Genomic DNA, 141,697 nt, shown 5'->3' with positions numbered 1-141,697 from the left:
GCCCTGGGGATACATCAGGCCCTGTTCTCAATGGTGTACGTACATACATTAACTCCTATCATCTTCATGATAACAATGCTAATTAAAACTCATGTCATTAATGTCACCTCCCATTAATTAGCCCAGCTTACAGTCAGGCATCTGAATGTCAGAGAGGCCTGGTGCCCAAGGCTAGCACACAGCTTAGTAAGCGTCAGAACCAGGATTTGGACCTGCACAGTGTGGCCGCAGGGGCCAGGCTTTGTTGTCCCTTAATAGGCAGAGATGTGGGGCAGCCAGTAGCACATTAGCTAAACCACCAGGATTGAATCAAATACCTTTCTGTCCTAATTCCAGCCTTGAAAAGCTTCTGCTGGGAGGCATGGGCAAACGGGAACTGCTGAGCCTCAGATTTTTCTCCAATTAGAGTCAGAAGAGTCCATTTTACAGGACTAGGTAACCATGCACCGAAATGAAGGACTTAAAGCTCACCTGATGGTGCCAGCACCTAGGAAGTACCCCATAAATGTCAGTCTCCTGTCCCCTTTGCTGTTCTTTTGAGGGGGATGGTTTGCATTCTAATAACAGTGGGATGGAGGGCTTTCGGGCTCCATCACAGATTGAGCAGAAGGGTGGTTGTTGTGGATACGTTTGTGAAGTTCCCACACCGGCCACTGGCAGTCACCTGGGGTGGTCCTGGAGTCAGATCCTGACTAGGCCTTCTGCAGGTGACTTTTATATCGTCTGGTACTTCAGTATGTTCATCTCAGGTAGAGTTTGCTGTCTGGGGGATTTGGGGGATGATGATTTAAAATATAATATGAGGCAGCTGGTGCTGTCTGCTTCAGAGGTAGCACGTGAGCCACGTCCCATGAATCAGGCATCATGTAGCAAGATAGGGTTTTCCTTCGGCTCAGCATGGCCGGTTCCCTTGAGGGATTCCCCGACTGCACGCCTCAGGGCAAACGCTCTGCTAGAATGCCTCCGATTCCGCCATCTGGCCTGACTCACCCCAGCCCCCACATTGCTCAGTGCCGCTCAGACCTCCATCAAGATGCTGTGTGCAGAGTCAAATAAGACCCCGGTGGGCACTCCCCTCACCCACCACAAAGCTGGGTGGGAGGCTGAACGAACGGAACGTCCTCTTACTTCTGAGAATGATTGGGCCTTCCTTTCACTCTTCCTCTCATGCCTGGAACTTCAGAAGCGAGAGAAAGAAAGAAAGAAAAAAAAAGGCCTGAGAAAAAAGTAATTGTAATAATTATTAACGTTTTCTGGATCTCTGACACCATTTGATTAGTCATAGCCACAGTTTGGCTAGCTGTGATGGTAACACCTCGTTGGCCTCCTTAACAGCTGCTGCTGCTGAATGGCCGCATCCAATCACCAGGCCAGGAAGGAGTGTTCCTGCTGACAAGATGGAGAAGCTGAGCAGCAGAGAAGCTGAGCAGCAGGAAAAGGAGAGCGGGGACAGGGCTGACGCCAGGTGTGGGCAAACACCCGTGGGGTAAAGGCTAATTTTAGTGCACCTGAGTCATGAGGGTGAATCCCCAGGTCTGAGAGCATCACTCAGTTTCCCAAAAACACCTAAAGGGCTCCTGGGCCATCTCTCCTGTTGACCCCGTACGTGGTAGATGGACAGTGTTCTCCAGTGCTCTTATTGCATCATCATTACCATCATGGTACTCCTCATTTTGCCACTGCCAGAGACTTCTTCTCATTGGTCACCATGTCAAGTCTAAATTCATATAAACACGTCAGTTTCCCCATATGCAAAACGGAAATAAAGATATTACAGCTCTTGTGGGGAGGATAACAGGAAATAACAGATAGAAAGTGCCTGGCACAGCGAGTGGCACAAGGTAGGCACTCAACAAATGGTGGCTTGTTTCATTCCAGTTTCTATGGCATGTCCCATTTAATCATCCAATTTCTGTCCCCTGCTCTCTAGACCCCTTGCCCTGCCTTCCTGCCTGCTGCACATTCATGGATTGCCGGGCCATGGTGCTTTAGATCCCCTCCCCCATGAGCCTCCTCCCACTGCCCCAGCTCTCAGCCTGTTATATGTTCAGCCTGGCCCCTGGGGATTGTTTCCCTCCTTATGGCCTGAACATAGGCTCTGTCTTCCATGTAGACTGTAGTTTCCCAAGTTCAGGAACCAGGTTCATTGCTTATTTAGAGTCCCAGGCTCAACAGGCCACGAAGTGAGCAATAGGTTCTTTAGAAGAAAGCTGGGGGTTGGGGGTGGCTGTGTGGCAATGGAAAGTTACCCAAAGTGATGGGGAAACCAGCTGGGGCACTTCTGTTTGGGGATTTCCCTGGACCATGTTTCACGACCTGTACCAAGCCCCCTTGCTTTGTTCCAACCCATGGCAAAGGTGCGGTGGGATGGAAAATGCCAGGAATTGGCAACGGTGTGGTGGGATGGAAAATGCCAGGAATCTCAGGGCAAAGGCCAGTGAGTGCAAACTTTTGGACAGGATGAGGCATCTCCAAACCTGTGCTCTGCAGATCACACCTGGCCTCCCAAACCCCACCTGATTCCCCTGTTCCTGTTGAAGCAATCCTGGCTGTCCTTACCAGGCCTCTCTCTCTCAGGGGCTCTTTTTTCTCTCTGTGTGAACACCTAAGACACAGGGGCCAACCTACATCCAGAGACATGGGCCAATTGAATAGTGTGAACCTAGAGTAACACCTGGCAGCTAGGGCTTGCACTGTTCTGCTGGTAACAGTCTGTGGGCAGTGGTCTGTTGTTAGAGGTCTGTTTAAGATGAATGAGTCATCTTAAAACTGTAGTACCTTTCTAGACCCAGCTCCACCTCTTGACACACACTAGTTTCTCTATATCCAACTGAGTTGATTCTGTCATGTACACAGCTGCCTTTTGTTCTGGGGGTTGCTTTCCAGGGACCACCAGTCCTGGATGGTGCTTGGTCAGAGGTGGGCTTTGAGTTTGCTCAGCCCAAGCTGCTATACCTGAATTACTCTCAGATTAGATGCCTGAAAAGCCAGACCCATCCTCTTCTACTTACCACCTACTTTCTACTGTACCCAAGCCAACTCACCTTCACACTCTTCCCTATACATTAGGATTGTAACATGTAGAATGCTGGAGTTGGAAGGAGCTGGAGGAACTAGCTAGTTTACCTTCTTCTTCATTCTACGGATGGGAGACAGACCCAGGGTTTGGGAATAACTTGCTGTGAACTCTTATGACCTCTATTCATGGGTAGCTGTGGACTTGCCTATCCCAGGATTGGAGCTTGCCCTCAGGTTATTCCCACAACCAATTCTTGTTCTCTCAATTGTATCTTAATTAATGACTTCCTTCTCCTGATATTCCTTCTATTACCAGTCTTAAAACACACCTTATCCAAGATGCCTTCTCGGATTAATTCAGTTCATTCTCCATCCTTTATTGAGCTATCTTCTTCTTTTTTTTAAAAAAAATATATATATTTTATTGATTTTTTACAGAGAGGAAGAGGGATAGAGAGCCAGAAACATCAATGAGAATCATCGATCAGCTGCCTCTTGCACACCCCCTACTGGGGATGTGCCAGCAACCAAGGTACACGCCCTTGACCGGAATCAAACTGGGACCTATCAGTCAGCAGTCCAACGCTCTATCCACTGAGCAAAACCGGTTTTTGGCTATTGAGCTATCTTAATGTTCATTTAGTATTGCTTTTTTCTCCACGAGGTCCTGTAGGATTATTTCAGTGTGTTCTTATTATCCCCATTTGTCTTGATGGGCTTGATGATAGCCAAGTTTCTCATCTTAGCCTCTCATTTCAAAGGTAGAGTCCATATAACTTGCGTCCCCCATCATTCCAGGAGCCTATGAAAGCCATCATCTTCTTCCTTGAATCCTTACTCTTCATCCAGCTGAGGGCTTCAAACTGAGGGATGCTCACAGTCCAGGAAGTGGGTAGCATTGATGATCCAGGACACAAAGTCTCTTTGTGCTGAGGGTCAGGCTGGGGTAAGACTTTGAGGAAGAAGAACCTTCCCTGACTCCATTGCCAGAGGGTCAGCCTCTAAAGGTCAGGGATCAACTCCTGAATTGCAGAGGCCTTGCTGTTGAACAGGATGTGAACATCCTTGATCTTTGCATGGTCAAGTTAAGTAATTTGTCTGGGGTCACTCTGTGACACATTAATTGCCAAACCTATTCTTTTTGACAAGTCAGTCTTCCTTTGTACTTTGTTGCTCAACCCGTGAAGAATTCTAGAATTCTCAGGCAGAAAGAGAATCCATGGTGGGGGAAGGTGTGGTCAGGCTCATGTGATGTATCCTCCTAAGTAGAACACATGGAAGTCAGAGGCATCAAGGGGTTTTCACATTTACCTGTGGTTGTCCATTTCAGTATCCCACACCTCAGCAATTCCTGCAGATATCTAAATACCCCAAATTGTAACTTGATACTGAGTTACCTGACAGTATGGGAGTAGACAGGTGCCTATGCTATTTGCCTAATATATATAACTTGAAAAATTGCTCGCCAAATTGAAGCACCTCAGTTCCCTAATTTTTGTTTCTTGGTCATGACCCCACCAAGCTTCTGCTGCTGCCCCCATACCCACGCCTCTTACCCACAAACACTAGAGGTTCCATGGACAAAGGATGTCAGCAGGTGGTCATTCCAGGCCATGTCCCATCAGGGATGAGGACTCTCTGAGACATAAAGGGAATCCAAGAGGCTGTAGTGGTTTGGGGAGGTGTAACATTCTGGGATATTGGTTCTGGCCCTTTCCCCAGGAGACTTTGAGAAGAGAGGTTAAGATGAGAACCCTGGCTGTCAGCAAGCCAAATCTCTGATTGTAGAGACAAAAGAAACAGAATCTCAGAGCAAGCTAGTGACAGAGCAATTGATCAGGGCCACAGAACTCCTGATGGCTCAGGGAATCCAGAACCTTCTGTTTGGCTGTCTGAGTTGAAGTTGAAGGAGGAAGCAGAACGTAACTATGGTAGGTTGTGGGCACAGGTGACTTCCTCTGGAACATTTGCTGCCTTTTCCTCCTTCCCCACCGATCCCAGCAGATTAAAGCTTCTACAGGGATAGCCCTACTCTGCTCCCAGTTCAGCAGACGGTACTGTGAGGACATGGGGCTATGATTCCTCTTGTAGACATGTCTTTGCTTCTTCTGAAGCTTTGGTCCTGCCCTTCACAGCTCTGAGCCTCACCTTGGTCAGCTGTAAAATTGGGAGAATCATCCCAAGTTCATTATCTATAGTTTCAAATGCTTTGAGTTCCTCAGACAGAGAGATAGTGAAGAGACTTCAACAAGAGGAGAGCATGGTCCTCATGAAAACCAGAGCGTTAAATCCAACAGCAGCTGGCCCGCAGTGCTGGGAGTTATGATGCATGGGAGTCAACCTCACAGCATTGACTGAGTTACACATTTCCCTTGAATTATTTGCACAATAACTCCACGAAGGGGGGGTCAAATTTTATCTCAGTTTTGCAAAGAGGAAACAAAAAGTCACAGAGAAAGCTGAAATAACTTGCCTTAAGTCATTTCACTAAGAAGTGGCAAGAACTGGGCTGGTTCCAAGCTCACATTTTTAGTTATATTTGTACAGCCACCCTCCACACACACGCACACACACACACACACACACACACCCCACCCCACCAGCGACCACAGGGAATGATCAATGAGCAGTAGAAGTAAAGGCACACAAGATTAAAAAGTTTGGAAATTGACAAGTTAAAGGAGGGTCAGGAATGGGAGAAATACTGCTCATCTCTCTCCCTCTCAAGCTGCCTAGCTCATGCTCATCACCTGGCCAGGTGTTTCATCTGCTTGCCCCCTCTAGTTTGCAGGAGGCTTGTAGAAGCCCACACTGCATCGTCTTTAGGGTAAACATGGCATTTCTGTGGAGCCACACATCCTCTGGGGATTTCAACTGGTATGGAAATGATAAGGACAGAAGAAGGAAAGTGAAGTTTAAAGTTTAAGCTTCCATCCCCCAACACCCAAGTTGATTTCTTGCAAAGCTAATAACCCTAAAGCTTTAGGGTCTCTCACTTGCACCAGCCCTTTATCTGGTATTATGTTAGTATTATGTAATATATATATATATATATATATATATATATATATATATATATATGCATTTATTTATTAAAGAGAGCTCTCCATCCCATTGAATATGCCTCAGGGTCCATCAAACCTGGCTGTGCCCTTCCCCCACCCAATGAGCCAAATGTCAGAATCCCACAAACCCTTGAGAAACACTATTGAACCCTCTTTCTCAACTCTCCCACACAGTACTAGCCTTGATTGAAGGTGTGATTCCACTCAGCGTAGCTGGGTTAAATTTTTGTAAAGAGGTTTCTGTGTATGCACTTTTGCAGACCTCAAAGCCACCAGAAGGTGGGGGCTTAGTGATGATGACTTGCTTTGTAATGATGACTCTAGGATTTTCTGTATTGATAGATGCTTGCATGCACTTGCATAATTCCCAGAAGATATATAGAGCGGGTATTACATATGAGCTCATGTGTTCCTCACTGTCCACATGTGTGGATATATGTAAGCATGCATGTATGCAAATAGTCCTGACCTCTGTTCCATGGGGTGAATCATTTGGAATTACCGTAGAGTCATTCTCTGGGACAAGAGATGCCCACAAAACTGAGCTGCCAGACACCCACCAATCTCCAGGACTGTCTAGGTCTGAGCCATGAGGTCCCTTGCTGTTAGGCTGCTGGCTGGGTGTGAGCATATGGAGGCCCTATGGACTGGAGATGCTGAAGGGAAGGGAGGGAATGTGGAGAGGAAATGAAGACCATACACCCTCACATCCCTTCCCCATTTGTCCCCATCCTGGCCATGGCCCATTTCCTCACATCTGCAGAGCCTCCACCTCGATTTGCTGGCCACAATACTACAGTTCCTTTCTCTAAGACAAAAAGCGGGGATTCACTGTGGGAAACCTGGGAGTCTCAGGAGGTCCATGGTCAGAAGCTGCTGCTGCAGGTCGCTGAGGGCTGAAATGAGGAATGGAAGCCAATGGAAAGACTGGCTTCATCCTTCAGCTTGCTGAGTCCACATGGCTACTCCTTTTTGTTTTTTGTTGTTGTTGTTCCTCATGCACTCTGCTCTCTCTACAGACCAGCATTCTCTGCATCTCTGAAAAGTTTGTAAAAGACCACAACTAAAAAAAAAAAGACCACAACTACACAGCTTTGGAGGTCACTTATCTTTCATTCAAGGGGCCAGAAAAAAATGGGTTAGTCTCTCCCAGAAGGCCAAGGGTTTGATTCCAGATTAGAGCACATATCCTAGTTGTGGGCTCGATCCCCGGTTGGGGTGGGGGCAGGAAGCAACCGATTGATATCTCTCTCTCCCTCTCCTTTCTTCTCTCTCTAAAATCAATAAGAAAACCATATCCTTGGGTAAAGGTTAAAAATAAAATAAAATGATTAGTCTCTAATCCCAAATCCTGGGAGACAGAGACTAATGGCTCCACCCAGGTCAGGTACCCCCTCCAATCAGCTACACCCGGAGGATCAGGGTCATGTGCTGCCAGGGTGAGACTGGAAAATCATAGATGATGTGTCCTCCATGAAAATACCCAGCAACAAGAAGAAGTCCCTGTCTCCTGACTTTCCATAGCACTTTATCTGCCCCTTTTCCATGACTTATTGCTTCCTACCTTGTGTTGATATTGCTTTAAACATCTTATCTCACATTCCACATATCTAGAAGCTTCTTGCTTGTTTTCCTTTATAATATCTTAAGGCTTATGAAAAGAAAAAAAAAGATGCGTGTTCAATAAATATTTAAAGTCATGATAATCCCCAAATAAATCAATTTCCAGGAAACTCAAACAGCATGGCCAAGCCTTTCATTGCATCACACTGTCTTGAGTGGATTAAATTCAACAAATTCAATGAATTAATGATTTCAGCCAATTTTTATTGATGGCCTTTTACAAACCAAGTGCTGTCCTGGCTGTGCAGAGGCTATAATATGAAATAAGACAAAGAAAGTTCTTTCCCTATGGAGCTTCCAACTTAGACCATCCATAGTCAATAGGTTGGACTTTATGCTGGATGCTAGAGACATGTACATCTCCACCACTGCCCCAAAGGAGCCCCGTTTCCCTGGGAGTCACAGACAGACCATCTGATTGACATGTTTCCGCACCACAGGGCAGTGCTGTTAGAGGAGTGGGGAGAAGTACTGGTTACTTCAGAGGGCGTGATGGATCCCCTGGGGAGGAGGGGGTGGCGGAAGGAGGGTTCACTGAGAACGATGTACTGTGACATGTAGCTGAACTTGAAGGGAAAGTAGGAGTTACCAGGGAGAGTGTGAGTTGTGTATGTGAGTGAGTGTGTGTGTGTGTGTGTGTGTGTGTGTGTGTGTGTGTGTAGGTTTGGGGCAGGGGAAAGGAACTAGGAGTGACAGTGATCAGACCTTGCCAGACAGGCACACGCAAAGAAGACTTCAAGCTTTGTGAAAGGCTGCCGGGGGTGTGATGAGATATTCAGCATGCCTGGGGCACAAGGAACATGGCGGCAAAGAATGGTGAGGTTGGCTGGGGCTTTGCCTGGCCTTTTATACTTACCCTACCAGCTGCCATGGTATCTAGAGGGCAATGATGTTGGCTGCTTCAGGCATGGAGCCAGACAAAGCCCTGCTATGTGGTCAGAAACATTTGTGAAAAGACCCTAGGATGAGGCATTGTGCTGCACCAGCTCTGTGGTTGGCCTCTGCATTACAGAGGTGACTGGATGGTGGGGTAAAAATTTCACTCCCAAATTGCAACCTTCTTCAGAAAGTACTGATTTTCCAACTTTCACTCCCTCGTGAGTGGAGTGGGATTTTCTAAATTTTGCAATTGAATTTAAGAAATCAAAAGTTGCCTATTTTTAGTGAAAAAAGAAAAAAGTTCAGCAGAAGGGGCACTCCATACCCTCATGTCCTTCTGAGACAGGCTAGTAAGCCAAGACAAGTGGAATAGGGAAACTGAGACATAGTTAAATGGCCAAGCAGTTTACAGCCATCCAGTAAATCGAAAAATCTGATCTTCCCTAGCCAAGGACATTTAAAAGTAAACAAATGGTTTATACTTCTCCCCAACCAGAGGGTAAACAGCTTAAATTACCCTACTCATGGAGATAGATAACAAACAACCACGCCCAAGGACGGATGAAGTCAAGAGAATAAATCTCATTTTGGCAAAACTGCATAAGGCTGATGAATATTTTACTGAGATCCTCTCCTGAGACATCCCCTAAACACCCAGCCTATAAAACCCTCCAGGTGAAGGACCCAGCTCTCCTCTCAGAAGCATGCCCACGCCTTTCCCTCTCCCCTCTTCCTTCCCCCTTTGCCTTTCTCTCTCCTAAGCTCCAAGGGCCCTTGTTTAGCTGGTTTCCTAAGCCTACGCTGCCCACATGGCTCTTCTACTACCTCTGTAACTTTCTAAAGAAACTTTCTTTTATAATTTGAGTCCTTGTCTCTTAATTTTCTTTGCTGAACTCAAGAGCTGAGGTCCAATTTCACCACCAACACCACCAGTAACACTGTGAGTTACAATCCTATTGTACATTCCATGGCCCCTTAGCTAATGTTATCATGAGGGCTGGAAATAAGTGACTTCTAGAGACTCCCCCTGCCCTGGGATGATGTTCCTCCTGGGATTCTAGGTCTCCTCTCCTCTGTCCCAACACCATTCATACTCTGGTCCCGTCCTACCTTTCCAGCTCTGCCTCCATCCCCTCCCTACTTCAGATTAGTCTTCATCCATGCTGGTACTATTGTCTAGGTCAGATGTTTTGGGTCTGGGACAGTCTTAGACACCCTTTTCCTTTTCTTTGCCTATCAGTCATCACTCATCCTCCAGGTCAATCCAAAGGTACCTTGTCTCTGCAATGGCTTCCCCAACCCATTTGACCCAAGAGCTCCCTCTTCTGTACTCTCCCAGCACTTTAGGCTCTTGTTGCTACTCTCACCTCATTGTGTTAATAGTTATTTGTTTTTATGTTAAGTCAACTGAATTTGTTGAGCTCAGGGACGAGATCTCAATCATCTGCATTCCTAGGCACTAGCAACAGTGCTTGACATATACTAGACTCTCAGTAAACACTCTATTTGTTAATAAAGGATGGCTTATCTGGGCACTTGTCTGTTGGGGTTGGGTAGCAGGAAGACAGCTTTGGGAAGAATTCCAATTAGCATAGAGTGGGGAAAAGGCATTCCAGGTGGAAGAAGCAGTGTGAGCAAAGGCACCAAGGTAGGAAAGCATGGACAAATATGGAATCCTGGAGGGCAAGAGAGAAGGAAGGAAGGGTAGAAGATACTAAGGGCCATGTATGATGCAGGGCTTTGTTGGTGCATTGTTGCACTAGGTCTTTATAAAGGCTTGGTGAGGTGGCTCTTATTCCCAGAGAAGGCCAAGACCCAAAAAGGTCATACAGCTAGCTCATGAGTTGGTGATAGACAGAATTAAACCAAATTCTGCTAAAACCGAAAACACAAACAAACCCCAATTCCGCTAGATTCTAAAACCCATGTTTATCAGGGCCTTTGAGAAATTCAGGTTAGCTGGAACTTAGAGTAAGCGAAGAGGAGCAAGAGGAGGAAAGTGTGGAAAGATGTTCATTACAGAGTTGTAATACTAATAATACCCAGTGTTTTCCGACTGCCTATCATGTGCTAGGCAGCATACGTCACCTCACTGAAACTAACAGCAGCCCTGTTAGGTGATTACTCTGCATTATAGATAAAGGAACTAAACCTCAGAGAATTTCAATAATTCACCCAAGGTCCCATAGCCAATAAGTAATAGAGTCATGACTAATTCCAGATCGTTTTAATCCACAACACAGGCTCATTGGGAAAAAGAATTTAATGGTATCATCACTTAATAACTCATTTTAAAAAAATATATTTTATTGATTTTTTACAGAGAGGAAGGGAGAGGGATAGAGAGCTACAGGGGATGTGCCCAAAACCAATGTACATACCCTTGACCGGAATCGAACCTGGGACCTTTCAGTCCGCAGACCGACGCTCTACCACTGAGCCAAACTGGCTTCAGCTTAATAACTCATTCTGAATAACATACTAGGGATATGGATTTTATTTTTGACATAGTCAAATTCTATACCTGGGCTTCTCTTTCAACACTATCCTTTGCTCCCCGTGAATTTTGGCCACTTGTCCTGTCCCCTCTACCCAAGTAGAACTGAAGCCTCATAAAAATATACTACTAGCCTTAAAAAAAGACCAGTCTTCTGGCAGATAAGAACTCTTCTTGAGGAAGAGAATGGACAGAAAGGTGAGGGGGCTGTAAAAATATAAGACACCTGGCCAAGGTGTCAGGTAGAGAGGGAGCAATGGCCCTGGGAGGGTAGAGGGAAAGTTATCCCCCTTTCCATGTATTTTTCCTTATAGGGATTCAGGCCCAAGTGAGTGAAGTTCAAAACCAGCCTTGCTCAGAATTACTTGGGACTGCTCCTTCAAAAGGCCGATTTCCTGATCTCACCCCTGATATTCAGAAAGCTTTTGGGGGCCTGAGTCTGTCTTTTAAAACAAGCACCCCAGAGATTCTACAAATCGAGAACATGCCTTCTGCGGTGCAGTTACACCCATGGGTTTTAGCTGTTGGTGCCAAGAGAACTCGAAGTACCAGGAACTTGGGGCTGGATTCCATCTAGGTCCCTGGCCCAATCAGAGCCATTGACCTGGAGGCCATGTGTAGGAGTCCCCTTCTTTCGGAATTAGTGATGTGGTTAGAGTAGCAACGTGATTCTCTGTGGACGGAAGAAGGTAGGTCGGATGTGAGAGTCTCCCTTCGTGAACCTGTGTGCGTCATCTCAGTCAAAGCTTGTATCCTCACTCTAAAAAAACAAGTCATTTTTGCTCCCGTCAGCATCTTAGCGGGCCCGCAACACAGAAGGCAAGCTGAGATGGAGAGGGCCAGACTCCGGCCTCAGGTGATGCTTTAGGTTAGATCATGGCGTTGGTTGGGGAGACCAGAAAACATTCTGCTGTTCATAGTACAAAAATATTAGAGAAAACACTGCTGAAGAATGGAAGGGCTGCCTGCTTGCAGGAGTTTTAGGGACTCGAGCATTTTTGCTTTTGTTTCATATCACCAGGGATGGGGGTGATCTAGGCCAGCGCTCTTTAAGGAAGTGAATCTCAAGCTGGATGCACTTCAAAATAACCTGAAGCTTAAAAACAAACAAACATGCCTAGGCCCCAGGGCAAGATCTACAGAATTCGGACTTTCAGGAGTGGGTCGGGGGAGTCCACATAAAGCTCCCTGGGGTTGCTTAAGGGATTAGCATCTGAAAGTCATGGAGCCGTGTTGGGTGACATCTAAACAAGTCATGGCATAGGGAGTCCCTGCACTGGGAGAGTTGGGGGTTCAATGAACTCTGAATCCCTCCCAACATAGACATGTCTGGCCTCATTGTTAACCTTTTCAATTGTTCTTCTCTTGATTTTCATCTGTTTTCTACATCTCCTTAGATTTCCTACCTGGGGACTACCCCCAGGTTGGGTGCATTGAAATCATATGGGTAGTGAGAAGCTGAAAATGACTATAGATGGAAGAAATTAAAGTGTATGAAGTCCCCCACATGTGCATCACTTGAGTTATAGGCTGAATCTTTACTCCCAATAACAAGCTTTTATTTATGTCAGTGTCATTTTAGGCATAGTACAAGCCTAGCAAAGAGGAGATTTGGTGCTTAAATGTGTTCCTGACCAGTTCATAGTGACCAATAAATCAAACACAGACACCAGAGAGCCACCTTCCTTTGGGGGTGAGGAGGAGAAGATGGGTTGAGATTTTTCAATCTAAACCCCTCTATTTGTTTGGGCCCTGGAATTTTATTACATTATAGGAAAAGTAGCTGTGCCTTTAAGGGTGGAAGAGGTGTGTTGATTCCCAGGGATAGAATGATCTGAACCCCAGAAGAATGCTCTTTGGAAGGAAAATCCACCAGCTCCCTTCCTATCCCAAACATGCCCCTTCTTCAAAGTTCCACTTTGGTCCTGGGCTCCTGCACGGACACTGTTCTGATTGTTTAAGCACTAAGTATTGTCCCCTACCCATACCTGGTGCTGACTCTAGAGTACACTTGTATCTGTACAATTCATTCAGCTCTTCGTCATGAATGTATTTCGGAGAGTTTGCAATTGGCTGCCTTGGGTTGTTATTTCTCTTTTTGTGCTAGCTTTACCTTCTCAAGATACCTTGAGCAAATCAATACATTTAGAAAATCCATTTACATGTCTAAAAAATAGTTTTTGAATGTCACCTGGGCCAGGCATTACTATAGTCCTGGGAAATTATTTATCTATCATCTATCAATCATTCTCAGTGGCAGGTGCTCTAAAGACAAAGTAGGCTGAGGGGAATTCAGTAATATGGCAAGGAAAATTATGGATCAGGAAAATAAATAACAACTCTATTCTTTTTTTTTCTAAATTAGTCATAGAGTACTATATGCTAAAAGATTACATCAGAGTGGAAGAAAAATGTTATTAAGCTGGAAATCATTGCTACCGAATTATACTCTAAACTGGAAGCCACGACTTGCAAATGAAAAATACATAGGAACCAAATTAGTGCGTAAAAGATAAACTGAAAAGAAATTTCCTAGAACACAAAAGTAAGAGATAAAGAAATGAAAATGAAAGAATAGAGTAATTATGAAAGACAGATATCAAAGAGCCAACCTCCAAATAATACGAGTTTCAAAAATAATTAACAGAATCCTTTAAAGCAGAAGCCATAGGTGGAACGTTTATTGGTCTTAAGCAAAATCTTATTTTAAAAAATGGAACCCTAGGGTTGTGTCAGAGTCCCACATCACACTGGCTTAAAGAAAAAGGGGATTTTATTGGCTCACATAACAAAGTCAGCGGGCTCACCAGAAATCCTTTTCTTCAGCTCTGGCTTTTCTCTGGGTTGGCTTCATTCTTGGAGAAGTTGTTCCCATGAGGAGGTACCTAGTAGCTTCAGGCTTATATTCTTTCTGTTTTCCAAATCCAATAAGAAGAAAGTTTCTTTTCTAATCCCTGTGGCATTAACCGTGGGTTAATCCTGACTTTGATTGGTTTGGCTTGGCTTGGGCCACTCACCTTTGAATCACTCTTGCCCAGTGGTCGGCAAACTCATTAGTCAACAGAGACAAATATCAACAGTACAACGATTGAAATTTCTTTTGAGAGCCAAATTTTTTAAACTTAAACTTCTCTTAACGCCACTTCTTCAAAATAGACTTACCCAGGCCGTGGTCTTTTGTGAAAGAGCCACACTCAAGAGGCCAAAGGGCCACATGTGGCTCGCGAGACACAGTTTGCCAAATGTGACCCCAAAATTCTATACCTGAGTAAATTGCCACTCATAATAACTGTACTCAGAAAATATACTTCCAGAACTCTCCTTGAGCAAACTAGTGAAAAATGTGTTTCAGAACAATACAAATTAATTAAAAGTAGATACAAATAATCACCAGGCACTTCACTGAATTTAAAATAATATACAGCCTTGACCAGTTTGCCTCAGTGGATAGAGCATTGGCCTGTGGACTGAAAGGTCCCAGGTGTGATTTCAGTCAAGGGCATGTACCTGGGTTGTGGGCACATCCCCAGTAGGAGGTGTGCAGGAGGCAGCTGATCTATGATTCTCTCTCATCGATGTTTCTAACTCTATCCGTCCCCCTTTATTTTAAATTCAGTGAAGTGCGTAGTCACTAGAAGAAAAGCTCCATCCGGGAAGATTAAGCCTGTTTTGTCCACCTGTCTGTCCCTTGTGCCTACAATGCCTGGTGCTGAGAAGGTGCCCCAAAAGAACAGAGTGAATGAATGCCACAGAGACAGAAAGTCAGTTAGTTTGTGTCAGGAGGCTGGGGTGGGGGTGGGGGGTAGAGAAATGTGAGTGACTGCTAATAGGTACATGGTTTCTTCTGGGGACAATAAAAACGTACTGGAATTAGTGGTGATAGTTGTACAACTTTGTGAACATAAAAACCACAGAATTATTCACTAAAAAAGATTGATTTTATGGAACATTAACCACATCTCATTTGTTATTAAAAAATAAAAAATGAATAAATTATGTGTCTTGTGAAAAAAAATGAATAATCACCAGGTCCTAGGATTCTGCCTTTGAAACTAACTGGTCCTTTTTCTGCCATCATGTCTTTTACTGCCTTAGTTCAAGCCACCCTCATCTCTCATCTGAACCATTAGCACAGCCCAATATATATTGATTGATTGATTTCAGAGGGGAAGGGAGAGGGAGCAAGAGATAGAAATATCAATGATAAGAGAGAATCATTGACCAGCTGCTTCCTGCATGCCTCATACTAGGGATCGAGCCTGTAACCCGAGCACATGCCCTGCCGGGAATTGACCTTCAGGTTCATAGGTCAACATTCAACCATTGAGCCATGCTGGCCAGGCACCACAGCCTTTTAACTAACCTTTCTCTTCCACTCTTGACCCTTCACTCCACATATTACACAATGGTTTCCTAGTAAACCAAATAGTGCCACTCCCTTGATTAAAATAACTTCAGTCGTTGTATGGCATGTGGAGTAAGTTCAAGCTCTTTACCATGGCCATTGAGAACTTGCCTGATTCAGCCTCTGCACATGGTCTCCAACCACACTGTCCCCTGCTCACCTAACTGCAGTCACACAGTTACCTATTGGCTTTTTCTGTGAATGTGCCAAGCTCCTTCCTCTGTCAGGACCTTTGCGCATGCTGTTCCCTCTGCTGGGAATTCTTTTCTCTGAATTCTCTCTTTGGCTGGCTCGCTTTCTTTTATTACATCTCAGATTACTTGTACCGTTCCCTCAGGTGTTCTTTGTTCTCACAATCTAAAACGAGGCTACCTTCTCTTTTCGTCGTCGTCGTCGTCGTCGTCGTCGTCCTCCTCCTCCTCCTCCTCCTCCTCCTTCCCCTCTTTCTCCTTCTCCTCCTCCTCCTCCTTCTCCTTCCCCTCTTTCTCCTTCTCCTTCTCCTTCTCCTTCTCCTTCTCCTTCTCCCTCTCCTTCTCCTTCTTCTTCTCCTTCCCCCTCTTTCTCCTTCTCCTTCTCCTTCTCCTTCTCCTTCTCCTTCTCCTTCTCCTTCTCCTTCTCCTTCTCCTTCTCCTTCTCCTTCTCCTTCTCCTTCTCCTTCTTCTTCTCCTTCTTCTTCTCCTTCTTCTTCTTCTTCTTCTCCTTCTTCTTCTTCTTCTTCTTCTTCTTCTTCTTCTTCTTCTTCTTCTTCTTCTTCTTCTTCTTCTTCTTCTTCTTTTTCCTCTTCTTCTTCTTTTTCCCCTTCTCCTTCTTCTTCTTCTTCTTCTTCTTCTTCTTCTTCTTCTTCTTCTTCTTCTTCTTCTTCTTCTTCTTCTTCTTCTTCTTCTTTTTTGGTATTCATCTGAAACCACTAATCAGAATCTGTAAATATATATTTCTCGAGTTTACTTGTGTTATGTCCATCTTGCCCTAGAGTGTGAAGGCAGGGACCAAATCTATTTTGTTTACCACTGAATTCCTAGGACTTGGCACTATGGGGTAGGCAGTAATGGTGCATAGTATATATTTTTAAGAGAAAGGATAGAGCGTCAGCCTGTGGACTGAAAGGTCCCAGGTTTGATCCTGGTCTAGGGCATGTATCTTGGTTGTGGGCACATCCTCAGTAGGGGGTGTGCAGGAGGCAGCTGATCGATGTTTCTAACTCTCTGTTCCTCTCCCTTCCTCTTTGTAAAAATAAAATATATTGAGAAAGGAGAGACAAAACACAAAAATAAGGTAACCATATAGAGAAATAAATATTTATAGAAAGAAGTTGAAGTAATTAATTTAACTAATTTCTAAGGTGATGAAAACACGTTTACTTTTATGTGAAGGAGATGAGCTACAATGTTAAAAAGTGGAGTAGTGGGAAGGTTTGAAAGTTCTAGATTAAATGAACAAGCCCAGTTTTTAGTGCTCTCTGTTCCTGATTTAGTGCCATCAAAGGTGACATGGACGATGTGATACAGAAGCTCCGAGAATAGAATGAGCTGTGCCTGCAGTGATTGTGGCCTTGAAGACAGGGCAACATTCAGTGAATCAGGGGGAGGCAAGAAGGGTGTTTCTTGTGTGTGTTGTGTGTGTGTGGGTGTGATATATATGTATGTGGTGTGTGTATATATGGTGTGTGAGGTGTGTGCGTATGTGTGGGGTGTGTGTGTGTGTGTGTGGTATATATGTATGTGGTGTGTGTGTGTGGTGTGTGGTGTGTGTGTATGTGTGGTGTGTATGTGTGTGGTATATATGTATGTGGTGTGTGTGTATGGTGTGTGGTGTGTGTGTGTGTGTGTGGTGTGTGGTGTGTGTAGGTGTGGGGTGTGTGTAGGTGTGTGTATGTGTGTGGGGGGGTGTGTGGTGTGTGTATGTGTGGGGTGTGTGTATGTGTGGGGGTTGGGAGTGTGTGTGTGGTGTGTGTGTGGTATGTGGGGGCGTGTATGTGAGGGATGTGTGTGTACGTGTGGTGTGTGAGGGGTGGGGGTGTGGTGGTAAGGTAGGAAAAGACTAAGTAAGCACAGTTCTAGAATTGAGACTGAGTAAGAATGGTGAGGTGAAAGGTGAGGAGCCCAGCAAGATGTGCATGCACCAGAGGACTCACCGTAGGTTCAGATTCAGAGGAGATACAGAAAACACTGCCACCAGGACAAGGCTTTCTTCTGGAGGGGCCTGCTTGTGAGCCTGCTGCAGAAGGAGGTGATCTGGTCCCTGGGCAACAAGGACACCTTGTGGCACAATAAGGAAGAGGCAAGGAGAAGTAACAGGCCACGGGCACTAGAGGTGCTGTTTCAGAAAGGGCCTGTGCATCATAAGGAAAGGGGTGCCTGGTGATCGATCCTGGGGACAGAAAGGAAGGGCAGAAACTCTGGAAACGAACTTGCATGACTTCCCATGAATCCAGGAGCAAAGCTGCTGCCTATTCCTGAAGAACAATCTGGATGTTGATAATGATATACCTTGAGGTGGCTCCATGGGGGTGGCTGCCTTTAGGAACAAAGAGGAGAAACAGATGTAGATTCTTAGGAGATCTGGGCTGGCTTACCAGTCCCTGCCATTTTGTGTATCTGTAGCTTCAAGCTAGTGCAATAGCTGAGACTGCTCTCCTTGAAAAGAAGGGGTAATGACTACAGCGTTGTGTGTGACTGCCCATGTGTGCTAGGCTTTCATCTGTATGGTCAGCTGTACCTGGTCCTGAGCAGTGTGGGAGGTGGGGGCCGGGTGGGTGTAGAGTTCCTGGAAATGCTGCCTGTGGGTCTGACCTCTCCTGGCTTTTTCTGCCGGGCCCTCACTTTAGCTCAGGCTTCAAGACAGACTCTGTTGGCCAGCTGAACAGAACATTTCTCTGCCCAGTTTTCAGCTCTGGAAGGGACTTTAAAAATGATTTTATCTCTCACCCAGTCTCTGAAAAAGTCTGCAGCATGCTCACATCCACCTCTGGCCATCTGTTTATTTAGTTTTAGAATAATAATAATAATAATAATAATAATAATAATAAAAGTGCCCCTTTCCATTTGTTCAAAGTAGCACACGAGAAAATAAGGGTTGAAGAGCACTAGATGGCACCATCACAGGCTCCATTCATTGAATGAGAACTACTTCAGACAAGAAATATGGGAGCTGTGTAAGTGGGAGCAGGCTGGGGTTGGTGAGCAGGGTATGTTTCCATTAAATTACTTCAAAGATATGTTCCTTCATTTCTTTTTCTTTTTAAAAAAATATATTTTATTGATTTTTACAGAGAGGAAGGGAGAGAGATAGAGAGCTAGAAACGTTGATGAGAAAGAAACATTGGCCAGCCGCCTCCTGCACATCCCCCACCGGGGATGTGCCCGCAGCCAACCAACGTACATGCCCTTGACCGGAATCGAACCCGGGACCTTTCAGTCCACAGACCAACGCTCTACCACTGAGCCAAACCGGTTTTGGCTGTTCCTTCATTTCTAATGAGATTGGCAGAATTTCCTCAGGTTAATAAGATACACCCAATAAAGGGTTACCAACCAAAATTTTTAAAGAACTCATACAACTCAACAAAATGGACAGAGAACCTGAATAGATACTTCTCCAAAGAGGACATACACATGGGCAATAGGCATATGAAGAGATGTTCAGTGTCACTAATCATTAGAGAAATGCAAATTAAAACCACAATGGGACACCATCTAATACTTATCAAAAAGGCTGCCATCAATAAGTCACCAAACAATGAGTGTTTGCAAGGATGTAGAGAAGAGGGAACCCTTGAGCTCTGTGGATGGGAATATAGATGGGTGCAGCCTCTGTGGAAAGCAGTATGGAGTTACCTAAAAAGAAATTAAAAATGGAGCTGCTTATGACCAAGCAATTCCACTTCTGGAAATTTAACCAAAGAAACTGGAAACACTAATTTGAAAGAACATATGCACCACTATATTGCACCATTATTTAAAATAGCCAAGATTTGGAAGCAGCCCAAGTGTCCATTGAAGACTGGATAAAACAGCTGAGGCATATTTACACAATGGAAAGAAAATGTTACCCTTAGTGACAGCATGGAGGGACCTGGAGAACATTACACCAAGTGAAATAAGCCAGTCATAGAAGGACAAGTACCATATGATTTCACTCATATGTAGAATTTAATGAAAAACTGAACTAACATGCAAAATAGAGAAGACTCATAGACAGAGAGCATGCAGACATCTCTGGTGTGTGTGTGTGTGTGTGTGTGTGTGTGTGTGTGTGTGTGTGTGTGATTTGAGGCAGGTGGAGGGATTGAGCAAAAAAAAAAGAGAAAGAATTCATGGACATGGGCAAGAGTATGGTGATTTCAGGGTGCGGAAGGGGGTGGGTGGAGGTGCAAGAGGGAATAAGGGCATACATGGTGATGGAAAAAAATAAATTAAAATGGAAAAAGAATTCTAGTGGCCAAAAACCTGACTTAAAATTGGCCACTTATCTAATTTCCAGACCTAAGTGAATTCCAGACTCAGAGTCCCTTGATTGAAGGGAGACAAAATGACTCACCCTGTGGATTTGAGTCAGCTTCTCCTCCAGCTACTTCAGGCCTGGCTTCATGGGCCTGTGCATAAAGTGGCAGTCCTGACAGGAGTGAGGACAAAGTGTGGGTTCAACACTATGACTTGGCCCGAATCAAGGCTTTCCTATCAATGCTGTCGGACGCTTCACTTGACAACTAAACTGAGCCCGTGGCAAGACATCACTGCCTAAGGGGCAGCTCAGCTGGCTCCCAGGGGCAAGTTGATTACATGGAGCCCTTCCATCGTGGAGGGGAGCCGACATTTTCCTCACGAGGAAACATGGATTCTGAGTCGTACACAGTTGCGCTCCTGCCCAAGAATCTGCCAGCACCATCTGTGATTACCGAAGATGGCATACTATAAACAGCATTGCTTCTGATCAAGATAGGCATTTCAAAGGAAGTACAGCCATGGAATGTACTGGTTCAGGCACATACTCCACCACCCAGAAACAGCTGGCCCAATGGAAAGATTAGAAAAACTGGCTTACTCAAGGTACCAGTGAAGCAATTATACCCTGAAAGGAAAGAAGTTCTTGCTCAGAGGATGTAGATTATACCTTGACTCATAGACACATATATAGTTCTGTGTTTCCCATTGACGAGCTACGTGGGCCTGGGAATCAGAGGTGGGTGTGGCCTGGCCCCTCCCACACTTAAATCTCATAGCCTGCCTGTGGATTTTTCTTTTTTTTTCTTTTTTTGAGCCCTTACTGGTTTGGAGTCTTAATTAGCCAAACACAAATGCTTCTATCACGACGTATACCTACATTGCATTGATTTGGAAGATGAGGTTGTCACATGGCCATTTTGGGGTCCTCATGCTACTTACAAACAAGCAAAAAGAGTAGTTACTCTGCTGGCTGGGTGGGCAACATTGATTGGATTACTGCCACTCAGGGGAAAAGGAAAACTATATCTGGAACCCAGGGTATTCTGGGAAGTGGCTTTTAGTATTTCCAAGTACAATGGCAATAGTTAATAGAAAATGACACTTTTCCTACCCCCTTGCCAAAGGCATTACCCCCGATGATTCAGACCCTTCAGGCAAGATGATTACCACATCATATAAAAAAATACCCAACCATCTGAGGCACAGGACAAAGGCAAAGAAAATGTGAATGGTTAGTGAAAAAAGCAGGTTATAAATATCAGTTATGACTTAAGGACCAGTTACTTGCTTATTATGTGTATACATATATGTATGTGTATGTGTGACTCTGAAAACCACAATTATGCTTTCCCAGTGGCTCTGCCTATAGGGACACTAGGTGGAGACTGCAAGGCTGGAGGAGGAACACGGGGTTTTCTCTTTGCTGTATATTTCCTGACTCTGGTGGTTCCTTCTTCGTCCTCACATAAGCATTTTTTTTTTTCTCTTGGTATAGCAGCAGCTGAATTCAGTTTGCAGTTTTCCTAACACTTGCAGCATCAGCCTCGTGTCTCCATTGGGAACACCAGCAATAGCCGGCCAGTGCCCCTTCCTCAGAGAGCTGGACCCCAGTCTGCTGGGCCCCCTCTTTGGAACTCAGACAGCTAGTCCTGACTGGCTGAACAATGCCTCGTACTCCGAGGCCTGAGGTTCAGTTCCTCTGGGCCTCTCTACTAAGTTTTAATAATTTCTTCCTCTTCCCTTTCCTTCCTCAGATCTCAGCAGTTGCAGCTTCCATGATATCTTATAGTTCTCTCTCTCTCTCTCTCTCTCTCTCTCTCTCTCTCTCTCTCTCTCACACACACACACACACACACACACACACACACATTTATTTCAGGGAGGAAGGGAGAGGGATAGAGAGAATAAAAACATCAATGATGAGAAAGAATCATTGATTGGCTGCCTCCTGCATGCCTCACATTGGGGATCGAACCCACAATCTGGGCATGTGTCCTGACCGGGAATTGAACCGTGACCTCTGGGTTCACATGTCTAAGCTCAACCACTGAGTCATGCGGCCAAGTGACTTTTAATATTTTTAGTTACTGTGATGGCCAGTCTATATACTTAGTTTCTAAATGAAACAGTAATCCAATGTTTCTGTGACAATATGTTATAGCTATGTGATTTTAAGTAAAGAAGATTGCTCTCACTAATGAAAAATCTTACTCCCGAACACTGGGTTTCTGTGGAGGAGCAAGAAATTCTGCCTCAAGACTAAAGCATTAGCTCTTGCTTGAGAATTTCCAACCTGCTGACTTGCCCTACAGATTTCAGACTTGCTAGCCTCCAGAACTGTGTAAGTCAATTCTTTGAAATAGATCTATTTATCTATACTAATAAAAGCATAATATGCTAATTAGACCAGATGATCTTCTGGACGAAGCCAAGGTTGCTAGGAAAGCCCGGGTTTCAGGTGCCAGAGGGAAGCGGGTGCCGGCAGCCGGGGGAAGGAAGGTCTACTCTGGCATGAATTTTGTACATCAGGCCTCTAGTATATAATAAGAGGCTTTGGTTCTATTTCTCTGGAGTTCCTTGACCGGTACAGTTACCTATTTAAGATCTTTATATCTGTGAACATATATTAAACTCTCTCTATTCAAATAACTGGTGTGGTTTTGATCTCCTGACTGAGCTCAGATTCAGTGAGGCACAGGTGGTGGAAATTCTTAATAAACACGCCCATACTAAATGTGAGTTTTAACGGGTAATGCGAGCAGAGGACCTGGCTAGTAAACAGAACATTGATTGGACAGAAGAAACAGGTGCCAAAGGTTGGAAGACTAGCAGGAAAGAATGGTTAACACAGAGAGCAGGTAAGCAGCGTTCTGTAGAATATGATGGAGAGAATTAGTCTCAGAACACTTGGAATGTGTGCAGATTTGAAGAACCAGTGCTTTCTACAAACAACCAAGTCCGCTATAAGGACAAGATTATCTCAGTGCCGAAGGGACGGGGAGGGGGAGAAGGGGAAACCAGAACACCTTGGGTCATAGAACAGACTGGAAGTTGAAAGAGAAGAAACCACAATGAGTCTGAGCCAAGTCTACTTGTCTTGAGATCTTGCTTTAGAAACCAATGTTTTAGGGAGGATGTTTTGTTCATCTATTTCTATGTAACAAATCATCTAAAAAACAAAAACAAAAACAAAAACAAAAAACAAACCCAAAAGCCAACAACAACCATCCATTTTGCTCTCCAATCTGTAGTTTGGGCAGGGCTCCCTGCAGACAGATCACTTCTGTTCCGCACGATGTCAGCTGGGACAGCTAGACTGGGGCTGCCAGGTCCGCTTTCAAGATGTGTCACTCATGTGGTTGGGCTGGCTCTCTGGGAGCTCAGCCAAGGTAGTGGAATGGAGCCTCCTCTCGGTGTGGGCCTGTAGCCAGGCAGCTTGGGATCAGTGATGGCGTAAGAGCTGGGATCAAAGAACAAGAATCCCAAGAGAGAACGGAGGAATGACAGTGTCTTAAAACTGGGCCCAGAAACTGTTATAGTGTTGTTTCTGCTGCATGCCATTCTGCTGCATGCCAAACTGTCATAGTGTTGTTTCTGCTGCATGCCATTCGTCACAGAACCCAGATTCAAGGGCAGAAGACGTAGATCTCACTTCTCAGTGGGTAGAATGGCAAAGAATTTGAGGCCATGTTTTAAAACTGCTGCAGAGAAAATATTTAGAAGTGCAATCAAAATGTTACTTTTGATGGTGTGGCTCCGTGGTCGAGTGCCAACCTGTGAACCAGGAGGTCATGGTTTGATTCTCCGTCAGGGCACATGCCCGATCCCCAGGAGGAGACTCTCTCTCTGTTATCATTGATGTTTCTATCTCTCTCTTCCTCTCTCTGAACTCAATTAAAAAACAACCCCAAAAACATTTTAAAAAGCTTAAAAATGTTTACTCTTGAGAATACCTACTTGAAAAAGATAATTGATAAAATGGATGGAAGTCATTTTCCACTGGGTGGGTTCAGTCACACAAGTCCTTTTGAAACCCTGAGCTAAGGCACAGGTTTCCCCAGGCTCTTTGAGAGGAAAGAGTTCCTATGAAACCTTTGGTGAGCCAAAATAGCGTAAAGTGAATTGTATCCCCTGCTCTCTGAAAGTTCGTTCACCTTCCTACACTTTGCTTAGGAAAGACCTACACCAATATGGTAACGGTCTTTTTGTAAAAGTGAAAATTCTCCGTGGATTGCTTTCAGTTAGCAAAAGCATTACTGATGTAGGTTTGGAAAGTGGAGGATACCGGCACTCTTTTTATTATTGTTACATATGTGGCTTTCTTGTTTCAGTCCATCTACCTGATTATCAACAGGGATTAAAATCAGCTAAATGGGAGCAGCATAATCCTATGTAAAACACAGTCTTAGCCAGAAAACACCACCAGTTTTAAGGAAATGCAGATCAAAACTACATGAGATGACACCTCACACCTGTTAGAATGGCTATTATCAATAAGACAAATCATAACAAGTGTTGGGGAGGTTGTGAAGAAAAAGGAACCTTCATTCACTGCTGGTGGGAATGTAGATTGGTACAGCCGCTATGGAAAACAGAATGGCAGTTCCTAAAAATATTAAGAATAGAGTTACCATATGACCCAGCAATTCCTCTTCTGGTTATCTACCCAAGAAATTTGAAAACATTTATTCCCAAAGATATATGCATCACTATGTTCATTGCAGGGTTATCCACAGTAGCGAAAACAAAGTGTCCTTTGATAGAGGACTGGATAAAGAAGATGTAGTACACAGTGCAATACTACTCAGTCATAAGAAAGGACAAAATACTGCCATTTATGGAAGCATGGATGGATCTTGAAAATATTATGCTAAGCGAAATAAGTCAGTTAGAACAGTGGTCAGCAAACTCGCGAGCCGCGGTTTGCCACTCTGTTGACTAATGAGTTTGCTGACCACTGAGTTAGAAAAAGCTAAGAAACATACGATTTCACTCATATGTGGGGTATAAAACTGAAACTCACAAAGACAGACAATAGCATGGTGGTTACCAGAGGGAAGAGGGTGGGAGGGAATAAAAGCATAAAGAGGGACAAATATATGGTGACAGAAGATGATTTGACCTAGGGTAGTGGGCATACAATACAATATACAGATCATGTATCATGGAAGTGTACACCTGAAACCTATATGACCCTATGAAGTAATGCCATGCCAATCAATTCAAAAAGGAACCTTGAGAATGAAAAAAAAAAGTGGGGGGATGGGGAGGGGGGAAGAGGAACATCTGTAATACTCTCAACAATAAAGATTTTTTAAAGAAAGAAAAAAGGCTATATATATATATATACATATATATGTATAGGATATACACATACATATGTGATATATATATATATATATATATATATATATTTAGTAAAAGCTTTTATAGGTCAATGGGATTGCAGCTAACCTCAAAGAAACTAGTCACAGATGTGGTCACCTGGAATTTGAAATAATCTTATTCCTCTAGACTCATAGCAACCACAGGGAAGTTTCTGATTGACATTTAAAGCAGAGAATCATAAAACAAGGTTAGCCTAATGGTTGAGCATCGATCTGTGAACCAGGAAGTCAATAAAAAATACATTAAAAATAAAAAGATAGTTCCTAACCTTATTTTAAAAAAATATTTTTATTGATTTTAGAGAGGAAGGTAGGAGAGAGAGAGACACACACACATAAGTAATGAGAATCACTGACTGATTGCCTCTGTATGTCCCCTACTGAGGATCGATCCCACAACCCTAGCATGTGCCCTGACTGGTAATCAAACCGTGATCCCCTAATTCATAGGTTGATGCTCTACCACCGAGTCACACCAGCTGGGCAAGGTTAGGAACCATCTTAATGATAAAAATAAAGCAATTGAAAATGCAGTAAATTTCTCTCTTGTAGGTGAAGTAATAATATTAAAAATAAATAATAATAAAGAGCTCATGTCATTTGATATCATGCTTGGAAAAGCATGAAGATAAAATGTACCCCATGGGAAATAGGTCAATTCTGAGAAAAACAAAGACATATGGGAATTAAAAGTTGTTTCTTTAAAAAGTCAGAATGGCATATCATAACCCCTGAGATAGTTGGTTGCATTGAGACATCTAAGAAACGGTTCTGTTCTTCTGAATTCGGTGTACTCTTTAGAATATTTTTAGAATTAGCAATGTTTTGAGTTATTTGAAACAATGCATGTCTAATCATAGTTGTTTGCTTTAAAAAAAAAGGAGATCAATAGGAGAAAATATTTGGAGAATCGCCAAACATTTGGAAATGAAATATACTTCTAAATAACTCTTGGATTGAAGAAGAAATCAAAAGAGAAATGAGGAAGTATTGTACACTGAATCGATACCACACGTCAGTATTTGTGGAATGCTACTAAAGTAATACTTAGAGGGAGGTTTATAGCACATAATACCTATAATAGAAAAAAAATTCCTCCATCTGCCAAAGGGCATCTATGGAAAACCTATAGCTAATATCATACTTAATGAAGAAAGACTAAACACTTCCTCCCTAATATCAGAAATAATACAAGATTATTTATTTTCACCACTTGTATTTAATGTTGTATTTGAGATTTTAGCCACTTCAATAAGGCAAAAATAAATATATAAATAAATAAATAAATAAATAAATAAATAAATAAATGTAATAAAATAAAATAAAAGGCATCCAGATTGGAAAGCAAGAAGTAAAATTGCCTTTATTCATAGTCTACATAAGACATTTTATAGGATCTACAGAAAGGTTGTTATACTTTGTTCTCCTTTCTCAAGATTGCTATGGCTTATTTGGGATCTTTTGTGGTTCAAGTATGTAAAACATTTTAGACAGTGCCTCACACACAGTTAGCAAAATATAATGTTTGCTGGTGTGATTACACTACAACAATGATAACTTCTGCAGTTTTCAGAAGTAGAGCTGTCCTGTCAAAAATTATGTCTACTCTTCCATTAGGCTTTTCCCTTGAATGGGACCTTGCAGGATTTTGGCACCCTCTCAGATCCTCCTCCTTCTCCTCTTCCCACTCCCTCCTCCTCTCCCTCCTCCTCCACTTCCCCCTCTTCCTCTACATCTTCCTCCTCCTCTATTCTGGGAGTTCCCTGAGGTTAGAATTCCCTAAAGCGGCATCCTCTGGAAGAGGAAGTGTGCTCAGGGTTAATGGAGCCTGGGTGTGTCTTTCTCTTGGCCAAAGCCTAGTCCTTGCTCCAACACCATCAGCCACTCTCCCATTGGCTGCCACCTTGGCAGGTAGATGGAGGGATAGTCACCTGCCAGGTGTTTCTGAGTTTCCCCAGGCCTGGCAGAGCGGGGAGAAGGCAGCAGTGAGTCAGCGACAGGCTTCTCTGGTATCGGCCACCCCTTTGCCCTTTGAACCGGGGTGGTTTGGGGAAAAGCTGAGGGAACGCTCACCCATTGGCGTGAAGGCTAATATCACTTGGGGAGAGGCTTGGTCTGCACCCTAATTTGGAGGAGGTGCCCGGGTTTTCAGGCTCCCTCAAGCCTTGCTCTTGCCCAGCCTTTCTGGGATGGCCTAGGGCTGAAAAGTCCCAGTGTTCTCCTTGGCACGTCCTGGCTCCACCCTGCCTGGAATTTGGGGGAACTTGAGCATTTTTAGCCTGAACTGTGATTAATATTTGGTGCTGGGAAAACCAGGGTTCTTGGGTAAGCTTGAAAAATTTGGGAGTGACAGGAATTTCCAGGATACCCCTAAGACACTGAGAAGGTAAGAGGCTTAAGAGCAGTGGGGACTGCCCGGCTGGTGTGGTTCAGTGGTTGAGTGTCAACCTGTGAACCAGGAGGTCACTGTTTGATTCCCGTTCATGGCACATGCTTGGATTGCAGGCTCAAGCCCAGTGTGGGGTGTGTAACTCCTCTCACGCTTCCTGTTAAACCTCACTTCCTTTGGGAGGTCTTATGTGACCTGTGGACCTGGCCAGCTCCTACTCAGGCTCCCCCAGGCCAGCACTGTCATAACCCTCACCCCACTTCAGAGATGGACGCTGGGGGCTCCAGACCCCAGTTCCTCCCTTATCACCTTATCAGATCTAGACAATTAAGCTCCTTTTACCTAAATTCCTTTAATGGAAAGGAATGTGATGCCAATGACTGCTTACTGGCACCACCCTTGCTACTGTGAGGTCAGGGGTGAGGGGGTTGGGGTGGGGGGCAGGACTGTTTGCTTTGTCCAGCACGGCACTCCCAGAGCCTAGCACAGGGAATGAATGTATAAGTGGCTAAAGCGAGCTCGGGTTAGGGCTCTCATGGGGGTTAAGGCCCAGGGTTATAAGTCACCATGTGTGCCCTCTAAATGTTTTTCTCTCGATGATCCTGAATTAAAAAAAGGCACCAAGGCTACTCCTGGATGGATGACTATAAGTGACCATTTTTTCCCTTCTATTTTTCTGTAGTCTCCACAATTTTTCTATACCAAACAAGGATGACTTTTCTAATGCGTAAAAAAAAGAGAAAATATTATTAAACAAACAACACTATGCTTTGTCTGAAAGGGAAAAAGTGGCCTCAGCTCTAAAACTTGTGGTGCCAAGAAACAATCATGATGAGGTGTGGTGAGGGTGGGACGTCTTTTCCCGATGCTCACCCTGCCACTGCCACCCAGCGTCCCTGGACCTCAGGGGCCTGAAGCCCCCTGGATGGGCGGAGCTCTAGCAGCTGCCCCGGGGGGGAGGGGAGGACAGTGGGCTTGACAGAGGCCTGGATTAAAGGCCCAGGTGCTTAGGTTGCAGTTCTAGCTCTGCCTGGCCGCATGGTCCTCCAGTCACCAAGCCTCAGTTTCCCCATTTGGGAAAAGGAGGGAAGAACATCTTTTCTACTCAGTATCATTTGGGGTTTTTAAGTATAAAGCGACAGCGTGTGTGAAAGTGCCTTCGAACAGGAAGTGATGGGCAGATGCTCTTGGCGAATGGGAGGAGGGCTGGAGAAGAGGAAAGCAAGTCTCGCCTCAGTGAGCCGTGTTCCTGTTGCTTGCATTTTCAGAGTAAAAACATTTGCTGAGCCCCTCCTTCCCCCTTCTGCGGAGGTGTTCTGTGGATCATGCTGTCTCCTCCTCCCTTGTCCATGTCAGAGATGAGAAAACCGAGGCTAATAGAGGACAGCTTATGGGGCCTGCCCAAGGGGCAGAGCCAGAACTCAAACCCAGTTCTTCCTTTTCGGTCCGACTCCCGGTGGCCAACTTGTCTCAGATTGCCCAGGGCATTGCCATCTTTGGGACTGGAAGCCCTGTGTCCCAGGAAACCTCTCAGGCCTGGGCATCTCGGGACGGATGGTCACCCTAGGCCCAGTGCTCATTTCCTAACTCAGTGCCATTGGGCTTTGCCAATCACAGTGGAGGGGCAGACGTATGGGAGCCAGAAAGCAGTCACCCCTGCTTTAACCTCAGGGAGAAATGATTTGAGCTCCAGCCCTGGGAAGACCCTTCCACAGGCAGGACTCGCCTGGACCAACCCCGCCGAAAGCCCAAGTGGGCAGCGCCCTTCTGGCGTCAGATCCGTTTCCCTGTTTCTGTGACTTTCATCACTGAGCATGCCGAAACCTGCTCTTAGGTAAACAAGCAGAGAGAAAAGGCAACTCTTCCTTTCTATGTGAGCGCCCCTCCCTCTGTGCTAATTATTCCTCTCCCAGGTAGACAGCGTGTGCTTTGGCATGTCGGAGGGCAGGAATCGCCAACCCCGTTTCCCAGAGGAGGAAGTTGAGGCACAGAGAGGTTGGCCTGTCCAAAGTCATACAGCCAGCCAGTGCCCACACTGGATGCAAATCGAAGTCTTTTAAGGTTTTAAATTTGGACCTCATGGACTCCTGAGGGTCTGCAGATGAACATGGCAGGGAAAGTGTGTGTGTGTGTGTGTGTGTATGTGTGTGTGTACTTTTTGGGTGAGGGTCATGCCATATATTTCATCAGTTCTTCAAAATTAATCAGACTTCTTAGATCTGTAGTCTGTGTATGGTTGACCTTTTCTGTGATTAAACATTAACCGTGTTCTAAGAAAAGCGTCAGGGTTAGCAAGTTACTCAGACACTTAAACTATGCCTATTTCTCTACTTAAGGGCAGTAGGCAAAATGAGTGACTCAACTTTGATACAACGGGCCACATTGAATTTTTTCTCTCTTCCTGCGTGGTATTTCTTCAGTATCTATGACATGTCATGTTCAGAATTTTTTCTTCTGGTTCCGTGTTTTGTAAAATCCTCAACATAGGTGCACCCACAGACATTCAACTCGTCAACACCCAGGGTTTCCTGCCCGCAGTGCTTCCTGGGAGCTGATGGTTGAGAACCCTGGGAGAGAAGCAAGCAAACCTTTTGGGCCTGAAGTCTGATTTTTCTACGGAAGGGCTTTGCCTGGGGGCAATAAAGAGTAGTGTTTCCATGGCACACATACAGGGCCCCTCCCACCAGGCACCCAGCTTAGAAGGCAAGCTGTTCATGTCGAACTCACCGAAACCTTAACAGGAGGGTGTGGGGAACACCAAAGAACCATTGCCTGTGGCTTTGGGAGGTCCCATTTCCTGTCGCTCTTTCATTCATCCTTTCATTCACTCAATAAACTTTTATGGCGTGACTACTATGTACTATATTTTGGATGTTATGAACATGCCATGCAAGATCCCTGCTGTCATGGAGTTACATCCAAGCAAGAACTTGGGCTTTGGCTCTCAGCCTAAAAGATTGATTTAATACATCCTAGAGATGAAAATCAAAACGACAATGTGGTGCCATCTCACACCTGCCAGAGTGGCTACCATCAACAAATCAACAAACACGAGGACGACAAGGAGTGCTGGTGAGGCTGCGGAGAAAAGGGACCCCTCGTGCACTGCTGGTGGGAATGCAGACTGGTGCAGCCACTGTGGAGAATAATATGGAGTTTCCTCAAAAACTAAAAATGGAACTTCCTTTTGACCCAGTGATCCCACTTCTAGGAATATATCCACAGAAACCAGAAACACTAATCAGAAAGGACATAATGCACCCCTATGTTCACAGCTGCACAATTTACCATGGCTAAGATTTGGAAATAGCCTAAGTGCCCATCAGCAGATGAGTGGATTAAAAAACGGTGGTACATCTACACAATGGAATACTACCCTGCAGTAAAAATGAAGGAATTTTTACTATTTGCAACAGCTGGAGAGAATTATGCTAAGCAATATAAGCCAGTCGGAGAAAGATAAATATCACATGATCTCACTCATTTGTGGAATATAATGAACAACATAAACTAGTGAACAAAAACAGATCCAGAGACAGAGAAGCATCGATCAAATAGTCAAACCTCAGAAGGAAGGTAGGGGAATGTGGGGTAAGGGAGAGAGATCAACCAAAGGACTGGTATGCATTCACATAAGCCTAACCCATGGACACAGACACCAGAGGGGGTGAGGGCAAGAGTGAGAGTGAGGGGTGGGGTGGAGGCCAATGGGGAGATAAGATTACACATATGTAATACCTTAATCAATAAAGAAAAAACCATTAAAAAAAGATTGGTTTAACAAAGGAGCCATCTGGTCGTCAGCTGGAATTGGGGAGACCGGCTTAGTCCTCCTCAAGCTTCAGGTCTGAGGGGGGCGAGATTTCAGGACCGCGCTAGCCCCCTGAAGCGAAAGTAAACAGCACAAGCAAGCTCACAAGTGCTGCGGGTTAAGTTGGAGCCCTCAGCTGGAAGTTCTAGCTCGCTGCTAAGAGATGACAACGGCTCCTTCTCAGCATGCCAGAAGGAGCGAACTTGCACCTTGAGTAGAATGGAGGGTTAGCCCACCCAAGGGAGAAAGTCCTCTGGGAAAGGAAGTCCAAGTGAGCGGACGGGACCCTAACAGCTGGGCTGGCACCACTGAGGAGGGCTGTTGGTGAGGGTTTCCTCTGGGAACCAGTGGGCACAGATGCAGTCCTTCAGCCTGGCCTGAGCTCACACCTCCCGTGTGTTGATCTGTCAGCTGCTGCCCTCTTACTGCGACTACACAGTAAGCCTCCAGCCTCCAGCCTACACCCTCCCCCTCCGCCCCGCCCAAGTGTCCTGAGGTGCAGGTCTCCCCAGGAACTCCCTGGCTCTCAGTGCCCGAGGGAGCAGTGCTTTTCAAGTGACACGGTTCATTTTAACAATAAGGGAAAAACCACATCCGATTTCCTCAGAATCACAGTTTCTGCTGACATGCCCTGATTTGTTGGGTGAAAAGGTGCTCTGCTCCGCATCGCTTGCTGCTCTGCTTTTCCTTTGCTTGATGGGGAGAGATGCTTTTATTTCTGTAGGAAGAAGGCTCGAAGTCAGAAGAGGTGACAAAGGGCACTGAATTAAAAGGAGCACTGGATTGAGAGTCCAGGGTTATGGGCTCTGGTCCCTGACCCACCACTCTGCAGCCATGTGGCTGTGGACAAGGTGCTTCTCTCTGGGCCCCTGTGAGAGTCTGGAGCAAACCTCCCTCATGGCTGGTAGAGGGCAATGGCTAAGCATGGTGGATGACTCCGCCATTCTGCATCCAGCTCTGCCACCTACCTACTGCCTGGGTGCCCTTGGGCAAGCTCCTTGACAGTTCTAAGTCTCAGCATTCTCTTCTACAACAATAGACTCAAAAACTGTCTTCCATGAGGACAATGGGGGATGGGGAGGGGGCGGAGGGTGGGGTGGGAACCTGGTGGAGGGGGGAAGAAATGAGGAACCTTTGTAATAATATGAACAATAAAGATTGATTTAAAAAAATAAAAAAAAATAAAAATAAAAACTGTCTTCCTCCTGGAGCAGGTGTGGAGATTAAAAGAGATAATGCATGTAGGTGCTTCATCTAGTGCCTGGGCGGAGATATGTGCTCAATACTTCTTCACTCTACTGTGAGTCTGGCTCCTCTGTCTATAAATTTTGAGTTTGTGACCAGGAGGGACATAAGATAATGGACCATTTGGACCTGATTCCGTTCTTCTGATTCTTCCGGGAGGGAGCAGAGACACAAGGTCAGGAGAGCAAGCAGGACTTTGCCTTCACCCAGTGGCTCAGGCCTCCACGAGGGGACTTGAGTGACATGTTGCCTCTGAAGAGGCGTCATTATGATGTGCTTATACTGGTCGGATAGGGGAGGAAAGTGCTTGTGTTTGTATAGGGTGTTATATTTATTTCTTGTTAATCTTCACTGAAGGACATTTTTTTCCATTGATTTTTTTTAGAGAGAATAAAAGGAAGGGAGGGAGGAAGAGAGAGAGAAAACACTGATTGCCTCCCACATTCAAGATTGAACCTGCAACTCAGGCGTGTGCCCTTGACATGGAATTGAACCTATGACCCATAGGTCCATGGGCTGATGCTTTAACCACTGAACTACACTGTCCAGGGCTCTATGGGGTATTATAAAAACAATTAAACGTTTACCTGTCATTGTAGTAAGCTGATAGATCATTTCAAAAATCAAGAATTAAAAAAACAGCAATAAAAGTGTGTTCCTTAGAATTAGGCGGATAAATAGTAGAAGAGGAAGGTGAATGTCGGAAGCTGTTGTCTACACAGTAAGCCTCCAGGATACAGGGTAGGGGGATAGGGAGGACTGGGGCAACTGATTGTCACATTGTCCCTAATTTTATACTTTTATTTTAAGATTTCTTTTCTTAAGAAGCAATCTTCTATTAAAAATAAAAATGAAACTAGAAAATACAAAGAAATACAATATATTATCCCAGGGTCTGTGGCCAGCAGGGATTTACTGTTTAGCTAAGGAAATTCAAGCTTTGTATTTCCCCTCACTTGCATGCTCTCCCTTCAAGTTCCTTGAGGGGCCCTAGCAACAGGTTCACAAGGTCATATGTTCTTGTGAAATTCACAAGAGTAAGGCACGTTGGCCTTAATCAGTAAGATCAGTGTCCTTTCTGATTCTGACTTCCCCTCTGTCTCACTTCCTCTCAAGTCAGGTGACATTAGAGAGGCCACACTATCTAGGGGATCTGGCTAAGGAGTAATTGACCCGAGATGTGTTTGGTCTTTAGAGAAACATCTTCAATGGATCGTAATCACATCTGTGTGTGGTTAAGATATTGCAACCCATATGGTATGAGAATGGCACCCAGAAACACTCCTTCCTAGCACTGTGCTGACTCTCATTCCTGGAAGTGTGCGGGTGGTGGGAGAGAAGGCAGGTTTGAGACATATGAGCCAGAAGGAAGTGTCTTCAATTTCTTCTAGGCATTGGGCATGTTAAATTGGAAGCCAGAGATTTGGTTCTTATTAACATCCAGTCAAAGTGGAAGAAATTACTTAATAATGCCATATATATGATTAGAAATGAATCATCTGCCTTTTTCCTCTTTTCATGGGAATCTTATGAGGCATAATTTATCAGAATTTCTGTGTGCGCACAGCACAAACCTGTAGGGTATTTTATTTCCACTATCAAAACCAAAAACCCAATTCTGAACAATTGTATCAGAGAAAAGACTGACTTATTTTTTTTACTGTCTTTATAGAAAATAACAGATAAAAGTCACTGACATAGAAGAAGCCAACAGGGAGGTGTCAGGTGGTTAATTAATTTATAACAGTGCTGAGCTATCTTCCTGGGACTTGTGGTATTTGTCAGCTTTTAAAGTTTTGCAATTTCTTCTGATTTATTTCTTGTTCTAAGTAAATAATCACACTATCCCTAATTTTGTACTTTTATTTTAAGATTTCTCAAGAAGCAACCTGTGTGTTATAATGCCCATATAAGCTGAATCTGGCCCTGGCTGGCAATAAAGTTTATAGAGGGCTCATGAAAGAATTGCTAGATTTAGCAAATAAAAATACAAGACACCCACTTTACTTGGAATTTCAGATGCGTAAGCACTGAAATGTGTTTATCTAAAATCCAAGGTTAATTGGGCACCTGAAATCCATCCAGTGGGAATATAAAAGAAACAGCAGTCAACTAGGGTTGGGGTAGGGCAGTGGTCGGCAAACTCAAACAAATAACAACAGTACCACTATTGAAATTTCTTTTGAGAGACACATTTTTTTAAACTTAAACTTCTTCTAACACCACTTCTTCAAAATAGACTCGTCCAGGCCATGGTATTTGTGGAAGAGCCACACTCAAGGGGCCAAAGAGCTGCACATGGCTTGCCACATAATAGGGAATCAAAAGTATTCATTATAGACCTGATCCAGTTCATTCAAATTCATCCAGTAGGGCCACACTTTCAACCCTGTGGAGCCTCATTCCAAAGAAGGCAGTGAGCACAGTGGCCTCTGGAGTAGGGATGAGAAGGGGTGAGGGGAAGAAAGGAAGAGAAAAGATTTCACAAAAGAAATCACACTGCAGCTAAGTCTCGAAAGTTGGGGAGGGGTTTGCAAGGCAGAAAAGTGAGGGCAGTGCTTTCCAGATGAGAGGGGCAGTGAGGTGTGGTGCTAGTCAATAGAGACGAGGTTGGAGAGGTGGGCAGGGTCTGGATTATGATCGGTTTTCAATGCCATGGGAAGGGGCTCAGCCTTTATCCTGGAGGCTCCCTGGGAGCCATGCTGGGAGTTTTAACTAAGAAGCACCAAGACTGGGCTTACATTAAAAAATAAAAATAAAAATAAAAAGAGAGAGAGAGAGAGAGAGAGAGAGAGAGAGAGAGAGAGAGAGAGAGAAGAGATCAATGATGAGAGAGAATCATTGATCAGCTGCCTTCTGCCCCTGGGTGTGTGTGTCTCGACTGGGAACCTAACCATGACCTCCTGGTCATAGGTCAGCACTCAACCACTGAGCCACACTGGCCAGGGTGGGTTTGCATTTTAGAAAGTCTGGCTGACTCGGAGAAGATGGGCGGTTAAGAGTGAGACGGGGTCAGTGGTCAGGGAAGGCAGGCAAATACTGGGCTCTTCCCATTCCCCAACCTAGGCTTCCCCCTCCCATGTCTCCACAGGGGCTGTTTCATGGCAACTGAGCCATAGACCCCTGTGGACATAAGGTCTATTGGGCTCTGAAGCTCATAATAGATCAGCAGGTCTGACCCAGAGCCCTGTGTGGGCAAGGGGAAGGTGTCTCATTGATGGAGCATAGGCTCCTCCCCACCTCACAGGAGCACCAGTTTGCATTTCCTCAGGCCATCACCTTCCTGGGTGAAGGCAAGTCAGAACAGCATGGCTGGGGAGCAGGACATCGCCCTTCCTGCCAAACAGGCTTGAGGCTCACCACGGCTTTACCTTCACCTTCTTTACCTTCTCTTCCACTTCCTTTCCTTCTTTACCTTCTGTTCCACTTTCTTTTCCTTCTTTACCTTCTCTTCCACTTCCTTTTCCTTCTTTACCTTTTCTTCTACTTCCTTTTCCTTCTTTACCTTCTGTTCCACTTTCTTTTCCTTCTTTACCTTCTCTTCCATTTCCTTTCCTTCTTTACCTTCTGTTCCACTTTCTTTTCCTTCTTTACCTTCTCTTCTACTTCCTTTTCCTTCTTTACCTTCTGTTCCACTTTCTTTTCCTTCTTTACCTTCTCTTCTACTTCCTTTTCCTTCTTTACCTTTTCTTCTACTTCCTTTTCCTTCTTTACCTTCTGTTCCACTTTCTTTTCCTTCTTTACCTTCTCTTCCACTTCCTTCCCTTCTTTACCTTCTGTTCCACTTCCTTTTCCTTCTTTACCTTCTCTTCCACTTCCTTTTTTTTGTTGTTGTTGTTTTGTTTCTCAATTAATAACATTTTTATTCTGGAAAAGCAAATGAAAGTCGTATTCATATAAACACTGACATTACAAAATACAGGGCAAAGAGGAAGGGAGAAGGAAACAAAAACCTCTACCAATCCTGCTAATACTGTCTCACCAAACAAGACGATACTGCTTTGTTCCAGATTCAATCACTTATATAATAAACCACAAATAAAATCTTCTCTGGAAGATAAATTGCTCCTCTTTGAGACGGCAGGGAAAGGGGCCAAAGTGGGGGCAGGAGGCTTTATTCTTTTGGCAGATCCTCTCAGTCATTATAGATATTGCTGCACTGTTAATAAAAAATATATGCTTCTTTGTAAAGCATTAAAAAAAAAAATCCAAAGGTGAGATGGCTGAGGTCTCAGCTCAAGTATCTCCAAATACATTGTTGTCCATTCCCTGATCTCTCCATGTGTTATTTCTTGGTTGTTTTCTGGATCAATGCCATTCTTTGTTTGTGAGCCTCTGTGGTGCAACCTTTTTTGTAGGGTCGGATTTCTTCAGAGCCAAATCCTGGGATCCACATGTTCCACTGGCGCTCGAGGTGCAGCTGAACGTCCTTCACCTCCAGGGTGCTGGACTTGCGATGCCGAGCAAGCTGGCAGGCTGCTGTCACTACACTCTCGATAAAATCATCAGCAATCTGCAGCAGCATCTCCTCTACATCTTCATCCAACTGCTCGTTAGGATCCACTTCTCTTACTAAGTCTTGTAACTTCTTCTTAGTCAACACCTGATTGTTTTCAGGGCTGAGATGCCCTCCAGACCCAGGCGTGCCTGGTATCTTTACCACTGTAGTGCTATTTGCCATGGAACCTTGTTCTTCCACTTCCTTTTCCTTCTTTACCTTCTGTTCCACTTCCTTTTCCTTCTTTACCTTCTGTTCCACTTTCTTTTCCTTCTTTACCTTCTGTTCCACTTCCTTTTCCTTCTTTACCTTCTGTTCCACTTCCTTTTCCTTCTTTACCTTCTGTTCCACTTTCTTTTCCTTCTTTACCTTCTGTTCCACTTCCTTTTCCTTCTTTACCTTCTGTTCCACTTTCTTTTCCTTCTTTACCTTCTGTTCCACTTTCTTTTCCTTCTTTACCTTCTGTTCCACTTCCTTTTCCTTCTTTACCTTCTGTTCCACTTTCTTTTCCTTCTTTACTTTCTTTACCTTCTCTTCCACTCCACCTGCTCCCCAGATGAGGAGGCGGAGTGGGTGAGAAAGGGCACTGAGCTGCAAGGCAGGGGTGATGGTTTGAGCACAGCCCGCCCCTCTGAGCTGTGACTGACACCCCTCCCTCATCAATTGCTCCAATGGGCACATAGAACTGGGTTCTCTCTGCTCTTTTCTCTCACTTCTAAATCCCAAACAGATCAGAAACTGTTTAGGTTTAAGGGCCCCCAGAACTGGGAGATGTACCATTTTTTTTTTTTTTTGCTTTATTTTCAAAGCTATATACATATTCCAAAACACATTATTTCAAGTCAGAAGTTTACCAAGTCGTCTGAACAATTATATTCTTTCTGGTTTTAAGTTTCTATTTATTTCCCAAGTGAATATGCACCATCAGAATGAATGTTTCTTTCTTCCACAGATCCTTTCTCTACCATACTTTCTAGCATTGCATTCTCACAGTGATGGGTTCTCCCTCCAATGTGACTGAAATTGCTCACTCAGACCCAGCCCCTTTCGTCCAGACCAGTCAGTAGGGCCACACTTCGCTCCTCTCCAAGGAGCCTCATTCCCATAGAAGGCAGTGGGCATGGCGCCCTCTGGAGTTGTGCAGTGCCAGGCTCACTTCGGTCTGAGCTCCAGGACTTAGCACAATGAGGGAGCAGCCTCCATTGTTTTCTAAAGAGGGAATTACCCCGGCACCACCCTGAATGTTCATGAAATCGGAGTGGATAGTGGGGAGGACGGGGAGAGGGCGTTGAGAAGTAGGAGAGAGCTGTGTCCAGTACACGTCTCTCGGAGCATTCATTCTCCAGCTGGCTCCCTGGTCTCCCTTCACATTCTTCCTGCTTCCCCATTTAACATGGAAAACTGAGCTCTGGTATCCCAGGAGTGGGTGGAGTTCTAGAATACCCAGTCCTAAGGCTAGACAACCCTACACCTGTGGAGCAAGTCCATGGTGGGATTGCAGTCCTAGATGGGTGCCATTCCATCTTCATCGAGTCTCTTATTTTCTATGTAAGTGTTAGGCAGCAAGGCTTGGGATGGAGAGGTCATTTCTTATTGTCCTTTCTTCCTCCCAATTTAGGGGTCGTCAAGTCAATGCAGAGGGTATCCTCTTCTAATCCTTTACTACCGTATGTGTCAGTTGCTGTGCTAATGGCTTAATCCTTCAATCTACATACATGCCCTCATGGTGAGTATTCAGCAGGCATCATGAGCACCATTTTGCAGATGAATCAAGAGAAGCACAGAGAGGAGCTGGCTTGCCTTCATTCTGGCAGCCATGGGGAGCAGAGGCAGTCAGCAGAGGCTGGGCAGACCGCCCTGGCCCTTTGTGCGTGTGGAAAGCAGCTTGAAACACATCCCATATTTTCCCTTCCTCTGCGAGTTTCCTGGCAGTGACACTGTCCCCCTGAAATGAAAGCTGGGTCAGAACAGACAGTCTGAGCACAAAGGGGTGAATGCGGGGTCAGAGTCCCAGGGACGGTTAGGCAAGCCTCTCACATCTGGGGCTGGGCCACCATCTGCAAGGCTCAGAACCAGGCAGCTCAGGCCCAGCTGGGAAGCAGCGCTCAGCCTGCCTGCTCCTCCCCCTCCCCAGGGAAGCAGGCGTGGAAGTGGGCGAGATCTGTGGACTCCAGAGTAGCTCTTTCTCCCCTCCCAAGAAGGAGCAGAAAGTCACACACATTTAACTCCTACCAATGGTATCTTCTCCTTTCTGGTGCATGGCGCACGGCGTCAGAATACATAGTATTTATTGATGCTGAAACCGGTTTGGCTCAGTGGATAGAGAGTCAGCCTGTGGACTGAAGGGTCCTGAGTTCGATTCCGGTCAAGGGCATGTACCTTGGTTGCAGGCACATCCCAGAAGGGGGTGTGCAAGAGGCAGCTGATAGATGATTCTCTCTCATTGATGTTTCTAACTCTCTATCCCTCTCTCTTCCTCTCTGTAAAAAATCAATTATATATATATATATATATATATATATATATATATATATATTAAAAAGAATACATAATATTTATCAAGCACTTTCTGTGAACCAACTCCAATAGTTCATTCAAATCCTCACAATTCATTTCACCTAGTTTATGGCACTTCGGAAAGGTAAGCAGGCCAGTCTCACAAAGATAGGAGAGTCAGGCTTTAAATCCAGAGCTACAGTCTACCGCTCCCCTCAACATGTATTGTGATTTCATTTTGTCTAGGATGTTGGACAACAAGGCTTCTAGCCCCCGAGGCTCCTTTTCCTTGCATCTACCTCCAAAGAAGTTCCCAGTCCTCCTTGTTCCTCTTCCTTCTCTGCCAGTGCCTGTCCACTACTCTGGCTCACCGGTCTGGCAGGGCAGAGCCTGGGCCAGCCCATTGCACCAGCCCGTTGTCCAAAGGGCCCTTGGGACCCTTTGTAATTGCATTCCACCCCAGAGTTGCTTCATTTGGTGAAAACAAGCTCTGTTTATTTTGAGAGCTTGGGTTGGGGGGAGGGACACTTTATACCCTAGCTTTCCATCACCATCGCCCCAAACCCTGATCCTTGGAGAATTCATGGTGTAGAGTTTGTGTGAAAAGGAATTTAGAGCCCTGGCTGATGGGACTCAGCTGGTTGAGTGTTGCCCCGTGCACTGAAAGGTTTCTGGTTCGATTCCTGGTTGGGATGCGAATGGGAGGCAACACAATTGTTTCTCTTTCTTTCTCTCTTTCCCTTCCTCTCTCTCTCAAATCAATCAAAGCATATATTATAAAAGCAATTTAGATACAGGGTCTTCTGGCCCAACCACAAGGATTCCAGCTGAATTCCTGCCTCTGTATTCCAGGCTCCCTACTCCCCAGTCTCATTTTCTCTCCATGTGTTCATTGAGAATGAAATGACCATCCAGGGACAAGATGAGGAGGAATGAGATGATGTCCAAAGAAATCCTTTGCATTCCTGAGGGGGAAAACCACCATATTCTCCATGAAGTTAAAATAATGCACATAAGCATTTACTAGTAGCGAATGCCTGGTAACTGGTAGGTGCTCAGGTGCTGTGTGAGCCATTGGGCAGGTGGCGTATGCCAGAGTCACCGGCACCTGCATCCTCAGGGTGTGGCTGGCAAGAGAGTGCTTTCCTGAGATTGCCTGCCAGGTACAGTTGGTGGTTTGCCACAGCTCTCAGGAAAGTGACCTAACCTAGATTTTTCTCAATGGACATGGGATTGCAAGAAATTCTCATTTGCATATAGACGGGGAGTTTATTTTTCCTGGAATCTGCATGTCTAGACCCAGAGAGAGAAGCATTTCTTCATAATGATTAATCAACGATATTTCAAAGTTGAAAGAAAAGAAAACAATTAAGGAAATGAGATGCTAAGGAAACAAGGGGGGGAGGAATCTCCCAAAGGTGGACCCACCCAGTGCACGTTGACAGCATTTCCTCTTATCCATCTGCATAAAAGCAACCCACCCTTTCCACGTGGCGAAGGGCACCGAGAGAGCAGACGCAGGAACAGCCCGAGAACCCGGACACAGGTGAGCCTCCTGCCAGCCTCCATCTCAGGCTCTTATTTATCTTCATCCTCACCCTCATCCTTTCCAGCTGCAGAGAGGTGGCCTGCCATCGTTGTGTATGGCCTAGGATGTCCCAGGTGCTTGGGACTCAATATAGAGGTGAACTTTCTGGCACCTTACTCTCAATAAGAAAAGATGGAGAGTGGAAAAGAAGGAAGGAAAGGAGAGAAGAAAGGAAGAAAAGAAGGAAGGAAGGGAATAAGGAAGGAAGGAAGGAGGGAGGGAAGGAAAGAAGAAAAGAAGGAAGGAAGGAGGGAGGAAGGAAGGGAGGGAGGGAGGGAGGAAAGAAGAGAAGAAAGAGGGAAGGAGAGGTAATCTAACATTTACTATAACCTTTTTGTTCTAGGGCCTGTGCTAGGCAATTTATATCTTTTTCAAAATCCTTTGCAGTATTAAATTTTTTTAAAGTATATATTTTTATTGATTTCAGAGAACAGAATGGGAGAGAGAGATAGATACATCAATGATGAGAGAGAATCAGCGATTGGCTGCTTCCTACATGTACCCTGACTGGGTATGAAACCCACAACCCAGGCATGTGCCCTGACCGGGAATTGAACAGTAACTTCCTGTTCAATCCCTGAGCCACACCGGCAGGGCTTAAATATCTTTTTCACTGCAAGAAGCATCTGTAGTTCCGTCTACCCAATCAGAAGGGCATTGCTTTCTGGCTGGCATGAGGGCATGTGTGGGGATCTCCAGCTGAGACCCTCCAGGGAACAGAGCTGTCAGTGGGATGATGCAGAGGCCAGAGGGTCCAGGCCCAGCTTGCCTGCCTTCTCACTCTGGCTCTGCTATCTGGTGGCCATGTACCTTGGGCAAGTTCCTTCACTTCTCTAAGTCTCAGTTGCCTCTGGTAAAGTGGAAAGAGGATGGTTGTGAACATGAAATAATTGGGGGAAATGCCTGGCACAGTCCCTGGCACATGTGGCATGCATGCTGAACGTTAGCTATCACTTTATCTGGATCTGCCAAGATGTCAGGGGTTGCCCAGCGGAGGGAGGCATCTTTCTCCTGCACAAGACGCCTGGGCCCCCTGGCAGCAGGGCCCGAGCAGGGAACGTCCCATTGCTTCTGACACTTACCTTGTCAGAAGAAAATCTGTGCTCCCTTCCCAGTCACGTGGCCTTCTAGAAGCAGCCCGGCTGCCTTTAGAGGGGAGAGGGCGCTGAGGGGAATCTATAGACATCCCTGCCCGTGGGGTCTGTACTCTGGTTTGGTCACAAAGAGAGAGGCTGGAAAAGGGGCAACCAAGCGCTGTGGTGTGATGCATGCCCCCTGCTTGGTGAGGGCTCATTTATGCACCGGTTCTCTCACTGGGAGTGATGCTGAGTCCAGGAGAGAGAAGGCGGAATGGCTCCCTAAGCAGGATTTGCTGTTTCTCGGTCCTCCTGGAAAAGAGAGTGGGAATCCCAAGGAAGATATGTGGAGCAGTGGTCGGGTATGGGGACAGCTGTGACTCCCACTCCAATGTATGTGCTTTGTAGTTAGAGCCATGGTAACTAGAGGCAGGAGGTGGGGTGCTCTGCAGGCCCCTAACAGCCTTCCTAATTGGGTGCCTCCCTGTCCTCCACTGTCACACACCAGCTGGAAGTGGTTACATGAAAAAGGCAGAGAAAGATGGTGCAGACGGGTGAGGAGGCAGGCATCTCAGGGTCTGGCCCAGCCTAGGGACTGGCCAGCTCAAACATGACCCTCATCCCCCCCGCCCTGGCTTGGTGGGAGACAGAGGGGAGGCAGGGGCGTCTTCGTGTCTCTCTTCCCTGTGGCTGAGGAGTGATTAGGAGATGGCTTGCTTCTCTCCTTCCCGTCTTCCTCGGGAGGTGACATCTTCATGGCTGGCTTCAGATGATGATTTTAAGCAGATAATAAAAGGGTGTCGCCTATTTTGGGGGCAAATAAAAGAAAACCACACAAATGTGCTCTGGTGGCTCTTTGGATCTGTTGCCTAATTCCTAGGGCATATTACAACGCTGTTTTTCCTATTTAATTGATTAAAAACAATGCTTTTCAAAGTGAGCCATGCTGAGTCATAATAGAGTGATATGTACTCACGGACACTATCTGTGGGATGAGACGAGAGAGAGTGGGGGGGGGGGGGGGCGGAGAGAAAGCGCTTGAGAGAGAAAACTGTATTGTGCTTCCTAGAGCATGGGGTTAGGAGGAGGGCTCACTCAGCAGAGTCAGGAGAGCCAGGGGAGGAGACACATGCCTCTGGACTCCACCGGCTGAATCTGTTCTCTTGGTGGCTGCCTGGCCCGCCCTGTGAGGACCAAGGGAGCGCTCATCGGGGGTCTCTCTCGTTCTCTCCACTCGGGCAGGGCAGTTGACCTCACCTCTCCTGCAGGACATGAAGGCTTCCCTCTGGCTCCTGGGCACAGTGTTCCTCCTGAGCTCAGCACACACCCGAGGTCTCAGGAGATGTCTGATTGCCACGGACATGCGCCATGTAGGAGAGAGCTTCCAACAAATCAAAGGAGCCATCGTGAGTATGGGCTCTGGGGAAGGTCTGGGCAAGGGTGTGTGCCTCACCTTATGTCCAAACATGAAGAACAAGTACCTGCTCATGGTTTGTCGTGTCTCAGGAAGCCATGGGATGCTCATCACGTGTGTTTGTTCTTGTTTTCCTCCCCAGCAAGCTCAGGACACCTTCCAAAATGTCACCATCCTGTCCGCATCGGGGACCCTGCACAGCATCAAGGTACTGGCCCTAGGCTGAGAGAGAAATCCTCACCCTGCCCCTGTCTATTTCCTAATCTCTCGTGTCCTCTAAATGCTCCCAGCTTTTTATTAATCACCAGATACGTTAGGGCACACTCATGTCTTAGGAACTCTGAACCCTTGGGAGCTACCATTCTGTTGTCTGTGTGTCTATGAGGTTTGTTTATTGCTTTTTGTTTTATATCTGCATAGATATAAACCACAGAGTAGTGGTTACCAGAGGGAGGTGGGGGTTAGGGGAGGACAAAGAGGATAAAGGGGGTCAAATGTATGGTAATGGAATGAGATAGGTCTAGGGTGTCATATTATACAGTTGTACACCTGAAATTTATATAATGTCATTAACCATTGTGACCCCAATATATTTCATTAAAAAAAAAAAAGAAGAAGAAGAAGAAGCCCCTGGGAGGAATTAAAAGAAGCGCCACTTACCCAGAGAGTGAATGAGAGGCCACATGCTCAAAGGGGGCAGGCTGCCCGAGGCATAGGGTGATTCTGAAAGCTCTCATGGGGAAGCCGAGAAAAGGAGCCATGACCTACAGGCTGAGTAGGCTGTGGGTTAGTGGACAAAAGGAAGGCAGAGGTTTGGGCAGCATGGGAGAATGGGTGTACAAGATCAGTGGGTGTGTCAGGGGACCAGGCTTGAAGCACAAGGGACATGAAGGTGAGAGAAAGAGGATGAGGTTGGAAAATACATTAGAGACATTTTCCTTGACAGGCTAAGCCTCGGACTTATAACAGAGGCAACAGGAGTCCCTGTAGGTTTCTGAGCCAAAGGCTGCCTGACCACAAAGGTTGTAGAAAGGAGGTCTGTTGGGGTTCTTTGCAATGAATAGTCCAAGGCAGTGAGGCTCATCCAATGGTCAGACCAGAGCTGATGAGAGTGTGTTACACAAGAGTTGGCTTTTGAGGTGATCATTCACGTACAGAAGGGGTCACTGAGAAATGCCTTTAAAAGTGAGCTCCTTCAGTCCTTGTAAGAATTCTAGAAAAATCTTTGGTTTGTTTGTTTGTTTTTCAGTATGTATGAGGCAGAGTATACATTATATCTGCAATGATTTACTTTTTTTCTTGGGGCTTCTCTGCACCCGCTGATTCTTCTAATCAGTACTGGACCTGATTTATTTGTGGAAACAGCTGTGCAGCCTTTTATGGACTACTATTCCAGCCAGCTGTACAAGAAACTCATTAGATATCACAGCTGGAAATGACCCTAAAGATTACCTATTCCAAAACTACAGTTTTCAAATGACCAAGTTAATACTTTGGGAGGGAGAATGACTAGTTCCTGGTGGGCCCACGTCGCATGCCTCTGTCTCCACGTTCTTCTCTCAAGGTCTAGAAATAGCTGATGGGATGTGAGAAAAGGATCCATGAGGATTCAGGTCATAATCACATTTGTGTGTGTGTTAATTTTTAAATTTTTATTGATTTCAGAGAGGAAGGGAGAGGGAGTGAGAATCATTGATAGGCTGCTTTCTGTGCTCCCCAAAGTGGGTATTGAGCCCACAACCCAGGCATAGGCCCTGACTGGGAATTGAACGGTGATCTCTGCATGCTCAACCACTGAGCCATGCCCGCTGGGCTTTATCACATTTCTGTCTCCCTCTTTTCCTCCCTGATAAAAGAGATGTGCCACTTTAGCCCCTTTGGTTAAGAGAACTGGCAGGAGTGATGGAGGAGGAGCATTTGTGTGTGTGTGTGTGTGTGTGTGTGTGTGTGTGTGTGTGTGGCAAGTAGTGTTTGCCATCCAGGAAAAGCTACCCCTGGGGCCAAGGTGGTTTTGCTGCATTCATGCTAATGAAAATGAAGTCTCTTATCTCTGCTGTAGCCCCCTTCCTCCTCATACTGAGCTACAAGCCTCCTGCTGGAAGGAAACAGCCTGGCCAGCTGCTATGAGCTGTCCTCTGGGAATTCAGGAGCCCCTCCTTAGAGAGATCTGCCCTCTGCCAGCTGCGGACCTGCCCAGATGCAGCATTTCCACAGCAGTTCCTTTCCATTCCTGCACGTCCCAGCCCCATCAAATGATCCCTGCAGTTTAGAAAGGACAGACTGGAGGAGAGCCAAGTATTGCAACAGAAGGAATGCCATTGCGATAGAACAGTGGTCGGCAAACTCATTAGTCAACAGAGCCGCAGTTTGCCGACCACTGTGATAGAAGGAATGTGTGCCTAGTGTACGCCTGGCAAGCAACAGCCACTGAATAAATCCAGGTTGTCCGAAGGGAGACATTACAGAGGGGCACACTTCTGTACAATGAAAGGAAGCGCTTTTCAGGCAAGCTGCTCAGACATGGTTGCTTTCAAAAGGCAGGTGCCGGCTGAAACCGGTTTGGCTCAGTGGATAGAGCGTTGGTCTGCGGACTGAAAGGTCCCAGGTTCAATTCCGGTCAAAGGCACGTACATTGGTTGTGGGCACATCCCCAGTAGGGGGTGTGCAGGAGGCAGCTGATTCGATGTTTCTCTCTCATCGATGTTTCTAACTCTCTATCCCTCTCCCTTCCTCTCTGTAAAAAATCAATAAAATATATTACAAAACAAAAAACAAAAGGCAGGTGCCTGGGTCCTGGAGGGGTCTAAACAGAACTGAGTGGTGACCTGCTGGGATGCTGAGGAGGGAATCTAGTCTCTGACTGGGCTCTACCCCTTATTAATATATCTCCTGGCCCTACACAAAGAGTGGGTGAACCACAATCTCTCCTCAGTGCCTTCATCATAAGGAGCTTCAGTGTACCATGGGATGGACACTCTGAAATCATTATGGGGTTTTTAAAAATAACATTTCACTATCTTGGTCCTGACTGTTCCTATTCAAATAGGCCACTTTGGTCTCCAAGATAATAAAGAAGAAATGACCATGGATTTCTCTGATTCCTAGCTGTAGCCCTCAGATGCCCCGGGCTCTCTCTAATTCTTATCTATAGCCCTTAGATGTGTGCTGTGTGACCAAGAACCTCCTGGCATTTTACATGGAGAGGGTGTTCAAGGACCATCAGGAGCTGAACCCTCAGATCTTGAGAAAAATCAGCAGCATCGCCAACTCTTTCCTCTACATGCAGAAGGTTCTGCAGCAATGCGTGAGTCCCCACATCAGAACTCCCAGGCTCTGCGCGCTGTCTGCTGGGGAGGGCCCGGGATGTGCTTCTCACATGGTTCCCTAAGGCAAGGGACCCTCACTGCCTCATCTGCCATGGGGAGAACTGTCAGGAGCCTCTTCCAGTGGTCGCTCCTTGCCCAGGGCTTCCTCCCTGCCAACACCTTACCAGACCCAAGATTCCTTGAGGATAGTCCTCCTGAGGTGACCACTTATGTCAAAGTATCCCTTAGGTGACCCCAGGCCTGGTTTGTGAGAGGGGCGCTCCCGGCTTATCCTAGGCATACCCCTGCTGTCTTTGTTTCTGGTCCTTTGGGGTTTTCATAACCTCTGGGTAGGTCCTAGGTATAGCCTTGCCCTAAGGATCCCCTGTAATTCATTATTGTCTGTTAAAATCAAACATCATAAATAAAACCAAACTTATACAAACTAACGGAAACAGAGGACAGCAGACATCCTGGGCTGTAGCCCCATCCCCACGAAGGACTTCCTGTGTGACTTGGTGGCAGGTTACTTCACCTCTGTGGGTCAGAGTCTAAAACTTAGGAATCATGACTCCTGCCCCACTTACACTAAGATCCATTGGATCAATTATTTCATTAACGAACCCAACAAGTATCTATGGGGTGCCTGCCTTGTGGGGCGCTGCATTCAGAGTGGGGGCGAGACAGATTTGGCACCTACTTTCCTGGCTCTTCCAGTCAGTCAACCCAGAGAAAGCCAAAGCCCTGGTCACACACAAGGTGACTCTACAAACAGGCCTCACTCCCCCTGCTGCTCCACCAGGAGTTTATTTGCCTGGCGCTCACCTTGGGTGGGAGGAGAAACATCACTTCAGGAGGGGAGGCGGTGGAAAGGGCGGGCCAGAATGGGAAGGTCCTCTCATGGCTGCTGCCTCCACTTTACCAGCAGGAGCAGAGGCTGTGCCATTGCGGGGAGGAAGCCGCCAATGCAACCAGAATCGTCCATGACAACTACAATCAGGTGAGGGCAGGGAAGAGAAGGGATGATGGGGATGACAAGTGTACCACCCTCTGCCTCTACTCCGCTCACACTCAATCACTCATTCACTCACCAACATGTATTTATTGCATGTCTCACGAGTTGTATGTGCCAGCAAAGAGAGTGTTGGTCTTACCTGATTTGCTAATTTCCTGGGCTCCCCTCCCCCACATCCCTCCACTGTTTTCTTCCGCCTTTACATATCAGATCTAACCCGTGTTAAGTTTTTTGGGGAAAGCACATACTGCTTAAGATGGGGGTGACCCAGAGGAAGCCAGATCTCCAGTGAATTGGATGCTGTCATGCATGAAGCATGTTACCAGCCAGGCATCACCGTGGCCAGTAACGGGCATGAGCAATCTGTGTGGTGCAGTAGAGCATGCTGCTCATGCGGCGGTGGATGCATGTCTCATACACAGGTGGAGGGAGAAGCGATGCTGCTTATGCGCATCATTTGGAGATGTTGGTTAAAATGCAGATTCTGGCACCATAGGTCTGGAGCGAGGCCCGAGATTCTGCATTTCAACCACACTCTCTAGAGATGCCAGGTATTGGGATGGCAAGGAGGTGTGGAGAGCTGTTCAAAGCTCTGCTTCTTTATGGAGAGGTCCCATAGGATAATGTTACAACAATGGCTAAGAGTCCTATTGTCCTTATTAGGAGTCAAGTATTGTTCTAAGCTCAGCACATTTGGTGCTTACAACAGTGTGATGAGCTGTTATCAGCATTTGACAAATTAGAAAACTGAGGCACAAACAGGTTAAGAAACTTAACTGAGCTTATATTGCAACTAAGTGGTGAAGGTAGGACTCGATCCCATGCCCTCTGGCTCTACAGGACATACTCTTAGTCTGCTGAAGAGGACATGGAGGAGGTCAGGAAACTCGAGTTCTAGTTCCACATCGGTTGTATGACTTTGGGTAGGAAACTGATCCTTAGGGACTTTGGTGCTTTAATATGTCCATTGGGGAGAATAAGCTCTCCCTGGTCACTGCACAGCACCCTGGGATCGAGCACTCTTAAAGCTAATTTGAAAAAGAAAATAAGCTAAAAAAAACTGTCCAGAAAGACAATTTCTTCTTCCCTTGTGAAAAACAGAAAAAAGCCCGGCTGGCATGGCTCAGTGGTTGAGCATCAACCTATGAAACAGGAAGTCACAGTTTGATTCCTGGTCAGGGCACATGCCCAGGTTGTAGGCCCAATCCCAAGTGTAGGGCATGCAGGAGACAACCTGTCAGTGTTGCTCTCCTCACTGATGTTTCTCTCTCTCTCCCTCTCTCTTCCTCTCTGAAATCAATAGAAATATATATTTAAAAAACAGGAAAAAGAAAAACAAGGGGCAAAGAGTGAAGAATTTTTAATTTTGATAAGTTTCTGAGATGATTTAACTGCTTGTTTGTGGCAAACAATCTGGGTTGCCCATTGGGAAAATAATTTGGGGTCTGTATACTCTGCAAATATAACTGATGAATTAAAAGAAAACCTCATGGGGGCCAGAACATGGGGATAGTGGTTTGAAACGATTACAGGGTCTGAAAGGCAGGTTCTCATAGTCTCCCTGGTTCCAGCTGGAGGTCAGGTCTGCTGCCCTCAAGTCTCTGGGAGAGCTGGACGTCTTCCTGGCCTGGATCAACAGGAATCATCAAGGAACTCCTGCCTCCTGACACAGAGAACCTGGTTGCCCAGGTGAACAGCTTGCGAGATTTCCAGAAGACAGCCTCAAGCATGTCAAACTCATGGCCACGGGAACTTTTGAGTTTGACATGCTTGGCCTACACTGAAAGGCAGGGAGATGGGGAAGACCTCCATTTTAATGCAAATGAGCATGATCTTGAAGCAACTTCTCTGTGGATTTGGAATTCTCTCCTCTGGGGCTGAGGAATTGTAGGCAAAATCTAGGTTTGGATGGATCTCGCCCTGTAGCTGGAAGTCCCAGGCTGTCTGGCCCCACCTGAAAATAACTTACTAGTCTACTGTCATATTTATAATGAAATATGTTATTTGAAAGGTCTCCTGGGCCATCCTTGAGGAAAAGGGCTGGCTTCCCCCTAATTTATTGTGAGCTTGTTGTTCTATGTCTGTGATGTGAGCTGAGAGATATCCTGTAGTGCATGTTGTACTGACTGATTTTTCTTAAATAAACTGTTTTTTTACTGATTAGTGAAAGTGTCTTCTGATTTGGGGAAGGGGGAGTAGGGAGGGTCAGTTAAGGAATCATAAATGGTGACTATTAGAAATGAATGGGGCCTTAAAGAACATAAATAACTAGGGAAACTGAGGCCTAGAGAGGGATGAGAAGAGAGGAGGGTGTCTAAAGTCTCCATCCAGCACCCTGTCCTCTGCATAAGGATCAGGAAGATGGACGGAAGGCTTCTGACCACCGACTCTCCTAGACATCACTCTGCTTTTCCTCCTCTTTCTCTGTGTCCTTGCCTTTTCTTTCTGCCTGCTTTTTTCTTTGTCTCTCTCTGTCCTCTCTTTCTTACTGCTCCCAACATAGAAATATTTTCTCTGACCCTAAGTCTCCATGGGTATAATATATGTTAGGCTAGAGAAGAATGTTTGGTTGTCATGGAGATAAAGCTGGGGTATCCTGAGTAGAGGAGTTTGGGCCCAGGCTACAGTGGAGAGAGGCCAAAATGGGCACCTACTTGTCGATGGACCCTCCTCAGATGGTTAAGGACAATGACAACTGACACTTACTGAAAATCTGTCACATGCCAGTTGCTGAAATAAGCATTTTATACTCGACATCCTGGGTAGGTATCTCTACCATGAACAGTTGGCTGAAGCATCCTTTCTTTTTATTTTTAAAAAATCCTCACTCGAGGATATTTTTCCATTGGTCTTATTTATTTATTTATTTATTTATTTATTTATTTATTTATTTTTAGAGAGAGGGAAAGACAGAGAAACACTGATGTGAGAGAAACACATTGAGTAGTTATGCTCCGACCAGGGCCTGAGACAAGGATGAACCTGCAACCCAGGTGCATGCCCTTGACTGGAATCAAACTCCAGACCCTTTGGTCCGCAGTCTGAAGCTTTATCCACTGAGCCTGAAACATCCTTTCTTACTTCTACCTGAGAAGGAGATCTCACAGAGCGTGCTTTAGTGGACAAGGCAGAATCCCTGAAGTCAGAATGACTTGTTCCAACCCTATTGACTTTGAGCAAATTACGTGTCTCTAAGTTTCCGTGTCCTCCTCTGTACAATGGAGATATGACACCGGTCTCAATGTGCTGCTGTGAGCACCAAGTGAGGGGAAGCTCATCATCCCCAAAACCCCCGCCGGAACCCCAGCAGGGGGAGGCTGCCAGGTGTAGTGTGAAGAGCACCAAGCCAGGAGCCAGGTCTGGTCCCAAGACTTCTGTCCTGAATTGTTGAGGGCAGGTCACCTCTTAGTGCCTGGGACAGTCCTGCACGAGCTATGGGCCCCCTCCCCCTGCACCTTGGCCGTTAAAGGTGAGCCCTAGGTTTCTCACGGGTGCTGCTAGGAGCTGATGGAGGAGGGAGAAGAAATGGGTTGGGAAAGAATTTTATACTTGGTTCCTTAGCAGGTATTTATTAAGCACCAACTCTGTGAAAACAAAAACAAGAAACAACAACACCAGTAGTTGAGTGTGGACCTCTGAACCAGATCGATTCCTGGTCAGAGCTACAGGCTCGATCCCCAGCAGGGGACATACAGGAGGCAGTCAATCCATGTTTCTATCTCTCTCTCTTCTTCTCCTTTCCTCTCTGAAATCAATCAATCAATCAATCAATCAATAAAACAAGAAACAACACCACCAAAATAAAAAACACAACTCTGTGGAATACAAGAATCAGGACACATTCTTCAAGTCTGGATGAAGAGAAAGAACAGGTGGCAAAGTGAGATAAGCAGCCAAGAATTAATACTTCCTCTCTTCCCCTCCTCTTTTTCTCCTCCCCTCTCCCTTCCTCTCCTCCCCCTTTACAACCATCCCTGCATGCAGGCACAGCTCCTTAGGCCAGTAAGGCTCCTCCTCTCCCAACCTCCCATCATGCATGCAAGAGGTGCAGGCAGCACTTCATCATGATTGAGGACCCCGGCTTTGGAGTAGGACACTCTGAGTTTGGAACTATCAAAAAGGTAAATGGAAGCATATCCAAAACTTTACAAGTTTTTTTTTTTTTTGAGCAAATCAGTATTTATTGGAATCAGGCAGTGCGGGACCAGAAAGAGCACTCCGCTGACAGGATCCAGGGGAAAGACTCAGAGACAGAAGGTGCAGAAGCCAAGAAAGGAAATTGGTTGGCTACAGCGTAAAGCCCACATGGCTGTCGGGGACTGGCTTCCAGGGACTGGCTGTCCTTGGCATTTTCATTTCATGACTTGAGGCATTTCCAGGCTTAGGTTATAGTTTGCTGACTCAGGCTGCCATGGCATTAGTCTCACCTCCGTCTAATGACGTCCTTGTTTAATTTCACAAATCCCAGTTCCATAAGTAGAGCTGTATGACTCTAGAGGTGTTGTTGAAACTTGCCAGGCTTCACACTTCTTCATCCATTTAATTGGGTGGCCTTTGCCTTATTATGAGGAATAAAGGAGAAGGCCTGAGTCATGTTTTCACATCAGTGACATTGTTGTCGACGGTGTAGTTCAAGCATGTCAAACTCAAAGGCGAACACAGGCCAAATAAATGAGGCACGAGTTTGCCATGCTTGTTGCTTGTTGTGGTTCATTCTGCCACCAGCTTGCCTGGATTGGAAGGCGTTGGTTTTGCTGCTGCTGAGCTGTGTGACTTTGAAAGTTTCCATTCTGCCACTAACTGACCTCTCTGTGTCTCCGTTTTGGGGACCCTACTATATTGCAGGAATTCTATGGAGAAAGAATGACAGCAGTGGGCCTACATACTACTGACATGTTTAAGTTTGAAGGAACATAATGCTTTGGGGTGTCTGAAGCAGCTGGAATAGGATACAAAATAGCTCTGATTTCCTGCCGCTGCTAATACCAGTGTGGTTTATGTTTGTTTCCCAGCCTCGTGATAGGAGGAAATGCTTTGAACAGAGGTTAGTGGAAAAAGAAAAAAAAGAATGTGGTTTTTTTTCCCCATCCACCTTTCCCAGGTTAGGAACCCCTGCACTAGAGGGTCTGTTCCCCTATGATGCTCTGAGACCCCAAGTGCCCATGTCTTGTCCATTTTTTGGTACCTTTGGGCCATTTTGTTTGGTGCTGGCAAGTGTCTCCTTGCTTGTTTGTGGAATTATAAGGAAAGGAATTGCATATGTCGCCATCCTCCCAGGTGAGGAGAGTGCTCATTCAAGGCCAGGCTGTAGTTTTGTTCCCAGACTTCATGTCTGGGAGAGGATTTCCCAGGGGCTCCCACTCTGCTAAGCTACAGGAATCCTCTCGAGAAAGAATGACAGCAAGTTGAGTGGTGAAAACAGAGCAAGGTGGGGAAAAACGCAGGAAAAGGAAATAATGTCACTCATTCTGTTGGCTTTGAGCTTGGGGAACCGAAAACTAAGCTTCTGATAATCAGCTGCCCCGCCCATCCCCGCCCTGCAGGGAGGTGGCAGGGCTGCCAGGCCAAGCTGGCAGCACCGCAGGCCTGGCCCTGGGAAGGCCTCTACCTGGTCATCAGTGAGCGGAGGTTCTTCCTCAGAACCGGATGCCAGTGTTTCCCTGAAAAGTGATGCAACTGGGCAGGAAGTTTGGATGCCAGCAGCGATGATGCCCTCCCTGGAGACAGGGGAAACGCTCAGGACTTGCTGTGGGAAAAAGGGAGTGGCCAGGCTTTCTTGGTTCCTAGACCATTGTTTCCTGCCCAGAGGTGTCATGGTGAGGAAGCTAAGTTTATTTCCTAAGAAGGGATTCTCCTCCCTCTGCCCAGCTTATTGTTATGGGCGACTCATGAATGATGACCACCAGTCAGCCACATTGGAATTTAGGAAGCCCTTATTATGAACTCGAGTCCGGGCTCCCGTCTCAACTGACACAGCAGCAAGCAACGAGAGCCCTGACCCACTCTAAGCACGCTACTTTTATCCCCGTCTTAGGGACGCCTGGCAGATTATGATTGGCTGAAAGTTTAACAAAGAAACGTCAGTTATAAGTTATAGAAAAATTCCACTAGTTCAGTAACGTTTAAAGTTTGTACAACACCTGGGGTGGGGGTTATTTTCAGCTTAAGCAGTCTCTGTTTCACCTGGTTTGGTCTGTTTGTCCTGCCTTGCGGCTACTGGTAACAGGACGTGCCTGCCTGGGGGTTGAGCCTTGCAGCAGAACTATTTTATGTCTAACAGTTATGCTTGGCTAAAGCATATCATGCTACATACTCTATAACTTATAACTGACGTTTGTTTGTTAAAACTTTTAGCCAATCATAATCTGCCAGGCATCCCTAAGACTGGGGATAAAAGTAGCATGCTTAGAGTTGCTCATTCCTACCCTGGCCTGGAGTCCTGCCTCGACAGGGTGTTGCTAGCCATCTGGATCTCTGCCTCCACCGGGTCTTGCCAGCCACAACATTCCCCACTGGTCTTATCGGGGAATCAAATCGTTGATGCTGGCTGCTCCCATTCCTCCTCTCGGATCGGCTAATACTGGGTATGTGGGACCATGAGCTTTACTGCCTGAATTCTATCCTGTTTGAAGGTTGGCAGGCTGCAGAGGGGGCAGGATCCAATGAGTTACATGAGTAAGAGTAGGGTGAGGGGCCCTGCTATAGCTGTTATTAAGGTTGTTAACCAGAGGGACCAGGAAAATAAGTTTTCATACCAATTTCCTTCTTGTCTTCTCCGTTCCTCTCTTTCTGCTCTCCCATTCCCTTGCACATGTAGCTTTACTTAGCCCCAGACTTTCTCACTGGCTAGCAAAAATGTTCTTTACAGTTACCAAAACTTCTAGTACCACAGTTCCCATTAGTACTGTCCTCACTGAAGTCCAATTCCCCTCCTGCAGGCATCAAGTCTCCTCCTGGCCTTGTGGAGCCCAGGCTAGGGATCTCACAGGTGAGGCTGCTGGTTGCCAGGATCCAGGTTGTTTTCTGTGCAGGAGCTGGGAGTGGTGTAGCCAGGTTTGAGTGCCGTCTACTTCAACAGCCGTGGGCATGCTCAGGATAACAGTGTAGCGTCCCTTTCTGGTTGGGGTGAGTCCTTGGACAGTGAACTTCTTTACCTACACAGAGTCTCTGGGCTGGAAGGGGTGTATAGGGTCCACGGGGGGCACTGGCAGTGCATCTGGAACAAGCTTATACATGGCTCTCTGGGTAAATTGCAGAGCCTGTAAGGACTTGAGCAAGGGAATGGTTATGAATTCTAGCTTTCAGTTTCTTCCTGACTCTGGGAAGGATGGAGAGGAGGTCTACCATACATGATCTCAAAAAAAAGGGGGGGACCCATCCCAATAGGGATACATCTGGCCCATAATAGGGCGAAGGGCAGAGGGTTGGTCCAATTTTCACCGGTTTCCAGGACAAATTTAATTAAACTTTTTAGAGTTCTGCTCATGCCTGTTCTAAGGCTTGAGCTATACTTTGAGATATCTTGCTACAAAGGCTGGGCTGTTATCTGATCCTATGACTACTGGCAGCTCGAATCTAGGTATAATCTCCTGGAATAATTTCTTGACTACTATAGAGGCAGTTTCTGTCTTATCCTTCAACCTAATCTAAGAAGGTGTCTATAAAAACTAGCATGTATTTGTACCTCAATGCTGGTGGCTTAATCTCTGTGAAACCCACCTTCTAATGCTAGCCTAGGGAATTTCCTTGGGGCCTGAATTCCCAGGGGGACCCTCTATTCTTGCTTAGCATTTACCTGTACACAGACAGTACTTCTAGTGACTATGCTTTTACCTTACTTAAGCTTCGTAGTATCTGCCTCACAGAAGTTCAGAAGTCTTGATGATGCCTAAGTGGGTAAACGGGCAACTAACATCTGACCTAGAGCCTCTGGGACCAACAGTCTGTCATCTGGTAGGGTCTACCAACCATCTGGTCCTTTGATGACTTGCTTCTGTTCAGCCAATTCCTCCTCTTGTTTGGTGTAGGTTGGGGTCCGGCAGGGTTACTAAGACTTGTAAAGGCCCCACTGGTCTTTGGGCATCTTCCTTAGCAGTTTGGTCTGCGGCTCTATTTCCAATGGCTTCAATTGTCTCCCCTTTCTGATGTCCTTTGCAGTGCACTATTGCAACTGCTTTCAGGAGCCAGATGGACTCAAATAAGCTAAAATCTCTTCCTTATTTTTAATGTTCTTTCTGGCTGAAGTTGGTAATCCTCTTTCCTGGGGGACTGCACTGTGTCCCCATTGAAGGGCCTGAATTAAGGCCAAAAGTTCAGGAACTGTGCCCAAATGGTGTGGTCCAGGGTGACTACTGCTGCCCCTGTATATCAGATCCCATCCCGAACGTAACTGCTCCCATCCGTGAACAGTACCTTGTCTGGTGATGACGGCTGGACATCTGTCAGTACTGCGTCTGTTACCTCTATGCCATCATGAATGGGTTCCTCTGGATCATCTGGAAGCAGGCTGGCAGGGTTGATGGCCAGTGTCTTATGGAACCGGATGCAGGACTGGTCCAGGAGAAGAGCGTGGCACTGGGTGATATTTGACATCCATCTCTCTGGAGCACCCGAAGGAGGGTCTCAACGGCATGGCGTGTTGTCAGGGCTAGCTCCTGGCCCAGAGTCTGCTTATCTGCCTCCTTCATCAGCAATGCAGTGGTGGCCGCTGCCCAGAGGCACACTGGCCACTCTGCTGCCACAGCGTCTAGTCTCTTAGACAGATAGGCCACAGGTCTCTTCCAGGGACCTAGAGTCTGAGTGAGAACCCCTTTGGCAATGCCCCTTACCTCACTCACGTAAAGGTGGAAGGGCTTCGTGACATCTGGCAAGGCTAGGGCAGGTGCTGAGATGAGAGCCTTCTTTAGCTCCTCAAAGGCCCATTGTTCTATTTTAGTCCAGTTCAGCGGCTGCGTTTCTCCAGTACATGTTCTTTCTTAGGTCTACAGTCCTTCTTGATGTCCAAGGAAAACAGTCAGTTTGTCTGGTGGCCCCCTGGACTGATATCTTCCTAGAGGTCCCATCGGCTCTGTCAAGACTGAATAAACTGCCCAGTGCTCACCAGGAAATTAATAGCTTTGCCTCTCACTTGTAAGGTTACCCGTGGGGGGCTTAATGGAAAGGAGCCCCGGTCCTGTCAGTCCTCTTCCTCTAAGTTAGAAAAAAACAAAACCTTTGGAGTCTAAGTCTCCCTTCTTGCCTCTCCAGCTAACCTGCCAGGATGTCCTCCCTTCCTATTGGCTGCTGGCTTTCTCTTCCTTTCAACCCTTTCTTGTTCCCCTTCTCATCACATGCACAACCTTCATAAAAACTTTTATTCCTTTAAATTAGCCTTCAAATCTTCTTTCTATGTTCTTTAAAAATGCATAACAATGCCTCAAACCTCCTATTATTTTAAAATATTTAGAAAAGGCAGAGGGAGGAGGGAGCAGGTCTAGCACTCTGTTCCCAGGCCTCCAGCCGCTTGAAATTTAAAGTGACACATTTTCCCTACAGATAAGGATCTCAGATTCTGATAGGCCTGAAAGAGGGAACAGGAGAATTTCTAGCTGAGCTTTTAAGCCCCCTAATAGAACATGGTGAAAAGTGTCCAAGCAGTCACTGGGGGTTTTGGGGTCTCATTGGGGTGCAGGGGGTCAAAGGGGAATTTCTCCCCTCGCCCGCATGCAGTGCAGCCCCTGCCTCCAGCTACTCTAAACACCCCCTGGAGGGAATAGACACCAGGTGGGCGGAGGCAGGGAGCACGAGGGTCCAGGTGGCGAAGGAGGTGCCCCGACCTCGGCGAGGCATTTTCATCTGGCAGTCCTCTGGAGAAATCGCTTGCCTCCTGCCGATGCAGGTGGCATGGGGGGAACCGGTAACCCCTATACTGCAATCAGATTCCCTGACCTTTCTGAAAAGCTCTTACTGATTTTAAAATTATAACTTAAGAGTTGACACACACACAAGGACCAAGTGGCCCTTTTCTTTTAAAGATTTTACAAAATATTTTCCTTTTCTTTTAAAGATTTTACAATGTACTGTAATCATTAATTACATTAAACTTAAATGGCCAATTGAAACAAACAGTTCTGAGACCGTTCCTCCACCACTGATCAAGACTGGGTGGCGGCAGAAATAACATTTATTTAGTTTTTGGTTTTTTTTGAGCTTGCTGGCAGACTTGGCAACTTTGCCAGCTCAAGCTTCCTTCTTGTAAATAGTTAACTTTAGAATTTGGTCTCTGGTTTTAACTTTTTGTACCACAATTGTTACAACTTCATACCTTCAAATTAATAAACATATAAATCCTGTTAGGTGGGCCGATTCCCCTCTGATAGAAAGCCAAGCACCCCTGGGAAAAAGGTATCCCAGTGGCCACTCAGGGCGGTTTGCTGGCTGTCAGAGCCCTCAGCTTTAAACAAATTAAAGGTTTCTTTCTTTCTCTTTTTTCTTTTTCTTTTTTTTTTTTCACACTTACATGAACAAATAATTATACCCAAGCAGACAAACAAAATATTAAACAAACGTTTGTACTTATACCCTTTCAGTAAACAAGTACTATTACAATGTTTCAGCAAAACAGAAATGGCACTCATATTGGACAAAGGAAACAAGACTAATACTCTAGGAACTGTGAGGGGAAAGTTATCTTATAGACCGGCATTGACCTGGGAAAAAGAGTGGTTAAATCAAAAGCATTAACATCAGAACAGTATTCGTCCGACAGATGAGATGCGTGGTGTCATCTCCCAACTGAACAGGCTGTTGGGACTCTTCCTTATAAAAGGCCCTGACATAGAACGAGGAGTCCTGTTTCCTGGCACCCCCATTCCCACTGCTCTTCTAGGCCCTCTTGTCCCTGAGGACACACAGTTTAACGCACAGAGTAATGAATTAAAAATTAAGAGACTTAGCTTGAAGTTTCCATTCTGCCACTAACTCACCTTAATCTTCATATTGCCGCCTGAGCCTTGTAATCCTCACATCAGCTGTATTTTTAGTACATTCTGTTACTTACTGGCTGGATGAACTTGGGCAACTCATTCAACCATTAAGTTTAAATTTCTTTGTCAGAAAGCTGGATTATAAGACTTGTCTCATAGGGGGGGAAAAATACCTGTTCCATAGAAGTTACAATATATTCAACATACATTTATCCAAAACTTACCATAAACTAGGATCCATTCCAGCTGTTTGTAATAGAGGGGTGGTAAGACATACACAATTATAGCCCTCAAGGAGCTGATGTTCTTAGTGAGATTTTATGAAAATATTGGGTCGGCAGCTAAGTAATTGCGGATTTTTTAAAGAAAATCAAAGACAATTTTTTCATGGAACTAAATAACTTTATTCTGTAATGTATTGCCCATTTTGATCAATGACCTTTTGCCATCTTTCAGGCAGCATCATAATCCCACGTTCAAAAAACTTCTGGTTTTTATTAGCAAAAAACTGAATCAGGTACGATTTGACATCATCATCATTATTGAAATTTTTACCATTCAAGGAGTTTTGTAAAGATCGAAACAAAAAGTAATCAGATGGTGCAAGGTCAGGACTATATGGTGGATGTGGCAAAACATCCCAACCAAGCTCCATTAATTTTTGCCGAGTGACCAAAGATGTGTGTGGCCTTGCATTGTCATGATGGAATACAACACCTTTTCGATTTGTCAATTCGGGCCGCTTTTCTTCAACTGCATTGTTTAATTTCGTTAGTTGTTCAATGTAGACATCAGAATTGATCGTTCGGTTGGGTGGTAAGAGTTCAAAGTAGACAATTCCTTTGTAATCCCACCAAACTGATAACAAAACCTTCTTTTGATGAATATCAGCTTTTGATGTTGTTTGAGTTGGTTCACCTGGCCTGCTCCACGATCTTTTCCGCTTGATATTGTTGTAAACAACCCATTTTTCATCGCCAGTTATCAGTTGTTTTAAAAATGGATCATTTTCATTACGTTTCTTTAGCAAATCGCAGCTGCTAATGCGTTGCGTTAACTGTGATTCTTTAATTTCGTGAGGAACCCATGTACCGAGTTTTAAAACATAGCCAAGTTGTTTTAAGTGATTTTCAATGCATGTATGTGATACATGAAGCTTCTCTGCAATCTCACGTGTTGTACTGTGACAGTCCGAATTGATTATTGCTTTGATTAGGGCGTCATCAACTTCAACTGGACGACCAGAGCGTTTTTCATCTTTGAGTGAAAAATCACCAGAACGAAATTTGGCAAACCAATTTTGACACTGCCGTTCTTTTAAGGCTTCGTCACCATAAACAGCACATAACTTTTTATGAGCTTGCGATGCGTTTTCCCTTTGCGGAAATAAAAAAGCAAAATATGACGAAAATGTTCCTTTTGATTTTCCATTTTTCAACGAACGCCAAACGAAAACTACAAAACAGATCAAAAAACTTTTTTTACTGATTAACAGCTGAATAGCCAACTATCAATAACAAAATGTGTTTTACATTTGTACTACGTCTGCAAACCTAAAAATTCAACTGAAGCCATATATGTGTGAAACCCGCAATTACTTAGCTGCCGACCCAATATTACATTAAATATGTCCTAGTGTATAAACATTATATGTTATATACTTATATATACACTATATATTATACATACATACATACATTTATATCCATACACACATACACATATATATAATCATATAAAATGATTATAATGTACAGAGTAATTAATAGTTACCCCCTGTACCAGGCTTAGAAAAATTTATACATTATTAAAATAATATTAATTTTAGGTTGAACCATATGACAGTGCCAATATCAGATAGTTTTGACCTACACAGATGGAAAATGCATGTGTTCAGTCAGTTATATTTTTACTATTCTTGATTCCTCCTACCTGTTTAGTTGGCCTCTATTTTTTTAAAAAAAGTACTTAAATTCTCTTACATTCACCCACATCACTCTCTACCACTAATTTTGAGGCCATTTTTCTGGAAGGGGTCATTTTTGCCTTGGCAATTGCTGATGGAGTTAAAGTGGTTATGGTGAGGTAGGAAAACTTGATAGAGGAAGTGTGTGGAGAGCAGCAGGTTCAAGTTTGGACAGGTTCAAGTTTGGACAGGTTCAAGTTTGGACAGGTTCAAATTTGGACAGGTTCAAGTTTGGACAGGTTCAAGCCTGGAGTAAATGAGAGGGCACGATCCTCTCGTGGCAAAGCCACATGCAAGTCCCAGCTTGGAGGGCAAAGCCCTCCCAGCACAATTATAGCCAAAGGCTATAGTTGTAAGCTTGACCTTATGGTCTAAACCAGTAGTCCCACGTGGCTGAGTGATGTGGGCTTGATAGGGTTCAGGGCATGTAATTGAGTAAATTAGAACATTGTAAACATCTTGATCACGCCCTTACTTTACCTCGTGGAAGCTGGCTATAAAATACTCAGCTTAGGCCGTGGCACTGTCTCACCCATCAGTGTCTCACCCAGACTCAGCTTTTTTCTTTTGTCTGTCTTTTCTAAGTCCTTCACAGCCCCCTCTCAGGTTCACCCATGGCCGGCTCGGCACATAATTGAACTAAATTGGTGTCTGTACGGAGAATGGAATGGGATCTATTCAAAGGATTAAAAAAATAATAATAAAGCATTTTGATATAGGAAAAGAAGACACTTGATTATTCAAGTTAAACTGGGGGCATTGAACATGAATACGTTTAATTAATCATTACAAGTAACTTAACACAAAGCATTTGGGTTCTTCTTGGCTAATGAAAATAAATTGACTGGCCTGAGTACAGCTTATATTTCCTGAAAGTCTTGATTTTAAGTATTCTTGTCAGATCATATTTCTCAATTTTACTTTAATCATTTAAGGCTGCTCAAGAGAAATTGTTTACTTAGCACCAATGATTTAAAAAAAAAAAAAAAAGACAGAGGGGAGAGGAGAGTAGAGGACTGGATGAAAGAAGGTGAAGGAGCCAAGTAACATATATGCATAGCTCATTGACACAGACAGCAGTGTGGTCATGGCCAGAGGGAAGGGGAGGGTAGCAGGAGGTGGGCAAAGAAGGGGAAATGGGGACATCTGTAATGGTATCAACAATAAGAAATAAAATAAAATAAAAAGAAGAAAACAAGTATGAGCTCAAGAGATATTTAGATTAGATGTGTACACATATTTTTAACATGTATCAAACATGAGGATGAAAAGTTATAGTCTTCATTTGAGGAACTTAGGAGACATTAAAAGACATGAAAAAGAGTGCCCTGATCCAAAAAGGCAGGATAACAAAGAATCACAGTGACAATGAATGTCAAAATAGGGACAATATTATCTCATGAACAATATTTTATAAAATATTATAAAATACTGGTCTCATTTTACAGATATGTAAACTGCAATCCGAAAAGATGAAATAATATGTCAAAGTCATTCTCTAAACTGTGGAATCCTGGAACTCAAATACAGGACTTTAGAGTCATAGATATTGAGTAGGAAGTAAGTTAAAAAGAAAAATTTTAAAACATTAAATTTGACATGTAGTTCATCTGAGTGCTTTGATTTAATCTCACCTAGAAGTATGGTCCTACGTGATAGATTAGTCCCTGAACAAGAAAATCTTCCATGTCCTCAGGGAGAAAAGGGTAAGGCCCATGAAACAGAAGGTAACATTAGACTCTTTCACGTGCCAAAGAAAAATCTGCTATAGGAAGTCAGAGAAGAAAGAAGTTGGTGTGGTTTAAAGTAGTTTATAAATAGTCCAACTAGCATGGCTCAGTGTTGGGCATCGACCTATAAACTAGGAGGTCAAGGTTTGATTCCCAGTTGGGGCACATGCTAGAGGTAGCTGATTGGATGATTCTTTCATCATTGATGCCTCTATCTCTCTTTTTCTCTCCCTTCCTCTCTGAAGTCAATAAAAATACATTAAAAAAATAAAATAGTTTAGGAATAGCAAATTGGGGCCCACTCTTCAATACTGAATGGAGAGAAACAAGGGTGGCCATTGTTGGAGGGAAATGGGGGGAATAGCAAAAATAAAGGAGGAACAGTGGGAGTCAGCCTACCATGTCTGAGTTTGGGGAGAAGCTTGGTTAAAACGGAAAAATTGGAATTAAAGGAGGCCAAAAACACCTCCTGGAATCTTCTTACAGTTTTGTAATTCAGTCATCCTTTTGCCCTAATTATCTTTAGAAGGAAGCCAGAAAAAGAAAAAAGGAAAAGAAAAAAAAAAGCATATCTTTTATCCAATAACTAAAACCAGTAACCTCGAAAGAAGTGATTTTTGAAAGGGTTCAAGTAATACAGCCAACAATTAAACTGTCTTCGGATAGGAGGAAGTGTCACACACCAGAGAATTTCCAAGGGAGTTTCACTTCTCACCTATGAGAACTCCCTTCCTGTGGCACGTCTATAAATAATTGGAAGCCTCTTCGCTTTGAAACAGACACCTAGGAGACCAGAAGCAACAGCTGTTTCCGAGTTCAGTAAGAAAACCTTCCCTCTATTAACACCATCTAACCAGCCCAGTTCTACCAGTCATCTACCTCCATGTGTTCAAGGTCACATCGAAAGGAGCCCTTTCCATTAGGACAAAATTTTACTATACACCTACGAAGTTCAAGGCAAACTGACATCATTCTTTATTTAAAATGAGTTAATCACTCGTCTCATTATAGTTAGGTGTATAAGTTAGGCTTCGTTTTATTTAAATGTCAAAGCAAGTTTCTGGGATACGTTTAAGAGTCCCATGCTTTTACTGACTGAGCTAGCTGGGTGCACATCTTGGATACATTTAATTTTCATCGTTTTGTGGCTGAGAAAACAAAACTCAGAGAGGTGAGTGCACTTGCATAAGGGCCAATAGATGTAGAGTGACTAACTGATCCTGTTTACCTGTGACTTTTCCAGTTTTAAAACTGAAGTCTTGGGTTCTCGGTAACTCTCTAGGTTCTGGGCAAACTGGAACAACCTACATTGATGGGAACTTGTAGAGAGGGAAATGAACCCAGTTCTCTTGTCTCCAAACCCAAAGTTCTTTCAGATTTTTTTGGGTCCAGTTTGTTTGTTTCTTTTTCCTACATTTGGCAGTATCTCGGGTGGACATGGATATAAAATATACCTGGCAGGTTGCCTGGCCCATAGGAAAAATTCAATAAGTGGTAATGATGATTAGTGTGTGCCCCGCATTTTGGAGTCTAAGGCAAGAGGAAAGATGTACGCCCCATTACATATGTTTTTATGTGTTTTATGTACGTGATTTCTCCAAAATATTAAAGTAGTTGAAAAGTATTGAAAAATTTAAAAGTAGCTATATTACAACTCACAACATTATTGTAAATTTAAATATTTATTTATAGCCCATACATAATTTATTATAATTATACTTTCTTGGTGAAGACTCATCACCTGTGTTGATGTGTACTTCTGGGGGAAAATTATCACTTAAAGATACATAAAAACAAATAGTGTAGTCTGGCTGGTATTGTTCAGTGGTTGAGCGTCAATCTATAAACCAGAAGACCATAGTTGGATTCCCTGTCAGGGCACATGCCCGGTTGCAGGCTCAATCTCCAGTAGGGAGCATGCAGGAGGCAGCTGATCAATGATTCTTTCTCATCAATGTTTCTATCTCTCTCTCCCTATCCCTTCCTCTCTGAAATCAATAAAAAATGTATTTAAAAAATCACATAGTGTATAACAAGTAGTTAGGAGTACTCATCTTCCCTTCTGTCTTGAGTTCCAATAGGGCTCAGCTTGGCACTGTTCAGATTCTGTCTTTATTTAAAATAGTGGTATTTTGCTTATCATAGATTTTTCATTAATTTTGATATTAATATAAATTAAGTATATTTATAAATACGTTTAATATATAAATATATTATGAAATATATATCAATGAAAAGATTACAATTATTATCCTATAATAAAAGCATAATATGCAAATCGACTGAATGGCTAAACATCAGAACGACCATCTGGACAACCATTCAGACCATGCTATGATTCCCACTGCTCGCACCATGCCAGCCAAGGCAGGTGCAATGTGATGGGTTGGGGGCCCGGTTATCGCCCCATGATCACCCTGTAGAGGGAGGCCCAGGCTGGCGGGTTGCGGCGGGTGAGTGGAGTCTCCCTCTATGAAGAAAGCCCAGGTTCCAGGTACCAGAGGGAAGCTGGTACCGGGAGCCAAGAGAAGGAAGGCCTACTCTTGCACAAATTTCATGCATTGGGCCTATAGTTATTTATATAATATGAAATATAACGATTAAAAGATTACTTATTTAAATCTCAAAATATTATTATTGATATTTCTGAGACCTTTGGTGCTCCCTAAAATTTTGTGCCTGAAGTAAGTGCTTCTTCCCTCTAATCCCAGCCCATTATTATTTCATCGTAAAACTCAGCAAACATTGCAAAGTGCCGCATTACAGAGCAAGGCTCTCCCCAAGAAGAAATCAGTTTTCTTTTGCCTTTTTCCTCTGTGTTTGAGATCATACTTGATCTTCACCAGGAGTTCAAGGGCCAGCAAAGAGTGTGCTCTTGGATTCACGCCAGTTGTGCCTGATTGAAGTCTTCCTGCAGAGAACGCTGGGGAGTCAACAGCTCAGGAGGGTGGAGAAGTGTTAGGTGGACTTGGGATGATTGCCTATCAGATCTTGCCTTTCCCTGGCAATAGAATTATTATGAAGTCATTGACTTTCTCTTTGCCTTGGGGCGGAAATAAATCTGCTATCCCCAAATAATCAATCTGATCTCAGACCAATGCCAAACAGAACTAAGATTCTCTGCCCTGAGGTGGTCATAAAATCAAGACAATTTTTCTCAAAGTGTGTTTGGTGTCTCAGCAACAGCTTCTGTGAGTTCTGTTTCCCCCCAGTTTCCCTGCGGGTTTAGGGTGAGCTATAACTGGCATGCTGGAAGGGAAGATGACATACGTCAACTCACCCAAACAAGTTTTGACATTTCCCCTGAGATGTCATCCTCTATCTACTCACTACACGTGCCTGCTGCTCCAGGCCTTACTGCTGGGCAATGATGATGGGGCTGGGATGGGGACAGAATAAAAGATCTGGGACCTGTAGCAGGAACTCACACTCAGACCTTGAACAAGCACCTTGAGGCGGCTCAGCAGTTTTCCTTAGTAAGTTAGACGAATGCATCCGACTGTCAGAAATCAGATAAAGCTATGAGGTTTTGCCCCCAAGAGACATCTGGGGGAGGCACGTTTCTGGTGACTAGACTGGCTTCTTAAAGCGTGAGATGGGAAATCAGTAAGTCATGCTCTTGCCTTTGAATTCCTAGCTCCTGTGGTTTCCAGATTCTGGCACAAGATGAAAAGTTCTTGTCTCCTCCTCTGCCTTTCCTTGGCTGTGTTTTCTCTCTTCTGGACACCTTCTGCTGGGCTGAAGACACTCAGTTTGGGAAGCTGTGTGATCACCACAAACCTTGAAGAAATGCAAAATGAATTTTCTCAGATAAGGGAGAGAGTGGTATGTGAGGGAGGCACCCTCCCAATTTGTGGCTGCGCCTCCCCTTCTTTACTTGTCTTTCTCTGTCCCCTCGTAGTGTGACCATAAAAAGGGACAGCTTGGGGACTTCTTACCAAGAGGATGCATTCCCAGGAGACATCTGTAGCTCATAATTTAAAAGTGTTTTGGCCGAAACCGGTTTGGCTCAGTGGATAGAGCGTCGCGTCGGCCTGCGGACTGAAAGTTCCGGGGTTCGATTCTGATCAAGGGCATGTACCTTGGTTGTGGGCACATCCCGGGTAGGGGATATGCAAGAGGCAGCTGATCGATGATTCTCATCGATGTTTCTAACTCTATCCCTCTCTCTTCCTCTTTGTAAAAAATCAATAAAATATTTAAAAGAAATTTAAAAGTGTTTTGGAAAGGGGCGCTGTCCTAGGGTCATGGCAAGGAGGGGGGTAAGAGGTCTCTGTGTCTAAGACCCTGATAGCCATTACTAACCTGTCATTTTCTCGTCTTGTCTTTTTCTGTTTAGCAAGCCAAGGATGAAATCATGGACCTCAAAATCTTGAAAACTGAGTTTTTCCAAGACACAAAGGTATGTGCTTGGCCCATAGGAGTTCTGGGAGGAAATGTAAACCAGGGACATCTCGATCATTCGAGTCTTGTCCCTGGAGACCTTGTCCTCACTAACATACTCGTCTTCTTTGGAGCCTGAAGATCAGTGCTGCTTCCTTAGCCATATTCTGGAACTCTACCTGGTCATGGTATTCCGAAACTATCCGACCGCTGACATTGATATCCTCCGGAAGATCAGCAGCCTCGCCAACTCTTTCCTTGCTATCAAGAAGAACCTCTCGCTCTGTGTGAGTAAGGGTCTCGGGTAAAGGATTAATCTTGGCACATAGCTTCAATGGCTTAGTAACCAAGCTCCTTTTTGACTCCCATTTAAAAGATGGAAACACTGAGTCCCTAAGTTCTAATAGTCTGTGTGGAGCCATGTGACTAGGTAATGAGAACTCAGTTTTATGGACTTTTGGGTGTATGCTCCATCTAAAAAGTCTAAAGAACTATAAAATGTTAGTTATTTTATGTTAATGACAATTATCTTTTATACATGAAATTAAGGTGAGATATCTGGTGGTGTGTATACTAGTGCATCTGGGGTCCAAGCAGCTAGTCATTAGGCCATTGGCTTCAATATCAAGATAAGGCCTCAGTAGGACCTAGGAATCCAATTCTTTCTTTGCATGGGGACTCTCTGGGAGGGGGGCAGACTAGAGCTGAGTAGGGGCTACAGGCAGATGACACTGTGATCATAAATTCCTTCAGAGTTACTTGTTTCTAAAAAGAAGCAGTGAGCTCTGTATTTGAGCCTAAAAAGCTGGTTTTCTGTTCTACTGATGACTAGGTAAATGATCTCAAATGATGAGGCCTGATAAGACTTGTCTATGAGAAAGGAGTGCCTATAGAAAGAGTAGAATTCCCACCTACTTGATGATAACCTGTTAACCCAGCAGGACCTATAAATACGTCAAACGTAAACAATATCGGGAACCGGTAGGACGTATGAATACGTCCTTGAAATATATGTTGCACCCCGAGAGGGACGGTATATATTTTTTGTAATCTTTTTTTAAAAAGTATTTTATTGATTTTTTACAGAGAGGAAGAAAAGGGGAGGGATAGAGAGTTAGAAATATCGATGAGATGAGAGAGAAACATCCATCAACTGCCTCTTGCACACCCCCCACTGGGGATGTGCCGGCAACCAAGGTACATGCCCTTGACCGGAATCGAACCCGGGACCTTTAGGTCCGAAGGCCGACGCTCTATCCACTGAGCCAAACCGGTTTCGGCTATTTTTTGTAATCTTTATCATTGTTTGTAAAATTTATATTTTTTCAATTCGACGTGTCCATTTTTTTTTGTTGGTATTCTTTTCTATTTTTTTTTAATATTGTATTTTCCTTTGTGCTTTATATATATAAATAAACGAATATATATATATATATATATATATATATATATATATATATATATTTCATTTGTTTTCATTAAGTATAAATAAATAAAATAATATGAAATTACGTCCTCCGGGCGTGACGTACTGACATGTCCTAGTGAAAGAGTACGTGCCCGTTACAGGTTGTGTCATTAAAAAAGAAACTCCTCAGTTAACAGGTTAATGGCAGATAATCAGAATATTTATAAAAGCTATCATTCTTTGGCCTTCTTTTCAGCATGACCAAATGACATGCCCTTGTGGGGAGGAAGCACTGGAGAAATTCAATCAGATTCAGAGTCACTTCAAAGAGGTATATGCAATTTTGGCCTTGGTTGGGATGAGTGTGTTTTTAGAACTGAGATCATAAGTGAGTGGGATGGGTATTCATACTGGGAGAAATCCTGTAGCCTTCAGGTTAATAGCTCTCTAAGGTCATGTGGCCTGTCCCTCTGCTGTACCCCAGGGACACCCAAGTGGGCTTTGGGAGGGTGCTTTCTCTGAAAAATGCCTTAAGAATGAAAAGGGAATGGCCTTTTAAAAACACATCTTCCAGGTGCACGAGCAAGAGGCTATAACCATGCATGCACTCATACATGCCTTCAAAACAGTCATGCACAATTTCACCAGTGCCCACCCCATGCTGTTTCTCACCTCATGCCTTTGCGCATCTGCCAGGAAGGCCTGGATTCCATGCCTCACTGACTAATTCTATGCATCCTTTAGACTCAGCCTACACATCACCTCCAAGGAGGTTCTGCTACCTCTCTGCTACCTGAGTTAAGTGCTGCTACTGTTGTCCTGTGTTGACTCCATCATTTATTCACTGCACTACATTAAAAAAATATATTTTTTATTGATTCCAGAGAGGAAGGGAGTGATAGAAACATCAATGATGAGAGAGAATCATTGATCTGCTGCCTCCAGAAACAAATAGCCAAATGTGCCCTGACCAGGAATCGAACAGTGACCTCCTGGTTCATAGGTCAATGCTCAGCCACTGAGCCATGCCAGCTGGGCACCACACTACATTTTAACTGCCTGTTTCTGCTTGTCTCTCTCACTTGACTGTAAAGGCCCTGTGGGTAGGGGATGTACAATGCATCTCTGGATCCTGAGCCAGCCCAGTGCTTAGCACAATACATATTTGTTCAATTGAAGTAAGCAGAGTAAGCAACCCGTGTGTGCATCTGTGCGTGCGTGCGTGTGTGTGTGCGCGCACACACACACACACACACACACACACACACGTCCCTTTAAAAAGCACAGCCTCATTACTTTGATCTCTGTGATGCAAGAGGCTTGGGCTATTGTCCTAATTCTGCTACCTCTCTGGGCCTTAGTTTCCTTATTTAAGACCAAGATGATGGACTCCATGTTCCTTCCTCTGGTGAGATCTTGAAGTTCCATAACCTCTTTCAAGCTCTTCCGGTTTGAAAATAATGCTCTGCTTGTGATCCCTAACACAATTGCCAATAAAAAAAGAGGATTAATTTTGGGGCGAATGCTGACTCGTTTTTATTTGCTCATACTTAACTGTGTGTCTTTCAGCTTGAACTTCAGAAAGCGGTGGTGAAAGCTGTGGGAGAGATAGACATTCTCCTGCAATGGATGGAGAAGGCGAGATAGGAGCAAAGTGATGATACCGCTGACGGTACTTCTGGCCGAGTCCACTCCTGAGAATTGTGAAGACATGATCCCAAACCACCATCTCTTTGCTTCATCATTTAGTATATTTATTTAATATTTATTTCCTTATTGTGATTGTTTTCATTTCTTAATCTACACCATGGGTTTATAAGATTTTGTTACTGTTGGATATATTTATTTGTTAATTAATTAATTAATTTCTGCTATTTAATCTATTTACTTTTGTACTTGTCTTTAAAAATTCATAGATAATATTTATGGCTAGGGCACATTATATGTTTTCAAACAGTGAACAAATTGTGACTTCTGGACGAGTGGCTGGGGTGGGTAGTCACTTTTATTAAATGAAGGGCATATTTACTGACTGCCACAATGGTTTTGTAAATGGAAACAATGGTTATTAAGTGGGAGGTGGGGAAGAAGTTCCAATGGAAAATTATAGATCTGCCTCACAATTAATGACCACCACCCCCCAACTCCCCACCCCCATACTTGTGTATCTTCCAGCTGTGTAATCCTATATGGTAAAATTGTATTCCACAAATAAAGTTTCCTTTGCATAATATTTGGTTGGCGTTGAAAAATGCTTCAGGAACAGAAACAGCAATGAGGATGAGCTTGAACTCATATTGCCTAAGGACCACTTACGCCTTTGGGGAAGAAGAATGAAAGTGGGGGACCCAGGAATTCTCTCTCCTATGGAATACCTTACGAGCTCTTACTCTTAGTTCACTCACATCTCTGATCTCATGATTCTACCCTCCCCCTGTCACATAAAGTCGCTGTGACGGGGGGAGGGGCTTTAGCCATCCTTACTTTCACCTTATTGGCTTGAGCAATGTCCTCTCTGTGCCTTAGTTTTCTTCCTCATTTCAGGTTCCCACATGCTTGAGTCAGAGATCTTGATTATCCCACAAATTACAATGGGCGCAAGTTTCTATTATAAGTTAAGAACACACAGATGCAGAGGACAGAGACTGAGCCTTGCTCAGGAAAGTGCATGAGCCCTCTTTTGAGGCCGTTCCTTTTTGGATTCTGTCCACCCCAGATTATTCCCAGATCAAGTATTAATATTTGTCTTCATTGACCAACTAGTAAATCAGTGTTCTTTTTACAGGCCTCTTTCAGGTTGACCTTTCCTGAGCTGTAAGAAGCTGGAAGCCTGGCCTGGGCTGTTTGCATCCTTTCTCTCCACCTTATTCTGAAAGGAACTGGAAGCTTAGCAGTTTAGTTTTTCCAATTTCAGAAACAGCAGACTAATGCTGATGCCCTGGCTCCTAGAGAGAGCTTGGCTAGCTACGTCTGGTTTCTGCTCCAAGCCCTCAGCCTGAGACCTGGTTTATTTAAATTACTTCACTAGTTGTTTTTTTTGTTTGTTTGTTTGTTTTTCTTTTTTTCTCTCATTATACAATTAGCAACTACCCAATACAGAAAATTTGGAAAATACAGAGAAATATAAAGAAAAAAAAATCATCCATGAGTCTACTGTACATAGGTAATACCATTTTAGCGTATTCTCTTTTTTTTTTTTTTTTTAATGTCTTTATTGACTTCAGAGATAGGAAGGAAGAGGGAGAAAGAGCTAGAACCATCAATGATGAGAAAGAATCATTGATCGGCTGCCTCCTTCACACTCCTACTGTGGATTAGGCCAGCAACCTGGACATATACCCTTACTGGGAATTGAACTGTGACCTCCTGCTTCATAGGTCGATGCTCAGCCACTAAGCCACCGCATCTGGGCAAGAGAAAGTCTTTTATGCTCCTCTGAAAACAAGGCATCTTCTGCTTTCATGCTCCCCATTTACAATCACCCATTTTCTATGAGATTTTACCTATCACCCTTCTTCTATCAGATTTCCTAGTCACATGTCTCTTGGTTTTCTCTGACTAGTCTGACAAAAACTTAGTTACAACTCTCAAGAAAGAGTGGAAAGTTAAGTTCACTGAAGTCAGTGTTAACATTAGACACACCACCTCTAAGAGACATTGGATGGCAAGGAGGAGGCTGGTTTTACCTGCCAATGGTGTGTCTTCCAGATGGGTGTGTCTGAGGTTGGCTCCCAGAGGTGAGGACAAAGCTCCTTTATTTGTCTTCCTGGGCCTTGCCAACAGGAGGCTGCAGAACAAACGGTGAGAGAATGACTCCGTTAGTTCACTGGAAGGTTGGGAGGAGAAAAGGTGACAGTCCCCGTTCAGCCCAATTGTCAGGAGCACAGTGAGTCAGGCCTTAACTGGAAGAGGCGGGACAGGCAGGAAGCTGTGGATTACAACGGGGAGCGCTAACTCCTCTCAGAGGGCGTTGCTTTACTACATGTTAGAAACTAGGGGAGGAACATTCAGATCGCTTTACAGTAACTCGGGTTCAGAGCTAACTAGAAGCGGGGCATCCTGTGTGATTGGTTGGGGTGCACATTTGGCTGTCTCCTGTTCATGCTAAGCTGGAAGCGGGGACAAAAATCAGGGAGGCTGTGAGTGGGTAATCAAGTTCTGGCCATTTGGGGCCTGGTTGCTACAGAAGTTGTGATTTGGCTTCCCAGGCTGGTTGCTGCAGACTGTGGATCAGAGTTCTCTTTTTATATAGGGACTGGCCGTGGTCTGTTTGCACATTCAGAGAGGGAAAGCCAAAGCTTACATAGTGAGTGATGGCAGAGTTGGCACAGAAACTCAGGCTCCTAGACCTCCAGGACATTAAACCTCAAGTCAGTGCAAGGAGAAACATAAGTCATCCTGATTGGAAATGAGGAAGTAAAACTACCTTTATTCACAGATGACATGCTCACCTGATGGAATTTACAAAAAGCAACTAGAACTACCAAGGCAGCTACATTTGGTAGTAGTAGAATATAAGCTTGAGATACACAGACCAATTGTAATTTCATTTACCACAAATTGGACATTAAAAAAAAAAAAGACTATTTATAATAGCATCAAAAATTTTACATACTTGGGCATAAATTAGAGACAAAAGTTGTGAAAGTAGAAACTGTAAACTGTTGTTGGGAGCAATGAAAGATGATGGAATAATGAAGAGCTTTACTGCCATATTCATGGATTGGAAGTCTCAGTATTACCAAGATGTCAGTTCTCTCTAAATTGATCTATAAATTCCATGCAATCACAACCAAAACTTCAGCAACTTTATTAAGGTAGAAATGGACAAATTCGCTTTAAAACTCATATGAAAATACAATAGATCTAAAGTAGCCAAAATAACTTTGACAAAGAACCAAATTGGAAGATTAATATTTTATTTTAAGATTTATATAAGACCATGGCAATCAAGAAAGTGAGGTATTGGTGTAAAAATAGATCAATCAGTGGAACATAACTAAGTCCAGAAAAAGAACCACACATGCATGGGCAGGAGTCAGAGAGACACATCAATTAGTTGCCTCCCACAAGATTGAGTCTGCAACCCAAGTACAAGCGCTTGACGGAAATCAAATCTGGGACCGTTCAGTCCGCAGTCTGTTCACTGAGGCAAACAGCTAGGGAGGGCTCCTCCTCCTCCTTGAGGCATCTGGTCTCAGCGGGATCCATCCAGTGTTCCTGGGCAGAAGGGGGTGAAGGTGGCTGATACTGGGCTCCAGGGTGCTGGAACAGTGGCTGCTGGGGAGCCATCCTTGGCTCCCAAGTAGGTAGAGGCTGCCAGCCACCCCATGGATGCTGCCCATAAGAAGGAAAATGCGGGTCTTGATATATGAGTGCCCTGGGGTCCCCCAGATGAGTGTCTATGCCACCAGCTTCTGCCTGGAAGGGCTGTTGGGGAACAGGAAATGCACTCATAGCTGAAGAGTGATGGAAATTGCCGGAAGGTTCTCCCAGTGCGTTGGTTGGAATCTCCAGGTTGGGAGAGGCCGCATTTGCGCCCAGCACACCACCGTGCCCCCAGTGGCCTGCTGGCCCAGATGCACGCTCCGCCCCCCAGGAGAAGTGGTCCGCATTGCTCTGTAGAGCTCTGCCGGAGCCATATGGGGGGGAAAGGCCCTGGAGGCCACGGTGGTGTTTGGGGGCAGGGAATGCACCCTGGTGGGATCCGGGAGCTGCAGCATCTGCCTCCGGACGGGGCCTCTTCTGGGAGTTCTTTGATCGTCTGCCTCTCCGGTTCTGAAACCATACCTGGATTCTGGACTGAGGAATCTGGGTTTTCTTGGCTAGTTCTTTTTGGGCCGTGACATCAGGGTATTCATCCTTCTCAAAGGCCTTGATGAGAACCTGCAGTTGGCTTTCGCTGAACTTGGTCCTCTTGCGCCGCCCGCTTCCTCCGGGCCTGTTGGAGGCCATGTCCGTTGGCACCTACACACCAGCAAGGAGGCAGGCGGGAGCTGCTTTCCAGCGGGAGTCTGCATCCCTTTAAATACTGTTGGAACTAATGGGGAGAGTGTAAAGAAGATTATGTAAAAGCAAGAGGAAGTAAGGCGGGAAAGTCTCTAGAATGGCTTACAAAATAGCTAAAATTCCGTGCTCACTTGAGGGTTAATCTGATGAGGGGTCTAAAAAAAAGAGGCATTTCAAAGGGTTAATCTGATGAGGGGTCTAAAAAAAGGCATTTCAAAGGTGTGTTAATCCATGGGCACAGACAATAGGATGCTAAAGGCCTGGGGTGGGGTGTGGGGCAGGCTAGAAGGGTTCACTGAGGGAAAAAGGGGACTCTGTAATACTTTCAACAATAAAGATTTAATAAAACAACAACAACAACAAAAAAGAAAACCTGAGCAAAAACATTTGTGACTTTGAATTAGCCAAATTTTTCTGAGATATGACACCAAAAGCAGAGGCCGTAGGAGAAATAAATGGATTATTTGAACTTCATTCAAGTGGAACTCTTCTTCTCTTCAAAAGACGGGCCATCGTCTGGGTGTAAGTATTTGTAAATCCTATATAGGATAAGGAACTAGAGTCCAGAAAATATAACGAATACTCAAAACTCAATTATGTTCCACCTCCTAACATAGTGATTTATTTATTTATTTATTTATTTATTTATTTTAATATATTTTATTGATTTTTTTTACAGAGAGGAAGGGAGAGAGATAAGAGAGTCAAAAATATCGATCAGCTGCCTCCTGCAGACCCCCTTCTGGGGATGTGCCCACAACCAGAGTACATGCCCTTGACAGGGATTGAACCTGGGACCTTTCAGTCCGCAGGCTGACTGAGCCAAACCAGTCTTAGCCTATCAAAGTAATTTAGAGCGGCTTGTAAAGATACACGCAGACTTCCTGTAATGAAGTCATGGTAATTGGCTTTGTTAGAGTAGACACTTCCTTTTGTGGGTGGTGGAGGACACAGGAAGGACGCCATGAAAGCCTTGGGAACGCTTTGAGAGTACAAAGTGGTGGGGCGCTGCCTGCCCACCCCCAAGTGCCACACACCACCCCTCTACCGCATATTTGCACCTAACCATGTAGTTGCAAGTCCCGCTTCTGGGACTTTGTGTCTCAACTAAAGAAGATGAAGAAGTCTTCGGGGGAAATCGTCTTCTGTGGGCAGGTGTTTGAAGAATTCCCCCTTTTGGGTAAAGAACTTGGGCATCTGGCTGCACTCCGACTCCCGCAGAAGCAGCCACAACACGTACCGGGAGTATTGGGACCTGACCACCACCCAGTGCTACCGAGATGTGGGGGCCTGGCACTGTGTCCGCGCCCACTCCATTCAGACCATGAAGGTGGAGGAGATTGCAGCCAGCAAGTGCCGCTGACAAGCAGTCAAGCAGTTCCATGACTCCAAGATCAAGTTCCCGTTGCCTTACCGGGTCCTTCGTCGCCAGCACAATCCACGCTTCACCACCAAGAGGCCCAACACCTTCTTTTAGATGCAGGGTTGGTCTGCCCAAATAAACTCTTTGGAGGGAAAAAAGATACATGCAATTCAACAAGATGTAAGGAAACTAGGGGAAACCCTTGGAACACAGACAATGCCATGAAGTTGAACTAAGATTGTTTCACAAAGGACAGGTGATAAGGTTCTGAATCACAAGTTGTTAGAAGGATTAATATTTGGCTCTGAGCTTTTTGGAGTCTGGAACAAAGAGGATAACTACGGAATTCACTGAGCATGTCATCTAGGTTGTCTCACTCAGACTTTACAGACCTGTATGGTAGGTCTGTCTTTCCTTCCAATATAGAGTCAAGTGATTTTTCCGCAGCTGCTGGGGAGCTGGTGAATGTGCAGAAGCATTTTCCACTTCACTCGTTTGCATGAAGGATTTTTTTTCCCCCTTTAATTAATTTCAGGGAGGAAAGGAGAGGGAGAGAGAGATAGAAACATCAATGATGTGAGAGAATCTTTGATAGGCTGCTTTCTGCATACCCCTACTGGGGATCGAGCCTGCAACCTGAGCATGTGCCCTGACTGGAAATCGAACCGTGACCTCCTGGTTCATAGGCCGATGCCCAACTGCTGAGCCACAATGACTGGGCTGAAGGAAGCTTTTAAACAAAAGTTTTCACTGAGAAGACGTCAAGAAAAGTTGGGGAAGAAAATCAGAAAATATGAAAAAACACCCATACCTGTTTGAAGATATTGGAGAGATAACAAGACAAGCATAATTACAGGACCGAGATATGGGAGGCGGAATCCAGAGAAGTGAGCCCAGCGTGGGGGACAGCTTTTCCCTGAGGGAAGTTATCTAAATTCAGAGAAAAGTTGATAAATGGTTGGGTGTTTGAGAAGATGTGCAGAACTTTCCACAGATGTACAGGATCAGGGCAACAACAATCAGTGTTCAGAGCCTGCTGAAGGGGGCGCTAGTAACCTCCCAGACAAGCTTCTGATTGAGATCCCAAAGTGCTACACTCTGGCAGTCATGGTCATCTCTGAATATACCGGCCCCAGTTGTGTGCCCGATCCCCAGATGGGGGCGTGCAGGAGGTAGCCGATTAATGATTCTCATCATTGATGTTTCGCTCTCTCTCCCCCTCTCCGTTCCTCTCTGAAATCAATAAAAACATACTTTAAAAAGTTGTGGAAGTACTTTGTAAAGTACTACACAACACTCTGGCTTTTGGACTTAGAGCTGAGAGCTACCCCTAAGCCCCCAACCCTCATGACATGTGGATTCTGGTCTCATGCTACCGGAAGCTGCCCCAAACCAGTCACTATTGGAGGCACTTGGACACCCTGGGGCCAAGAATTGCTCTGAGTGTAAACCTGGAAAGATATTTCACCGAATTCTGTAATCCTTTGGGACCAAACACCCTATAAAGTGAGAATATATGACTTTGGAACATCTTTTGGCTGCAGCAAGTTGGCACCAAGACCTGGTGAGGAGAGTCCCATTCTCACCATCACCAGCTGGGCAGCTGTTGGACCTTGCAGCAGCTGGCGAGCCAGCCCTGAGGGATAAGGTTGGCTCACAGACACACCTATGGAGGCACTCTGTTGGGAATTCTCAAAACACCCAAGGCAGTGAACTCTTCAATAGCCTGCTCTATTTACATGAGCAGATGGGGCTTCAGAATTTTGAGATTTATTTATTTATTTATTATTTACAGAGAGGAAGGGAGAGGAATAGAGAGTCAGAAACATTGATGAGAGAGAAACATCCATCAGCTGCCTTCTGCACACCTCCCCCTGAGGATGTGCCCTCAACCAAGGTACATGCCCTTGACTGGAATTGAACCCGGGACCATCGAGTCCGCAGGCCGACACTCTATCCACTGAGCCAAACCGGTTTTGGCAAGAATTTTGAGATTTTTAATTTGTAATTACAGCCTACTGCAACCTGGACATTGAGGCCATACTATTCTATATTATTATTATTTGATTTTGGGAAAGCAGAATTTACCAGGATTAAGCAATTCGATCTACTTTCTTATGGGACCATCTTTCTGGCCTGGGAAAAAGGCTGGTGACTTTCCCAGGAATTAAACACTCCACAACAAGAAATGCCTTCTCTTTAGCTTCATGAGCAACATCCAAGAGGATACTTTTTGGAAGCTAAAGGCAGAGTCTATGAGTAGAGCCCTGCCCACTGTGGCTGGAAGCACCATCTACTCTTCATCAGTCCTTTGACTTTTGAAGATTCCCTGGATTTGATCATTTACTTGTGGGCAAAGCCTGGAGATGAGGAGAGAGAGGGAAAAAAAAAGGTTAGGTGGTTAGGTAATTCTTATCGGATCAAAATCTCTAGTTTCTCAAGCTCAGACATATCAGGCCTTAGCCTGACCTTCTTTGCCAGTTTTAAGATCCATACTAAGTATGTGTGGTGGAGTATGTGTGTGTGTGTGTGTGTGTGTGTGTGTGTGTGTGTGGTTGTTGGCTTATTCAAAACATTTTATTGGCATCTGCTAGGAGAAGGGTCCTTCCCATTTCCCCTTCCAAGAGCACAGACTGTCTCTGGTAGGTAGGGTGTCAGACTCCCATCCATCCTCCGTCTGGAGCTGTTGTCCCCATGTGTGACTCCCGAGTGACTGTGCTCCAGTTGCTGGATCTCAAAGTGGTCGGCCTCATGCCATAACCTGACCTCATCCTGCTGAATTCATTATTATTCATTATTTACATTGTGTTCAAGGAGAAAGCAGTGCTTTCCATCAAAGAAGGATTCTGGGAATCTGTGATTACAACGAGTTGCCTAAATAGCATATTGAATCACAGTTTTGCCTATAGCACAGTCTGAATTCATTATCTGAGGTTGGAAAGGGATTTTAAAGGGCTTTAAATCCCTCTCCCCACAACATTCCTTACGTATTAGTCAGGTTGGACTAAGTTATGCTGCAGTAACAAACAATATCTCGATCTCTTTCAGTGGCTGATTATAAGAGAAGTTATTTCTCACTTATTTTATTTGTCCAGTACATGTTAGCATGGGGGCTCTGCTCATCTTGGTTACTCAGAAACCCAAATTGATGGAAATCATTCCACCTATAATGCTGCCATCTCAACACCAACAGGCTATGACAGCATGGCTTAAATCCTTCCACCTGCAATGATACCTGTTTCTTCCACTTAGATTTAACTGGTCAGAAAGTTAGATTTAACTTAGAGAGACAGAACAGATCAAAATCTGCTACTGAATCAAAATCACTGATGCAAGATTGATTCAGTAAGGAGGAGGAGGAGGAGGAGGAGGAGGAGGAGGAGGAGGAGGAGGAGGAGGAGGAGGAGGAGGAGGAAGAGGAGGAGGAGGAGGAGGAAGAGGAGGAGGAGGAGGAGGAGGAGGAGAAGAAGAAGAAGGAGGAGGAGGAGGAGGAGGAGGAGGAGGAGGAGGAGGAGGAGGAGAAAAGAGAAGAGGAGAAAGGAAGAGAGAGGAGGGAAGAGAGAAGGGGTGGGGTAGAGAAGGCTGGCAAGGAAAGAGATAAGATTTAGTGCCATACTTTAGCTGGTGTGGCTCAATTGATTGTAATAGGTAAATTGTGCCCTTCTAGGAGTCTAGTAATGTCCTAGAACATAAAAGTAATTCATTCACATATTGGGTCAGAGTGAAATCTCTAGAAAATTTAATATTATTTAAATCAGCTTTTAGTATCTAAGAGAAATAGGTGGGATTCTGTATATCAGTGTAGACTTGTGATCTCAGGTGAAAGCAAAGAGGTATTTTTTTTTTTTCAGAAATGCTGAAAAGGGCATTACACAAATCTATTACTGACAAAAATTGGCAGTTCACAGGAATAGCAAATAATTAGTTATGTAAATTTTGAATAACAGGGTGTTTGAGCAGATTTATAGCTATGAGATTGTGTACAAATCTTCCATCCTTTCCTATTGGGTTTCTTTACTGAAAGGAGAGGAGAATTACAGGAGCTAATACATGGAATTATAAGCCCCTTTAAAAAGTGATCTTGTGTATTGGCTTAATTTCAGCTCATGCATAAAGTTATATTGGCGACTTGAAAAGGCCTGAAGTTGCATTGGAATGTCCTCTAACAAATATTAAGTTCCTCTTGTGGAGAGATGTTTCTTCAAAAATCAATATTTTCCCAATTTGGTCAGTATCTTATTTGTTTACTTCTAAATACATTTCGCTTTTCTGGAAAAAGGGTATATAAACTTCATTAAGTTTAAGAAAATCTTGCTCTATCAAGTGAATTGGGGCATATTTGATTAGCAAAAATATATATTGCCCCATAACATCCCCTAGTTGGAAGGGAACAGATTCTGATTTAAAAAACAGACATTTGTTGATTAGCTAATCCCTACCATTTGTACAGAAGCTTCCCTCGGGGGCAATTTAGTTGGGTGTGACTGTCCCCAGATGAGTCACATAATTAATTACTTGGGTTGGAATTCCCTGTGGAGCTCCTGCATGTCCTGAGGCATGCCTCCTGACACCTCCACAAAGATTCTTAGTCACCTAAGAGACTCAGGCTGGAGGATGGCCCCCTTATTTTCAGAGACAAGTGATCTCAGGCTCTCATTTATCCAGCAAAAGGTTTTTGTTCAAATTCTCAGAAAGCGATTCCAATTGAAAAGCCAAAGTTAAAAACCAGGCACCCATTTTCCTCTAGTCAGGCCTTCACTTGGGTTCTGTCAACCCTTAACCTTTAGTTCCACCTTGAGGATTAAAAGCAAAAACAAAGAACAGCTCAAATAAAATCAGGATCTCATACCTTAAATCAGGGAAATGAATATTAAGAAAGGAATTTTATGTATAAATGTCAGAATCTAATTATGGGAATGTGCTTACCCCTACTGGTTCCAGGGGTGGGGATTATCTAGCTGTATAAAGCCTATGAAATCATTTGGTCTAGCCCTGCCAAGGCATTAGGGATGAGCTAATTAAATGTTGATCAAATATAGTAGGCTAATTTTTTTTTTAAATATATTTTTTAAATTTTTTACAGAGAGGAAGAGAGAGGGATAGAGAGTTAGAAAATCGACGAGAGAGAATCATCGATCAGCTGCCTCTACACACCCCCTACTGGGGGTGTGCCCACGACCAAGGTACATGCCCTTGACCGGAATTGAACCTGGGACCCTTCAGTCCGCAGGCTGACACTCTATCTACTGAGCCAAACCGGTTTCGGCAACAGGCTAATTTTTAAGTTGATAATTTTGTATGGTCTGCAAATGATGTTATAAATATCCAGTCTTTGGCAGAAAAAAGTTTCCCACCCTGCCTAATCCAACAAGAACTACTAAGGATATTAATTCAGATAGAAGCTGAAATGGCTCTGAAAACATGGTCCTCTATAACCATTGCTGAGGCATAGGAAATTTACTTATAAAATTCTCACCTTAAAAGCTCCTCCAACCTCCTTAAACCCTAGCCAGTGTGGCTCAGTTGGTTGGGCTCAATCCCTGGTAGAAGGCATGCAGGAGGCAGCCGATAGATGTTGCCCTCCCACATCAATGTTCTTCTGTCTATATCCCTCACCCTTCCCTTCTCTCTTTCTAAAGAAAAACATTAAACTATTCTCTAAAAAACAAACAAACAAATAAAAAAGTAACCCCCCCCCCCCCCAAACACACACACACACACACAACCTACGCACAAAACTCAACCAAGTTCACCTGATGCAAAACAAGGAGCCAATGGAACACAATGGCCCCTGCTAGTACCTAGCCCAGGTCTGGGTCTGCAAGGTGGTCCAAGTAAATGTCAATCTGTAAGAAACGTCCAAATCTGTAAGAATTTTATGAGTTTACTAGAGCCCCGGTGCATAGATTCGTGCACCAGTGGGGTCCTTCGGCCTGGTTTGCAGATATCCCTCAAGGGGTTCTGGATTGCAAGAGGGCACAGGCCAGGCTGAGGGACCTCATGGGTGCATGATCAGGGCCAGGGAGGGACAAAGAGAGGGTTCCAGGTATGTCTGGACCCTTTTGCCCAGTCCTGACTGGCCGGACCCCAGCAGCAAGCTAACCTACTGGTTGGAGCGTCTTCCCCCTGGTGGTCAGTGCACATCATAGCTACCAGGTGATCGGTCAAACAGGGCCTAAGCCTTAGGCTTTTATTATATAGGATTTTATTATGTAGGATTTTATCTAATTTCTGGGAAGCAAATCTCAAAGGCTTAAGAAAATGCATCCCCAAATGGTGGTTTTACCACGTATCTTATACATCAGAGTCAAAGGGGAAGATGTAAAAGGGTTCCATGAAGTCCACTGGCAATGGTAGATTATGGAGGCAGGAAAAAAGCAGAGTGGGGAAACCTCTGGGATTGAATTAAAAATGGAAGCAATAGACATATGCTTCTTTTACATAGAGGAGTACACAGGATAGTAAACAGTTAACAGCATGGTGATTGTGCTAAGTGGGGTCTGGAAAGAAAGGAATTACTTGATATTTGAAAGATATGTTGCCAGGTATGTTATCTCAGATGCAAAAAGACAACTGACAGGCTCAGTTAAGGTGAAGACTGACCTTCATTAGGGAAAAATGCCTCCCTAGGACACGACTACCCTCCTCGAACTGCTTTTAGTTAGAAAGCTTTCATTTCAGACCATCCTATGTGGTTACTTTAGGTCTCTGAGTTTGTACGGCCACCATGCAGGCCTCACCTGAGCTTGTCATGTGTCTAAGTGGCCCTTTTTGTGTCCACAGGTGTTAGTCAGCAAATGAGGGTCCTGTAAGAAGTAAGGGTAGCCCATCAAATGCTGGCCCGGAACAAAAGTTCTAAGAAGAGTTCCAAATGCTGGTGTGATTACTCAAGTTTCAGAGAGGATTGTCATAGCAGGAAACAATGAAGACATTTCATTTTCAAGACCAGCCGATCTTTACCTCATTCAGTCCACTTCCCTTAAACGTCTGGCCCTACAACCTCCTGTCCTTATGCTAAGTGAAAGAGCACTACACGTCCTGGATTTAGAAAGACCTCCTCAACCCCTCAAGATGAAGAAACCCGTGCAGTTGGCAGGCTGGAAAGAGAGCGCTCTAAGAGGGAAAAAGCTGTTGGCCAAATTGTAGCAATTCTACTGCTGCCACTTCTAATCTCATCATGACACTGTCAGGTGTGGCATTCCAAACATAGAGGCAACGGGTGAAGGAACTGCAGATGACATGAGTGTGGGAGATGCAGCTTCTTTAAGATGACAGATATGCAAATCAATCTCACTTGGAGAAGAGGAGAATAAAGAACTTGCTAAAAGCAAGATGGGCATGTACTGTATTCAATTGCTGGAGCATTCTGGCTGCTGGTGCCTCTGGGTTTGCTGCTAGAGGTGACATCAGTTCTCAAAAAAACTATTGTCTCAACATCTAGAAATATAAAGAATTAGCAAACTTCTTTGTTTCTGTGGCTGTGTTACAGTCCATGCTCTGAAAATGAACTTCTTCCAGAAAGGGAGGGGGAAGGCTCACAGGTGCAGAAGTAAAGGTACATTGTGTCCCTGAGCTGCATTGCTTTTAACCAGTTCTGCAATAACACCCGCTTACATTCTCCCTTTGCCCGTTTTGTAAATAGGCTCTAACTTGTTTTTTAAAAGGGATTAAATTTGTTTTTTCTTCATCAGTCTGTACAAGTACTTCTCAGAATGGGAGAGGGGTAGAGAATGGATGTAGACAAGTATCTGTAAAAGAAAACGATTTGATTTCTCGAACACCGTTCAACTGTTTTGTTAGTAGACATGTTTGCATTCACATTTCAACAGTAACACTTCTGAAGTCACGGTCTGGTGTCAGAATTAATAAAGTCAGGTCACTTCACGTTTCATGATCACCTTTATTAGGAGAATTCTTAACATTTTCAGCAGTTAAAGAACACACATTTTCTTTACCCCCAAAGAAATCCTGAACTCAGGAGCAGTCACTTTGATTCTGCCCACCCACCCAGCCCCTACCTAACGCCAAGCCCCAGGCAACCACTACTTTATTTTGTGTCTCTATAGATTTGTGTTTTATGGAGCTTTTACATAAATGTTAATATTTTTACTATTACTATTATTATTTTTTTTTGCATAGCACCTCTTTTTTTTAATCAAATATATTTTTATTGATTTCAGAGAGGAAAGGAGAGAGAGATAGAAATATCAATATGGGAGAAAATCACTGATTGGCTGTCTCCTGCATGCCCCACACGGGATCAAACCTACAACCTGGGCATGTGCCCTGACTGGGAATTGAACCATGACCTCATGTCTGGCCTCCCTTTTGCTCCTTTCCTATTATGAATAACTAGATCATTACAATGTTATTGCTGCTACAATGAAAGAGGTTGACAAAATGCCCAGGTACCCTACATCCATTACTGCATGCATTTCCCAGCCAAAAGGAAGATAAAAATCTCTTTTGGAGTGAAGATCAAAGTTAGTGCGCTGCAAGAAATTGATGACGTAACTTTTATTTTTTATCTCTCAGCTCTCAGGAAATCTTAATTAATATGCTCATCCCTTCTTTTCTGTGTGGCATTTCCATCAGAAAGAGTTCAGATGTAAGAGTGAGCTCTTGATTGCTTCCCACAGCAGTGGAGGGCGGCCCTTCTCCATCTGTATCAATCCCTTTCTTAGAGGTTTAGGGGACTTTGTAGGGGTGTGGGCGGTAGTAGATTGACTTCTCAAATGTCAAATTCCTTCTCTGCAGATAGATGTACATGACAGAGGTGGCATGAGATTATCAGAATAAAAGCCCTAGTGTCAGAAGGGCCATTTTGGAAAAGAAAGTGGCCCTATGAATTGAAATTTATCCTAAAAGCACCTTTCTCTCACCCAATATTTTTGCAAAGGAAATCCCCCAAGTTCCAGAAGATTAGGGAGATCTGAAGAGCTGCAGGTTTTAGTCTGGTGCAGGATGACATTTGAATAAAAATATATGGGGAAAAAAAAAAAAAATATATATATATATATATATATATATATATATATATATATATATATATATATATGTGTGTGTGTGTGTGTGTGTGTGTGTGTGTGTGTGTGTGTGTGTCTGGATGGCTCCCCTTTCTCCAGCCTCTGGAAGTCTGCATGTGGAGCTTCCCCAGGTGAAGCCAGGGGCAAGGCCTGGCCCATTCGCTCCCACCCACGAGCTTTTGGGCACCGTCTTCCAAATTTCTATCTTGTTTTTTCACTTTTTCACTCCCCTGACCATCCCATCAGTCCACTCCTTTCCCTCATGCGGTTGGAACTAATGAGGGAATTGTAAAGAAGATTGTGTGAAAGATAATCTTTTCCCTAATCCTTCTCTGTTCCTATTTCACTCTTTTCCCCACAGCTACTACTTTCCTCTCATCCAGGATTTCTGAGCCTCCTAACTATTGACATTTGGGGTCACATAACTACTGGTGGTGAGGGGCTGTCCTGTGCAATGTGCAACGTTTAGCAGCATTTGTAGCCCATTCTACTACACCTTTGCCCCCCACCCCTCACCACACCCCCCAGCCGAAATTGACAACCAACAATGTCTCCAGACATTGTCAGAATTCCCCTGGGAATGCCCCATTGAGAACCACTGCTCCAGCCCTTTCTCCCTTCACTTGAAGCCCTCACTTGCTAAGCTTTTACATTGTGGAAGACACTGGGTTAAATGTTTCATTTGCGTTATGTAGATGCTTCTCAGATTTCAATCTGCATGATCATCTGGGGAGTTTCTTTTTCTTTTCTTTTTTTTTTTTTTATAATATATTTTATTGATTTTTTTACAGAGAGGAAGGGAGAAGGATAGAGAGCTAGAAACATTGATGAGAGAGAAACATCGACCAGCTGCCTCCTGCACATCCCCTACCAGGGATGTGCCCGCAACCAATGTACAGCCCTTGACCGGAATTGAACCTGGGACCTTTCAGTCCACAGACTGACACTGTATCCACCGAGCCAAACCGGTTTCGGCTGGGGAGTTTCTTAAAACACGTGTTCTGATTCCATAGTTTTGGGGGAGGATTTGAGATGCTGTGTTTCTCACACACTCCCAGGTCCTGCTGTGGCTGGTCCCACAGACCACACTTTGAGGGGCAAAGCTCTTTGTCATTGTGTCCTTGGGCCCAGGGAGGATTTGATTTTACAGATGAGGAAGTTGAGGCTCAGAGAGCTTGTATGTGGTTCGGTTTTGGAACCCACGTCTGCCAGCACGCAAAGCTGGTCCTCATAACCAGCAATCACAGCTGCTATGCGCCACGGGCCTGGAGTTCTCCCCTTAGCCTCCTTTCCCAGGCCACCGTGTTACAGTCAGCTCAGCAGAGCCTGAGACGAAGGCACGTGTTTGCCTGGAATGTCCATGTTACATTAATCCGTCCTTAGAACAGTGTTTCCCAACCTTCTCTCATGATGAGAATCACCTGGTGGAGTTGTTAAAACACAGATTCCTGAATCCCAAGTAAGAAGTGCTAAACTAGAATTTTTGGGAACATATAGGTAAAATTGTATACTTAACTAGTGCTCTAAGACAGATTTTATATACAGAGCACTAAGTTAGGTATGCAATTTTACCTATATGTTCTCAAAAATTCTAGTTTAGCACTTCTTAGTTGGGATTCAGGAATCTGTGTTTTAACAACTCCACCAGGTGATTCTCATCATGAGAGAAGGTTGGGAAACACTGCCTTAGAACGAGCTACTCAGGACGCCAGGTGGATATCCTGGAGCCTAGTGAGCTGTATCCATGACCTCATGCCTCTGTCCTAGCCTGCCCAGCTAACAGCTCATCCCTCCTGCCTATCAGTAGAGTCATCCAGGATTGCAATTGCCCCCGAGGCTTGAGTTCCTCTCAGCTTCCTGATTTCACTAACTGTCTCATCCATCTTTCCAGCATCCTTCTGCCTTCTTCTCATTTGTTGCCCCAACACTCTGAATTTGTCTTCTTCTTTTGATTTTTAAATATATTTTTATTCACTTCAGAGAGAAAGAAAGAGGAAGAGAGAGATAGAAACATTAATGATGAGAGAGAAGCATTGATTGGCTGTCCCCTGCACGCCCCCTACTGGGGACCGAACCCAGGCATATATCCTGACTGGGAATCCAACCGTGACCTCCTGGTTCACAGGAGCCACCCTGGCCGGGCTGACTTTGTCTTCTTTTCTGTCTTATCAATGCTCTAGGCATCTTCTTCCCATAGTGGTTAGGGATTTTTGTAATGCCCTCAACCCTGAAGGGGGGGAAACAAAGGGGGGGTATCATGTGGGGCTCCACCTACAACTAGAGTGCAATTCTCAGGTCCTCCCAGAGCAAAGCAAAGGACTCCAGCTTGGTCCTTGCAGAGTCAGCAGGAGCAGGACAGGCTGCTGGCTGGGGACTCAGAACTCCATGTGTGATGGAGGGAAGGGTGTTAGTACCGGAGAGACTGGGCAGAGTCTGCCTTTGGAGAGATGGGGAAGGGCTGCTCTCCCAGTGTCTGCCTTCTGCACTGAGCTGGAGAAGTTATCCTGCCCTCACAGCACACCCTACTCCTGGACCGAGGTTTACGGATGTGCAGGAAGGTGATTTAGAGCAGCCTCTCCCTACAAAGGGGCAGAGAGTAGATATTTTAGGTTTTGTGGGCTGCAGTCTCAGTTACAATTACTCATCTGTGTCATTGAAGTGCAAAAGCAGCATACCAGTGGGCAAGTGAACAAATGGGCATAAACCTTATTTATGACCACTGAAATTGGAACCCCACAGACTTTCCACATGTTACAGAATATCGTTCTTTTGATTAAAAAAAAAAAAAAAGTATCTAGAAGTCTGAAAACCAGCCCTGGCCAGTGTTCTCAGTGGTTAGAGCATCAGGCCCACACACCAAAGGATCTTGGGTTCGATTCGAGGTCAAGGGCAGGTACCTGGGTTGCAGGTTTGATCCTTGCCCATTAAGATGCATGCAGAAGGCAACCAATAGATGTGTCTTTCTCATGTCAATGTTTTTTTTTCTCTCTCTCCTCCCCCTCCCTCCTCCTCCCTTCCACTCTCTCTAAAACTCAATGGAAAAAATATCATTGGGTGAAGATTAACAAACCAACCAACCAGCAAGCAAACAAAAATGTATAAACCATCCTTATATCACAGAGCTAAGCCATTCTTAGCTTGTACTTGGCCTGGAATATACCACTCCCTGATTCAGTGTCTAGTGTTTTCCCAATTGTGTCCAATGGGCGTGGTCAAACGCTTGGGAAATGCTGGGTTAAACAAAGCTAAACAAACGGCCTGCCCCTGGCCTCATGGGACTTCTCCCAGTCAGTATTCTCAGGGGCTGTACACGTTTCCCAGGGGGGCTGGCACAGGCCAGGCCCCTCTGATTTACTGACAATGAATCTCTTGCTTTGTGGAGTGTCTTGTAGACAAGCTTGTCTCAGGACTAGGTTGTGTGCAATGTGCTCTGGGAACCCTCTGCAGTCTCCCCTCATTTTGTACGCGGGGAAGCTGAGGCCTGCGTGCCTTGCCAGCTGGACATACTGATAGATTAAATGGAGAAGGTAGACTGGAGACTGGGATGGCAGGACACACACAGGCTTTATTGGAGGGAAGGGTACCCTGGCTGGCCGCTTCCACTGAGAGGGGCGGAAGAGAGCGAGGGAGGGGCGTACACGCACCTTTAAGGATAGGGGGTGGGGCTTAGGGTACTCAGCACAATCTGATTGGTGATTAGGGACCTAGGGTCTTAGGAATGGGGGCTTTAGGGTATTTGGCAGATGCTGATTGGTGGTTCAGAGCTCAGGAATGTCTGGCTGCAGGTGGGGTTTATGTCTGTTCATCAGCGGGAGGAAGGGAAGATCTATCACATACAATCAGGTGAGTGCACTCATGTTCCTGGCATGCCACCGCCGTATCCCTGGTACAGTCAGGCCCGGGACTGCCTGGTGCTGCTGACATGCCACTTTGCCTCCTCCGGGTGAGACTCGGCAGAGCAGAACGGTCTGAGGCCAGCACTGAGGACACAGGTCCTCAGGTTCAGACCCGGCCATGCATACACCCAACATACATTGGTTAAGTGTCATCCTGGTTGCATGTCAGGAAGCACTCCTAAAATTCCTATCCCCCCCCCCCTTTTTTTTCCCCCCGAAGATGGCGCTGAAAGCGAAGAAGGAAGCCCCTGCCCCTCCCAAAGCCAAAGCCGAAGCGAAGGCTTTTGTTGTGGGCGACCCGCGAATGACGACCACCAGTCAGCCACATTGGAATTCAGGAAGCCTTTATTACGAACTCGAGTCCGGGCTCCCGTCTCAACTGACACAGCAGCAAGCAGCGAGAGCCCCGACCCACTCTAAGCACGCTACTTTTACCCCCGTCTTAGGGACGCCTGGCAGATTATGATTGGCTAAAAGTTTTAACAAAGAAACGTCAGTTATAAGTTATAGAAGAATTCCACTAGTACAGTAACGTTTAAAGTTTGTACAACACCTGGGGTGGGGAGGGGTGGGGGGTTATTTTCAGCTTAAGCAGTCTCTGTTTCACCTGGTTTGGTCTGTTTGTTCTGCCTTGCAGCTACTGGACACAGGACGTGCCTGCCTGGGGGTTGAGCCTTGCAAAAGAACTATTTTATGACTAAGTTATGCTACATTCTTTGTTGTGGGTCTGGTTGCTCGTTCCTTCCCTGGCCTGGAGTCCTGCCTCGACAGGGTGTTGCTAGCCATCTGGAGCTCTGCCTCCACCGGGTCTTGCTGGCCACAACATTTTGAAGGCAAAGAAAGCAGTGTTGAAAGGCATCCACAGCCACAAAAAAAAAAAAAAAAAAAAGATCAGCATGTCACCCACCTTCCGACCGCCAAAGACACTAAGGCTCAGGAGGTCTCCTAAATATCCTCGGAAGAGCGCAAGAGAAACAAGCTTGAGCACTATGCCATCTTCAAGATCCCCCTGACTACCGAGTCAGCCATGAAGAAGACAGAAGACAATAATACACTGGTGTTCATTGTGGATGTCAAGGCCAACAAGCACCAGATTCAACAGGCTGTGAAGAAGCCCTATGACATTGATGTGGCCAAGGTCAACACCCTGATCAGGCCTGATGGCGAGAAGAAGGCATATGTTCAACTGGATGCTTTGGATGTTGCCAACAAAATTGGAATCATCTAAACTGAGTCCAGCTGTCTAATTCTAAATATAAAAATTTTACACTGTAAAAAAAAAATTCCTGTCCCTGATCCATTAAAGAAGTTCTTATAGGCTATCCGTAACCTCTTGGCTACTGTCCCATCATTAAAAGGCATAACTATTGAATGGTTTGGGCGGAAGGACACCGGTGTACTCTACACAGCAATAATGCACTCACACGTGTATAGAATTTACAAAGCACCTCTGTGTCATTTGCTCTTTACCCCTGCCTTTGGGGGAAGGAGGACAGTTCCCGCCCCCCCCCTTTTTTTTCTTTTCTTTTTCTTTTTTCAAATGTTATGGATACCAAAGCTGAGGCTCAGGGTCCCTAGGAGACTTGCCCCTGGTCACACAGATAGGGGCAAAGCCAGAACTCAGACCCAGGTCTCATCTCACCTCAGGGGCGACTTTCTCCTTGCCCTATTGTCTTAGAGTGAAGGGTGACTAGGCAATGAAGTAATTCTCTAGGAAAGCATGACCAATTTCCCTTTCTCCACCCCCCTCTTCTTCCTCCTCCCCCCGCCCCAGCCCCCATATATATGAATCTTCACAAAGCTGGCCTGCACACCTTTACTTTTGAAACGACTTCCACAGCCCAGACAGGAACCTTCCACCCACAGTGACATCCTGACTGGTGAGTGGCGAGGGTGCCTCCCAACTTCCCCCCTCGGTAGCAGGAGCCAGACACCTCCAAACAGCAAACCTCGAGCATCCGACTCCAGCCCCGAGGTGAGTGATGCGGGAATTCCTGAGTGCTTGGCTTTGAGCACCAGACTGCTGCCTCCCTGGGAATGGCGGTTGGGATGGCAGTGCCAACTCCTTCGGGGACTATGGAAGGATAAGATCTAACTGTGGATGAGGTGCCGCCTCTTCTGACTTAACACCAAGACGAATTTGGGCCAGATGGGAGGAAGAGCAGGAGGAGTATGAGGCCCAGAGATGAATTTTTTCCAGAAGGTTTGAAGCCTGTGGAGTTTGAGAGAACAGAATGGGAAGACCTTACCTAGAGCGATGCTAAGGCTCAGACTTGCATGACGGAGGATACTGGGTGCTGGTCTTGGGTCCCACTTCCCTGCCCATATGCTGGAGTCATTCCAGAGACAGGCCTTCCCCCATCTTCCTGCCCAGCCTTGGGGTAGAAGACTGAGTTTCTTCAGGTGGGAGACAGTTGCCTGGAATATGAAAGGTTCTTCAATGGTTGTGGGAGGGAGAGAGGGAGGAAGGGAGGAAGGAAGGAAGGAGGGAAGGAAAAAAGGAAGGGAGAAGAAAGGGAGGGAGGAAAGGAAGAAGAGCAACGGGCAAAGAAGGGAGGGAGAAGGAATGCTCTGGGCACAGTTATGACAAATAGATAATGATTCACCTTTCTCTAGCTTGGGGCCTCTTCATAGTCATTCCAAATTGGCACTCTAGTGAAAGTTTTCAAGGTGATTCATCCAGAAATGCGATTCCTACCTCGTGTTCAGTTACCTAAAAAGCCAATTCTTAGGGTCAAAAGTGAGTCGTCAGTTGAGGTGGCAGAGTGAGAGTGTGCCAGGATGCATCCCTCAGGCCCCTCGTGATGAGGAGTCAGAGGTGGGCTGGAGTGAGAAAAAGACCTGCCCAGGTGTGCCTGGTGTCTGAAGGGCAGAACTCAGACAAGCGAAACACCCAGTTAAGCTCTACCCTTGAGTTGGGGCTCCCTGTTTGTGTTCTTTGGCACATTGTAAACACCATCCCCTCCCCCCTCCCCCTGCCCATTTCTTCACTCTTCTTGGTCACATTCTGACTAGCAGGTTGTTGGCTAGAGAGCAGTGTATCGAGGAAGGAAGGAGGTGCCCAGAGTGTGTGATGTGGATGGGCATGAGGGGTTGAGCAGATAGTGAGATAGTGAGACCAGCGGGTGTGAGATGTGGGGGCAGAAAGACCCTCACCTCACCTCAGGGCACCCATGTTTGCAATATTCTAACTCGAGCAACCCACTGTAGTCTCAGGTTTCCTATCTGTGTGCCAGGCTGGCGAGGCAGAGCTGAGGAGCGTTATTTCTGAGTATACCGGTCCTGGGCCAGAGGGCCGGCCTCAGCGGCCTGTCTCCCTTTCTCCCGGCAGCATCCTCCTGGTCCTTCCTCCACAGCAGATGGGCTCTCCAATGCAGAAGGCTGCCCTCCCCTGCCTGAGTCTCATCCTGCTTATCTGGAGCCAGGGTCCCGGGGTCCAAGGCCAACAATTCCAATTTGGGCCCTGCCGTGTGGAGGGGGTCGCTTTCCAGGAACTGTGGCAGGCCTTCCGGGCCATGAAGGACATTGTGGTGAGTGAAGTGTCCTTCTGGACCCAGCTGCTGGGGTTACTGTGTGGGGAGGCTAAGAGTTTATGATATGGAGCCCTTTGTACCTAATCATTTCCCTGGGATAACATTGTGAAGCTAGAAACATCTCAAGCCCACGTTTCCTCTTGTACATGAGGAAACTGAGGCTCAGAAAGACATGGTCAGTCCATAAGGAAATAAACACAGCCACGAGGAATAAAGAGCAGGGCCTATTCATCCAGGCTTCATCTGCAACCCAGGGGGACTGGAGGCTCCAGCAATGGGAAGTCACAGGAAGTCCTTTGAGTCCTGCCTTCTGGAGTTTTCACCTACTGTTTAGCAGGATCCTGCTAGTCTGTTACCACCTACTTACACTTTGGCTAAAGGTAGAAAGAATGGTTAATGCTGAGTGAGGAGGCTGCTGGGTTTCTCCTGGGCCTGCAAGTACTCTATTATGTGCCTCACAAATGCACTCAACTCCTTAAAGGACAATCCAGAGGCAGGGCTGAAAGTGGGAGCTCAATGAGGCAGCCTGGGAGGGGAGAGACAGGACACTTATGAGTGATCGTGACCTTGAACCCAGCCCATAAAGTATCCCCACCCCCATCAGTTTCCTTATTTGCACAATGAGGATGTGGGACAAAGGCGCTCAATAGCTCCTTCCTCTCAATGATTCTTTGAATCTAAATCCAAGAACTGAAATGAATGAATGTCTGGACAGCAGGGAAAGCCCCATGGGTGAGAAAAGCAGGATTTCCCCACGCTCTTGGAAAAGGGAGGTGAATCTTGCCCTCAGGGATTCTTAAACCAAATAGGGTTATTTCCTCTGGTCTCAAAGGAGCCAAACAGGTTCCTGACCAAGACTCTAAGAACTCCTGGGATTGCATCTGCCCTTGGGGGCCAGGTTTAGTGATTGTGACTGAAACCTTTATGTCCGCCCCAGGAGGCCAGCTCAGGCCTTCCTGGACACCCCCCTGGCCTCTGAGACCTCACAGGCTGGAGAGATTTAGGGGTCTGGGGAGGCAGCATGTATTTGCACTGCTGGTTTCTATACCGCCTCCCAACTGAGACATCTTTTCTTCCTGTTCCCAAAGCAAGCTCAGGATAGCATCATGAGTGTCCAGCTGCTACGGAGGGAGGTTCTGCAGAATGTCTCGGTAATCACACCTCCTCGGGGAAGGAGCATGGCTGGTCTTCTGTGGGTGGGGGTGAGGGGTTGTCTGGGGAGGCTGGCAGTAGACTTCCCTTCTGTCCCTGGCTGGGCCTACACAGGACAGGGCTGGGCCTACACAGGACAGGGCTAGACAGTGAGCCAAGGAAGTTAATGCATGGGGGGCTTGCATGTGATGGCATGGGGCGAGGGTGGAGAGGAAGGCTTGTCAACATCGTCTCCACTTGGTCAGAGAGTTGCCATCCATCTTTCTCTTTTGCATTTGCTTGGGTCTCTTCCCATTTCCATCCTTTTTATCTCTCCCATTTCTGTCTTCTCAACACCCATCTAGTCAGCCAGCGAGCACACAGATGCTGCCCCGATCCCTAAGGCGCTGAGCTTTGCTCTGTGGCTCTCCAGGGGCCTGAAGTGCAAGTTCAAGGATTCTGTGTGCCCTTCTCATTTCTTCTCCTTCCAGTCCATTACCCAGCCAATTCACAACCACCACGTTTTGGGTGCTTTTCAGGGTGTATCATCCCACATGGCTATTAAGGAGGTCATGGGGGTGGAGAAGAGAGAATATTGAGCAGATAGGGATGGGGGGGAAGGGCTCAGAAACTAGACCCGTGTGTGCCACTGACCAGCTGTGTGACCCTGGGCAAGTCCTGCTCTCTGGGCCTGTGGTTCCTGCCAAAAGCCAAAGGCGCCTCTGTCCATGCTGGCGAAGGCTCCTTGGGTCTCATGTTTAGCGGCATCTCCTGGAAGACCCTGCTTCCTTTGTGCCTACCTTGCGTTGGCGACATGGGGGTTATTCACCCAGGGCCGGGGTGGGCCTAGGCCTCGGCTCCTCCATGACCCCGACCCTCCTCAGGGCGCTGAGAGCTGCTACCTCCTCCGTGCCCTGCTGAACTTCTACCTGAACACCGTGTTCAGAAACTACCACAAGAAGGCAGCTGAACTCCGGATCCTGAGGTCCTTCTCTACTCTGGCCAACAATTTCATTGTCATCCTGTCAAAGCTGCAGCTCGAAGTGAGTAGAACAAAGCTGGGACCAGGCCCCATGGGCAATGGTGTGTTTGGAGGAGACTCCGGTCCCCTTAATTAAGCTGGTCGTGGCTTTTATTACAAGACAGGGAGTCGTGAGAAAAGAGCACAGGCCTTGGGCACCAGCAGTTCTGGGTTCAAGTCTAGCACTGCTTCCAACCAGCTGGTTGGCCCTCTGCAAGGCGCTCAAGCTCTCTGGCCTTCAGTTTTTGCATATAAAATGGGATGATCACCCCTACCTGGTAAGGCCACTGTGGGATCCAGCCTTGGCTCCTTGAGGACACAGACTCAGCACTGTCCTCTGAGGCCTCAGGACCCTCTGGCATCACTAGGAAGGAATGGGAGGGGCTTGCCTCTGCCCCCACCCAACATGCGGAACAACCTTTTCCCTGTTCTCCAGCAGGAAAATGAGATGTCTCCCATCCGCGAGAGTGCACGCAGGCGGTTTCTGCTGTTCCAGAGAGCGTTTAAGCAGGTAATCAAGGCTGGGAGCTCAGGGCTCTCTTGAGCTGTGGCAGTCAGATGCCCCAGAGACCTAAAGCAAATGCAATGCAATTGCCTCCTCCAGGCTTGTCCCAAAGCCACCTGACTTGGCAGGAGCACAGCCATATTTACATTAATTAGCATTTACTTTGCATAAACACCACCAATGACACACTCTATTTTCCTGCCAGTGTTCAAATGAAAATGCTCTTCTGTTTCCCTAACGGGGTGATTTCACTACTGAACACTTATCCTGGGCAATTGGAGTCAAGTGAGGGAGAAAGAAGGAAGCTGCCTTGTAACCCTCTACATCTCCCTCCATGGCATTTTCCATAATGCTCACCTGGCTTAATTTGTGTGTGTGTGGGGGGGATCATGGGAAAATATATTACTTTCTCCCAAATTAATCCAACAAAGGAATGCCAAATGTCATCCCCAGCTCCCCACCCCCAACATGGATGATTTCGATCACCTTTTATTTATTTATTTTTAAAATATATTTTTATTGATTTTTTACAGAGAAGAAGGGAGAGAGCTAGAGAGCTAGAAACGTCGATGAGAGAAACACCAACCAGCTGCCTCTTGCACACCCCCCACCGGGGATGTGCCCACAACCAACGTACATGCCCCTGACCGGAATCGAACCTGGGACCCTTCAGTCCACAGACTGACACTCTACCACTGAGCCAAACCGGTTTCGGCTCAATCACCTTTTAAAGGAACAGATACATCTGCCCAAAAATAAATGAAGAGCAATGACACACGAAGGAAAGGGGCCACCCAGGCCTCAGTATGGGCCACCCAGTGGACTCAGGAGGTGGACCAGCCCCACCCACACTGGGATTCTAGGGTTCTTGTTGGCAGGGGCTCCAGGTGCTTTTCCCTGGCTGCTGACGCACTGCTACCCATTGTCTTCAACCCCAAAGTGGGCAGCACACATAGACGAGGGGCAGGTGATGGGTGGGGGAGTTCCTCAGTGGCCATCCCAAAGGGGACGCCGCCCTGGTGTGGAGTCAGCCAGGTCTAGGAGGGGTGCTTGTGGCTCACATGGCCGATCTCCAATTCCTCTTTCCTTTCAGTTGGACATAGAAGCAGCTCTGACCAAAGCCTTTGGAGAAGTGGACATTCTCCTGACCTGGATGCAGCAGTTCTACCAGCTCTGACTTCCCAGACTGGAATGCCCTCCTCGTTCTCCACGTCATTTTGGGAGCGTCCCTCCTTGTGATGTTCTCTGGGCACTTCCCACTCCTGCCCGGGGGTCCCATTCTTGGTCCAGGCTTATCCCCAAAGACTTCATTTATTTTATTTTATTTTATTTTATTTTATTTTATTTTATTTTATTTTTATTTTATTTTATTAATTTTTTACAGAGAGGAAGAGAGAGGAATAGAGAGTTAGAAACATCGATGAAAGAGAATCATCAATCAGCTGCCTCTTGCACATCCCCTACTGGGGATGTGCCCTGGGACCTTTAAGGCCGCAAACCAATGCTCAATTCACTGAGCCAAACCGGTTTCGGCAATACTTCATTCTTTAAGTGGCCATTTCCATGGAAGTCTCCCTCAGATGCTGTGAAAAAGCTGCAAAGCAGGCTCCTATATTTATTACAACTCTATTTAATACCCGTCAGTGTTTTAACTGATGTTATATTTATTTGTGAGATTAAGATCTGGGACGACACCAGAGATGCTGCCCCAGGCTTCTCTTTTATCCTCTATGACCCTGGGAACCATGTGGGGCAGAGATGGTGCTCAGTAAAGGCCTGATAAACTGGATATTTTTGCCTGATTTGAATTGTTGGGGAACAATGAGGGATGCTGGGATATACGGTCAAACGTTTGGGCATGACTATCCCATTGTCCTGTCATCTCCAGGAACAGAGCCGTGGGGTGGGGGTGAGGGGCACCAGTGTGAAATGTAAATGAGAAAAGATCTAATGTGCCCAACTCAAAGCAAGCTCATGAAATGTTTCATTTCGTGCCCACACTCCCCACCCCACTCACACCTCAGTTAACCTTGGGTGCCCTCCTTTCTTATCCTACTCATGCTTATCTGGAGAGGGTGCCAGGGGCAAGCTGACATTGCTGATGGTGTGGTGGTACCTGGGTGGGCTCTCCGATCGGGGATGCCATTCCCTGCTAATAAAAGGCAGGGAACTCAAGTCTGGCAGCCTTTCCTTTCTGTTTCTGGACAAGGGCCCAGGGAGGCTGAGCTGTGTGTCTGGGAACGACCTTTTTCCCAGCAGCAAGATTGGGCATCCTCTCGTCTCAGGCTCTGGCTTGTCTCTGTAGTTGACATCAGCGTAAAGATACAATGTCTGCCTATGCCCTTGCGCAGAAGACTGAAGGGTAAGAGTCTGTGGAGGAGATGGGACGTCTTCCTCCATGACGGAAGTGCTATTGCCGAGCTCCTGGCCCTCAGAGCCCCGGCCACTTTCCTTCCCCCCCTTGCTGGGACTATCTCAGCCATCCACACCGTTACCTCTCTCTGCTTCCAGAAATGCACCTTATCTCGTGGCCAGTTACTGGTGTATTTCTGGAAGCAGAGAGAGGTAACGGTGTGGATGGCTGAGATAAGAGCCATGTTAAGATGGAAGAAGGATAAGGAAGTGACACAAACAATTTTTAGAAGACTGTATATTCTGCAGCTTTGGGGTGAAAGGTTCTATAAATGCCAATTAAATCCATTTGATCCAGAGTGTCCTTTAGAGTCTCTGTTTCCTAGTTAATTTTTTTGTTTGGAAGATCTATCCGGTGATGTCAGCTGCGTTGAAGTCTCCTACTACCGTGTTTCCCCGAAAATAAGACATCCTCCGAAAATAAGACCTAGCGCAACTTTGGGAGAAAAAAATTAATGAAAGACACTGTCTTATTTTCGGGGAAATAGGGTATGACTGTACTGTAGTCGACCTCTCCCTTAGAGTCCTCTAGAAGTGACAAAAACTATTTTTTAAAAAAGGGAAAATGCTAGGGTTAGAATCCTTAGGAGCATCAAGGAAGGGAGACTGAAAGGAGATGCAGGGACATAGGGAAATATATATGGTTCTGAAAATTTAGAATCCTTCATCACATCAAAATAAATCACCCTGTCATAGGACACAAGATGAGTAAAACTCACTAGTAAGTGCCACCCTTCATGAAGACCAGGGCAAGGTGTTGCCAGGGGCGTTTCATACCAGGCACCCTCCAGCTCACAGGGCTGAGGCATGGCCTCACGTTGCAGTCCAGGGATCTTCCATTGGTAGGAGGCCCAGGCCTGGGAAGGGTTCCAGAAGCAACAGCTATGCCTGAGCTCTGGCTCGCTGCCACATGGTCTAGAGCCAAGGCCGCAAAACCCCTGTGGTCAAAGATAGTCTGCAAATCCCACAGCCTGGCACAGGGCTTGAAAAGGAAGCAGATGGCATCGGGACAAATGCCCTGCGTGGCCAGAAGCCACCTGAAGGCCACGGGGGTTTGCAAAGGTGTGCAGAAGAGCCGCGGGAAGTGAGCTAAGCTCAGGGCGATGTGGCAGAGACAGGATGGAAGGGGAGATGTGGGACATTAGGATCAGGTGTTGGAAACCAGCAGACAAACAAGACTCATTGGCGCAGAGGCCTGGGCCCAGGGGGACAGCTGGAGGGGTGACTGAGGCAGGAGATATTGACGTATTCATCTGCATCAGCGTCCTCCATCATGGCGGCAGGCTGGCGGTAAACGCTCATGTATTCGCAGCTGATCTTCAGAGATGGCTCTTGGGGCCAGGGAGTTTCCGACACCTGGGAAAACCAAACAAGAAGCATCACTGAGTCTGTATGGAGAGATTCTATATTTCTCCAGCCGAATCCCCACAGGGGGCCGTGGCGGGCATGCGTATGGTTGCTGACTTCCAGAAGGCAGCAACACAGAGGTGGCTGCGCTCCACCAAGCGTCTCCGCCCTGGGGATTTTCAGGGCAGTATCTCACCCAAGATAACTGGAGAACACTTAGATCTAACGTGGGCAGGAACTGCCTTAAATGGGGCTCAGACTGAAGTCAGGTGGCGAAGCACCAGCCTGAAGGAGACTTGGCTGCTAGAGGAGTTTCCCTCTGGGATTAGATGGAATAAATATACATCTTCAAGGGAGTTATTCAGAGGCAGATGAGTCACTCCTGCGCGCTGGAAGGGCTTGGAGAGGCAGTGACGTGGTGTGACAGTGCATTCCAGGAAGGTGCTGGGTGGTGAAGGGGAGAAAGGCAGCAGGGCCTGTGGGCACCGGGTGCTCCTTTCCCCAGACAGAAACTTCAGAACTACCTGCCTTCCGGATGGGTCTGTTCTCAGGGGACCAGGCTGACCCACGACCCAAGAAGGCTGGCGTGGTGATGGGCCACATGTTTACTTATGTATTTATTTTAATTATATTTTTATTGATTTCAGAGAGGAAAAAGAGAGAAAGAGATAGAAACATCAATGATGAGAGAGAATCATTGATCAGCTGCCTCCTGCACACCCCACACTGGGGAATCCAGCCCGTAACCCGAGCATGTGCCCTTGACCAGAATCAAACCTGGGACCCTTCAGACCACAGGCCAACAACACTCTATCCTCTGAGCCAAGCCAGCTAGGGTGTGGGTCACATGTTCAAGCACAAGTGCTGAGAACCAGAAGTCCAGCTCCCTGAGCACAGTAGGCCCCCAGGAAGTGCCCATGGAAAGGACCTGTGGCTCTTTGAACTTAGCTCCCATTGTCTGTTATCATTTACCATTTGAGATCAATTTATTTGGCTTTAAAAATGAAAACATTCCCTGTGAGGGCGAAAATAGCCACTCCTTCATCTTACACACCTTGTTAGGAACTCGTTCCATCAAGATTTTTGTCCCTAATGGTAGGGCTGAGAGTTTCAAGCAAGGAGGAAGGATAAAAGTTGAACAAGCTGACAGGGTGAGGATTGTATGGCCACAGGGCAGTTCTAGACAAAAGGGTGTGAATGAGGGCAGCGAGGGTAGAGTCTGGGCACGGCTGAACCTGCCTTAGCTGCCGTGAACCCTCTCCAGCAGGGGCGAGTGACCACAAACCCAAGCAGCTGGAGGTGACTGTGGCAGAGCTGTCACTGGCTGCTGGCATCACTTTTAGCACAAGAGTGCCCAGCCTGCGACTACATTTCCCAGCCAATGGATGCGGGAGGAAGTGATGTGTCTTGAAGAAGCAGTGTTCTTTCCCTCCCTCTCTGGGCTGGAGTGTGGCGTTGAGCACTGACCATGGTCCAGGCAAGACGCCAGGGATGGGGAAGCAACAAGACAGGAGGTGTTTTAGCCCCTGGGCGACCTCCTGCCCTTACTTGGGAGAAAACAGACTTCCATCGTGTGAGGCCTCTGGTTTAAGGTCCATTGCTTTAGCTAGTCTACACCCTAATTAAAAAAAAGACTTTGGCTGCCCTAGCGGGTTTGGCTCAGAGGATAGAGTGTCAGCCTGCAAACCAAAGGATTCCAGGTTCGATTCCCGTCAAGGGCATGTACCTTGGTTGTGGGCACATCCCAATAGGGGGTGTGCAGGAGGCAGCTGATCAATGTTTCTTCCCTCTCCCTTCCTCTCTGTAAAAAAAATCAATAATATATATATATATATATTTTTAAAAAGACTTTGGCTACACTTAGTTTTTCCTGGTTTCTAAGCAAACAGTGCTTTAGCTACTGTGGGCTACTTAAGAGATTAAAGTCATTTCCCCCCTGAATTTTTGGGGAAAAAAGATGAGTAGATGGTTTGCCCATCTGCCAGTGGCCACGGACAGAAACACGAGCTCCTATGTCTATCCCTAGATTTCAAAAGGAACCCTCTCCACCCCAGGTGCTGAATCCTCTCTACATCTTGCCACCTGCCAGGTCATCCTCTGCGCTTCACTGCCTCTCGTGATGGGTGAACGAGCTCCTCTCATCTCAGAGAGCGCAGGTCTCCCTCCTATTAAGGTAAAAGTGTGTAGCTCCCACCCCCTTCAGGCCTCCTCGAAATAGACTCTCTCCCGCGAGAGCCCTTCGTGTGAGAATTACCACCCATCAGCCTCTACTTGGCACCCGCGAAAATGCTTGGCTAGCAGCCAGGTAGCTAAGTTTACCCCATGGGCGGGCAGGCCCTGCAGGGACACCCCTGAAGGAAGAAACTGGGACTAGTTCCCGGACTCGGTGCGGTAGCAGCTGGGAAAGCGCAGCCCCGGAGCTACTGGTACGCGAGGCTGGGGTGATGGTGCCCGGTCCGCGTCCAGCTCTGGGACCGCCCCGTCGGGCCAGTTCTTACCTGGGCGGGGGCAGAGCTCACCAGCGGCGGAGCGGGCGGCGCCGAAGCTCCGGGGCCCGGGGTTGGTGCCTCCAGGTCACCTGGGGGAGTGGGAGGCCTGGATGAGGGCCGGAGAGGAGGAGCTGGCCCTGCGCTCTGGCTTTCCTCTTGCGCGCCCTCGGCGCCCGCTGCTCTGGCTGCTCCAGCTCATCCAACCGAAGGCTGGAACCCCGCATCCTGCTCTCATCTGCCCCCATTGCCCCTCTCACCCCCTGATCACCGTCTCGTCCCGCCCTGATCCCCGTGACCTCCCCGCTCCCCCGCACCCTCCCTTACCCTGTAGTCCCCCAGGACCCCGCCAGCCAGCTCACCCAACGGAACTCTGGGACCCCGTATCCTGCTCTCATCCGCCCCCATTGCCCCTCCCACCCCTTGATCACCGTCCCGTCCCTCTCCCTGATCCCCGTATCTCCCCGTTACCCCGCTCCCTCCCTTACTCTATGGTCCCCAGGCCCCTCTCCAGCCAGTCACCCCCCCGCCCCTGCTTACCCGCGGCGTGTGCCCCCCGGTCGCGCCGGGGGCAGGCGCTGTAGACGTTGTTTTGAGACCGTGGCCGCTGGGACACGCGGGGCCGCTGCGCCTGGGGCCGCTGGGAGGCCCCCATGGCGCTCATCCTCAGCCGGCTCGCCCGCCTGGAGAGGGCTTCTCGGCGCAAAGCCACGGAGAGGGGAGAACGGCTTAGGGGGTGCGGCGCCGGCCCACCCCCCACGGAAGACCAAAGCGCCCCGGATGCTTCGTCCCCACTTCCAGGTGATTCACCCCCATCCCTGGTTCCTCGAACCCCAGGCCGCTCCTCTAAAGCTCCCCGGTTTCCCCGGGATCCAGCAGGGGGGGGGGTCTGCTCTGGGCTCGACCGCTCACCTTTCTTCCTTTGAATGATCCTGGTCACCAGCATCCCCAGAAGTGTCAGCAGGATGAGGCTCAGGAAGATGGGGATCAGGAGCTGAAACCCCTGGTCTTCCCTTGGGGACGCTGGGCCGTGGTGGGAGGCTCTGAGCGGGGACAGGAGAGGCAGAGGGGGGAGAGGGCGGTCAGGGAGGAGGGAGGCCTAAGAAAGCACTGTTGTGTGGCCACTTTTTGGAGGCGGCTCAGGTTGTCCCTTTGTTAACGGAGTTTTTTTCTCCTCCCAACAAAAAGCCTTGTTTCTGGAGTCAAGAAACCTGGGTTCACATTTAGATTCCAGCTTCCTTCGTTGGGAGGAGAAAATGCTGCCCCCTAGTGGTCTATTGCAGCACTTTCCTGGAGCATCTAGCCGTGAGAGCAGTGCTGTCCAATAAGAAGCATAGCCCGAGTCATATACGCAATTGGAAATGTCCTAATAGCTAGATTGAAAAGGTAAAAGGAAGCACGTAAAAGTAGTTATCACACTTAACAGTTTAGTCGTTAATTTTATTCTCGTTTAGTCTCTCCCCATCGAAACAGATGTGAATGAATGCAGAGGGACTGCAAATGTGGGGTCTGGCTTCTACAGGATCGACCGCTGGGACATTGGCAAGTATATTTATGTTCAGGCCACTACAGAGTTAATGTGCTGTGCTCACAGGTAGTCCACTTCACAGAGGTCTTCTAGAGACAAAGCCAAGAGGGGTCTTGGCTGGTAGACATTTCAGTGGGTCTCTGAGTTCTAGACTATTTTGCCGGGTTCTAGCCCATCCTGGGTGTGGAGGCCTCTCACCTCTGCCTGTGAAGCCTGGTGTGCTGGTTGTAGCTGGCTGTCTGGGGCCTGAGCAGCCCCTCCGGTGCTGAGGTCTTTGAGCTTGTGGTGGGTGGCAGGCGGGTGGTGGGCTTTGACCTGGAAACTCGAGGGCGGTGGGTGATTGGGGTGGTAGGGGAGGAGTGCTGTGCTGGAGGGGCCTCCGTCGTCGGAGCGGGTGAGGTTTCTGCAGGAGACAGCAGGAAAAAGTGATCTTCCATCTGACACCCTAGTCTCCAGCAGGGGTGGGCCACCATCTCTGTCCTGAACACACTCTCCCCTGTCACCTAGGCGACCTTCGTTCTTGCACTCCTCGGGGCCTGGCATGCCTTCTTAGCATGCCGTCCACACCCAGGAAATTCTACCCAGATCTGCTTCAAACACCGTTTTCTCCAGGCAGCCTTCCCCGACTTCCCAGGCAGAACAGCCTGCCCTCCTCTGAGCATGGAGAAAACTTGTTTTCTGCCATGTGCTTGTCTATTCTCCCCCCTCCCACACCTGTCAGGGGCACATAATATCCCTCTTGGCGCCCAGCAGTGACACTAATCTATCTACCCCACAGGGTAGATGTGATGGCAATATTGCATGTCAAAATGCATTTGAAACAGGAAAATGATATAGAATGTAAAGGTATCATTTTTTTTTAGTAGAATCATTTTTTTTTCCATTGCAAAATAGAGTTGTTAAAATCACTGTATGCCAGCAAGTGGAAGACAGCCCTGTGGGCAGCAGGAGTCATAATGAGCTCCAGCTGGGAGCCTTCTGCCCAATTTCTGTTTCAGCAGTCATTCATAAAAGAGCTGGGTTTTGTGAATGGAGCACAAACTCCATTGCTTGCGGTGCCACCTAGTGGTGATGTAAGTTCTGCGACTAGAGTCTGGTGTCCAGGCTGTAGGCTGGGCTTGAAGGACACAGAAACAGACTTCAGGGGGGTACCCTCTCCTGAGGCAGGGAAACACACAATCCCAGACTCCGCCCTGCTCTGCCGATCACTCTGTGAACGAACACAACCCCCTTCCCTTTTCACAGCGCCCCATCACCACCTCCTCTCCCACTCCAGCTTCCGGAACTGACCTTCGGAGAGGACTTCGAAGGAACTGGCAAGTACGGGTTTCTGGAACCAAGGGGGCATCTCCATAGGTGGAACTTCCTGAAACCAGGGTGGCATCTCCATAGGTGGAACTTCCCGAAACCAGGGTGGCATCTCCTTGGGTGGAACTTCCCGAAACCAAGGTGGCATCTCCTTGGGTGGAACTTCCGGAAACCAGTGTGGCATCTCCTTTGGTGGAACTTCCCGAAACCAGGGTGGCAGCTTCTCCTCTTCCCAGAATGGGTCATACTCTACAGGTGGTATGAGGAATGCACTGGTGGGCTCTGGAAGGAGACGGAAGCCTGGGGAAGGGGCAGTGGTCTGAGCTGAAGCTGACTCAGCCAAGGTGGGTGGCAGCGAGGGGATGAGGACAGAGTCCGCCAAGAGGGGCAGACAAAGAAACCCTTTCACCCCAACCCAATCCACCCGGAGGCCACTGGGTTTTTAGGATGTTGAATCGGTGCTGCTGATGTGTGAGGGAGTCGGTGGAGAAAGACAGGACTCAGCAGAAATATAGAAAGGATCAGAACCTACAGCAACACGTTTGGCCTACAGATGTGGCCTGAGAAATGACTGCCTTTCCTTTATGTGCACCCCTGATATTTCTCCTGGGACCATTATGTCTTTTTGCTCCCCATTTCCTCCAGTCTCAGAGCCTCTCCTCAATCTCAGCCCCCACTCCCCGCCTCATGCCCCGGGCAGGATGGATGCAATACAACACAGGAGAGCGCCAATCTTGTTTGCATAGTCAATTCCGTGGACCACGAATTTAACTGACTCTAGGGGGTCCACCTATACAAATCTCGGTTATTATTGAACTGACTAATATGACGCTAGCATAAGAGTCTGGGGACTGCCAGAGACCGCTGGCCGTTCTAACCTTCCCGAACGGAAAGGTTTGCTGGGGGCCTGAGCCTCCATCAGGTCGGGCACCTACCACTGCGGACATCCAGGGTGACTTTCTGGGTCTTGCCCCTGTCTGTGTGTCTGCCTTTCCCACAGGCATAGACTCCGCTGTCGCTCTCGGTCAGCTCTGTCACCTCCACTAGGAACACATTCCGGTCTGGACACAGCTTCAGGGTGACTCGGTTCTTGTATTCGTTCCTGACAAAATTCATGCTGGATACCACGGTGATACACGCTTGCCGTTCGGCTGTCTCGCGGCACAGATACACCCTATCATACACTGCAGGAAGTGGGCACTCGATGGTGATAGATCCGCCCAGCATCCCCTCCAGCTTGACTTCTGGACGCTTCAGGGCTCCAGATACTGCAGGAAGAGGGAGCGAATGGACAGGAAGCCTCATTACCAGCCGTACTCCCAACTCCAGCCCTCTTTCCAGCCCGGACCCCAGTCCAGCCTCATGCTTATCCCCAGAACTGCCCGTCCCCTTTATCAGCCCAAGCCTCAGCCAGTCCTCCGCGTCAGTGCTATCCTCATCTCTAGCCCTACCTCATCCCCAACCTTTTCCCAGGCCCATCCCTCTTTACATCCTCAGTACAACTCTATGTTCATCTCTGTGCCCAAACTTGTCTCAGCCACGCTCCTCCCCAGCCCAGGCCTGGACATAACCCTCAGCTCATCACCAAACCCCCTAAGAACATGGTAAAAAAGTACTCCACTCCAAGGAGAGAGGATATTCCATGGTAAACGCAAACAGTGCACAAACCAGGTGACTTTGGCATGGCATTGGGAGGCATGGAATCATTTTGCTGCAGCAGGTTTTTCTGTCTAGTTTTGCTTTGCTCAGATCCATTCAGCCAGAACAACCATTCCCACCCAGTTCTATTTGTTATCTCAATAAGCATATATTGAATGCCTTTCAAGGGACAATAGATAGTTGGTATTCCTCTCCTCACAGAAAGACTCATTTAGTGGGTGGTACAAATGGAAAGCCACTCCTGGCTGGTGTCGCTCAGTAGCTGAGTGTTGACCCATGAGCTAGGAGGTCATGGCTTGATTTCTGTCAGGGCACATATTGAGGCTTGATCCCCGGTAGGAGGCATGCAGGAGATAGCTGATTGTTGATTCTTTCTCAATATTTCTATCTTTCCCTCTCTGATATAATAATTTAAAAAAAAACCAAAACAAAAAACTACGATCTCATGGCTGCAACTCTATATTCTTCTTAACACACACACACACACACACACTCACACCCCACAAATGGACAGCTACTATAGCACAGTGTCATGGATCCCACGAAGAGATAGATACACAGGGCTCCTTGGAAGCATCAAACAGGGCACCTGGTCCAGGCTGTCGCAGCGGGATGGTGTAGTTTGAGGAAGGCTTTCTGAAAGAAGTGATATCTCAGTTGTGACCTGAAGGCCTGGGCATGGAGGGCAACTGAGGGGGTAATGAGGGTCTTCACTGCAGTGGGGGACAGAGAAGGAAAGCAAAGGTGTATGTGGGTTTGTGTGCCTGTGTGCATGGGTGTGTATAGTGTGTGAGCCTTGGGGAGGGGCTGGAGTGGGGAGGGATAAAAGATGTGGTTCATGAATCCCTGACATCAAAAGCTCTGCTTTGGCCAAAGAAAGCAGGTCTAATGCAGTTGGAGAGGAAGGTGGGGCTAGTGGGCAGTTAAGGGGGTCCAATATGTGTCTGCATATTTCTATCAAGATGGTTCCTAGGGTGATGTGTGTGTTGTGGTGGGGCTGGGGCCTTGAATGGAGGAGGAGAGATGCTTCCAACAATGGGAACAGCCCCCATATGGGCCAGGATGAACACATGTTAATGGGGGCGGGGGGAGAGAAGATCATGAACTTCCTGAAATTCATCCACAGATCACACATCAAGAATAGCTGCTAGGGCCCTAGCCAGTTTGGCGCAGTGGATTGAGCATCTGCCTGCAGACCAAAGGGTCCCAGGTTTGATTCTGGTCAAGGGCACATGCCCAGGTTGCAGGCTCCAACCCTAGTAGGAGACATGCAAGAGGCAACTGATCAATGATTTGCTCTCATCATTGATGTTTCTATACCTCTTTCACTCTCCTTTCCTCTCTGAAATCAATAAAAATATAAATAAATAAAAAAGAATAGCTGCTGAGAGTCAAGGAAAGAAGTGGGAGCTTGTGGCTTCTAGATGAGCAGAGACCCGAGGAAGACATTCAAGGAGAGGGAAGAAGAAATAGCCATGGGAACATGGGGTGTGGGAGAGGAGGCTAGAGAGGGGCTGGAAGGAGCATTTGCATGTTACTATCTAGAAGTGCAACTATTGTAACATGCTAGGGAGAAGCTGAGGGGCCAGCCACATATGTAAGATCTGACACGGAAACCCTTACACAAATGACCTAACACTGCTTTAAATCCGCTGGGACTTGAGGCATGTGTGGTCGTCTCGTGACTGTAACATGGCAATGGAAGGGTGACCTGTGCAAAGGACAAAGACCCAATTGAGGGGGCTGGGGAACCACCTGGTGTGTCCAGATAGCCCACACCTGCATGTAAATCTCAACACCTGTGAGTGAACACATCAACATTTTGGGACCAACTCAGTGAGAAATGGGCACGGATGCTGCTTTCCCAAGAGCAAGATGCTATAAAATAGCCATGTGCCCGACAGAGCAGAGAGGGGTCAGCCCCTAGCCAGGCACCTCCTGTGGCCACCCTCCACTCACCCCTGGCTTGCCTAGATCCTCTGTTGTGGGCCGCATGTTTGTGTCCGTGTGGTGAAATCCTAACCCCCAACGTGCTGGTATTAGGAAGTGGGGCCTTTGGAAGGTGATTAGATTAGATGAGGTCATGAGGTGGGACCTTCATGAAGGGATTAGTGTCCCTATTCTCTCTCTACATACAAGAAGAGGTCAAACAGGCGCATAGGGAGACAGTGGCCAAATGCAAGCCAGGAAGAGGGCATCTGCTGGCACCTTGATCTTAAACACCTGGTTTCCCGAACTGTGAGAAATAAATATCTGGTGTTTAAACCCTGCAATCTATGGTATTTTGTTGCAGCAGCCCGAGCTGACTAAGATATCCTCATTGTGCAAACGCTGGATGGGGTAAGCACAAGAAAAGCTGCTGGGTACACTGAGCTCTGGTCCCAAGGAAGCACCAGTTGGCAAGATGAAAATGACCAGGCCACAGCTCTCCTTGGACTTCAGAGTAGCTTGTAATGGGCATCCAAGGCTTAGAAAAGCAGATTTCCCCAACAGAAGAAAGATAGATGTAACTTCCTGGTTTAGAACTATGCACAGCATGCTAAGATTCATGTGGAGAGAACTTGCTCGATCCAGGTTGGGTCTAGGCACCTCATTGTAAACAAGCATCCAGGTGTCCTTAAAGTTTTGTGATTCTGGGCTAAAACTAAATTTCCAAATGATTCCTAGGAGAAAGGGAGGGGTGAAAGGCTATATAAAGGAACCAAGCTATTTAATGGCATTTTAGCTACTAAGTAAGTGACATTTATCTATAATTTGGCAACTTGATTTATACTGGCACTGTAGGGGAGGAAGAAAAGGTATATGCAATTTCAAAAGTTACTAATTACATAATTAGATATAAATGGGTGTTTGGAACATGAAAATAATATAATTTTCATAATGCAAAATAAGGTCAATGGTCACATGGCCTTGACTGGTGACAGAACTCAGGAGATGGATTCTGGATTCCACAAAGCGATAATTTTCAGGGAGAGGGGAGTGATAATGAGGAGCTTATAAATCAAGTCATAGCAGAATCTCTGAAAGAAGGAAGCTGGCCTGAGATGTTTACATTTATCAGACAGAGCAGGCTTTGATAAGAGGATGAGAAACATCCAAATCAACTTTTCACTTCTGCATAGACCAGCCTATGTGTCCAGACCTGCAGCCTGTCTTTTGTCCTTTCACAGTGAATGGAGTGTCCCCCTTCCTATCAGAAGCCAGTGCCTTCATCTGTCCCCTGAGCCCACCTGCTCACCTTCCCCAGAACTTCTCTCCTGCAATTGCCCTTTCTTTCCCTGCCTCCTTGCTTTCTCCTCTTCCCACATCGCCATGGCTTCCACACATGCGCCATAGTGCCGTATTGAAAACCCCTCGGGTGACTTTTGCCTCCCCTTCAGCTGTCACCTGTCTCTGTTCTCTTTCTCAAACGAGCCATCAAAAATCACTGAATCCACGTCCACGCCTCCCAGTTCCTCTTCTACCTACACCTGTCAGAAGTTTGTCTCCAACATTCCGCTGAACGTGCTCTCATCAAAGCCACCCAGCGTTTTCCTATCGCCATGTTTAACGGTCGCTTCTTTGTCTTCATTTTACTCACCCTCCTGCAGCACTTGATGAAATTGAGCCCTTGAAACACGTTCTGCCCTTGTCTTCCCTGACACCACACTCTCAATAGCTGCTCTTTTTCAATCTCCTTACTTCTTCTCTAGCCACCTCCCAGTGTTGGGCCACCCCAGGGCCTTGTACTTGGGCCTGTTCCTTTTTCTGTCCTCCCTCACTCCCTGAATACTGGCTTATTTACTCCTGTGGCTTTTTGTGCCAACTCTATACAGAGTTCACCCAAACATTTATCTCCAGTCTTGTCTTTACCTCTGGGCTCCAGACTTGCCTTTCCAATATTTATACCTAGATCCCATTTGAATATCTAATATGGTTTCAAACAAACAATGGCAAAAAAAATGGACTCTTGATTTCTCTTCCAAAACCCATTTCTACCCTTGCCTTTCAGGTCAAATTCATAAAATGTTTTCTACAACCAAGGTCCATAAGTTTAAAACTTGTATTTTCTATGTAGTTTATTGTTTCAGATCTTATATGTAGGTCTTTGGTCCGTTTTGAATTAATTTTTGTAGATGGGGATAAATTGTAATTTAGTTTCATTCTTTTGCATGTAGGGAAGTAAAGGAAGAAAGAAATGAATGGAATTAGATCAAACTAAAAAAGCTGCATAGCAAAAGAAACCAACAGAACAGAAAGGCAACCAACCAAATGGGAGATATTGGCAAACAGTAGCCAGACAAGTGGTTAATTTTCAAAATATATAAAGAACTTATACAACTCAGCACCAAACAAACAATTCTTTTAAAAAATGGGGAGAGGATCTGAAGAGACAACTCTCTCAAGAAGACATACTAAAGGTCAACAGATATAAGAATAGATGTTCAATTTGACTAGCTCTTAGGGAAATGCAAATCAAAACTACAATGAGATGCCACCTCACACTTGTTAGAATGGCTGTTACCACCAAGACAAGTAAAAACAGTGCTGGGGAGGTTGTGGAGAAAAGGGGACCCTCATTCACTGCTGGTGGGAATGTAGACTGGTACAGCCACTATGGAAAACAGAATGGCCAGTCCTTAAGAGCTACCATGTGACCCAGCCATCCTCTTCTGTGTATCTACCCCCAAAATTTGAAAACCTTTATTCACAAAAATACATGCACCCCTGTATTCATTGCAGCATTATTCATTGTGACCAAGACATGGAGGCAACCAAAGTGTGCTTTCGTAGAGGACTGGATAAAGAAGATGTGGACATACACACAATGGGATACTACTCAGTCATAAGAAAGGATGAAATACTGCCATCTATGGCAACATGGGTGGATCTTGAAAATGCTAAGTGAAATAAATCAGAAAAAGCTAAGAACAATATGATTTCACTCATATGTGGAATATAGAACTAAAACTCATATAAAGAGACAAAAGTATGGTAGATACCAGTGGGAAGGAGGTGGGAGAGTGGTGAGTGGGGAAAAGGGGCTAAATATATGGTGAAGGAAGATGATTTAACTGGGTGGTGGGCACACAGTGCAATACACAGATCATGTATCATAGAAATGCACACTTGAAACCTATATGATCCTATTAACCATCCCCCAATAAATTATATGGGGGGGAAGAAAAACAATAAAGAATAAAACAAAACTGATTTCTTTACAAGCTCTTCCCATCTTAGTAAAGAGCACCAACATTCATCTAACTGCTGAAGCCCAAAACTCATCCCCACATGAAAGAATCAAGAACAAATTGTAGGTGTGTGTGTGTGTGTGTGTGTGTGTGTGTGTACCGGGTCACAACATCTAGTGTATGCATGTATTATTATTACTATTACTATTACTATTATTATTATTGGTAAACAAGGTTTGAAAGTCTATACCTTGAGATACTGCCTTACTTTATTAGGCTCCAGGCAGGGTGGCCTATAGCTTGGGCCTCATGCATTGGGCTCTGGGGACCATGAATGCAAATAAAAGCCCATATATTTTATGTCTAAATATTTTAAAGGTATAAAAAAAAGCTAATAAACTGTTAAATAAAGTTTGTACTATCCCCCTCTCTTTACAAATTTACACACCCCTTGGATGTTCACTCTAAAACATGGCTATAAGGTAAAGAAAGGCCCCAACTTCCCTGCCCCAGCCTCTTGCTTATCTCTCTGCTTTTCTATCATCCCTGGCTCCTGCCAGCACCACAAGGGTACTGGTATATACACGATGGATTCCCCAGCTGGCAAGTATAGTCTCCATCTATCTCCTTCCCAAGCAGACACATGTGCCACCCTTTAATTGGTCAAAGGATAGAAGACCCTGGGATGGAAGAACACACAGTCATTGAAAGTGGGCCTGCAGACATTTGGACAAAGAATTCAGGGTCTAGCCGAAACCGGTTTGGCTCAGTGGATAGAGCGTCAGCCTGCAGACTGAAAGGTCCCGGGTTCGATTCCGGTCAAGGGCATGTGCCTTGGTTGTGGGCAAATCCCCAGTTGGGGGTGTGCAGGGGGCAGCTGATCAATGATCCTTTCTCATCGATGTTTCTAACGCTCTGTCCCTCTCTTCTTCTCTGTAAAAAGTCCATAAAATATATTTTTAAAAAAAGAATTCAGGGTCTAGAAGAGGGGGTTACGGGTGGATTTGGTATGGGCACATTCCATTGGGCCTGTGAATCCTCACTCTGTGGGTATGAGAACAAATGGAGAAGAGCCAGGCCCAGAGCCTGGACTCCTCTGGCCCAGATAGAACGATGGTGTTGCTTAGAACAGATGGCCATGGTACAATTTAGGTACTTTTCACCTTCTGCTCCCACCCAACCCCTCTTCCCCCTGAGGTCTGAGTTTAATTTTACTCACATTGTGTTCACTTTTGTCCTACTACCTCTCACCCAGTCTGACGCTTCATTAAACCTCTGTTCCCTTGGGCTTTATAGGGGTTTTTGATCTTCAATTTGACAAACATTTGACTTTCTTCCATACTCAAGCCATCAGAAAGAAAGCAAGTCTGAATAAAAAAATACATTTAGACCATCAAGGAGATGAGTGTTTAATCAACAAAATGTGGGCAACACCCCAAACCAGAATGCAAGGCAGAATGGGATCAGCTATTGGGCTTCAAAAGAGGAGGTTCTGGAAAGTGTATAGTAAGGAAGGCGATGGTTGAGATTATCTTTGAAGGACTCATAGAAGGTAGAGGTAAGCAGAAGAATGTTCCCAGCAGAAGAAATGGGAGGATCAGACTAGTGGCAGTAAGTCTAGACTAGCACATGTTCAAGAAGTCCTGCTTGGCTGGAGGTTAGGGAAGTGCTGGGAAGGTGATAAGCTCAGACATACAGAGAAGCACAGGGGAGAGGTATGTAATCCAGCAGGCAGTTGGAGGGCAATCCTATGATTGGCGTCAAGCTCTTAGGAAAATTAATCTGGAACTATAGGTAGGTCAAATTGCAGGAAGAGGGAAAAATAGGTACGAGATGACTGCGTTCTTTTTGTTTCCATTCCCCCTGTTACCTCTCTAGTAGAGGCAGCCATTGCTTCTTATCCTGGTAAGTGGAAATCTAGAAAGTACGTGAATTGGCCATTGATTGAATCGCAGTATGGCTGGGGACAAATGGAAAGAGGTTGTGAAGAGCCATTCTAACATTTTGCAGCTCCAATCAGTGATAGAGAGATTAGCTGGTTTGGATGGTGACCAATGAGACAGCTGTAAACTGAGATACCGAGTTCGGAAATGGAGTAGGGCTACCGAATGGAGTAAGGAGTCTTCATTTAGAGTTGAAAGTTGAAAATCAGGAGTGAAAGAGATCCGAAGAAAAGGAGTGTAGAGATAAGAAGAAAGAACTTTGGTGGCACTTGCTTTAAGGTTCCAAATTAATAGGCTCTTCATTGGGGTGAAGTGACACTTTCAGCCCTTGTGAACCCAGAATGAGATGTGTCTGGAATGGAGAGAGGGATGCTAACAGGGAGTGGGAAGTCCTCCAATGCCTCATCTGGCCTCCGTCCATGTGCTGCCCTAGGTATTGGTCTGCAACTAAATCTGTCCAGAAACCTCAGAGCTGGAGACACCAGCCACTTCTCTACCTGTGTCCAATTCAAACCTCATAAGCCACGTGAGCTCTTTCCCCACAGCACTTACCTGTAGGCAGGAAGTAGATGAACCAAAGCCAGAGGTCCATGGCTCCTTCCAGAACAAGGTCCCATTCAAGGGCTCCAGGAGAGGGGGACAAAGATCCACTGCTCACCCAGGAACTGTCACAATCTGGGGCTTGAAAGAGATTTCTGGCCCATGTGAGGATGAAGACTTGAAAATGAGGAAATGACTATCCTCTTATTTGCTTGCCAGTCTTAAACCAAAAAAGAAAACATCAGCAAACCACAACGGAAGTCAGGAGTGGAGAAAACATGTTGTGTTGAATGAGATTGGGTCACCAGGTTCAAAGGGCTTCTATGCAGATCCCAAAGACCACTGGAAAATGCCAGGCATGACATTTCTTTGTCTTGGGCACTTTCTCTTGGAGGGGCCTCCCCTGCTTTATGTGTATTCATTGATGTCTTAGCCAGAGTCCTATTTTTTCTCTCTTGTCTTCAGGATAAAAGAGCCTCATCATCACTTTTCTTGGTCTGAGGGAGGCTGTGTGGACAGAAGCTTGTGCCTGAGTCAAAGGCTCTGGTTGTGGCCCTTGAAGTTATCTGACAATTATTTGAGCATCTACTATATGGGAATACTATGGATTTTGAACCTTGATTTCTTTATCTAGAAATAAAGGTGGGACTAGATGATTCCTGGTTTTCCCTCCTACAAAACATTGTTCCTGGGGTCTTAAACCTCGTATCAGCCACCCTTTATATCTCTTATATCTCCCTAAGGGGCTGGCTCTGGCAGAAGCCCAGGCTCCTGTCCAATGACCTCAGGGGTGATGACAGGAAAGAGTGTTAGACAGAACTCTGCCTAAAGTCACAGCAGGTTGGTACAGCTAAACCTTTAGGACCTCAACTGTCCAAGGGCACAGCCCAGTAACTGAAGAGAGACACTGAAGCAATCAGCCACGAGGTATCATTGGTTCCAGTCAGAAGTCCTGTGCTCTGGTCCTGCCTTGACACTTTCTAGCTTTGAGCCTCAGTTTTGTCATTGATAAAATAGGGATGGGCCATGCCTTGCTTTCATGAAACCCAGCAGGAACCAAGCTCATGGAAGTACTTTAAAAGAACTTTAATATAGAGATGTTCGGGGCTGTTACTTATCAGAGAACTTCCAAAGCTTCTTTCCTGGATGTTGCTCCCAGGTCGGTTCCCAGGTCCCCACCTCTGGGCACTGCTGCCTCTGGTGCCCACAGGAGACTGAGGCTTCTTCACATCCTTCTGAGTGGAGATGGCTAACAGCTTCCAGGCTCCTCAGTGGTCCTTTGCACACAGCTCTCCCCATCCCCCTGGCTCCCGCACACCAGATTTATCACAAGCTCTCCAAAACACAAAGCAATGACGTCCGCAGTGGAAGTCGAGTGTGAGGCTCAGAGCAGGTGCAGAGGAAGCATATGTGGTTGCCCGCCCACTCTATCTGTGTCTCCACTGGCCCAGAGCAGCTGTACTCATGACTTCCTGCAACCAACGTGTCAGTGTACAGTCTCAGGCCTCTAATTAGAGTGAGTGAAGGCCAGAGGTCTCAGGTCCCCTTAGCCTCCACCCTTTCTGACTTTGAGGACTCTGCCCAACTGTCACATAGCTGGGAAACTGTGGGTTCCATGTCTGGGATTGCCTTGGAGAGAGAAAGAACAAATGAAGAAATGTGTTGTGGGTGTGATTGTGGGCATGAGTGTATGTGAATGTGAATGTGTAGTGTGTAATGTGTGAGAGATGAGTGGTATACTGCTGTAATGTGTGAGTGAATGAGAGTGTGAGATAAGTGTTGTGTGTGATAGTGTGAGGGTGTGCAGTGGGAATGTTATGTGTGATGTTAGTGTGTGAATGAATGATGTGTGACATAATGATGTGTGTGATGTGTGAATATGTGACGGGTGGCTGAATGTGTGCTGTTGTAGTGTGAGTGTGTGATGTATGAACATGTGGTGTGTGAAGATGAGAATTGGCTTTGCTGTGGCTGGGGCCTGCCAGGAGGTGCTGAGGATGTGTGGGATGAGTGGGTAGGAGAGATTTTCACTTCCTGTGTGGCCCAAATAAAACCCTCAGAAACATCACGTTGGGTTGTTAAGAGCAAGAATTAGGGGTCTTAGGATGTGTAGATAGGAAGTGAATATGTGGAGTCTCAAAACTTCCAGACCTTGGCTTACCCAGTCTCTGCCTCCACATGCTGCCCCAGGGTCTCAGGGTTGAGCCTCAGGGAAAGCTGATGCCTGGCTAGATTGCAAAGTTGGAAAAGTTTATTATCCTTCTCTTCTCCCTCTCATATTTGTTTCCCATTTAACCTCATTTCTCCTTCCTGATTAAAGGGCTGCTGTATCTCCCTGGTGCTCCTAATGGAAGGGGTCTTGATGGTCAAACATCTTCTAGGAGCAATGAGTAATCAGAAGGGATGGACAGCCCTAACTGTTTTTGGCTCAGCTGGTAGAGCATCAGCCTGCGGACTGAGAGGTCCTAGGTTTGATTCTGGTCAAGAGCATGTACCTTGGTTGCGGGGAGTGCAGGAGGCAGCTGATTGATGTTTCTCACTCTCTATTCCTCTCTCTTCCTATCTGAAAAATATCAATAAAATATATATTTTTAAAAAGACTCACTTTTATTGTAAATGACACTGTCAAATTCCAGTTTGGGGAAAAAAGAAGGGATGGACAGGATGGAAAAATTCACAGCCCAATGACAGGTAGATGGAGACAATGAATAATACCACATAACTGGTACAGAGGATTTAGAACACTTCTGCTCTAGTCAAATTTAATGTCTAGTAACTTAGGCTTCATTATCCTCCTTATGTTACAGATGGGAGAAGAAGAATATTTCTCATAAAGTTTTGTGAGGATTGCAGGGATCAGCATTGCAAAGGGCTTCGCACAGGGCCTGGAATAATGTCACAGAGCAGTGGAGACTAGCCTCTGCCCAGGCATGACCCTTTGGTGAGTCAGAGAGCAATTTCCCAGGGGTAAGACTGTGATAGGTTTTGACACACACCTGTAGCTTTGGTGCTCCTGGCATGATTTACTCTCATTCAGGAGAAGCTAGGTAAGTATCATCATTGTAGAGAACAGAGAAATATTTCAGATGACCACCCCTCCTAGCCAGGGAGGAACCCAAGGCTCAGGACTGGGCATTACAATTGATGTGGTTGAAGGGGAGACTAGGAGGATTGATGTCTGAGTCTGGTCAAGGGTAGGCTTAGGAAGCATGTGGCATCAGAAGCATCATGTTCAAGGACTAGGTGGAAGTGAAGGTTGTGCCCCACCTCAGGCAGGATAGAGGGGCTGGAAAGAACTCTCCCAGACAGAACTCTCCATACACAGAGCCCAGAAGAGGAGTCTTGGTTGGGGTGGGGGCTTATAGGTTATGACAAATTTCAGTGCTAGAACCTAAGAATAGCCTCAGTAGACAATGGTGTTTGTTGTTGTCTTTCTTTCTTTCTTTCTTTCTTTCTTTCTTTCTTTCTTTCTTTCTTTCTTTCTTTCTTTCTTTCTCTTCTTCTTCTTCTTCCTCTTCTTCTTCTTCTTCTTCTTCTCCTTCTTCTTCTTCTTCTTCTTCTTCTTCTTCTTCTTCTTCTTCTTCTTCTTCTTCTTCTTCTTCTTCTTCTTCTTCTTCTTCTTCTTTTAAATGTAATCACTGTCCTCCAAGTGATTTTGGATCATACCTGACCCTCCTTTCTAAAACCCAAGTTATTCTTTAAGTAGCATCTAAGGTGATATTCCTATGGGGGGAGGAGGAGTTTATTTATTTGGTAACTTGAGTTTGATGAGCAGTTTCTTGATCTTGGAGGATACCCCAGGAAGGTATGGAATTCAAGGTCAAGTATTCTGTGGATGCTTCACCAAGATTTTTTTTTTAATGCCTAAGAGGAGCACTGATGGTACCTGCTCTCAGTTTGTTCTATTATAAATAGTCTTAATTATGTTCTATTACACAGAGGTTTGGGGTCTTGACCATTGGTGATGACCAATTTATTCTTTTATTGAATATCATCTTGGTTCCATTTGGAGGGTGTTTCATAGCTCTCCTCAGCCCAGTATTGGAGATAGAAGAGGCTTTTGTTTTAGATGCATGTTATGGGGTGCCTGAAAGTGGGATCCATGCAAACTGCTCTGAAAGCGTTGTCCTGGAAACAGAAGGTATGGGGGACAAATGCAGTCTAAGCCTCTTTGGTGGAAATCATGGTTTTTAATTATTAATTCAGTCACATTTTTCTTTGTTAGCAAGTGTCAGCTGGTTGAGGTGCAGAGCTCAGAGGGAGAAAGATCTTAAACTTTAGCTCTTTGGAGATCAGACCCTCCCTTGGCACCACAAAATACCCTCTTATCTTCCTCTTCCACTTGATGCTCTTCTAATATAGGGGCTGTGAGTGTTGGACCATTCTCTTATCCTCTTAGGTTCATGTGAGTGACAGAAAGGGAACCGGTTGTCTTCCCAGAGGTGGGGCTTGGAAATTTGCAATTTTGTCTTTCTCTACCCCTTCACTCCCTTCTGCTTGTTCTAGAATCCTGTTTTCATCAGGACAGCAGGGGCTCTTGTAGAGAGATCCCTGGCCAAGAAACAGGAGTCGCCAAATCATGTAACTCATTTGGTGCCCCTGAGCAAACCTCTTCAATTTTCTACCCTGTAAGAATGTGTATTTAAGATTCTTTGTATATATGCCCATGTTACATGATCTCTAAAGCCTCAGAACTCCAGACATTTTCTGATTTCTCCCAATGTGGACAGAGAGGAGAGTAGACCTGATGAGGATTTCAGGTCGTAGTGAGTACAACACACCGAGAGGAGCTGTGGCCTCCAAGGACTCAGTGATGTTTACACAAAGGCTGCAGGCTGGGTGTGCAGTATCCTTGTTCATTCCACTAGATGCCTGGGTTCTGGTGAGGATTAACATATATGTGTGGTTGGTTTTTTTTTTTAATTTTTATTGATTGATCGATTTGAGAGAGAGAGAGAAACGTGGATTTATTGTTCCACTTATTTATGTATTCATTGATTGCATCTTATATGTGTCCTGTCCAGGGATGGAACCTGCAATCTTGGAACCTCCTCTTCCTAATGTTATATCAGAATGATGCTCTAACCAACTGAGCTACCTGGCCAGAGTTCATATATGTATTTTCAATGAAGGAAAGAAGAAGAGAGGATGGATGAGAGGGAGGGAATAAGAGATGGCGGGATGGAGTGAAGAGGAGAATCCCATTGACATTCCATATTAAGGGTACAGAGAAGCCCTGAATGGCCTTCTTTTCCAAAATTACCTCCCACTCATCCTGAGCTTTTTTATTTATTTATTTTGAGGAGGCCTTTATTAAAATTTCGTTCTCCTTCCACACCTTAGTTGTCTCATTAGAAAGAAGTTCCCTCAGGCAGGGACTCCTCGGATCATCTCACCCCCAACACGAACAATGAAGCCAGGATTGGATGCCACTGAAGAAGGACTAGGTAGAAAAAGCCTAGGTGGGGTTGCATGCAGGCAGTGAGCCCCCCAGAGCTGAGGGCCCTAAGGATTAACATGATTCTGAAGGTGATTGTCAAAGGTGGAAGGAGGAGGCAGGGCGCTTGGCCTAGGCTTCGCTGGGGCCATCTTGGACATTGGTCGACATGTTGTTGGCCTGGAGCAGGAAGGCAGTGTGGGCCATGTCAGCTTCCTCCTTGGAGGACTGCGGGGAAACAGGAGAGGAGTCAGTGTTTGGAGCATTCGCTCAGTGAGTGGGGTTGGAAGGGAGAGGATATAGTAAATATCCTGAATTTATGATCCTGGCACCAGCAACCCAACCCTGTGTTGACTCCCTGTTCTTACGCCAGCCCCCATGCTTACCAACAAGGGCTAATCTAGAGAAATGGAAAGTCACAGCTTCTAAAAATATCTCCCTCTGGTCTCACTACCTCCTTCTGACACATGGAGTGGAACCCTCTGCTGCCTGGGTCTGTCCCCGGAAGCTCTACCCACACAGTTCATGAGGGCATGGGGTCTAGGCGGGCACCAGCCACATTGGTTGAGTGGTTCAGGCTTCCTCCACCAGCCCAGGGACACGGCACAAGGCTGGAGGGGAGGGCTGTCTCCAGGACTAACTTGTCCCCCTAATTGATCCAAATGCTGGGGTTGGCTTCTGTGAGGGAGAGCAGACCTGATAAACGCTATCACCTCAGGATAGGGAGGCCGAGGGGAGGGTCATAGTAACCCAAAGGCAGGAGTCACCTCTGATAGGATTTCAAGTGAAGTAACACTTGGTTGGGGTGGAGAGGGATATCTAAAAACTATCAAATTGCCCACCAGCCTCAAAGGTTTTCCAGGCCCAGGCAAAAGGCCTGTCATGAGCAAACTCTCAAGGGAGGGTGGGTGACATGAAGTCCATGGGCCCCCAGCCCAGGAGGAGAACCTTTGACATTTGACCTTCCTTTGACAATCACCAACCTTTGACATTTGACCTTCCCACCATAGGGCCAAACTTCATGCACTTGCCTTCCTCCTCCCCAGCCTCCCTCCCTCCTGTGTGTTTTCAGCCTATAAGCATAGCCCATCTCCTATCTCTGCCCAGTGCCACACCAGTAAAATGCATCTCAGCCTCAGACATTTCTCCTGAACTCTGCTATTCCACCTTCCCTGCTCTGACACAGCCCCGCGTTGAGGTAGTTTTTCCTAATGTCTAACTGCAGTCCCTCATGCTGTATTTTCTTGTCACTCCTTCCCCTTCCTCTTTCTTACCCTCTTGGCCTTCTTGGGCTCTTCAGTCTCCACAGTGTCCTCGGTGGTGGCCGGGAACTCTGTGTGAAGAGAAGGGGGTGAATTAACCCGCACCAGCCTCCTATTCCCACCCCACATAGAGTCAGCTCTAATGCTTAAAAAAAAAAAAAAAATGTTTTCATTGATTTTTAGAGAAAGAGAAAGGGAGAGGGAGAGGTAGAAACATTGATGGTAAGAGAGAATCATTGACTGGCTGTCTCCTGCACTCCCCACACCAGGGACTGAGCCTGCCACCGGGCATGTGCCCTGACCAGGAATCAAACCAGTGACCTCCTGGTGCATGGGTCTATGCTCAACCACTGAACCACACTGGCCGGGCAGAGTCAGCTCTAATTCTTGCTCTCCCAGGAGTCAGGCATCCTCTTGAGTGAGTGACATACCATCTTCTCCTCCAAGAGACGTCTCGTGGGTGATGGTAGAGGCTCCCATGTTGTCATTGGCTCCAAAATCCCTGGAGTTCTCCAAGTCTGTCATGCTGAAGTCTGTCCTGTAGCTTCCAATTGAAACGCGATCTGTCCGGGGAAAGAGGAGTTGGTGTAGGGATGGGGCTGAGAGCAGGACATGCTGCTTTTCTCAGAGGGAGCCCCCAGGACAGCTTGGAGTGGGGGGCAGGGTCTCTGGCTGCTCATCTCTATGACCCAAAGCAGACTGGGAGTGTTCTGAGTCCCCTCCCCAGTCTCTGTTCATGAATAATCAAGACTTACTAATCCCTGGTCTGTTTGTCACTCTGAGACCTTTCTGTGCACAGCACCTCGTGTTGTCCTCTCATCAGCCCTTTGAGGTGGATGCTGATTCCTGTCCTGAATGTGAGGTGTGAAATGGGACATCCAAAGCCACACATGCAATCGGTTCTCAAATTAGGCTGGAAGTGCAGGTACCCAGCACCCTACTGTCCTCTTTAGCGGCTCTGCCTCTGAACTTGGACCTGAGCCGTCGGGGTGGCCTTCCAGAGACAGCATTTGGACAGCAGCACTTCATGTAAGTTTGGGGCACCTGTGTGTTTATCTTTCCCCACCCTGCTTTCCCAAAACCTTTTCTTGAGTTTATGAAAGAGCAGAAAACATAGCAGCCCTCCCTCTCCCCCCCTACCCCCTGCCCCGCAAGGGTTTGAAGGTGGGGGGCAGGGAGCATCCCAGGACTCACCAACGTTCCTCCTATGCCGGGCTCTAACCACAGCCACCGCCACAGCCCCCACGGCTAGCACCAGGGCCAGGGGCACCAGCGTGGAGACCAGCACTGTGGAGCTTCCTCCTTGTCCCGCAGAGCTGGAAGAGAGATTGAGTGCATTAGTCATGGAAAAGGAGACCTGGGTTCCCATGGTGTGCTGGCTTTGGCTAGTTCTTCCTCTCAGGTTGATCCAGTCCCTCCTCCAGATAGAACCCTCTAGCTCCATTTTGCTCAGACATGGCGAAGGCAAGGACTGGTCCTTCTCTGCATCCCGGGCCTGGGAAATCGACCTGGATGGTAAACACTGCCCCAGCTCCTGGAGAAGGGCTGAGAGTACCAACAGCCTCTCCCAAGCACCACAGTGGCAGTGAGGGCTGCCCCTCGACCAGGAAGCGGACAGGCTCTCATGCTCAGACCTGGGGGCCCAGCCCCAAGTCCTTGTCCTCTGAGATGCTCTCTGAGTGGGGAACCCCTAATCCTTCCTCACCTGCCAGCGTCTGCAGATGCTTTGCTCCTGTCCTCTGGGTCTCCATTATCCTTCACCAGTTTGTCCTCTGCAAAAAGGCTGGGATCTCGAGCGACTTTGTTCTCGACCTCCTTAAGACGTGGCTCTATCACCTGGACAGGTGGCTCAATCACCTCATTGCCAGGAGCCTCCGCGTTCACTTGGCTGACATCTTGGGATGCTGGAGAGAGCAGAATGGGGGTGAATTGTGGCTCTTTCTCTACGTTTTCACTTCTGAGGCTAGGGACTCTGAGGAGTGGGACTTTATTGTGACTCATGGGGTCAGAGTGAGATTTCAGAGCTGTTAGGGTAGGGACCAGGATGACATTAGACGTGGAGGAGTGATGGTCTCTTGTTTGTCACAAATGACCTCTGCCCCATTAACACCAAGTTTATTTATCTACAAGGCTTCGAATCATAGATCCAACTGTGCATAAGAGCTGACCCACCCATCATTTGAGGACAAGGAGATTTTTCACAGCTTTAAAAACCTTCCCAAGGCCTCCTGACTTGGGAAGTAGGGCTGGGTGCGATAGTGCTGCCCCCTGGTGGGAGCATGGCGCTTGGCTCCTCAGTGAGGCAGAACAGTAGGCCCCAGACAATTGCATTTCTAGAGGGACTGAAAGTACCCGCATTAGGGATAAAACATTTCAGGTGACATTTAAGACAGAGGTGTGAAAGGCAAGCTTACTAGAAGAGGTTGCCTTAACTTTCTTTGTCAGACTGTGCAGGAGAAGGCGTCTTGCTGTCTATAGAGACCCGGCTTTGGCAGAGCGCATTGCATATGACAATGACTTGGAAATTTCTACACGAAAAGGAAGATCTCTTTTCAAATGGCCCAACAGGGCAACTATGAGATTTGTCTCGAAGCTGAGGTTACATGACAGGCCTGCTATTCTTTTCTTGCTTTGTGTGTTTATTTGGGAGGCCCTTTTTGGAGGGCTGAGACTATGTGGGGGTTACACTTCTTCTATCCCAGCCTCTTGGAGCCAAACCTGGGCCCCCACGTGGCAGGAGCCTTTCTCTGCGGACCAGGGGGAAGCAGGCCTTGGCCTTGAAGACTCACTTTTCGACTTCGCCTTGACCTCCACGTAGACAGCCACGGTGTCTCCGAATCGGGGCCCATCCTTCACCCCACACCAGTACCAGCCCTCATCATTCTTGGTGGGTTGGTTCAGGATCAGGGAGGTGAGCTGGTTGTTCTGGTCGCAGTTCACAGAGGCCTGCCTGGAGGCCTCGTTTTGGCTGGGCAGGACCTTGCAACCTTTGCTGCTCCACTTGCACCAGTATTTCTCGTAGGAGAAGAACTTGCATGGCGAGTGGCAGGGCACCGTGAGAGTCTCTCCAATGAAAGCAACGGCTTTCTCAGGTGCCGTGAGGTTTGGCTCTCCTGGAGCAAGAAGGGAGGGAGAAATAGGCACAGAAATTGGCACCGGTGAGGCTGCTGCAAGGAAATGGCTGTGTGGGGACCTTGATCCACAGCTCATTTCCTTTTTGGACAGCATTATAAAGAATAGCATTGTAAGAAGTGTAATTATTATGCACCCAGGTAATAATTTTTAGGAGTGACCACCAGGGATCAATCTGTCTATCACAGAACAGAGAACCTTGCACTCTGGCTTCAGTTGGCTTTCCTTGTTCTTCTTTTCTGGACTCAATACAAAGGCCAGAGTCACTTCAGATAGGAAGTGCTATGTGGGGTAGTCTGGAGTGAAGGCCAAGTGCTGGGAAGGATGCTTGCTACAGGTATGAAAGCAAGACCTCTCCACAGCGGGCTCTCTCCTGAGGTCTGTCCTACCAGCATGGAGGTGGGTGAAGTAGAAGAAGTGGTAGGGGTGATGCTGTTGCTGATTGGAGGAGTCCTGGGCTGCCTCCCTTCCCTCTTGCCCAGTTCAGCTCTTTTCTTTTCTTTTCTTTTCTTTTTTTAAATCCTCACTTAAGGATATGTCTTTCTATTGATTTTAGAGAGAGAAGCAGGGAGAGAAAAGAAAAATATTGATAGGTTGCCTCCTAACTATATCCCAATCAGGGGTTGAACTGGCAATGTGGGTATGTGCTCTGACCAGGAATTGAACCCACCACCGTTTGGTGCATGGGCTGATGCTCCAATAAACTGAGCCACCCGACCAGGGCTTACCTTCCACAATCTTGAGCTCCACTGTGAACCACCAGCGAGTATCACCGGAGGTCAGACACCAGTAGAAGCCAGCATCCTTGGTGGTGAGCTGGTTGAGTATCACCGTGTAGGTGCCATTGCCTGGCTCTTCGGACAGGGCGAGCCTGCCCTCGTAGGGTTTGCTCTGGTCCTTAACCAGCCCCTCACTGCTCACCAGCTGTGGGCAGCCACTGTTTTGCTCATTCCAGCGACACCAGAACTTCCGGCTATTTTTATCCTTAGGGGGGTAGGGGCAGAGCATGGCCACAGAGCCTCCTACCACACCTTTCATCACAGAGACACTACGTGGCATCATCGTCTCTAGAGGGAAAGAAATGACATGGAAGAATGGCAACATGGTCCGAGCAGGCTCTTCCCTGGTCTCAGCCAGGGTGGGGACTGAGGTCCATACTAATGACCTCACCTACCCCAAAAAGTGAGACTTTCCTAATGTCACAGAGCCTGGAGCTGGAGTGCGCAACCAGACTCCTGCAACCTTCACCGCTAGTCCGGACATCTTGCTCCTTCCCCCACCTTGTTCTGAGCAGAGACTGGAATGAATTTAAAGAAAAACTATCAGCTCCTCTCTTTACCTTCTTACAAAATCTTCACCTGTAGAAATTTTTGTCTATTTATTAGCTTGTCCCACAATAATAGCCGGATGTATTTTTTCCCCAAATTAAGAAACTATATTTAGAACAGTGTGATTTAAAATACAAACTCTGTAGCCCAAGGGCCCTCCCAAAGAGAAGGACAGCCCTTCTCCAAGAAGTTTGTGTTGAGATCCTGGGTAACTGGAGTGGATGAGGAATGTGGTAAGGATCCCATGCAGGACAGAGAAATGATGCCCAGGGAATGTGAGCCCCTTAAAAGGCACAAGGGCAGTAAGTACTGGTTTGTTGTTTCTTCTGAGGGTAACTCCTTGCTGAGTACTCTGGGGTGAGAAGGAGCAGGGGTTTAAGCATTTCACCTCATTGATGGCTCGCCAAAGTAGAGCTTTTAGTAAGCCAGATCTTGCTGAATAACAATTAATCCTAAGAGATGTTGGAGAGGAAAATTTAGAGGCAGGGTGTTGCCTTCCTGGGAAAGCTTTGAGAGCAAGACAAGCCACTGATTCTATCATCTGAGTGTAAGGCATGAGGAGCTATTTGCGAAGGGTCAGGGAGAAGGGACAGATGACCCTGAAAATCCTTGGAAGCCACATTGTGTCCTCACTGTGGCTCTCTGAAGCTCAGACAATCTACAAGTCTTGCTTCAATCAGGAGCTTCACTCTCATTTCTATTAACCAGGAATAGCCATCAAAATGATGACATAGAACAACTAAAGGATAACACAAGGCAGAGGCTGTTTCCTAGCTGTCCTGGGCAGCTCCCCACATAGCATTCAGTTCAGGGCTTGTCCGTGAGCAGACAATGTTGACTGACAGATGAATAATGAATAGACTCACGAGAGTGAGCTAGGCTCTCAGCGTCCAGATCTCTTCCCTCTCCCACTTTCAAGTCTCACCTCCTCACCTCTTCCCTCTCCCCCTCTCAAGTCTCACCTTCATTAACGAAGAGTTGCCAAGCCTTCATGGGCAAGCCTTCCTGAGGCTCCCCATCAGAGTGGGCTCCACAGAAGTAGCTCCCTGCATCCTCTTTCCTCAGGCCAGTAATATGCACATTGAAGAAGCCCTGGTCCTTGAGAGTAATCAGGATCCTTCCCTCAAAGGCCTGAGCCCTCTTCCCCAGGGTGTTGATGACCACTTCACAGGTTTTATCTTTGCTCACCCGGCACAGAAATTTGGGCAGATTTTTCAACTCGGGGTCCAGGGCACAGTGAAAGGCCACTGAGCCCCCCATGTCTCCATAAAGTAGCTCAGGCTCAGGCTTCAGCACTTTGAGGTCAACATTGCTTTTATCACCTGTAGAATCATCCCCAGCCTGGCAGACATACTTCCCGGCATCGCTGAGTTTGAGTTGTTTGATGATGAAGTTGAACCACAGTTCGCTGGTGCCCTGAAGAGTGATAGAAACTCTGTTTCTGTACTCGGAGTCCTCATACCCACTGGTGTCGACGACTAGGACATAGTCCTCGCCTATCTTCTTGTACACAGACTTCTTCTGCATAGAATTCTCAGATGTGAAAGGGCAGGTGATGCTCACTGTACTGCCTGGGTCTGCTATATAAAAGTGAACGCCATTATGGAGCCCAGGACCTGCAGGATGAGGAGCAGAAGGTGAGTTGCGACTTCACTTTCTACTTGGTGTTCCCAGTGAAGGTCTGGGTGTGCCTGTCACCTTTACTGCTGTTTCCTCCATGAAGCACCCCCTTCTCCCTCAAGCTGGCATTCATCTTTCCATCTTCTGTGTTCTCCTTATACTTACATCTGTATCACACACATCCAATCTTGTGGTTAGTTAATTATGTTCCCCACAGACTGGAAGTGCCTCGAGGGCAGATGCTTTACACATGTTCTATTCCCATGCAGGACCTAGCATGATGCCTCTACACAGTCGGTGTCCAAATTAACGTGCATTAAAATGAGCAGAATGAATGCCAGTACAAGAGGGTAGATTTCAGTGTATTGTGAGAGAGTTTCTAAAATGTACAACAGTCTAAATGCAGAACGCACTTCTTTGTGAAGTAATGAGCTTCTGCCATTTAGTATTTGACCAGAGGCTGCATCCCCCATCGTCTCCAATGTTCTCCTCCATGTCCTATATAGGGTCCACTTAAGACCTCCTTAGCTCTTAAGACTCTGATTTTATGAATCTCCATGACCATCTGAATTGACTCTTTATTGAGTCCACAGATAGTACTAAGCATATCCCTAAACAGAAAAACATATCTCTGGGAATCCCTCCAAATTTCCTTCCTTAAGACCTTTCTATTTTAATTTCCTTTTATTATTTAAAATATCCTTGTCACAAAAACCTTTATTTTTTAAAAATTTTTCTCCATTAGAACGGGCTTGTTCAAAGGCCCGTCCCTTCAGAGCTCTGATCTTTGGAAAAGAACTGGCCATGTAATTTATGCTGAAAGTGTTGATAGACTAATGGGTCCTGGATAAAAATAAAATGCATTTTCAAAGAAGCCTTCTGGTGACCTGAGATCTTGATCTAAAGGGTGCACCAGTAGCAGGAATTTGAAGATCCCTGTACATCTCTCCCTGCATTTCCTACATCCCTCAGCTCATAGACCTCCTGTCCCACCTCACTAAACACTGGAGTTGTTCTCCTAATGCTCTTGGAAGCTAGGGCCTCAGTAAAACCCTAAAACGTAATAGGCCCCGAAGATCTAGAAAAGTCCATCTGCCACACCCAGATAGGTGCCATCTTTCTCATTCTCATGTTTTGTTACCAAAGGTGCTTGCCTCCAGAGGGAGGAGGACTCACTGGCTATCTTTCCCACTCATCACATTCTTCCTCCAGCCCTTCCATTGCACCTGCTATGATTCCCTTTCACTTTCCCACAGAAGCCCAAGGATCCTCACCTGGGATGACCTCCAGGTTCACATCAAAGAACAGGCCTTGGTTAACAATGCCTACACCACACTTGTAGTGCCCAGAGTCATCCTGGGTGAGATGGCCAATGTCTACCACGAACATGTTGCTCTCTGGGAAATCGGTGATGTTGGCTCTGCCCTCATAGTCCTTGGAGAAGTAGGTGTCCGAGATGAGGGTAGTGCAACGGCCCTTGGCTCCCTGCTTGCACCAGTACTTCCTGGAATGTCGGTTGACGGAGGTGGCTGGGTAGAAGCATTTGATGGACACTGAGCTGCCTTCTACTTTGCTCACCTCCTGGGGACCGAAGATGGGGCTCTTCAGGGAGACCACTGTGGGGACAGAGAACAGAGGCTTTCTGAGGCTGTGGGAGGTAAAACCTGCTGAAAGAATGCTGATAGCCCACCTGGAGGAGATGACATTTCCAACACATGGGCCTTCTGTGGATTATTTGCCTGTACTACAGCTAGACAATTGCTGCTGTTAGGTAAACAAAGGGATTAATCATTATTAAATTCTAATTCTAATTTATTAATGACAGTCATTCGAAGAGTAATGGAATGTAAACTTATTTAAAGACTAGAGGCCCGATGCATGAAATTTGTGCAAGAGTAGGCCTTCCTTCCCCTGGCTGCCAGCCCCGGCTTCCCTCTGGCACCTGGGATCCAGACTTCCCTTGTAGCCCTGGCTTCGTCCAGAAGGATATCCGGTCTAATTGGCATATTATGCTTTTATTATTATAGATTTCCTTTGGCTATTAAAAAACACACTTTTGTAGGGTGCTACACTTTTGCATTTACTGTCTGTTATTTTCTTATTTTCCTAAGAATACATTCTAGTTTATTTTTTTTTTTTCTAGATAAAAATATTGAGAGCCAGGAAGGATAAGTCATTTTTTTCCCCCAAACCTCATTCACCTCATAGAGTTGTTTGGTTCAACGTCTAGGTCTTTTTTTATATATATATATAATTCCCAGTGAAGAACAGACCACTGGCCTTGAAATGGGCAACTTCCATTTCTGTTCCTGATCCACAATCTATTTTCAGACGCGGACTTTTCCCTTCACCTGTGTGATCCCTTTTTGAGGGAATATACTTTGTGAGAGGGGCATCCTTGGGGATGGGCCTGATCTCAGTGTCCCCAGGGAACTGGATCCTGCAGGGAGTGGGCTGGGACCGGGGAGACGCACCTGGGAGGACAGCCAGCAGACAGGCAAAGAAGAAGAGCGTCATGGTTGGTGGCTCCCTCTGGGCTGTGGGGCCCAGGCCAATTTCTTGCTTGGATGCTGAAAGACAATGGCATGAGGGGATGAAGCTCTTATGCCTTCCAAGTCGGCACAACCTTAGAGTTCCTGTAACACCAGTTTGGTGCTGTATCCCCAGTAATGAACATAAATCCTATTGAAAGAATGAATGGCTCCCCCTTTCTCATTAGAACTCAAAGCCTTGTCACCTCACAGTACTTTTTGTTCCTCAAAAGTTATCATGTATATTTTTAGCTCCTCCACTCATGTGAGTTTCTTTGGGACAGGACACAAGTGCCATTTCTTCCGTATTTCCGCCTGGGCGGCATGGTCCCTCGCATGATCGGTAAGATCTCAGAAGCGCCTCACTGGATGGTTGGTTACTACCAATATGTGGCCCCATCTCTCCGTCTCAGCTGCCATCCTGGGAGGTGGAGGGGGCTGTCATAGTTTAAGGTGTGTTCACATGAGTAAACCAAGACTCACTGAGAAAGCTTAGACAGGATTAAAGTTTCAAATGTAACACTATAGGCATAACCACCATCGGTTGTTTTTCTTACATGTTCCTGGCATGGTGTGAAATAATGTAGGTATATTGTCTCATTGAAACTTGATATCAGCCCTTATGAGGTAGGAATTCTTATCCATATTTCACTTTGGAAGAAATGAAAGCTTAAAGATTAAGTGCTTTTCTCAAGGTCACACAAGGATCAAGCATGTGGGTGGGCAAGATTGGCGAGATTTGAATTCAGGTTTGCTGGACTCTCAAATGCAAGCTCTTAACCTCTCCCACTGCACCATAATATTATAATACCTCAAATACAGCACTGTGCTTATCCCGTGTGCTTACTCCTGTTATTTTATTTATTTATTTGTTTACTTACTTATTTATTTATTTAGGTTAATCCTCACCTGAAGATATTTTTCCATTGATTTTTAGAGAGAGTGGAAGGGAGAGGGAGAGACAGAGAGACACATTGATGTGAGAGAAATACATAGATTGATTGCCTCCTGACCAGGGCCAGAGAACCTGAAATCGAGGTATGTGCCCCTGACCAGAATCTAACCTGGGACGCGCCAGTCCGAGGACCGACACTATATCCACTGAGCCAAGCCGGCTAGGGCCTCATTTCTATTATTTTAGAGAACCCTCATTGCTCTAAAGCACGGTCCTTTACATTATTTCTCTGAAGTGTCATAACTTCCTTTTTAAATAAGAGAAAACAGATAGAATTATAGTCATTTTGTGCATAAGAAGATCAAGAGCTGCTGAATGATATGCCTATGAGAGATTTCCCAGAGACTTGGTTCTTGCTATCCTGCCTGGAGCGCCTGGGCAGATGGAAGTGATGGAGAATCCAAGACAAGGCCACTCAGAGGGTGCAGCGCCTGGGGACCTGGTTGAGTCTGTGGGCACAGCCCAGAGCTGGGAGAGGTGAGGGTCCCAGGGCCCAGTCTGACTGCAGCTGTTTTTCTCAGGACACATACTACAGCCCAGGGAGGAGAGGGCAATCCCTGCTTTCCCACAGACTCTGGAGGCTTTAAACTTCCCAATGAACTTGAAACCAAGAGTGTTGAAGGAGAGAAGCATATTAACTGAGCTTGGGCAATAATGCCCTCCACCCCCACCAAACACAAGGAAGTTCAAAGCACTAGGGAGTCAGGACGGCTCTCCCAGGCTCCCCTTACTGCCCAGCCCTTGCTGTCTCCCCCCACCCCCCCACCCCCTTTCCTCCCCACAGTGACTCCCTTCACTAGCCTGAGCCAAAGGCAATAGAGTTGTTTATCTTGGTTATTTCTTTTCCTTGGGGGAATTTCCCAGCAGGGCACCTTTTAATTTCCTTGTGTAGATAAAGGCACTCTGTTTCCTCTGTTTCTCGAGTTCTTTGGAGGAGGAAGGGGAGCAGGATAGGGGAGGTGGGGACAGATATGAGTGTCAGGTGGCAACTTGAGGCTCTTGATTCTGGTTAATTGTCCTGGACCTTTCACAGCAGGCCAATGATTAACTTCTGGAGTGGGGCCTTAGCCAAACGCAGCATCAGCCCCACCCTGGATGGGCTCAGGGGACGCTGGCTGGGGGACCACCTGTTTGAGCCACTGGAGTCCCTGTGAGGGAGGCTCCCAAGTGGGAGCAAGTGTCAGAAGGCTGAGAAGTCTGTGTCCTCTGGGACACATGGGATGGGCCGGCTGCAGAGTCCGGGGAAATCTGCCACCTGCCGTTTGCACTGGCCTTGGGCTCAGCGGCAAGTGGGAGGACACACTGCCGCTAGCTGTTTTAAGAGCCCACACCATCAGTGGCTCTCCATGGATCTGGTTCCTAATCTCCATGTAGATAAGCAAGCTTCATATTTCTGTGAGACTGAGGGAGTCTACCCATGGGCAGAGCTGGGGATGCAGCCCTCCTCGAATGGATCAAAGTGATTCGCCCTGAATTTCAGAGAGTCAGGTGCCAGGGTTTCCAACGGGCATCCCGATGTTCAGCCCAGGCTTCCCCTCATGTGTGGCATGTTTGGATGGCCGTGGGTGTCTGGGTTTGGGGAGGATACACTCGTGTACCCATTACTCTTTGCACAGCCATGGGCCAGAGATGCAAGCATCAGGGATGCACAATTCGAAGGGCAGATCTGGCAGAAGGTGGTCTTGGAGAGAAAACATAGTCTAGTCCTGTGGTCAGCAAACTGCGGCTCGCCAGCCACATGCGGCTCTCCAGCCGCAGTTTGCTGCTCTGTTGACTAACGAGTTTGCCAACCACTGTGTAAAGCACTACCCTTACCCAGAAGTTTTGACTTCAGGTTAAAGACATTAGTACATTATTAAAATGTTTTTTTAGCCGAGACCGGTTTGGCTCAATGGATAGAGCGTCGGCTTGGGGACTGGAGGGTCCTGGGTTCGATTCTGGTCAAGGGCATGTACCTTGGTTGCGGGCATATCCCCAGTAGGGGGTGTGCAAGAGGCAGCTGATCGATGACTCTCTCTCATCGATGTTTCTAACTCTCTATCTCTCTCCCTTCTTCTCTGTACAAAATCAATAAAATATATATTTTTTAAAATGCTTTTTTAAGTGTTTTTCCCTAAGGCAGTAGTCGGCAAACTCATTAGTCAACAGAGTGGCAAACCTCAGCACGCGAGCCACATATGGCTTGTAAGCTGCAGTTTGCCGACCACTGATCTAGTCCTAGGGGAGATGATGGAAGGGCAAGGGCACCCACACTCTCAGGAACAGGAAAGCTTTGCCCAGAGCTAAACTAGAAGCACAATTTCCCTGCTAACAGCTGAAGAAACTTGGGCTTAGAGAGTTATTAGGGATCTCTTCCTCGTGAAATCAGACTTTCTCCCCAGCCTTTGAGATTCAGGTCTCATGGAGGTCCCAGTTCCATGGGGTCTGGAGTTGGATTTAAGGGATTTGGGTAAAGGAGGAAAGAAAGAACATAACCTTTATTGGGTACCTCCTATACACCTGCGTTTCTAGCTTCTGTTCTATATGGCTTCATCCGTCTTCACAACAACACAAGAGGCAGATACTATTATCTTCATGTTGAAGATGGAAAAACCAAGGGTTAGAGAGATTCTTGGCCCCAAGACCCATAGCAGAATTGGATCACTAACGTGTTATCACTCTTTGCATGAGCAGAGGGACCTGTTCTTTTGGGATATACATAGGCTAGTACAGTGATCAGCAAACTCTTTAGTCAACAGAGCCAAATATCAACAGTAAAATGACTGAAATGTCTTTGGAGAGTCACATTTCTTAAACTTAAACTTCTTTTAATACCACTTCTTCAAAATAGACTCTCCCAGGCCATGGTATTTTGTGCAAAAGCCACAGTTTGTGGACCACTGAGTTAGAATGATTGATTTTTTCAAAATATATTTTTATTGATTTCAGAGACTAAGGGAGACATAGAAACATCAATGATGAGAGAGAATCACTGATCGGCTACCTCCTGCATGCCTCCCATTGGGAATCAAACCCACAACCAAGACATGTGCTTGACTGGGAATCGAATGGTGACCTCCTGGTTCATAGGTCAACACTCAACCACTGAGCCACACTGTCCGGGCAGAATGACTGATCTTCAGCTCCAAACCTTTGTCCATCCAATGTTAAGTTTCCTCCCTTTTCGGAGGAAGAGGCATCTCCTGGTCAGGTCCTGGCTGGGCCGTTGCTGAACTACCTGGCATTTAGCAACTCTGGGCTCTTCAGTTGTTTGGTATACAGCAGAGGGCCCAGGGAGCCCTCTCAGGGGCTTTCCAGGCACTCTGGTGCAAGGCCCTCTGGGGATGGAGAGATTGGTATTTCAGAGGGGCTTCAGAGGTGACAGAGCATGCTCTGTGGGGACTTAAAGCCAAGTGGCAGTTGCTGACAACTCCTTGTGAATGTGAACTTGGAGGAGCAGGAAGCTTGGAGCTCAGAGAAGTGAAGAGAGCTGGCCTGGCTAGAGAGGGGGATTTCCTTGGCCTGTACTGAACAACCTCTTCCCCTATATCCCCTACTCCTGAGTCTCATCTCTCATGGGTTCAGAGGTCAAGTACAGGCTAGACTGAGCCCGGAAACCACAGCACCACTAGGGAGGGAGAGCAATCTGCATGGGTTGGAAGGGCTTGTGATGACAGGTGGGAGTTTAGGAGAATTCATCTGGTGTATGGAAGCCCTGGAGTGCGGCAGAGTCTCCAAGTAAAGGCGATGTCGAGGGAAAGGAATTTGAGCGCCGGAGGGCAGGTAGATGGAGAAAGACTATCCGAGGGGTTTGAAGAAAGTATGAGCTAGAACGATTTAAGACTTTCTGGTCCTTTCCCTGTCTAAGTGGCCTACTATCAATGGGAGACTAAAGCAGAAGTTAAGCACTTGAAATACCAGCTTCATGAAGCTCTGGAAATAAGCCTTTCAACAAAGACTTAGAACCCTTGTTTATGGCTCCATCCCATTATCTCATCCACTGTACCCGAGAGCAGCTCCTTGAAGGCAGGGGCCAACTAGATGAATTTCTTCACCCTCGGAGGGCCTTGCACTAGAGCACATGTGTCAAACACAAGGCCCGCGGGCCAAATCCAGCCCGCCAGGCCTTGCAATGTGGCCCGCACCGCGCTGTCATCACTGCACTCCACTGTCAGTTTATGACATTGTCAGTTTATGACTGTTCAGTAAACCATTCGGCCCGCGATTTAGGCTGGATTTTAGATTTTGGCCCCTTCTCTGATTGAGTTCGACACCCCTACACTAGAGTGCCTGGCAAGGACCAGCTGAACAGCAAAGGTCGATGGGATTGGGAATATTATCGGATATAGTAATAATTAATGTCGTTTTTAAACATTCGTTTAAAATCTTGCTTGGCGTTGACTTGTATTGACATAACCTTCAAACATGTGGTATCTACAGAATGTGTGAAGTGCAATTAACAAGTTTTGCTTGAAAAAGTTTGTGTTTGGTTTGGTTTTTGTTGCAAAACTAGGGCTAAGAAGATGGCGGATGAAGAGCATATTCGGCACTGCATGCTTTACGAGTTCCAATTAGGAAGAAAAGCAAGTGAGGCTGCAAAAAACATCTGTAGTGCTCTTGGTCAAGATGCAGTTAGCGCCAGAAAATGCCAGCATTGGTTTGAGAAATTTCGCGAGGGAAATTTTTCGTTAGATGACAAGAGTGGTCGAGGCCGTGTGTCCAATTTTGATCAAGAAGCTCTTCAAGCTCTTTTGGTGCAAAATCCTCAAATTACCCAACAAGAGCTTGCGACAACTTTAAATTGTTCACAAAAAACAATTTCCAATCAATTGCGTGCACTTGGCAAAGTCCAAAAGTTTGGAAAATGGGTTCCTCATGAGTTGACCGACAACAACCGTAATCAAAGAGTCACAATTTGCAGTTTGCTCCTCTCTCGTCAAAACCGTTTGCCGTTTTTAGAGCAAATTGTTACCGGAGATGAAAAATGGGTGCTGTATGTTAATTTGAAAAGGCGGCCTCAATGGTTGGACAAAAATGAGGCTCCGCAGCCCACGCCAAAACCTGACTTGCATGCGAAAAAAGTGATGTTGTGTGTTTGGTGGAATTTTAAAGGAATTCTTCATTATGAACTTTTACCATCTAACCAAACCATTACAAGTGCAGTGTATAGTGCCCAATTGGAAAGGTTAGCCCAAGCTTTAAGAGAAAAAGAACCCGCGCTGATTAATCGGAAGGGCGTAATTCTTCACCACGATAACGCACGACCGCATACTGCAAGAATCACTGCTGAAAAACTGCGCCAGTTGGAATGGGAAGTTCTCCCTCAACCTGCATATTCTCCTGATATTGCCCCTTCCGATTAGCATTTGTTTCGTTCTTTGCAAAACTTCCTTCTTGGAAAAAAATTTAATAATGAAGAATGCCTCAAAAATGCATTGACAGATTTTTTTGCATCAAAATCACAAGAATTTTACAACAGAGGGATTAAAATGCTTCCTGAGCGTTGGGCACAAGTAGTAGAAAACAACGGCAACTATATTGTTGATTAAATTTTGTTGTATTGTTTAAATAAATTCGATTTAAAAAAGTATTAGAAAACGACATTAATTATTACTAGTCCTAATACATCCTTTTCGCTCCTCTTTGAGAAAGAAAATGTCAGAATTTCTCTCACTTTGCCACATGCCTTCTTGGTTCTGGGCACTAAAGAGACAGTAGCATGAAGAAGAGCCTGGTGGATGGAGGACAACCCAGAGGCCAGAGTCCTGCTCTGCCACAGGCGACAGAAGACCCGTACCACTGTGCTCAACTCCCTCAGAGCCCCCGACTCTTCTAGATTGAAGGGCCACTGTGGGATGGGGAAACAGGGAGGGGGAGAGTGTGACAATATAATGGGGGCACTTTAAATAGTATAAAGTTATCAAAACCGGTTTGGTTCAGTGGATAGTGTCAGCCTGCAGACTGAAGTGTCCCAGGTGTGATTCTGGTCAGGGGCATGTACCTTGGTTGCAGGCACATCCCCAGTACAGGGTGTGCAAGAGGCAGCTGATCAATGTTTCTCTATCATCGATGTTTCTAACTCTCTATCCCTCTCTCTTACTCTCTGTAAAAAAATCAATAAAATATATTAAAAATATTATAAAGTTCTCTTCAGCTGTAAGAGATTGCAATTACTCAAGCACAGGAGAACTGGGATGCGTGCACTTGACTTTCATGGTTGTTGTGCACTTGGAGAGCGGCACGGAGCATGGGCTCATCAGCTTGGCTCCTTAGGGGCTGCATGATTTGAGGGTAGGGTATTTAAATTATTTGAGCCTCCGTCCTCATCTGTAAACTGGGAATCATTATATTGAGTACAGAGTTGCTGTAGGGATGAAATGGAACAACATATGTAAAGTCTGGTATGGTGTCAGAATTTAAAAAGTGATAGTTTCTTTTCCATCTCCTCTCTAAAATCAACACAGTCTTCTCTTATTCTCATCTTAGAATGAGAAGAGAATTCTATTTACTGAGCATCTTTTGAAGATGGTGTGTGTGTGTGTGTGTGTGTGTGTGTGTGTGTGTGTTGCTCAGATTGGACCAGCATGGCCTGCAAGAGGAGACACGTGTTATGTATGAGGATAGAAATGGGGGACAGTATTTATAGTTAGCACACACTGGATAATTTCCTAGGGCTTTACATGTATAAACTCATTTAACCTTTTCAGACACCCTACGAGGTAGAACTAAACCAGCAAACTCATTTCGCAGAGGCAAAGAGAAATTATACCCTTGCCCAGCTGGTAAGTAACTGCGATGGGATTCAAATGCAGACACTCTGGGTTGAGAGTACAAGCCCTCTGTCACTGAGCTATACTGCAGGGCCTTGGAGTTGAGGAGAAACAGTTGGGAGGAGGAAATCCAATCATAGAAAAGTTAGTTCCGTTCTCTGCCCTCCACCTTCCACAGAAGACTTAGTTCCAGCGAAGGGACACCTGGACCCAGAGGTAGGTGCCCACAAGACGGTTCTTCCTGGAAATCATAAAGGCTGCTATTGATTGCGCACCTACCATGTGTCGGGCATGTTAGGGTTGTTTCCTGTAACCAGACACTTGCCTCCAAAGCCTCTCCACCATGTCCTAATGTGTCAAGGCCACCGCCTTGGCGACCGTGGCCTCAGCCCACTCAGGAAGGGCGAGACACAGATGTGGGGAGTCTCTGCTGAGCACGTGCATGGGTCATGCTACTTTTCAAAAATTGGTTATTTCGTTTCTCAGGTGTGTCAAAATGTCCCCATGACCACATCAAATGACTGGGCCAAAACGTCATCGCTCATACATGTGGGTGACCTGACACCACTCGCACTAGCTCACGGAGTCTTAGTTTCCTGACTGTAAAGTGTGATCACGACACCTACCCTGCCTACCTCCGGGGTTTGGTTCAGGTGGGAATGAGATTAGAGCAGGGAGTGTAGGTGGGTTTGCTACGTGGAAGTTGCTGCTGTCGCTCTCTTTTTAAAACAAAGCCGCCACCATCTAGGGATGCCCAGGGACAGGCAATGACCATGGGGCTAGATGCTCTCCTGACTCCTGGTCCATGGCTCTTTCTGCTGCAGCCCCACAGCCAGGCCAGAAGGAGGCAAGCAGAGTGCACAGCTGCTCTGGGCAGGCCAGACAGCGGCCTTCTAACCTATCCCAGGAATCCGCGCCTCGCCTCTCCAGATGTTAAGGAGCCTGTAATTTCCCTCACGAGGGGGAGAGGGACAGCAAAGGCTGTGTCTAAAACAGAGCCAGCAGCTCAGGCGACCCCAGGCCCGAGACAGTTGTAGGAAGGAAACTGGGGCGGCGAGGATGGAGCTTGTGCTAGAGGAGCAGGGCTGGCTTGGGGACATTTGGGGACCCTGTCAGAATGGAGGAGAGCATGGAGGAGAGGGCTATGTCTACAGAGCCAGGTGTAGCATCAGGACGTCAGAATGCTGACTGTCCCGGGGTGCCAGTTCTGTCCACCTTACTCGCTCACCCTGGAAGGATCTCATTTTCCCCACCTTAACAAGGGCATCACATCATGGAGCAAAGCTGGGTTGAAATTAGGCTCTCAGAGCTTCCTCAAAGCCCAGGAAAAGGGGCTGCACGAGCCCTCACCCGGAAGGTGGAGGAGGAGAAAGCGTCAAAGGCTAGCAGGGTCGCTGCTATGTGCCGGGCACTTTATATGCGTTATCTCACCCAGGTCTGTCTGATGCTCACAAGTCCTTGAGTAACCGAACTAAATCAGAAAACACCCAACAGTTGTTACTTTTGCTCAGGAGTTTTCAAAGCAGTTTCACACATATTCAAACCTCACATCTCAACCTCACATCAACCCTAAGTGAGAGGAGTTATTTTTATCCACTTTGTACAGAGGAAGCCTCTAAGGCTCAGAGAGCAATCAGGGGACTTGCCTAAGGCCACACATCGCACCTGTGGAGGGGTTAGTACGGAATTCAGAGCATAGCGACATGTGCTGACCACAGACGTCCCTCTTCCCACCTGCTAAAATTCCCCAGACAAGAGGTGGGGGCTTCCACACACGTGCATCCTTACCCATCTCTCTGGGATCTGTACCTCTACTCAGCGAACATGCTCAGTCCTCCTCCTCTGGCACCGGGAGGCTGAGAGCTGTGAATGTAGGGAGTTGCCCGAGCCACCATCCCAGACCCTTCCAGTTGGTATCCCATCTGGGGTTCCCACACTTACCTTTAGATACTTCCTTCTCTCCCGTCGAGTCCGTTTCAGGGGAACAGCCTGCTGCCTAGTCCACAACCCTTGCCTTCCTAGGAGTTGCCAACAGGACACTGGATGCTGCTGCCAAAACTGAAACTATGCACAGTGCTTGGCCCACACCTGGGTTCTTAAAGGGACACTCTCCCACAGGCATGGCGGCCAGCCAGGGCCACGTGACTCCCACAGATCATTGCTTTCCTTCCCCTTCAGCTTTCTGGGCTGCTTCCACTGCTTCTTTTTGACCTTGGGGAGACTGTTACTTGGGAAACCCCACATCATTGCAGCTATAGGATTTGAGAGCGTGAAGAGCCCTTCGGCTACTTTCTAGCTGCGAGACCCCAGGCACGTCACCTTCATATTTCTTTTCAAGTGGAAAATAGGGATGGGAACACCAAACCTGAAGGTTGAGGGTATAATCGGATGCTGGATGTAAAACACCAGGCCCATGCCATGGTATGATATCGATATGCATTGGATGGGGCACAGGTGGCAGGGGGTCTCAGCTCCCACTTGGGAACACTGCCCCCCAATCCCGAGGACACAGCCTGGATTGAGCACACTCTACACATCTTCTGTGGAGGCTGCTGACCAGCGCCAATGCTCCCAGGATCTAGGGGACTGAGGATCTTCTCTTTCCATTCCTAGATTAATGAAGATGCTGTCTGCCACCGGGGTCTCCTGAAATGGTGAACCTCCGAGTCTTTTCAAGACCTGGGCTCCCGGCCACATCAAAGGAGGTGCCGATCTGTGAGCTGGAGCAGAGAACCCCTTCTCCACCTCGGCCAGTCCCTCGTGGCCTTCTGGTCATGACCTGGTCAAGACTCCCAGGTGTTCCCCAAGTGATCTTGGCAGTCCTGGGTCTCACATGCCCCCTCCCCAACACACAGACACATGCCCCCCACCCCCACTCCACCCCCACAGAATCCTGCCCCTTCCTCCCTGTGCAGACTGGCCCGCGCTCTCCCTCCGAGGTCCTGTGGGCCAAGACTAGAAGGGGAAGGAGGAAAGGAGAAACAGGCCCGGAAAGCACAGGGCGGTCAGAGACTGGGGGCTTATTTTAGCTCGCCATCACTCACAGGTGGGAACCCTACCATCATGAATTCAGATGGCAAGTAACGAAACCGCATTTTCTATTATGGAGCTTAATTTCCGACCCTAAACGCACAGTTGGACTAATGTAAGACATCAATGGCCTAGTCACTTCCAAGCAAACTGGGTCCAGTTCAACGGTATCTCAGTCACTTCATTCCCAATTTAAAACTCGCTCTCATTCTAGATTTTCTTTCCCATTTGTCTCCTTCTCTCCTCTGGGACTTACATTAAGTCTGAGGTAAGTGGGCCCACTGAATACTGGGACAGAAACCAGGTGAGTGAAGAGGGGAGGACGGAGAGGGAAAGCAAGGAAGCCCATCCATGAAACAGTTGCTTCTTATACTATTTCCGGTCCCCAGACCTTCTTCCATGTGCTCATACCCTGTGATGGTGATGTTTCCTAGATCATAACCCAGGGTTTGTTTTCAAGAGTCCCCAAAACTATCTTAGCAGGCCATGTCATTCACATATGCATGTGCACACACGTGTGTGCATGCACACATGCACAGATACTCATACACACACACATAAAAGCATGTGCATGTGCATGTGCCCACACACACACATGCACAGATATACACACACACGCTCCTGAAGCCCTCCTGCTCTATGGCCCCGCTTAGGGAAAGGGAAAATGAGAAGTAGAGCCCAGGTAAGAACCAGGAAGTCAAAACCCTGCATCTTATTTTGGGCTCAGCCACATGCTGTGGTGTGATTGGAGTCCCCCAGCTTCCCCTCTCTCACTGTGGTTTCCCCATCTGGGACTCGGAGCCCCTAAAAGTAACCCCTGCATCCCATTCCTTGGGGAGGAGGGACTGGCCGAGAGGGCCTGATTGCCCAGCTCAATATTAAGTTTGGTAACAGCAGTCATTACAGCCTCCAAAACGTACTTCATGTGCTTAAACTCTCCCTTCTCTTTTAAAACAATGGTATGAGGAGCATATAATAAGAAGATCAGCTTCTCATTTGACTTTCATGACTCAGGATTTGGCATGAGTCAGTGTGGGGACACGCAGAGCTCTGGTCGGAGGTCAGAACCCCTATGTCCTGGTTCTGGCTCTGCCTGCAGTTTGCGGAGTGGCCGCTGCCAATGGCGCCCTCCTTTAGGGCTGTGATTATTTCAGCTGCTATGTGGGAGGGCTGGGCCAAATGGCTTCCAGGGCTTTTCCGCTTCCAGGATTCTGTTTTCACTGAGCACCCGCATTAGAGTCCTGGGGCTGCTGCAACAACTCACCGTAACCTCCGAGGCTTAAAACCACAGAAATGTATTCTCTCCGTTCAGGAGGCTCAAAGTCAGAAACCAAGGGGTGGACGGGGCCCTGCTCCCTCTGGAGGCTCCATGGAGAATCCGTTCAGGCCTCTCCCGGCTTCTGGCGGCTGCTGGTGTCCCTTGGCACTCTATGCCTTGTAGCTGCTCCGTTCCAATCCCTGCCCTTGGCTCGCACTGCCTTCTCGGGGTGGCTAAGAGGCTTTTCCGCCTCTCTCTTGTAAGGATGGTATTCGGGGGTCCACCTAGATAATCCGAGATGATCTTATCTCAAGATCCTGAACAGACCCTTTCCCCGAATAAGGTCACATGTACAGATTCCGGGTTTCATGAGATAAACATGTTTTTGGGGTGGGATTTTTCAGCCTAGCCTAGCATGGCATCTATTATGCTCAAGACCACTTCAAGGTCCAAGCAGATTTGAGACTTACAGGAATGGGCATCCCTGTTCCCCGAGGCCTCATGGTCTAATTGAGGAGTCATCACATTGCCAACACCGCCACGAGGACAGTCAGGTGGCAGCCAGCGGGGAGAGGCAGGGCAGCCTGTGGGAAGCTCACAGGCTCCAGGCCCAGCACACCCGATTTTACATCCCAGCCTGCCACCTGCTAACAAGAGACCCTTGACAAGTTATCTATAAAATGGGGCTAATTGTATTTACCCTACATGCATGTTAAAAAGATGATATATAAAGTGCATTTGGCTGGCATCGATCGGCTTCAATAAACGGGACAGCATAGGCTTTCAGAACAAACATTGTCATTCCCCGGTGATCCATGAAGAACCAAGGGCGGAGAAGTGGAATGACTTGCCCAAGTTTGCACAGTGAGGCAATGGCACGGAGCGGGCAGCACCAAGGTCTCCCGGCACTGGG

General features: G+C 46.4%; 6 protein-coding genes and 2 pseudogenes across 16 annotated transcripts; 5 read left to right on the top strand and 3 right to left on the bottom strand.

Moving 5' to 3' along the window:
* Nucleotides 1–31,529: 31,529 nt before the first annotated feature.
* On the bottom strand, nt 31,530–37,442 carry LOC311613065 (transcription initiation factor TFIID subunit 12-like; the record flags this gene model as incomplete). The annotated part of the gene is made up of 2 exons (XM_084866537.1): nt 31,530–31,552; nt 37,109–37,442. The coding sequence occupies 2 exons, from the start codon at nt 37,440–37,442 to the stop codon at nt 31,530–31,532; spliced, it is 357 nt and encodes a 118-aa protein (XP_084722663.1).
* Nucleotides 37,443–43,779: 6,337 nt separating this feature from the next.
* IL19 (interleukin 19) lies at nt 43,780–49,820 on the top strand (the record flags this gene model as incomplete). Its single annotated transcript, XM_084866536.1, has 5 exons — nt 43,780–43,825; nt 43,976–44,041; nt 46,985–47,137; nt 48,064–48,138; nt 49,725–49,820. Exons 1-5 carry the CDS (start codon nt 43,781–43,783, stop codon nt 49,818–49,820), a joined length of 435 nt encoding a protein of 144 aa, XP_084722662.1. The 5' UTR covers nt 43,780.
* Nucleotides 49,821–66,479: 16,659 nt separating this feature from the next.
* Nucleotides 66,480–70,251, top strand: IL20 (interleukin 20; the record flags this gene model as incomplete). Its single annotated transcript, XM_084866535.1, has 5 exons — nt 66,480–66,638; nt 67,153–67,215; nt 67,331–67,483; nt 68,861–68,935; nt 70,174–70,251. 5 exons carry the CDS (start codon nt 66,480–66,482, stop codon nt 70,249–70,251), a joined length of 528 nt encoding a protein of 175 aa, XP_084722661.1.
* A 5,326-nt stretch (nt 70,252–75,577) lies between these two features.
* LOC311612999 (large ribosomal subunit protein eL20-like) lies at nt 75,578–76,092 on the top strand (annotated as a pseudogene). Its single transcript has one exon. The product of its transcript is annotated as a large ribosomal subunit protein eL20-like (transcript).
* Nucleotides 76,093–89,118: 13,026 nt separating this feature from the next.
* On the top strand, nt 89,119–90,126 carry LOC311612508 (large ribosomal subunit protein uL23-like; annotated as a pseudogene). The gene is made up of 2 exons: nt 89,119–89,187; nt 89,732–90,126. The product of its transcript is annotated as a large ribosomal subunit protein uL23-like (transcript).
* A 599-nt stretch (nt 90,127–90,725) lies between these two features.
* Nucleotides 90,726–96,877, top strand: IL24 (interleukin 24). 4 transcript variants are annotated; one of them, XM_084866469.1, is made up of 6 exons: nt 90,726–90,778; nt 92,230–92,428; nt 93,520–93,582; nt 94,447–94,605; nt 95,020–95,094; nt 96,182–96,877. In XM_084866469.1, exons 2-6 carry the CDS (start codon nt 92,258–92,260, stop codon nt 96,263–96,265), a joined length of 552 nt encoding a protein of 183 aa, XP_084722595.1. In that variant the 5' UTR covers nt 90,726–90,778; nt 92,230–92,257; the 3' UTR covers nt 96,266–96,877. The 4 variants fall into 4 exon arrangements, with proteins under 4 accessions (XP_084722595.1, XP_084722596.1, XP_084722594.1 ...); XM_084866470.1 differs by having other exon boundaries at nt 90,731–90,873; nt 95,023–95,094; XM_084866468.1 differs by having other exon boundaries at nt 90,731–90,873.
* Nucleotides 96,878–97,592: 715 nt separating this feature from the next.
* FCMR (Fc mu receptor) lies at nt 97,593–113,655 on the bottom strand. 6 transcript variants are annotated; one of them, XM_084866462.1, is made up of 9 exons: nt 113,495–113,655; nt 106,418–106,464; nt 105,105–105,437; nt 104,152–104,469; nt 103,060–103,264; nt 102,246–102,376; nt 101,874–102,026; nt 101,346–101,425; nt 97,593–98,856 (listed from the first exon to the last, which is right to left on the bottom strand). In XM_084866462.1, the coding sequence occupies exons 1-9, from the start codon at nt 113,557–113,559 to the stop codon at nt 98,680–98,682; spliced, it is 1,509 nt and encodes a 502-aa protein (XP_084722588.1). In that variant the 5' UTR covers nt 113,560–113,655; the 3' UTR covers nt 97,593–98,679. The 6 variants fall into 6 exon arrangements, with proteins under 6 accessions (XP_084722588.1, XP_084722590.1, XP_084722589.1 ...); XM_084866464.1 differs by having other exon boundaries at nt 101,367–101,425; XM_084866463.1 differs by having other exon boundaries at nt 104,152–104,451.
* A 5,108-nt stretch (nt 113,656–118,763) lies between these two features.
* Nucleotides 118,764–138,568, bottom strand: PIGR (polymeric immunoglobulin receptor). The gene is made up of 11 exons (XM_084867005.1): nt 138,438–138,568; nt 128,736–128,831; nt 127,536–127,877; nt 125,604–126,257; nt 124,042–124,380; nt 122,971–123,294; nt 121,887–122,085; nt 121,376–121,497; nt 120,613–120,744; nt 120,194–120,252; nt 118,764–119,147 (listed from the first exon to the last, which is right to left on the bottom strand). The coding sequence occupies exons 2-11, from the start codon at nt 128,776–128,778 to the stop codon at nt 119,052–119,054; spliced, it is 2,310 nt and encodes a 769-aa protein (XP_084723131.1). The 5' UTR covers nt 128,779–128,831; nt 138,438–138,568; the 3' UTR covers nt 118,764–119,051.
* Nucleotides 138,569–141,697: the final 3,129 nt, after the last annotated feature.

This window comes from Pipistrellus hanaki, assembly GCF_964339955.1.
Source record: "Pipistrellus hanaki genome assembly, chromosome: 18".
NCBI classification, from domain to species: domain Eukaryota; kingdom Metazoa; phylum Chordata; class Mammalia; order Chiroptera; family Vespertilionidae; genus Pipistrellus; species Pipistrellus hanaki.
Note: the sequence above shows the minus strand (reverse complement) of the source record. Positions and strands in the feature narration are given on the sequence as shown.

Bases quoted from the DNA above. Each gene is read 5' to 3' on its own strand.
- IL24 (XM_084866469.1), top strand. From the start codon at position 92,258: ATGGGCTCTCCAATGCAGAAGGCTGCCCTCCCCTGCCTGAGTCTCATC. The intron at 92,429-93,519 runs GTGAGTGAAGTG...CTGTTCCCAAAG, and splicing joins GGGCCATGAAGGACATTGTG to CAAGCTCAGGATAGCATCAT. The intron at 94,606-95,019 runs GTGAGTAGAACA...CCTGTTCTCCAG, and splicing joins TGTCAAAGCTGCAGCTCGAA to CAGGAAAATGAGATGTCTCC.
- FCMR (XM_084866462.1), bottom strand. From the start codon at position 113,559: ATGGGACCTTGTTCTGGAAGGAGCCATGGACCTCTGGCTTTGGTTCAT. The intron at 105,438-106,417 runs GTGCCCTGTTTG...CTCTTCCTGCAG, and splicing joins GCTGCGACAGCCTGGACCAG to TATCTGGAGCCCTGAAGCGT. The intron at 103,265-104,151 runs GTCAGTTCCGGA...TGTCTCCTGCAG, and splicing joins CTTCGAAGTCCTCTCCGAAG to AAACCTCACCCGCTCCGACG.
- PIGR (XM_084867005.1), bottom strand. From the start codon at position 128,778: ATGACGCTCTTCTTCTTTGCCTGTCTGCTGGCTGTCCTCCCAG. The intron at 123,295-124,041 runs GTAAGCCCTGGT...TTCTTGCTCCAG, and splicing joins GGAGCTCAAGATTGTGGAAG to GAGAGCCAAACCTCACGGCA. The intron at 120,745-121,375 runs GTGAGTCCTGGG...TTCCCCGGACAG, and splicing joins CCGGCATAGGAGGAACGTTG to ATCGCGTTTCAATTGGAAGC.